The following is a 110856-nucleotide window of genomic DNA, read 5'->3' as shown; positions in this document are numbered from 1 at the left end:
CTACATTTTTGTCTATCATTACTCTACAAGATGATCATTTTAAGTTGCAGTAAAGATTATCACAGGTTAACAACACGATGACTAAAGCCATGACTGAAAAACTGTTAATTAATATTTGATGATAACAAATGAAAAGCGACAGAGAAAATCTGATAAATTGTCTCAAAACTGCTTTTGTACAGCAGATAAATTTGTTTGTTACAATGATCATATTGTTAAATCAGATCCATGACTAAAGGACTAAATTGTTGTAAGCAATCTGGGACTCTACCCTGCGTGAAGGACACAATATAAATTCAAGTATTTGTTATTAACCTAAATCCAAAATAATATTACATCTTTAATAATCTCTCAAACAATGATTTTCACTTATCAACCGTTTATTATGTTTCTCCACATTGACACTTGTTTTGATTCTCTTTATCTTCAGTATTTGATCTAACATTGGCATCTCTGAACTTAGCTTGACTTTTCAAAACCCAAATTCAGTTTTATTGAACATCTGGCAGTATATAGAGTTTGAATGTCTCGTGGTTATTGTTTAGGAATTGTTATATTTCAAGTTTTGGAACACTCTCAGGCTTTCTGTAAACCGATTTATAAATGTAAATGAAAGCTGTAAAATATGACTGAAACAAAACAGCTGAATTGAGTGTGTAGCATAGCTTTAACAAATGGGATTGAATGCATCAGGTATATGATGACCGGTGAATGTTCATAATGTGTGAATGCAATATGAGGACAGAGAAATTCAATGAATAACTAGGTTCTAGTCCTTAATACAATTGACAAGAACAATCATTTCACATGTTAAAGAAATCCCACCGTGATATTGTTGGCATTTACTTTTGCTTGATAAATCATGTTTTCTTTTGTAAATATGCTGCATTAAATGTTGCTATCAAGGAAGGTTTTTTAATAAATCTCTGACAAATGTAAAAGAAGAAATACATAATGTTCAGGAAAATGTATTTGTTTTGAAAAGTTATACAGAAAGGAATTAAAAAGGGCAGAACACAGTTCAGTGCTGATTAGATCTCACCTAAAATAATATATTACCTGCATTTGAAAAAAGCTCCTTCATATTTTTGGTGAGTTGTGATGAGAGACAAATATTATCAAGGAAAAATCTCTAATAGTTGAATTAGAGACCACGGGATCTTTAACCTCCACCTGAATTATAGAGGCAGAGGATCCAATCCAAAGCACCTCTCAATTATTTCTGATTGACGAATCAGTGGAATTACTATAATTGCTTACAAATTATAGTCACTACATTTTACATTATATATGATGAAGCATTTTGAGACATAGTCCCAATGTGAAAGGTGTTATATCAAACATAAAGATTATACTTTGATAGTATTTTATTGACGTGAATACAATAGCAACAAATTTACATTTATGTAGCACCTATAACTCAGCATCCTAAATTGGAAGCCAGTTCTTTGTTAAGAACTGAAGAAAGACTGCTTCCAAATTAAAACTGAATTTAAGAATTTTCTGCATTTCTGGCTATTATTAAATGTCAAAACAAAATGATCTTGCAGGTTAAAGTCTAGGTGGAATTTCGGGCACTAAGTTTTGTACTAAGTGGGTACAACAAGGGCAACCAGCCAAAGATTTAATTGGATTACTGAGCTGAAAATATATTTTGTACCAGTGCGAGAGTTTACCATCCATCTTAATTATCTGTACGTGTCATTGGATTCTAAAACAAATATAATAAATAATAATCCTTGCATTTGGTATTGCGCCTTTCACATCAGGAGGACGTATTAAAGCACCTCACAGTGCTTGTGAGTGATGTGCTTTGTAATGTGAATTGACTGTGTATTTCTAGGAAAATACAGCAGCCCAATTGTGCGCAGCAATGTCCCACAAGTAGCCCTGAAACAAATGACCAATTTTCCCTGGCCAGGACACTGTAAAACCTCCCTTCTTTTTGAATACAGTAATAATAATAATAATAATAATAATCCTTGCATTTGATATAGCGCTTTTCACGTCAGGAGGACGTCCCAAAGCGCTTCACAGAACACACTGTAAAGTGAATTGACTGTATATTTGTGGGCGAACGCGGCAGCCAATTGCGCACAGCAATGTCCCACAAACAGTCATGGGTTGAAAATGACCAATTTATTATTGTTTTGGGTTTTGGAGGGATTATTATTAGGCTCTGTGTGGAGTAAGGAAACTTGCCCAAGGTTTCGCCCTGCCTGGAATTGAACTCAGGTCTCTCGCTTGCAAAGCGAGTGCTCAACCACTGAGCTACAGGTAGTGTCATTGGATCTTTAATGTCCACTTGAAGAGGCAGACAGGATCTCAGCATTACCTCTTGGACCAGGGGTTTCCAACCAGTCGATCATTGCTAGGTGGCGATCTCACGCATGTTCAAAAAGACAAGAGGAGCGACAGAACTGTGTCGTTATCGAGTCAAATTGAAAACACAGCCAGATGCATCTCGAAATAAAAATATAAACTTTGACGTTTAAACTGCTGTAAATATTGCCCCCGCCTCTTGTTTTTATTGAGCATGTGCAAGATGCCACCAAGTGGTGATTGACTGGTTGGAGAACGCTATCTTGAATTATGTGAGTTCAACTCCCGACGTAGGTCCTGAACCCACAACCTTCTGACTCAGAGATGAGGGCGTTGGTAACACAATACAAATTACACTTGTATAGCGCCCTTCATGTCAGAAAGACATCCCAGGGCGCTAGCCACTCAGGGTTTTTTGTGCCCGAGCTGGGAGTTGGGGTCAGAAGGGGTGGAGGGCAGGCGGGTAGGAGGGTGGCTGAAGGCACGGTCGAAGAGGAAAGGCTTTAGACGGTGACTTGAAGGAGGCAAGAGTGGGGTTGAGGCAGATACAGAGGCCATGATTCTGTTACCATTTGTTATTGAACAGACAACAAATTGTATCTATATAGTGGCTTCCCGTTGGAAAGACGGACCTCTCAAGTCTGCTATCCGTGCCATGAGCCGCTCTGCCTTCCCCAAACGCCACATCGCCCAACTCCACCACCGCCTCGCACCTCAGGCCGCCGAAACCCTCATACGCGCACTCGTCATTTCAAGGCTCGACGACCGAAACTCCCTCCTCGTCGGCCTCCCCGACCCTTCCCTCCACAAGCTGCCGATCGTCCAGAACCCGGCAGCTCGTGCCCTCTCCCGCGCCCCAGGCACCGTAACCCCATCACCCCCATCCTCGCCCGACACCACACCACTGGCTCCCCCGCCCCTCAAGCGGACAGAATTCAAAATCCTCGTCCTCACCTTCGCGGCCCTCCACGGCCTGGCCCCCCCCCCTCCCCCCCACCTCCTGCCTCCCGGACCCGCTGAGCCCCTACCAACCCCCTGCCCGCTCCCTCCGTTCAGCGGGCTCCGGCCCTGCTCCACGTCTCCCGCCCGCCCCGCCCCCACCTCCTTCGAGGCGCGCCCCGAGAGACCCCCCCCCTTCCCCCCGCCCCCACCCATTTTGACGGTGGCTTCAACCGCCCTCCTACCCCCCCCCCCACCACTCTCTCCCCGCCCTCCTCATCCCAACCCTGCCACCCCCCCTCACCCCCACCCCACCCCCCGAACACCCCCCACAACCCCCCCGAAACAACCCCCCCCGAACACCCCCACCCCCCCCGAACACCCCACACCCCCCCGAACACCCCCCACACCCCCAACACCCCCCCGAACAACCCCACCCCACCCCCACCCGACCCCCCAACAACCCCACCCCACCCCCGAACACCCCGACCCCCCCGAACAACCCCCACACCCCCCGAACAACCCCCACCCACCACCCCCCGAACACCCACCCCGACACCCCCCGAACACCCCCACCCCCCGAACACCCCCCCCACCCCCCCGAACACCCCCCACACCCCCGAACACCCCCCACACCCCCCCGAAACCCCCCACCCCCGAACACCCCCACACACCCCGAACACCCCCCACACACCCCCGAACACCCCCCCACCCCGAACACCCCCCCCCCGAACAACCCCCACCCACCCCCGAACACCCCCACCCCCCCCCCCCCCCCCCGAACAACCCCCCCCGAACACCCCCCCCCCCCCCCCCCCCCCCCCCCCCCCCCCCCCCCCCCACCCCCCCCCCCCCCCGAACAACCCCCCCCACCCCCGAACACCCCACCCCCCGAACACCCCCCACCCCCCGAACACCCCCCCCCCACCCCCCCACCCCCGAACACCCCCACAACCCCTTCGCTCGGGTCCCGACCCATCCCCGAGCGTTCAGCGCCGTGTTGTTGCTGTTGTTGTTGTTGTTGTCGGCTGGACTTGCCCAGGGTTTGCGCCCCAATAAAATAAGTTATTTCCTCCCCCCCCTCCCTCTCCCCACCACCACCCAAAAAAAAACCCCAACCGCCTGTTGGTGTGAGAAATGGCGTCACTGACACCTTTGCGGTGCACACGAACTTGACGACGTACTTCTTTTGAGAGCTTCATGGGAGGAGGAGGAGGAGGAGAGAGGTGGGGGGGGGGGGGGGAGGGGCGTCCGTTCGCCAACGCGCACGCGTGTGATTTGCCCCGCCCACAACCGCCGCCGTGGGGAGGGAGGGAGGGAGGGAGGGGCGGGAGGAGGCGGGTGACGCGGGTGGACGCATGACGTCTTCACACATTTCGACCAATCGGACGCAGTCGAGGCACGTGACAGGCCGGGCGTTGGCGGCCAATGGAGAGTCGTCCTGTCGATTTCAAAACGTGGCGGCCGTTTTTTTTGGAGCGAGCGAGCGAGAGAGAGTGAGAGAAGAAAAAAGAGAGAAGAAGAAGAGAGAGAGAAAAAGAAGAGAGAGCAGAGAGAGAAAAAGAAAAGAGAGCAGAGCAGAGAGAGAGAAAGGAGAGAGAGAGAGGAGAGAGAGAGAAAAAGCAAAGAGAGCAGAGAAGAGAGAGAAAAAGAAAGAGAGAGAAAAGAAGAGAGAGAGAAAGAAGAGAGAGAGAGAGAGAAAGAAAAGAGAGCAGAGAGAGAGAGAGAGAGAGAAAGAAGAGAGAAAAAGGGAGACTGAGGGAGGGAGGGAGTGAGGAGGGAGGGAGTGAGTGTGGGGAGTGGAGCGAAAGGAACCCGGGGGCAGAGAAAGCGGCCGCCATGGGCGAGCGTAACCATCGGGGCAGTTTTCAGACCAACGTCCAGCGGTTTCTGAGCACCCTGGAGATGATCATTACGAAGGTGGGTGTGGAGGGAGGGAAAGTGAGTGAGAGAGAGAGAGAGAGAGAGATAGAGAGCCCGGCCTCCTCCATCGCCTCCTGCTGCAGGTGTGGCCCGGCCCCTGAGAAGGAGGAAGGAGGAGGAGCAGCAGATCACAATAATAATAATAATAATAATAATAATCCTTGCATTTGATATAGCGCTTTTCACGTCGGGAGGACGTCCCAAAGCGCTTCACAGAACACACTGTAAAGTGAATTGACCGTATGTTTGTGGGCGAACGCGGCGGCCAATGGCGCACAGCGACGTCCCGCAAACAGTCGCGGATTGAAAATGACCGATTTATTATTGTTTGGGGGTTTTGGAGGGATTATTATTAGGCTCTGTGTGGGGTAAGGAAACTTGCCCAAGGTTTCGCCCTGACCTGCCGGGAATTGAACTCAGGTCTCTCGCTCGCAAAGCGAGTGCTCTAACCACTGAGCTACAGGACTCCATTATCATTGTCATGATGATAATGATCTTCGAGACGTCTCAAAAGCGCTTCGCGGAACATACCGTAAAGCAGTGACCTGCGTAAAACGTGTAGCTCTGCCCCCGCGCTCGAGGTGGGGTTGAATCTGGGGACGAGAGTGGGCCTCCCCCTCCCTCACTGTCGGCTTCTGTCCCTGGCCCCAAGGAAGCTGCTCCGATCCATGAGAAGCCAGAGTTTCTCCCAATCATTATACAGTGAGCCCCCTTGGAGAAACCCCCCCCCCCCCCACCACCACACACACACCTTATGAGAGACCTGCACAAACCTCCCAAAGTAGGAGTGGTGGAGGACAGGTTAACTGGATGCCCTTTTGCGCAGCCGACTTTGCCCAATGCAGCTGCACAATATTGTAATAATAATGCTTGCGTTTGATACAGCGCTTTATCGCATTGTCGCTACGTCTCGAAACGCTTCACAGGATATACTGTGATGTGAATTGTGGGCAAAACACAGCAGCTATGGCGCACAGCAATGTCCCACGAACAGCCATGGAATGAGTGACCCAATTTTTATTTGGAGGTTGGATTGTTTGCCAGGACACCGGGAGAAACTCTCTTCTCTTTTTGAATATTGCCATGGGATCTGTAACATGCACTTGAACAGGCAGCTGGGACCTCGGTTTGACGTCTCACCTGAAGAGCGGCACCTCCGATAATGCAACACCCCAGCACTTGCATTGGAGAGTTATGGAGGAGAGCACCTGGGTGTTGATGCGCTTGCTTGCAGACTGTAGGAATGTCTGTGGGCCACAGGGGAATAGGAACGCCTATGCTATTGCTACATCTAAAGTTGATTTAATCTGGGCCCGTCACATAATTGTGTCCGGATCGTTTGTCCCCATGTGACATTTTGATGTATTTTGTGTGTGTGTTGCCTTGTTCCTTTAAATCAGGAAAAGAAGCCTATCTATTAACTATTTATTTAAAATGTAGTGCATTCTTTAGTTCTTCTTTCTCTCTCTACCTTCACCCCCACCCCCAGCAAATGTTTTGTGGAATATTTGTAGAAGGAAGAATCATAAATTTGCACATTCCCCAAGTGGGTTGATAACTGAGCTCACTTTGTGCATGTCAAGACCTCCAAACATAATAATAATTATTGATTTGATATAGCGCCTTATCACATCATGGAGATTCTCAAAGTACTTCAAAGGATATACTCTGAAGTAGATTAACTATTCTGTGGGCAGTCAGTGTAGCGCTTTCTTTGATTTCTCTTCTTTCTTTCTCCCCCCCCCCCCCCCCCCCCCACTCCGCCTCCCGCAAAAGTTTCGTGTAATATTGTCGCATTTCACAAATGTCATATTTTGGTGGGAAAAACTGCAAAACTATTTACGCGTTGAAGATGATGAATTTATTTACACATTGAAGTTGTTAAAAGTTGTTATAAATGTACAGAAATGAAATATTGTTTACCCTAATTGACCTGGATAGTAAAGTTGTTTACTTGTTTTGCTCCCAGTACAGTGAACCAAATGAAGATGACTTGGTTATTAATCTTGAAGATATGACCTTTGATTCCCCGTCAGGTAAGGGAAAAGATAAATATGACAACACTCACAGTCTGACACAGATTTGACTTGTGGATTAGTTTTTTGAAGTTAGATTGTGAAAACGTTTCCAGTGGTAGAGCATTTTGAAATGTTTTGGTATTGTGACAGTAGAGAAACTTGTTTTCCAACGTTTAGTGTGTCTGGTGGCCGAAACCCGTACATTATGTTACATCTTTGTTAAAATATGGATGTATCTACATTTACCAGGTATCTATTACTGCAGTGTCAGCAAAAAACTGTGGGTAGCTATGCTGCTCATTTGTATCACTGGGGTATGAAGCAAAGCTCCTCTGTGTACCAAATTCTGATTTCTGCTCTCAGAATGACGATGAACGTCAGTTTTCTCCTGACCGAGAAGAGTTGTTTTCTTTTCAGTTAGCAGGGAAGAGTGGTGTGTTGTTTTGGCCAAATCACCAAATAATAATCCTCGCATTTGATTTGTATAAGTGAAATCAAGCAACATCATCTTTTGGGGCTGCTTTTGCTTCCAGTGCGAGTGTGCTGTAAAAATTCTGCCTTTGAGATCTAACTTGTCAAGTCCATCAAATATTTTTGTCTCTAGCATATTTCTATTACTGTTCGTGGCATGTCAAGGTGACAAAGTTCACATAGCGTTAAGTGCTGTTCACAAGAACTTTTTTTAATACTTCAAGGTCCTAAACCGTGGTGCCCTACAGAGATCTTTCGTGGGAGAAAAACAACTGAAAACAGCCTTATAGAAAAGGTACACAAACAATATATTTCACAACACTATGTTGTTTAGTGATGGGTATAAAGATAAGTGATTGGCATTAAAGTTGATAATACTTACTATACTATTCAATTTACTGTAATTTTCATTTTGTCCTTATTTTGTCTCTTCTTACAACATTCTTGGATTGAGTGACCAAATTATTATTATTATAATTTTTTTTGATGGGATTATGATCCACCAATCGACTAATAACCGGGTTACTCTTTACTGCTAGGTAAACAGGCGCGTGTGGAGTAAGGAAACTTGCCCAATGTTGCGCCCTTCCCGGGAATCAAACCCAGGTCTTCTCACTTGCAAGGCGAGTGCTCTAGCCACTAAGCTACAGGACTCCCTATAACAGTGCAGAAGTGTACTGTAAATAAGCCAGTCTCATTTTTTTGTTCTATGTTGTCACATACAGTTATTTGTTTGGGCCTTTTGCTGCGGTGGGTATGCTAATTATACCAATAAGGATTTGTGGGCTCTTTATGCTACAGTAATGGATACCTCTTAATGGTAATCCAATATCGGCCAATTTGTGCTGTATTGTAAGCGGAACAATGTGGAAACATCTTTGAGTTTTTGTATATGACTGGATGGTAAATTGAGAAAAGCTTTGAAACAACTGTAGTTTGTTTTTTCCAGTTTGCTGAAGTGTGTGAATCTGAGTCCTCAAGACAGTCAGACCTGACATGCAGTGTGTTATCAGGTAAGATAGAGATTAACTTGAGATGTGACATTTCTCTTATTTTTCTGCTTCATTTTACTGAAAAAAGGGTGCTATATAAATGCATGTAGTTGGGCAGAATAATATTAAAATTGGTTGTTAGTCAATATGATTTTATTTTAATAATGTTACCAATTTTAAAGATGCGACAACTAAACCGAGCTACAACGTGACGTGAAACTCAAATGTAAAAGTAAATTGTAATGTGGCTAATTTAAAAAAATTACAACTAAGCAAATGTATTACCTTTTTAAAGGTGAAGCAGATCAGACGTTGGATGTTGACATCTTAAAGGATGAACAGTGTGGTCGTCAAAGATCCAAGGTGTGTAGTTTTGCTAGATTGTTTCACTGGTTTAAATACTTTGTATATTGAGCACTAAATAGTTGAAGAAATGTATTAGCCACCATATCTTAAGTGTTTCTAAGCAAAGTAATCCATCTTCTGATGCACATAAGATGTATTCAAAATCACAGGAGATTTACCCACTTTTTCTGTTTTGGCATCAAATGTTTTTTTAATGAGCTAACATCCTGGTTTCTCTTACTCTTAATGGTGACTCATTTCAGCTGCTAATTTCATGTTCTCTCGATCAAGTAAAATATCTGAATGGAATCTGTCAATTCTATAGAACGCTAAACTTAATTTACCGTTCTTAACAATTTTTAAAATTTATTAGCAGCAGAATAATATCTCCTTGGAGGAAATTAAATTCCAAGAAAAATGCAAAATAGACAATGATATTCTGCTATATGCTAGTGATCTTGGAGAGAGAGTCTCAGTGAGTACTGTGGTGATCTTTTACGAAAATAATTTGAGGGTGGGAGGATGTGCTTATGTAATTGAGTGTTCATGTAAGTAAATATTGCAATTATAAATGTACAGAATACCAGTAGGAAATCTGACCTGAGTCTTTTTGATAATAATAATCCTTGCAGTTGATAGGGCGACTTATGTCATTGAGACGTCTAAAAACTCTTCACAGGATATCCTGCAAAGTGTAGTGAATGTATTTTGTGGGAGAAATTTTGTTCCCATTGATAGTTTAAAAGACCTCAAGATGCCCATTGTTTTTCAGTGGAATTGAAGAATTAACTACAGTGCAAAATAGTGTTGAATTGAAATCATCTCTCTGTTGAATTATTATTTATTAATCTGTACTGAAACAAAGTATTATACAATTCCAGTGCTCCGTTTTATCTGCTGCAATTTGCCAATTCCTCCACCCTCCCCCACCTACCACCAACATTTTTATTATGGTGACTGCTTGTTTTTCCCATTGAATTCATAAGTAGATTGTATGTTGGACCCTAAGTGATATCTCCCTTCATATCTCTGAGGAATTATTTACAATTAGACAGAATGCATATTGATATGGTACACTAAATCAAGCAACGTGGAGTCCTGTAGCTCAGTGGTTAGAGCACTCGCTTTGCAAGCGAGAGACCTGAGTTCAATTCCAGGCAGAGCGAAACCTTGGGCAAGTTTCCTTACTCCACACACCTAATAATAATCCCTCCAAAACCAAAAACAATAATAAATTGGTCATTTTCAATCTACGACTGTTTGTGGGATATTGCTGTGCGCAATTGGCTGCCGCGTTCGCCCACAAATATACAGTCAATTCACTTTACAGTGTGTTCTGTGAAGCGCTTTGGGACGTCCTCCCGACGTGAAAAGTGCTGTATCAAATGCAAGGATTATTATTATTATAATGTCCCACAAACAGCCAAGTGTAGGAGCATTTTTTTTAACATTAAAAATATATTCCTGTTAATGGTTCTCTGTCTGAAATTTATATTTTATAGGTGGAACACCTAGCAAAGACTGAAAGTCAGAAGCCCTTGCTCATCTTTACTCCCCAGTCTAAGAATATCAACTCGCGACAAATTTCTCTAGGTATGCATAGACGACATCACTTTTTAAAATCCTTTGATAGTACAAAAACAAAATAATTTTCTTTGATAAGAAAGTGTTTGAATGTAGTCTTGAGCCGTTGACACATACACAAAAGAATGCAATTCCAATGCTTTTTGGTAAGTGCATGGGGTGACTGGACAACATGCATTGAATTACAGGCAACGTAGTTTTAAACTGTCACCACATGCGCACCTACTAGATGCAGTGCTGAACAACCATGTGTGCACTTACGCACATTGAATTGCGCATGCGCAGTGCAGATTATTAATTAATTTGTATTTTGTATGACTTGTACAGTTTGTTTGACTGACAAAGGAGTTTGATAAGGGTAAAGCAGTAGATGTTGTATATGTGAATTTCAGTAAGGCCTTTGATACAGTTCCTCATGAAAGGCTGGTACTGAAAATAAAGGAAGTGGGGATCAGGAAGTATCTTAGAATGGATACGTAATTGGCTGACCGATAGAATCCAGATTGTAGTGGTACAGGGAAAGTCATCAGGCTGGGAGAATTTTATTAGTGGAGTTCCACAGCGGTCTGTTTTGGGACCTCTTTTATTTAACAACTTCATAAACAACCTGGAGCTAGGAGTCACAAGCACAGTGGTTAAATTTGCAGATGAAACAAAGCTAATGAAGGTGGTAGACTCAAAGATGAACAGAATAGGTTACATAAGGACTTAAACATTCTTAGGAATTGGGCAGATCGATGGCAGATGAAATTTAACGTAGAGAAATGCAAGGTGCTTCACATGGGGACAAAAATCCAGGAAGGGATGATTAATTAAATGATAATAAAATATGAAAAAGCAAAAGAAAAGGGCCTGGGATCCTGATTGATAATAAATTGAAGCTGTCGCAACTGCGCTCAGTCGATTTGAGTAAGGCAAACCAGATGCTGGGATGTATTAACAGGGCAATGTAAATAGTGGGGTAATCTTGCCACTTTTTAAATCTGGTGCGTTTGGAATGCCACAATATAAAAAGAATATTTCAGTGATTGAGACGATACAGAGGAGGACAACCAAAATGATTGAGAGGATGGAGGGACTGGACTACGAGGCGTGATTAGATAAACTGGATATGTTCGCACAGGAAATGAGAAGGTTGGTGGGGGGGGCGAATATGATTACAATCTTTAAGATTCTGAAGGGAAGAGATAATGTAGACCATGATGAGCTGTTTTATCTTGTACTGAACAGTAGAACCAGAGGACACACATGCAATTGAAGGGGGGTAAATTCAGAACAAATCTACGGAAACACTTCAATGAGCGAATAGTAAACTTACAGAACAGGCTCCCTCAGGAGACAGTGGAAGCAGAAAATGTTGTTTATTTTAAGAACAAATTAGATAGATTTCTGCTAGAAAATAATATCTTGGGATACAGTATATAGTTTGGGACACGACATGTCAAGAGACTGCCAGAATGGTGGAAGGCGAACTAGATGGGCCTTGGTCTTCTTTCACCGAGCAAATTCTTATGTTCTTATGCAAGAGTTGGGGAGAGAGTAGTCAAAATAAATAAATCTACTTGTTTCAATTGAACTTTTAAGACTTTGAAGGAAATCTTTGTTCCTGAATCTAAAGATTAATACACCATTTAAAAACTATATTCTATTCATACACAGAGCACTTCACCTCCTTTTTTCAGTGGAGTTTTATATTTATGTAGCATCTTATTTTTGTTGTAGCCATTTTATATAATAAATGCACTATAGTTTATATTACGTTTTGTTTTGGGATATATTTATATATTTTTTTGTCAGATTGCAGTGATTTTCAAGAAACCTTTTCTGGAGACTTTGGATGCTGCTCACCTAAATTCAAGGATAATAACAAAGAAGATCCAAGTTCAGACCTTTCCATCTCCTCCAGCCAGTTGTTTGAGAATTCAACAACATTTGTATCTGATAGCAAAGAACTTGATTCGCTCAAATTTGCAAAAATCCGAATTGATCTAAACAGATCTGATGCAGGCAAAGGTGTATCTGCATCCATTGATGCCTCCATTGATCATTCTTTCATTGATGTTGATGTTTCATCTAGTTTAAGTGATTCCACACTTGTTGACATCTATCCTGGTATGCTAGTTTCAATGAGTAACTTGCTTGAGAGAAGTTACAAGACGCATGCTGCAACAAGGTTAGTTAAGCACTATCGACGTCTCCAGATGAATGTCAGCAAATCTAGGCGTAATACCACCCAAGACAGAGTTAACCGGAAGACCAAAATAGTTCCTCCACAATTGAAGAAAAGGATGACTCAAGGGACTCTTCTGGAATGGAAGGAAAATACCGATAGCAAACTTGCAGATCGAAAAGTATATTCTCTGACAAAATACAAACCACAAGATAACCTAGAACAACGTTTTTCTGCAGGGGTTACTGGAGATTTCAGGACAAAGTTGCAAGCAAGTAATATTGGATCTTTGTCATTTCGAAATTTGTACAATGAAGCTGGTTGCTCCCCGACAATCCAATTGACTTCTTACCATTCATGTAGTCCATTGTCAATTATAAATGGGTGTTATAGTAGCAAAACTGAAGTTTCTAATGCAGCCTCTCCGAATGGGTCAACTCTGCACAAATTGAATACTCCACCTGAACAAAGATTGCGGAAAAATAAACGGCTTATAAAATTGAGATCATCTCCTAACTTGTACAGATTAAACTCTCGTAAAGCTTTGTCCAATGTGGCTTTGGCAGAGTTCCCATGCTCCATGCCTGTGAACTCGCAGTCCGATGTAGCTGTGGCACAATCTCCATGCTCCACGTTTGAGGTTAACTTGCTTCTAAATGCAGAATCTTCTGCACCAGTGAACAATAGTCCTCTGGCAAAGTTTTCACCTTCGAAAGTAGAAAGTTACAAAAAGAGCGTGACTAATTATTCTACTAGCCAAATAAAGAAACAGAGGCGTTCTGTTTGTTCTTTTTTAAATTGCATTCCAAATGTGTCCTGTTCTTTCCAAAGACCGTTGAAAACTGAGAAGAAAGAAATTGATGTTTTTGAAAGACTGTATCAGCAACTGGTTCATTGTCCATTCTCTCTTTCACCTTCCGTGAAGAGTTTCAAGGTAATGAAGTTGAGGGACTATTCTGTTCCTTGTGGTTCTATATCGATAACCTCTTCTGCAGTTTCACCATCCGTGTTATCAAGAAAAAGTGCTATGATATCAGTGGTTTCTGCAGTCTCTCCTTCCCACCTATCAAGCAAAAGTTCTATAGTATCGGTGACTTCTCCTGCAGTCTCTCCTTCTCACCTATCAAGAAAACATGCCATGGTATCAGTGACGTCTCCTGCAGTCTCTACTTCCCATCTATCAAGAACAAATGCCATGGTATCAGTGACGTCTCCTGCAGTCTCTCCTTCCCACCTATCAAGAAAACATGCCATGGTATCAGTGACGTCTCCTGCAGTCTCTCCTTCCCACTTATCAAGAAAACATGCCATGGTATCAGTGATGTCTCCTGCAGTCTCTACTTCCCATCTATCAAGAACAAATGCCATGGTATCAGTGACGTCTCCTGCAGTCTCTCTTTCCCACCTATCAAGAAAACATGCCATGGTATCAGTGACGTCTCCTGCAGTCTCTCCTTCCCACCTATCAAGAAAACATGCCATGGTATCAGTGACGTCTCCTGCAGTCTCTCCTTCCCACCTATCAAGAAAACATGCCATGGTATCAGTGACGTCTCCTGCAGTCTCTACTTCCCATCTATCAAGAACAAATGCCATGGTATCAGTGACGTCTCCTGCAGTCTCTCTTTCCCACCTATCAAGAAAACATGCCATGGTATCAGTGACGTCTCCTGCAGTCTCTCCTTCCCACCTATCAAGAAAACATGCCATGGTATCAGTGACGTCTCCTGCAGTCTCTCCTTCCCACTTATCAAGAAAACATGCCATGGTATCAGTGACGTCTCCTGCAGTCTCTACTTCCCATCTATCAAGAACAAATGCCATGGTATCAGTGACGTCTCCTGCAGTCTCTCTTTCCCACCTATCAAGAAAACATACCATGGTATCAGTGACGTCTCCTGCAGTCTCTCCTTCCCACTTATCAAGAAAACATGCCATGGTATCAGTGACGTCTCCTGCAGTCTCTCCTTCCCACCTATCAAGAAAAAGAACTGCTTGTTTTGATCCGAAGAGGGAGAGTTCTCATTTACCATTAAAGAAGTTTCGCTCGTTCCCAGAGCCCTCAGTTTCAAAGAAATTAAATCCGGAAATGGTGGAGCTCGATACGAGAGTACAAATGAAGACTTGTCCGTGGATCCCAGTGAATACGATTTATTCTCCAAGCGGGACACAATCAGAGAAGGTACAGTAATTGAATGTTGTACAGGTCCAGGCAAAATTGCTCCTTAAAATGTAATCACTCTTAAAAACTTACAATCATGTGTATGAAAATAGGTTTAATGTAATAAAATATGCTTAATAATTGCCTGTACATTGCATTGAGTATAACTGTACCCAAAGCATTCTGCGGTGTACTCTGTTTAGAATATTTACCTCTGTTTACCCAGCAGTAAGTAGGAACCCGTTTGTTAGTTGATTGGCGGATTGCTTTTCCAGGGGTAATATCTTGAAAAGAAAATAATTTGGGCACTCAATTTACGACTGTTTGTCGGATACTACTGTGCGCCACAATTCGCCCACAAAATATACAGTCACTACACTTTACAGTATATCTTGTGATGCTCTTTGAGACGTTATGAGACGCTATATCAAATGCAAGGTTTATTATTATTGGTCAATTCATGAAAGTGACAAATGTCTTTCCATTGCAATTCTCCAACAGTACAATATGGACTGTTTGTGGTCAACCGTCTTGATTTTGCAAGACACAATTTATATATATGGTAACGATGATAATAATAATCCTTGCAATAGGTACAGTGCCTTTTATCTTGGGCAGACGTCCCAAAGTTCAGGATCCAATATGCCAACATCTCACAAACAATGAGATGGGGTGAAATTAATTAGATTTTTTTTCTGGGTTTGGAGGACTCGAGGAATATTGGTCAATATACATTGTATTTACCATTTGCAAAGAAATTACAAAAAATGAATGTTTTATTTGCCTTTTTTAAATCCCACAGAAAGCTCCAGTTCTGAGCCTTACTAAATGGAGCGAGATGGCGAGATTGTGCTCTGGCTCTTCTCGTATGTATTGAATTGTGTCTCTGGCTTTTGAAATGTTTTAGGATTTTAATTTTTCACTAAATATATGAAATTTGATGAGACGTTGATCCCTTAAGTGAAAGTTGTAATATGATTGTAATTTTTTTTCTGTGTGTAGTCTTATCAGTTATCAGTTATGTCCTTATATTAATGTAAGACTTTTAAAATCTTATGTTACTACCTTATTTACGTTAACTTTCGTAAAATCCAGGTCTTTTGAGGTACGAAATCTGTCGTGAACACTGAAATTCCACCTCGCCTCTTATAAAATGGAGTCTATACTCGAAGATGCAGTGTAGTGGTGGAAAGTGATGGTGGGGGAGTGTAAGAACATTGTGGAACTAACTTACATTAACGTTTTCACAATCTGACCAGCACTAAATCTAGTTGTCAAGGAATGGTTATAATTTCACACAATGGAGAGGTTTTTTCCAAGTTTTACTACAGGGCAGTCCTGGGATAAATGTTCCTGAGTAGACTGCCTATCATCCTCATTGCCCTTCTCTTATTAATGTTGGATTGACTGAAGGATTGACTAAATTTGGCCTGCCTAAATCCTGCCAGTTACATCAATTATAAATGTTAGCTTTTTATTCTTTATTTGCTTTATGATTTCCATACTCTGCTATGTCTTCCAAGTCCTGCTTTTACATCAGTTGTAGTCTTAAAGTCAGGTCATATTATACTTGACTAAGCAGCCAGCATATTTACTAAATCCTGTATTTACTAAACCCATGCATTCAACCAGCGTACATTTCTTTTGAACAATGTTTTGTTCAAATTGTTTTCAAACACAATCTTGTTAGTAAAATTGTTCTTTTGTTTCAGCTCTAGCTCTTCCTGTAATTGACAGTTCAGGAAACACAGTGGGCCTACATTTATCACCCAGGATCATGCATAAATTTCAAAAAAGGTATGTCCTGAATAATAGGATTTTTTACATTTCTATCAATTCCATTGAAGGGATACTTGTGTCCTATTTGTTTTGCTTGAAAATTATTTTGTTGCATTTGGGATTCAATTCAGCTCAACCAAACATTATATAGCTCTGTTTTTGATGATTTTAGACTTGCAATTTACATTATAATGGTAAGCACTGTATACCAATGTATACCAAATCTTAGGCAAATCCAAAGAGAGAAAAGTGTGCATCTTTTGAAACCTACTAAGTCAAATTAATTTTTCTTTACTTAATCGATATCCAAAACAATAGACTTACAAAACAAAAAGCTTTTAGCTTTAGTGTGTGCTTTATCTTTTGGTGTATTTTAGATGTTTAGTTGATGCCTTACCAATTTTGCTATTTTTGAAAATGGTATCCTAAATCCAGTTATAACAGTGGTATAAAATTAGCGCTATGAGAATTTGCACATCAAGATTGGTTAAAAAATAAATAAAACTTCAATGTAACTTGTTCTGCTGTATCAACAGAGTGTCTAGAAAACTGGACTACAACACAGCAAACTCACCAACGTGAAAAGCCCAGACTTCAGTTACTTCATGATGAGAAAACTATACAGTTTCAGGAGAAATGTGTTTCTGTGATTTGCACGAAGTTGAACGTGTTTGTAAGCTAATTTTAAATGAACGCTTACTTTCTCTTTCCCCTTTTCAGTGCCTTGGGATGTCCTCCCGTTGTGCTATCTAAATGCAATTTGTTGTTGTTTTCTCCCTTCAAAAAGCGATGTTGACCAGCAGCAATATAATTCAACTGGTGCAGTAGATTGCTTGAACCCTGGACATAATGTACTAGAAAACACGCGAATCATGGCAGTGGAGAGCTTATATGAATTATATCTTCCAGCTAAGGTTCTTTTTAAAATAAAATTTTTCTTTTTAAATTAATTTAATCCAATCTTAAATGAGTAACAATAATACTTTATAACCATGTTTTTAGAATCCCCCTACAATCCAGGGCTCTTAACATTTGTATCTCATTAACAATCCAATTCCTAAGATGCCTTGGCTTTGTTTTCTTCAGATGTATTTTGTTACAGTACTTTTTTTTAATTTTATGATACACTGTCTAGTATTATTTGTGGCTAGTTATCTACATTAATGTATTCAGCTGGTCATGGGAGATAACATTTCCAAATATTTGCCTGAGAGAAATATTCCATGGTTTTAGTTTGATATTTAAAAAAATGTTTATATAGAACCTTTTCTATCGATTGGTACACATCAATAAAGGGTGCAACAGTAAAGACTGCTGTAGTAATTCAAGTAATTAACTCGATGCAAGATGAGAATTTACAAGCAGGACACATTATTTTGCATTGCATTATGTCTTGCAGTGCATGTGGCTATCTTGTTTGCCCACAAAACACACAGTCACAGCGCTGTATATCTTGTGAAGTGTGTTGGACGTACCCTTAACGTAAGACATTATACCAAATGTGAAGATTATTATTGCGAAGAAATACTGAGTCTCAGTAGCTATGCTTGAATAACTTGAGGCTTTAGTTCATATCCATGGTAAATTATTACTAGGATATGCCTTATTTTTCTAAAGTTCTAATTTTCTGCTCCCTAGAGAAACAAACATAAATATGATGATACTATGAAGTATTAAGTTATTGAAAATAAATACACAACAACATCAACAACAAATTGCATTTAATAATAATAATAATCCTTTCATTTGATATAGCGCTTTTCACGTCAGGAGGACGTCCCAAAGCGCTTCACAGAACACACTGTAAAGTGAATTGACTGTATATTTGTGGGCGAACGTGGCAGCCAATTGCGCACAGCAATGTCCCACAAACAGCCGAAGATTGAAAATTGACCAATTTATTATTGTTTTTGTTTTGGAGGGATTATTATTAGGCTCTGTGTGGAGTAAGGAAACTTGCCCAAGGTTTCGCCCTGACCTGCCTGGAATTGAACTCGGGTCTCTCGCTTGCAAAGCGAGTGCTCTAACCACTGAGCTACAGGACTCCATGCTTTATAAGAAGAACTCTCTGACTGCTATCAGAGACCGAGGACTATAGATGGTGAGGGCAGGCTTGAGCTCAGCTTTAATGCCTGCTCCCTCTTATTCCCTGTCAGCAACTGAGATAGCCGCAATTGGCTTCCATGCCCCTGGATTAGGGAGGGAGAAATTGAGTTAGAGATCTTTATTGCCATCCAGTGACTCCTGCTGGAAAACTATGATAACAACAAAATTACATTTGTATAGCGCCTTTCACGTTGGAAGAATGCCCTAAGGTGCTGGACAATCCGTGTTTCAGACCTGAGCTGGGTTCGGGGAGAGTGGAAGGCAGCGGGGGAGGGTGGAGGGCAGAGGGGGATGGAGGGTGATCAAAGGCATGATCGAGGAAGAAGGTCTTGAGACGTATCTTTTCAAGAGGGCAAGCGAGGGGGCGAAGCAAAGGGACTGCGAGATAGAGTAGCGGGTAGGGGCAGAGTGGCTGAATGTTCACCCGCCAATGGTGGGGTGGGCAAGGTGGGAGCGTGAAGCAGGCCGAAGTCCGCTGAGCAGAGGAAGCGGGTTGGTGGGTAGGGGTTTAGGAGGCCTAGAGGTAGGGAGGAATGAGGCCATGGAGAGCTTTGAAGATGAGGACCAGGATCTTGAACACTATCCTCTGTGTGATGTGGAGTCGGGCGAGGATGGGGGTGATAGGGTCACAGAACCTGGTATGGGATAGAACACGAGCTGCAGAGTTCTGATGATCTGCAGCCTATGGAGGGAGGAATTGGGGAGGCTGACCAGCAGGGAGTTTGAACAGCCAATCCTGAATAATGATAATCCTCGCACTTGATATAGCACTTTTCACGTCTTCGCGACGTCTCAAAGCGCTTCACAGAATATACTGTAAAGTGAATTGATTGTAATATTTTGTGGGCGAAACGCGGCAGTCAATTGCGTACAACAGTGCCCCACAAACAGTCGTGGATTGAGTGACCAAATTAGTATTTTCTTTCTTGAGGGATTATTATCAGGCGTGTAGAGTAAGGAAACTTGCCCAAGGTTTTGTCCTGCCAGGAATCAAACCCAAGTTTCTTGCTTGTGAGGCAAGTGCTCTAACCACTGAGCTACAGGATGTTATGAATGCATACATGAGGGTTTTGGCGGCCTGTGGTGTGAGACAGTGTTGGAGCAGGCCCGGGGAAGGCAGGCACGGATGTGGGATAGAAGGGATAGTTGACGGTCAAACAAGATGCCAAGATTCCGGACTGGCTCAGTGAGGTGGAATGTGCATCCTTGGATAGTGATGCTGTTAGCGCCTGAGGTGTGGAGGCAAGCAGGTGAAAAAAGGATTTCACTTAGCTGTGATACCCATCCACTGTTGCACTGGCTTCCATCGTTCACAATTTGTCTGAGTAATTGGAATGGATATACCAGGATAGGTTGATGCATTTTGGAGAACAGGTAGAAGATTAATGCAGAGGGAAAAACTGATTTGCATTTTAAATTGCAGCAGTTTGATTATTAGCCTAATGTAACTGCTATTCATGGATAAACATGAATAATGTTACAGATATAGTCAGTGTTGTGAATAAAGAATCACTGATTTTTTGTAGTACTGTAGTTCCACTTTACTTTATAATCAACATTAGAATTTTACAGCAAATGTTTCCAGGATTGTAATGGGATAGTGAACCCACAATTTTTTTTATGTACACATAGAACAAAATGCTCAATATAAATAGTAACAGCAGTTCAGAATTAACATAAGAATAAACCTGGTAGAATTATTAGTTATTTCAGTCTTTATTCCGCTGCAGGCACAAATTTCCTGTTTGTAGAAGGACCTTTACATTAACTGAAATAACTTGTTTATATTATACAATATATTATATGTTATAATATATATTATATAATATACATTATATATACACATAATAATCCTTGCATTTGATGTAGCGCTTTTCACGTCTTCTAAATATCTCTTGCGAGGTGAGTGCTCTAACCACTGAGCTACAGGAGTCCTGTTGACTGTATAGACTTATTCTCAACACTAATTTTAAATCTATTCATCACCCACGACATATATAAAATACATTTGGAAACCTTAAGTTACGATCATATAGTATAATTTAATTGTTTTAAAAAAAGTAAACGCAGGAGATAATTTACATTTAACATTTTAAGGCTGAAAATTCACTTGTAACAACTAAAGAGAAGAATAACGATGCTAAATTTTCAAAATATTTTACTTTAAAAAGCATAGAATTATTTCACATTAATGACTACAACTCGCAAAAGGTCTTGAAACAATGATACATTGATTTTAATAAATCAAACATCTCCAGTCTTACTACCTGTTCAGAGATGTAGGGTTATGGCTCTTTTAATGCTTGTTGTCCTTTTCTGAAATGCTTCATTTCGATATGAGGTATGGCACAGCATATGCATATATTGTGTGCTTCAACCAGAGCTCCCTTCACTGAGGGATAAAATGGATTATCAATTGTGAAATTGTCTTCTAGTAGAGATTGCCATCTTCGAAATGTTTTGACCAAAAGCACTAGATTAGAATTTGTTTTCATGTTTTCACACAAAGTAGTGCAAAAATGCAACTACGAGAGCAATCCCTTGCCGCAATGCCCAAATCCTGTCCTTTCTACACATACCCTTCAATGCTGGATTCTTTCATAACCAGCGTTGGTCACACTAGTATTCGCTAACGTCATTGTTTGAATTCTCAAATCCAGTTTCTATATTGTTGTCGGATATCGGCATTCCACTCCGAGTTGCATTTATCATGCTGTACAGTTTAATTGGGTCAGCGTGAATACTTTCTTCTTCCTCTTGCTTTGTAGCTCCATTAAAAACAAGTTGGTCACTGTTCAGATAAATGCTAGTCCTTGATCGCAGCGTGTTAGATTTCAGTGGCAGATTATCATCCTCCAGTAGATCTAGCTCATCGTAATTCACTTGCTTATTTTCCATCTTTCTGTGCCGTTTTTTCTGTTCTGTAGAAAGGTCTAGAGATGCATAGCACATTTGACTGCTTTCCGCCACCTGCGAATGCACGTAACGGCATATTGTAATCAAATATCTGTTTCACATTATAACCACAACAATGAGCTTTCAGATGATATTATTGTCGCCTTCAGTGACGATACAAAATCCCCCATGATGTGCCCTCAAGATACATTTGAGTCTCTTTTTATACTAGAAAACCGATGATTGGTCACATAGTCTATAATGGCTTATCACCAACGACCCTTCAACGAGTGCAAATGAAAGGCCAGATCCACATATAGTTAGTATCAAATACTATTTGCTGTGATGTTACGCCAGTGGAAATATATAACTTTCCATTAGCGTAATATTTCAAGACGGCTTCAAATAATTTCCTGGGGTTGCAGAAGTTACCCAAATCACCCAGTCTCTCACGAAAGCATTGTGATGCTAGAATTAGCATGAATTGAAATCTGGTGAAGAACATCCACAGTTCCAAACTTCTCAGTAACACAGATGAGTTTACTCATCCAGTTACTGTGAAATTACCAGCCCTTCAGGATTTTTCTGTATTTTTTCTGCATCTAGCTGTGGGATTCTATCATTAATACTTCAAGTCTAGAGTTTTCGTGGATGTAAAACTGGACTTGGAAGCAAAATTTCACTCAACAAAAAATTATTTTTGCAAAAACAATTCTACCATCTCCATACTATGTGCTATAAAATAGAACAGAAATTTTTAACGCTGAGTTAGAGCTGATACTAATGAACATTCGACAACTTGCATTTATATACTGTGGGGAAGTGTATCGGAGCACTTAATTTAATACAGTGAAATATGAATTGTCTGGCTAAAAGGAAACAATATAAGGTGCATTGAGCTGTTAATAACCTATCACTTTGGTATAAATACCTTGATGTCAACTGCAGCTTTATTCGCTGGTGTCATGGACTCATAACAGCTTTCATTTTGGTCTTCTTTAAAGATAAAAAAAAATGCATTTTATATTACCATTGGGGATTTGCACAATATTATCCATGAGGTTTATTTTCTGCAGGTTTCATATTACACAAACATTTACAATAGTTAATAAACAGGTTTGCAAATAACTGTCCGATCTCGAAATAAAAATATTTTTAAGGTAACATTTGGGTACTAGGTTTTGCACTCAGTTTGCACACTCCTTTCACCTTTGGGAATGAAAGTCTTATCGGTTCAGGGTCCAAGTGAAGTGCAATTCACCCTTTCCGGTCTGGACACAGGATGAAAACTCAAAACAGTAGAACTGCCCATAATTCAATACTAAGCATTGAGATAGTATAGTGATAAATGGAATAATTCACATTGAACCAGAAAGGTGGTGATTTCTGCACCTAAGTTAAGGCACATTTCAACAAATCCTTAAACCCATTGCAATAATGACTTATGATCATTATGATCCCACATCACTAAAGTCCGAACTTTCAGCCCTATTGCTGGAACAGAGCAGAAGCAGCATAACTCAGTAAGTTAACCACAAAATACTGCAGATGCTGGAAATCTTAAACAAAAACAGATCACTGGGAACACTCAGCAGATCAGGCTGAGTGTTTTCAGCGTTCTCTGTTTTAACTTATAAGTATCCTGCTGGACTGCAGATATCTGGCAAATTGCTATTCTTTAAGTTAGCATGTACTAAACTTTAAATGATACAAAAAATGTAAGGACTATCTAAGGCAAATGTTAAACAAATTTATTTATATTTGTTCTTCGGCATATTCTTTTTCTTTCCTATTTCCTCTCTCCTCTTCCCTTAAAGGCATTTGACTCCTTTTAATAATAATAATTATTGCATTAGATATAGCACCTTATCATATCTTTGAGAAGTATCAAAGCACTTCACAAAATATACTGTAAAGTGAATTGTATATTCAGTATATTTTGTGGGTGAAATGTGGCAGCCAATTGCGCATAGCAATGTCCAACAAACAGTCGTGGATTGAGTGACTGTCGATTTTTTTTGAATGGATTATTACCCCACAGCACTGGTTTGTCCTTTGAGATCTCAATGTTTTTATTCACATGGGAACTTCCATAATGAGTGTCAGCAGGAGATCCGAGCAAACAAAAGAAGAACCAACCCACAGCCAGGCAAAGGCAGTGACTCCCACCCAGGAGGATTATCCATTAATGTGAGCAGGAAGGATCAAAACTAAGGATTGCTTTCCCCAGTTCAGCTAAACCTCAGGGAGCTAAACAAAATGAAATCCTTCCCACAAATGAACCTCGCTGTTGCCAGCAGATGAGCACAGCCACTCCACCAAAGGCACAGAACCAACCCACAGAGAACTGTGCAAGTCGAAATGTGCAATGGAGTAACAAAATAAATTAAAGTAAACTGAAAAATGCATTTCAAAAAGGTAAAGCAGTAGAGCAGAAATTTTATATTTGAAAACATTTTGCCATATTTTTATTTCTAAAAGAGGTTTATTTTTCACATTGGAAGTTTAAAGAACTCAAGACCCTCCTTTTCGACCGTGCCTTCACCCACCCTCCTAGCTCCCTGCCCTCCCTCACCCCAACCCTGCACCCCCCACCCCGCTTGGGTTCTGATCCCCGACTGTTCAGCGCCTTGGGACGGCCTCCTGACTTGAAAGGCGCTTTACAAATATAATTTTGCTGTTGTTGATACACAGGGGATATTACTGCTCGGTGCTCTCCGTGTAGCAATTTTTTGTGGCTGTGGGTAAGTGCTTTCTGGTCTGTTTTATGTATGTTTTGCAAATATGTTCCTATTTGCTTATAAATATAAAATGTGTTCAATATATAATTTACAACACATTCTTTATAAGTTGAAACTGTTTAATTATTTTAGAAGTGTGCAATAATAATAATAATTCTTGCATTTAATATAGCACCTTATCACTTTGAATCATGTGAAAGTGCTTCTCAGAATATTCTGCAAAGTGAGTTGGCTATGTTTTGGGGGCTAAATTCACAAAATGTAGCAATTGGAGCTAAGTGAAGCTCAGTTCACAGCTATTGAATGTTCTGCAAAGGAGTGCACACAGCAGAATACGCCCTATGCTCTTCAGAGGTTTGATCAATCAGACTCAATTTTGTTTAAAGTACTTTGAATTGAACATACCAACGCTATCCTGGACAACATTGCCGTAAATTGGAGCATCATCTATTTCCTCAATCTCCAGACTGACCAAACTGAAGAAACAAAAAACAGAATATTGCAATATTAAAGAAAACACTAAATCATGATTACATAATGTTGTTCTATTGTGGAGAGAGAAAAATGTACACATGTAGGGCTGGATTAGTCAGTCTTGGTTATAATGCCTCTCAAGTCAATGTTGAATTTGCTGATCTCAGCACTATTGGTCCATAGGTTGTCCATAGGTTGTCAACTGGATTACACTCGGCTGGTATTCCTCCTGTTCGAATGGCCTGCCAGGTCTCACTATCTAGCCTCACGCATAAAGAAAGAGCCATTGGGTCAGCAGCCAACACCAGCGGAAACTCACCTTGGGCCAGCACTTTCAGGAGAAGAAGGAAACGATTTTAGGCTGTGTGTGTAAAAAAAAATCAAATGAGGTGTTTCCGAACAAATTTATTAGGAACATGGAAAACAGGAACAGTAGGAGGCCATTCAGCCCACTGAGTCTGATCCAGCAGTGTGTTAGATCTTGTCAGATCTTTTAATCCCAATGTTCTGCCCTCTCTCCATATCCCTTAATATCTCTTAATACCATTACTGCCCAAGAATCTGTCTATCTTTTAAGCATCCATGTGGATTCCACGTGTAACAGCTTTCTGGGGCAGAGGGTTCCACGTCTTCACAACTCTGCGTAAAGAAATGCTTCCTGACCTCAGCTCTTAACTGTCTGGCTATGATTTCAAGGCTACGTCTCCCTTTTGTATTATAGAATAGAATTGAATCGATCAATTACAGATAAGATATATTTTGTTCCTGAGTGGTATCATGATATCCATCTGTCAGGAGAATATTGCCACCCTACTGTGCCAAAACAGTATACTCCAGCTTTCTCTGAAATGTATAGGCACATGCACACTGGGCCAGAGGTCACATAGAAATGTCCATTGTGTGTGGACAGTAAAATTTGCAAAAGCACATACTACACTTAGAGGCAAATCGGCCAATCTTGGGATTCCGCACAGTGTATGTAGCTAGGTATGAACAGTTACATTTACACCTATTTTGATGTTTGTAATCATGAATGGATATGAGATTCTCAGCTCCCCTGATGTTAAACAATATTACTCCACCCCAAGTGGTTAGCTTGGATAGTTCATGCCAGCTATGATTGTATAGGTCGATAATTTATTGTGATAATCAAAGTATAACAACTTAGTTATAGCATTTTACTACCTTTAGCCGGACTGGGTTTACAAATATGTTTTATTAATCATAATTAATACTAATATTAGAAATATTATTATTGATACTAATGATGTTTTTTGAATTTAGTACAGCACCCGATCATGTCAAAACGTCTCATCACACAGCAATGCCTCACAAACAGGCATAAAGTGAATGATCAATTTTATCTGTAGGATTGTCAGTTGGGGCACCGGAAGAAATTTCCTTCTCCTTTTAATATAGTATCATGAAGTCTTTAATGTTCACCTGAACAGGAACCTCGGTTTTAACGTCTCAACCAGGTTTAACATCTCACCCGAAAGGCGGCACTATGACAAAACAGCATTCCCCCAGTATTGCACTGAAGTGTCAGCCTGGACTGTGAGCTCAAAATCCCCCACAGGTTGGGCTTGAACCCACATCCTTCTAACTCAGGTGACAGCACTACCAACTGAGCCAAGTTGACACTGTCATACTGCATTAGAGAAAACACCGACCCTCCCCTACTGCACAGATATTGAGGAATACATTTATTTATTTCTCTCTCTCCATATTTAAAACCATCTGTGACAGGTGCAGTTTGCTTACCTGTGCGTGTGTTTGACCTCCGCTGTGTATTTTGGCCCCGGAACTGAAAAATCAGACGAAACATCTAAATCAAGTAAAGAAAAAAAAACAGACATCCCCACCCCCCCCAAAAAAACAGGCAAACACAGACAGAGAAAGACAGACAGACAGACAGAGAGACAAGTCATCTGGAAAGGACTTGTCATTCTGTGACTGGGGTAACAGGTGTTTTGTTGGAAGGGGAAATCTGGTGATAGTTGCAGTTCCCCAAACTTCTGATCTGCAGGTGTGGGCTGTCTTAAACCGAATGTATCAGCAAAAACAATGTGTTTTTACGGCTGTTTTGGTATTGCTTTCCTCCATTCGTAACCCAAAACGACCCTATTTATTTGGGGGAATGAACGGTCAGGAGGGATGGGCTGGGATGGGATATAGAGTCCTGTAGCTCAGTGGTTAGAGCACTCGCTTTGCAAGTGAGAGACCGGAGTTCAATTCCAGGCAGAGGGCGAAACCTTGGGCAAGTTTCCTTACTCCACACAGAGCCTAATAATAATCCCTCCAAAAAAACAAAAAACAATAATAAATTGGTCATTTTCAATCCACGACTGTCTGTGGGACATTGCTGTGCGCAATTGGCTGCTGCGTTTGCCCACAAATATACAGTCAATTCACTTTACAGTATATTCTGTGAAGCGCTTTGGGACGTCTAGAAGACGTGAAAAGCGCTATATCAAATGCAAGGATTATTATTATTATTAGAGTCCACGGTAACATTATCAGTGATTTCAGCACAGTTAAACATCCACATGTTAACACTGCAGATTTTTTTCTAAGAAGAAATTAAAAGTATGGACTGCTGAGGCAAACACACAGTGAATGCGTGAGTTTTGATCTGATAATATTTCGGAACTACTGAACGTGGCATGTTTTTGGTGGCTGTGGGAAAGTTTAAGTTTTTTTATTTGCACACACAGACACACAGATAGACATGTTGCTATTTCTTTATACCCTACAAAACGTGTTAAACGTACAATTTTACCACCCGGTTGCTCATCAGTTCAAATTGCGCTCCAGTCGTGTATCAGTGAACACATTTACAAAACGATGGAGCAAATGGGAGCTGAAATGAAGCTCAGGTCACACACCGCTGGTGCATGCATTTTGCTGCAAAGGAGATTGCAAAGAGCAGATCGAATCAGCCCAATGTTCTTCAGGAAGTTTGACCATCAACCAGATTTTTTTTGCTTGATTAAAAATACTTTGCAACAAACCTACTTACCCAGCGCTATCCTGTGGTAAAATGTGAGCATCGTCTGTTTCCTTAACCTCCAGATTGACACAAAAAATAATGATCTGCGTCCAGATAGGTATTGTATTTTTTTTTAAAAATCACACAGAGTGGGCTGTGGGCTGGATTTGTGTGCAGCAATTGCAAAGCGATTGCTGCGCTCTCTGTACGTGGAGTGTTATTTGCGCACCCACCAAAAGAGCAGCTGCTGTTACTCTTAACTCTCTCTGATCCAGACTTACAAACAACACATTACCCTTTCGTAGGGTCGCCCTGCACTTGTACTGTTTCCTCCAGGCAAGATGCCAATGAGCTCAACGCGGTGTGTAGCTCAACAAGGCAGTGTTTTTACCCAAAGTCCAGACGCAGCACAAAAAGATTGATTTGTGCACCCAAGAAAGTGAGCCGAAAAGCGAGTGTGTGTGTGTATAGTGTTGTTTGTGCTTTAAAATCAAACTACTCCAATCCCACCGTCTTTAGTGTACACTGATACTGATCTCGGATTCTGGGAGATCAAAAGCAAGCTGGGGAGGGGGGAATGATCCTAGGCCATGTTATATGATCATTATTATATTATGTAACAAAATTCCCTTGGCTTATTGCCTCCAGGAGATCAAAACTTCCACTCATTCCCTCCACAAAATATACAGTCAATTCACTTTACAGTATGTTCTGTGAAGCACTTTGAGACGTCTCGAAGATGTGATAAGGCACCAGAGTCAAATGCAAGGATTTTTACTGTTAGTATTCAGACTCAGCCTCTTAAAACCATTTTCTCTTAAAAGGTAAGATCATTGCATAGAACGCTGGAAAATTCCTAACTCCAGTCTTAACTGGAAACCGTTTTTTTTACATAAACAAACAAAGAAACAAGCAAACTGTCCTTTTTTAAAACCAAATTTCCTCCCATTTCCTTTGTTCTACCAGGGATTTACTGTTAGCTTGGCCCAGCCTCAGGAAAGTACTCATGAATAGACCTTAGGTCATTTCTAACCCAAGGAGAACATTGCAGCAAGGGTTGCTGAGCTGTCTCTCGTGGTTTTAAACTCACGATGGTCATTGGTTCGAAACCGGTATCTGCTTTATTATTTCTTTATTGTGCTGGGAGTTTGAGCAGCCAGCAGTACTCTGTTACACTGCTAGCACTCGGCAAAGAAGAACTCTGGGCATGTGGTTAGGTTTGCATGCACAACATCTCCCCATAACAGCATTTGCATCCCAAGTGAAACACGTACTGTTAGCAAGAGTGGTTCTTCAGCAACCTGAAATACTGTGATCGCAAGATGTTTTGACATGTTTAAAAATCAAGTGCGGAACCACTAACGTTGCACCAATTACACTTAGTATTGCAGGGTCTGTGGAGGTACGAATGCAAAACACCAGCTGTTTTGTTTACTGGCTTTCAGATTTTGCCCTGTTGAGATCCACAATTCCCCAGTAATCCAATATTTGCAAAATGGAGTCCAGAATTAACATAAAGAATGTTGCTCTTCTCCCCATCTCCTCTATAATATGAACAATAATAATCCTTACATTTGAAACAGCACCTTACATATCAGGACAAAAAAATCAGTGTGTGAATGTTGCTTTTAAGATCACCACTTCCTTCCCCCATCTTCCTTACAATAATAATAACAATAATCCTTATATTTGATACAGTGCCTTTTATTTCAGGATGTCTCAAAATATATGCTTAACGGGATATACTGTAAAGTGGAGTGAATGTGTATTTTGTAGGCGCTTTCATAGCGCAAAAAAACAGTATATTAGTGTCTGTGTGTACAACAACAACTTACATTTATATAGTACCTTTCAAGCGGGGTAGTGTCCTGGGATGCTTAACAGTGCCTGAGGTTGACACTGAGCCGGGAAGAAAGGGGAGGTGGCGCAGGCATGGTCAAAAGAGGAAGGTCTTCACATAGTGTTCATATGTGAACAGTGGCAAGGGGAGGGTAAAGTGGAGGGATTGAGCGTGAGAAAGTTTTTTGTTTTTAAATTTGACTTGAAAGTTTGCAAATGCCTCCTAGACCGCAATCTTTAATATTTCGTAAAGTGCTGGATTTAGCCAATTTAGGATTTGCGATTAATACAGTATTGTGCTTATAATATGAAGGCCTACAGGAGCTTTCACTCACGTAAGTTGCCTGTTACCTTAGCATAACGTCTCAGAGTGCTTCACAGGAATGGTGTGGAAACTCTGAGCAATGTGGAAAATGGAAGGAGGAGGTTACCAGCAAGGTGACTAAAGGCACGGTCGAAGAAGTATTTTTTTACAAAGGTTTTGGAGACAAACAGACAAGACAGACAGACAGACAGACGGGGAGCTTTTCAGACAGAGTTACAGAGCAGAGACCAAGTGAATGAAAGCTCCGACAACAATGAGGGGAAGTGGGGTGGGCAGAAGGAGTAAGGCCCATAGAGCAGGCCCTAGTTTGTGGAACAGAGATTGTGGGTGGGAGAGGGGAATTGGAGGAGATTGCAATGGTAAAGGGCACAGAGGGTTTCGGACTCTTACTTCTTCAATTAAAAAATAGATTAAGAATAAGAGAAAGATCAATGTTCAGCTGACGATGAAAGCTTCAAGTGTAACTTTAAAGTCAACGTGTACTCCTGAAACACTATTTAATATTTAGACACATGGTGAAAATACAGGATTTACTTTTACAAAGGTCCTTACCTTTGCGAGGTGCTGCTGTGCAGTAGATGACATTCACTATAAGGGAAATTATCAGAGCTAACAAAGTGATGCCCAGCATTATCCAGAATGGAGTACTGCAATTGGCTAAATCTGGAGAGATAAATTATTAAACTTATTAAAACTTAACAGACAACCACTTGTTCTACTAAAATTCAAGACAAATATTGCGTTCTGTTCTAATAAATTGTCTCCACTGCTTCTGCAATTAGCAACAGTGAGAATTCGCTGTATTTCTATACAGCCTGGTTCACACACCATTCTATGGTGTTTCATTACAGACCTTTAGGGCACTGGCTGCCGAGCCACTTTACAAAACATTAGGGATTGCAGATTTTCTATGAGGCCTTTGCAAACTTTAAAGTCAGATTTAAAACAAAAAAAACATTCTCAAGCTCAATCCCTCCACTTTGCAGTTTTAGTGCCATTGTCTGGTCAGTGATTGCTAGCAATGGTTAGATTCCTTTCAATAATATTTGAGTGTGTGTGTTAGAGAGTTAATCCTTGCATTCTGATATAGTGCCTTTGGAGTCAAGAGGACATCTCAAAACACTTCACAAGATTTATTGTAAATTAAATTCTGTAGGCCAACAAGGTAGCCAATTTGCACACAGCAATGTCCCACAAACAGCTATATTTACTTTACACTGTCACGGTATTGTGACAAGACCTGCAAGGTAATAAAAAATAACATTACAAAAGACCTAGGAGGCTAAAAGGCGCTATCAGATCCATTCTTTGCGCATATGCACCATATACAAGGTCTAACCAAACCCTTTTTTGTTTGTGAGGTTCCTGCCTACAACTTGCCAGGTGAAAATAAGCAAAGGATAACAGTATTCCTCAACAGTAGCCCATCCCATGTCAGCACTGGATGGGAGTGTTGTGATCAACACTGCAATCATTGCTTCTAAATGTATCAACAGCTTGTCGCTATTATAGCTTTAACGTGTCTCTGGGTTTACATGGAGCAGACAGTTAGTTAGTTATAGTTGGTTAGTTAGTTAGTTAGTTCTTGGACCTCATGTCGCTTGTGGTGGCAAGGTTGCAGTTTGATCTTTTGTTACAGCTGTAAAACTGGAAAAGTTTCAAATCGTCTACTGTCCCCCCCAAAAAAAACAAAATACAAGCGATCGGCAGGGATTAGCAATTTCCGTTACAATCTGTAATTTGCTCCCCCGAAAAAAAATTAATTAAAAAAACAAATAGATTTCAACTCTGCAGATCTCATTAATTAATTTGCTGGATCAGATGGAAAGCGACATTTTGAGACGTGAATGCGATTTAAAACCATCTCCAGTCACGGATTTATTCCAGTTACTCCCCCAAAAAATTTTCTCTCTCTCTCTTAAAAAAAATCCTAATCTGATCTAATTATTTCCATTGAGAAAAAAAATTTAACTTCGTGCAATGAAAGAGGCAGCACTGAAGGAAATTCAGACTTAAAACTGGTGCAAAGAGTACTGAATGAATTAACCAGCTTTCGAGAATTTGTGCCTGACGTTGCTGTGAAATGAACAGTGCATTTGGAGAAAGAGGAAGAATATATATGTGTCTGTATATATATATATAGAAAGTATATAAAGTAACCTACTGTCTGCGGATCCCATCCTGTAACACGCCTTGTGAACACCACTGAAATTGTATGGCTCTTTAGTAAGTCATCCACGGTTTCAAAGTAGTTGTGAGATGCTGCTTTCATTCACAGAGCACAGAACTGACTGTCTGATAAGGACAAGGCGACAGGAAATGCATTGACGTCTATATGCTATATTGCACTTTCTTTCCGTCAGGTGAGAACTGGAGAGAAAGTGAGTACTGGATTTATGATAGATTCCCTCAATTGTCTTGCCTGTTATTCTTGCTGGTTTTTGGAAAGTGATGACAACTGCAGATCAGCAAGGAGAAAGGGCTGTACTATACCTGCTGAACAAACCACTTAAACCTTCTACCAGAGATGCTCTTTCTCCTCGTTTTATTAACAACGAAATGCTTCTTAACGTTTGAAAATACTGTGTTGCATCTAATTTGGTTACATAGCAGATGAGAAACAGTTCCTTTGCTAAGATCACTGTGGCACAGTTGTGCAATTCAATAACAGGAATGATTAGACAAGTTCATCAGTCTTAAGAGCAGAGGGCTCCAAAGGGACCTCATAGAGGTGTATAACATTTAAATGAGATTTAAAAAGTAAGATTTTGAAAAGAGAAAGTAAACCCAGACCAATACTTTAGGATGTTTCAAGACAGCAGAACAAGAAAACATAGGTTTAGAGTTGCAATTGGCAATTTCAGGACAGATACCAGTAAGTTTTTCTTTACCTTTTCTCAAACTCCGCCACTGTTACACGTTCCAAGAGGAATTACTCTTCATTCCCTCAGGATTTCAGAACATCCAGAACTAGGCACAGTTCCAATCAACAACTGGAACAAATTGCCAGAAAAGGCCAGGACACTGGACCCATTTAAAAAGTAGCTTGATGCTGGGGAGATGGAAGGGTGAGTGTTTTGGAGTATTGCGCCCAGATGGGTCGAAGGGCTTTCTTTACCAGATCAATCTTGTGAACTTTTTTCACGTGCAATATTGCATTTTTTTAAAAAAACTTGTGAACTGAAGAACATCCTTTCAGCTTCACCCCATTAAAGCTTCTGAATAAGCTAGGCAGTTTTTTTTGCAAGATTGAAATCTGAAATGCACACCTTGTTAGCTTGCACCTTGTTAGGTGTAAAACAAGAGTTAACCACAAATACAAGGAAATGAGGACAAAACTCATAATCGGAAGCGTTACTTTCAACTGGCAAGTTTTATAACATAACATGTAGGAGCAGGAGTAAGCCATTCAGCCCTTCAAGCCTGCCCCGCTATTCAATCATGGCTGATCTTCTAATCTAACTCCAGCTAATAACCTGACCCTGCCTTATCCCCATATCCCTTAATCCCTTTTGTAATAAGAAATCTATCTATCTCAGTTTTGAATATGTTCAAGGACTGAGCGTCAACAGCCCTTTGGGGTAGTGAGTTCCATACATTCACCACCCTTTGAGTGAAGAAGTTCTTCCTCAACTCAGTGCGAAAGTGCTGGCCTCTGATTTTAAGGTTGTGACCTCTGGTTTTAGTTTCTTCAACCAGGGGAAACAATCTCCCACTATCTACTCTATCATGCCCTTTGGTGATCTTATAGGTTTCTATAAGATCCCCTCTAATTCTTCTATATTTTTTGTTGCGCAAGATAATGGCTATTTGATATTACAGATCCAGCCAAAGGAAAACTATTTCAGTGCTTTGTGACGTCCTCCCGACGTGAAAGGCGCTCTATAAATGTAATTTTGTTGTTGTTGTATTCCTTGAATCATGAAAGGCAGAATTGCACGTCAGCTTTGCAGTCATGGAATTGGAAAATAAATTGTATTTTAAGTGTACCTTCACAGCAATAATAATAATCCTTGCAATTGATATGGTCCCTTTCAAGTCAGGTGGATGTCCCAAAGTGCTTTTCAGAATATACTGTAAAGTGTAATGATTGTATAGTTGTAGACGAGCACGGGCAGTTTTGGATTGAATGAAAAAGAAGTGAATAGGAACATAGGAAAGTAGGAACAGGAGGAAGTCATTCAGTCCATCAAGCTTGTCCAGCCAGTTTATTAGATTTTACAGGATCTTTTAATCCCAAACCTCTGACTTCTCTTGGTTAATTGAGGAACCCTGGATTAATATATACAAACACATACATGTCCATCACATATGTTTATACATCCATGTTTACATATGAATATGCAGTATATTTTTATATACCAACACGCCTACATTGTATCACCTACATGTGTTACCTGCATATAGATACACATTTACATTTCTTCCACATAGCCATATTGTCAATTTTTTTATGATTATGTTATACAGTATCTGCAGTCCTTTAATCAAGTGATTCAAGGCTCAGTACTTTATTTCATTAGCATAAAAAAATGAATGTCTCTTTACCTTCTATGTACGGTAAAAAAAATCCTTCTGGATGTTCTGAAATCCTAAGGAAATAAAGTAATAAAGAAGGATTTACTCTTCATTCCCTCAGGGTTTCAGAACATCCAGAACTAGGCAAATTGTTGAATTTAGTCTCGACTTTGAAGCCGTTTTTCAAAGTTGTGACTAATTGAAGAACTTGACAAATTCTGGAAGCTCTGAAATCTTAAGGAAATTGAGTGAAACTAGACCCATAAGGAATTTCTTCCCATTGGAGTCCTGTAGGCGTCCAATGAGGAGAATGTGGAGTCCATTGTGGAGACCTGTAGCTCAGTGGTTAGAGCACTCCCCTCACACGCAAGTATCTGGGTTTGATTCCCGGCAGGGCAGGTTGGGCAAGTTTTCTAACTCCATATGACTCTGAATCTAATTTTAATCGGTAAATTTGTGTTGATGTGAACTTGGAACTCCAACTGAAAAATCCAATCCATTTGTGTCGCTGCACTAAAAGCTGAGCTGCACTTCAGCTTTCCAATCATGGACTATATATATATATTATATATATTATAAATATATATAGGCGCTATACAAATGTAATGTTGTTGGTGTTGGTTACTTAGTAGTAAGTAGGAACCCAGTAATTAGTTGATGGCGGATCACTTTTCCGGAGATAATAATTCCTTCAAAAAAAAATTGGGTCACTCAATCCACGAGTGTTTGTGGGACACTTTTGTGCACAATTGGCTGCTGCTGCATTTTGTCCACAAAATATACAGTCAATTCACTTTACAGTATATTCTGTGAAGGGCTTTGAGACACCTCGAAGACATGATAAGGCGCTACATCAATTGCAAGGATTATTATCATTTTTACACAGGCCTCCCTGGGACACTAAGCATGTAAAATGCTTCACTGCAAATCCTGAGTCTATGATTACAAAGCTGAAGTGCAGCTCAGCTTTTTGTGCATTTTAGGCAGCGACACAAATGGATTCGATTTTTCAGTTGCAGTTTCAAATTCACATCAGCACAAACTTACCGATTAGAATTAGATTCCTGTGGTTTCCTCTAAGGTTATCTATCGTGTTATTTTACTGTAGTACATTAGTTAAAAAAAAACATTGGTGACCACTGACTGTGAAAAGGAGCGTTCAAATGCCAAAACAAAAATATACTACCAGTAAAGGGTTCTTTTTTCTTTTTCTTTGCTCAGCCAGGTGTCTGAGACACATGCAAACCCATCACCGTACTTAAGAATATCCAAACCAAACTGAGAATTCCTTGCATCCCACCAGTGCATGAAATTCTAGCGATAGATTGTTGGGGTACTGCTGGAGTCTAACAATAACAACAAATTACACTTGTATAGCGCCTTTCACGTTGGAAAGACATTCCAGGGCTCTGGACAGTCAGGGGTTTTTGGACCCGAGCTGGGAGTTGGGGGTCAGGAGGGGTGGAGGCCAAGGGATTGGGAAGGGCCATAGGCACAGTCAAAGAGGAAGGTCTTTAGACAGGACTTGAAAGAGGAAGAGAGGGGGTGATGCGGAGGGAGTGAGGCATAGAGTTCCGGAGTGGGGGCAGAGATGCTGAATGCCCAAGAACGACAGGGTGAAATGTTGGGCAAATTTGCTTACTCCACACATCTCTATTTACCTAGTAGTGAATAGGAACCTGGTTATTAGTCGATTGGCCGATCGCTTTTCCTGGGATAATAATCCTTCAAAAAAAATAATGTGGTCACTCAATCCACGACTGTTTGTGGGACACTACTGTGCGCAATTGGCTGCCACGTTTCCCCCACAAATTTACAGTCAATTCACTTAACAGTATATTCTGTGAAGCGCTTTGAGATATCTAGAAATGCATTTATGTGATAAGCAAGGATTATTATTCTTATTATTCTTATAATAAAGGTTTAAATGCTGTAAACATCCAGTCATTGGAGCAATGATTTGTGCTTTACAGTGTGTCACAATCTATTTACTGATAAGGCATATATCAAATGATTCTTATTATTACTGCATAGTGCTATGAGATCTTTTACGTCAATCTGAATAGGCTGAAAGGGCCTCGGGTGAGGTGGATTTTGGTAGAATTACATTAGTAGATTGTTACATTGGACCATTTATTTCACCTCCTCATAGCAGACAATACAGGGATTGAAGAGCATGTCAGCTACACCTGTCTATGTAGTGTGGGAAATGGAGCCTGGCGGATACATATATATAGATCTTATGATTGCTTCCTTCAGCCCTTATATCCTGACACCCAACAATTGACTTAGAAAAAAAAACTAACAGCATCAATAGAAAACTAGGAGGAAAGGAATAAATATGATCGTGTTATCTTTGACGACCACAAGAAACTGTATACACACTACAGGAGTAGTAAATTTACAAGAGTAAATTATTCATAAAGCTTCTTCAAACTGTAGTGATAGTTGTGATTGTGTCCAATTCAGCTTGACTACACTCCCCAAAATAATTCTACATCAAACTGAAATTTACTGTATCTATTCTGATGAGAAATTTAGAATTGAATAATACTGAATGTAGGGTGTGGAAGTGTAACCAGAGAGGTTGAGGTGTGATGTATACTGTAGATTATGTTCTGACAAAGAGTAAGGTGTGCAAATACTGCCAAAAGGTTCCCAACAGAAATGGGCCATTAACCCCTGCATATCACACCATATTGAAGAACCAATGAAACCATATTTCTTTAATTTTTTTTTATATTATATGAGTTTCATTCATGTTTTACCAGATACCCATTCATACAAAGCTATCATTTGACATGAAGGAGAACGTATTTTATTTTTATTAATAAGAAGAATCTTATGTACAACCAATTGCAATCATAACATTTTATTTGATGGTCATGGTGGGATCTGGGAACTATGAACTGAATATCCTGGACCATTTCCTTTTGCCGGGAAGGGTGCTTGAGGCCATACCATTGGACTTAATTAAAAAACAGCTTGATGCTGTGACAGGGGACAGTAGGGTGGATATTCTGGAAGGATGAGATCAAATGGGCCGAAGGGCCTTCTTTATGCAAGCCAATCTTCTCATCTTGAAATATTGTGTGGCCAATAGTATTGTGAATATTATGAACCATTCGTGGGTCTGCAATGAAAGCTCGTCAACATTACCAAAAACTGGCAGAATGAGAGACAAAATGTTAGAAATAAAAAAACAACACAGATCTATTAGTGTGAATGCACCCAAACCTGAAGGTTTGCTTCTGATTACCACTGGTGGAAAAGATGCCAAAATTATTTCTATTGCCCCTTACATTGAGGTCCTTAAATAAAATGACTGGAGATGCTAGAGATTGTTAACGTTGAGTGACCAGCTTCTCAGGGAATAAATATAGCATTTAATCTGTTTCTGAGTCATACGAATCAGGGAAGTCCCAGACCAGAACTGATATGTGTGCTGAGTTAAGACAATAGTGAACCATTTAGCTTCAATCTCCATGGACTAGATAGTGGAGTTAAATAGCCAGAGCTATTGATCGGATCAAAATTCAGTCATCCCCACTGAAGAGTGCATATCTGTGGATATGGTTGAGATCAGTTATGATATCTCCTCCCTCTAGTTTTCACTGTTTATGCTCACCCATGAGATGTTGCACGAGAGTCAGTGCAGTCGGTGTCGTATGAACCATTCCATGCAGGATAGGAGAGGAGAAAAGCAGGAGTGGGTAAAGATCAGCATTATTTAGGTTGTCATTTGACTTCCATTGTTAAGTACTGTGGCCTGTGTGGCTGGTTTAAAACAGCTGGAGCACACATCGTCTTGCTGAACTCAATTTACAAAACCATGAACAGACTGAGATTAGATCTCGTAAACTGAGCACATTACATCTTTAGCATTTGTGGTCTCTTTCGATGTTCTGAGAGCACACAAAAGATGTTTTTTTTCCATTACACTTGAAGGGCAATTTTCTTCAGACCCCCATTTTACTAGATAAAAGGATGCAGCTTCAAACCAATTGCAACTAAACATGATACTTTGGAGAGAAACAAGCACATCCATCTGAATTAATGAATTTACAAACTATTTTAAATGGAGTTTGCACTGGTTGCAGAACATGTACAGCAATAACTGTGGACATAAAGATACTGATAAGGCAGGAAGGAGAGGTTTGCAATTATTCACTCCAAAGATGATGTTGGATTTGGACAATGAGCCTTTCAGGAGAGCTTGAAATCTGAATTGTTTTTCAGTTACAGTTAACATTTTGCAACGGCATTAATGAAAAGCTTTCGACCTTCTGCCTAAACGCTAGAAAATACAACTAAGACTTTACGTTTTATCACACATGATCATTTGATTTCTTTATGAAATATGTAAATACAATTAATTTGACAACAGTGTGCATTGACTGCTGAGTTTCGCCCACAAAATATACAGTCAATTCTGTGAAGCGCTTTGAGACGTCTCGAATACGTGATAAGATGCTATATCAAATGCAAGGATTACTATATATTATATAAATTTGTGGAGTCCTGTAGCTCAGTGGTTAGAGCACTCGCTTTGCAAGTAAGAGACCTGGGTTCGATTCCGGACAGGGTGAAACCTTGGGCAAGTTTCCTTACTCCACACGCCTGATAATAATCCCTCAAACAAAACAATAATAAATTAGTCATTTCAATCCACGACTGTTTGTGGGACACTGCTGTGCACAATTGGCTGCCGCATTTTTTGCCCACAAATATATAGTCAATTCACTTTACAGTCTATTCTGTGAAGTGCTTTGAGACGTTGAGAAGACGTAAAAAGTGCTGTATCAAATGCAAGGATTATTATTATTATTATAAATCGAAAGAAAACACTGTCCAGCTACAAAAATAGTTGCTCTTTCTCTTTATAGATTGATAATCATTCTTATATTTGAATAGTGCCTTTCACATCAATGTGTTTCACTGTACAGTGTACTGATTGTACAATCTTCTTCTCTTAACCGTCTCTGTTGTAGTCAACAATTTTAAAATGGACATTCAATAAATGTTAAGAGCAAATAGCAAGAAGATAATCCGCCTTTGGTCATCTCATCCCCTCCTAATCTCCCACTCTGCTCGGACTTCCACTTTGTTTCTGTGAGGTGCTTTGACTATACTTAACAATATGAATGTTGAGATATACTGATCCCGAGGATCCGAAATAATGACTCAACAATCCTTAATTAAGGTATAATGGTTTATTACTCACAAACAGTTTATGAGTATATAGCAAAAGTGATAAATAGTCATACTACCAGTACTATGCAGTCTGTAGGCTGATTTCAGTCTTTCATGTTGGCTTCTCAGGCTCAAGCTTTTGCAATACTCACATTCTCTCTTTGTCTCTCTCTCCCTGCTTCCGCACCTTTCTTAGTCTCTCTTTCCCTGCTTCCACCCCTTTCTGTTCGGTGGCACCCCAATTATACTAAATTTCCCTCTAACCTTTGCTCCGGCCAGATAAGATTATGGTCTCCAGAATTTTATTCTTCCTTTGTCCTGTCTAACCTGATCAACGAGGTTCTCTTCTTTTTGTCCATCTGGAATTGAGACAGGTTTAACCGTATCTCAGTACTGTCCTTGAGAGTGTAACCAGTCTACAAGAAAAAGCTTTCAGACACATATTCCATTGTCCTGGTGCCAGGCTCAGGATCTACCCCTATCACCAGGTGGCCCTTACCTCATACTCCAGAACTAGAGGTCGTGCCTGCTTCTCCCAGCGCCTGGAACCGACAGGCTCAGCGTTCTTCTAACGTTTTTAAACTAATGTTTTATAATTGCTATAAAGTGTTATAATTTCTACATATTCTAGTCAATCTAACGTGAAGGGTACAATATCAAATGTAAGGATTATTATTTGTTATTATTATAATACCTCTTATATTGTGCCTTCGGTCACCCTCCCACCCCACCCCACCTTCCTATCTCCTTCTCCTCCCCTCTCCCACTCCCACCTTGCTCGGACTCTCATTCCATCTCTGTGTAGTGCGTTGTGATGTGTCCCAACGTGAAAGGCACTACAAGATCAGATGGGCCTAACGGTCTTCTTCATCCAAACTAATCTTGTGATCTAAGTCCACATTGTGCCACGGACATAAAACATCGATGCATAAATTACTCATCATATTTTGATCGTCAATTTAGGTCAGATTCAGCTTTAACTTCAGCAGATGGGGGAGGGAGGAAACAGATAAAGAACGTCGGACAAGGGTGAACTGTTAACTAAGGAAAGCTATTGCCTGGTAATGGAAACATTTCAGATTGACATCAATCTACCGTGTGAGGTTAAAGGTGAGTCTAGTTACATCCCACAAAGGTTAAATACCCAACAAGTGCAAGCAGAGAGAGAAAGCGGCAAAGCCAGGCTCTCATTGGGGTCATGGTTCGTGTGGAAAGTATTTCAGGGCAACCTTTTGTGGTGCTCAATAATGGTGACGTGCAACCTGGAATGCCTGGGGCAACTCTATAGAGGACAGAGCTGGTCCTTATTGCCTGGGGAACAACTCTAATCTGTGATAGAGCCAAGAGGCTCTACTACAGCCAGGCCCCGCTGCCCCGCAGGAAGCCAGCGCAGCCTGAATGTGGGTTCTCAGTCAGGTGCCTAATGCCATGGGGTGGGAGGGAGCTTATGCCCAAAACATTAGGGAACCCCTGGTTTAAGGTATAATCCAGTATTTTGTGTTTTGCTAGTGCCACAGAGTGTGAAGTACAAAATGTTGCATCTAACTAGAAACAGGAGTAGGCTATTCAGCCCTTTGAGCCTGTTCCGCCATTTTATAAGTTATAAGTTTATAAGTTCATGGCTGACCTGTACCTTAAGCTGTTACCAGTCTTGCCCTATATCCATTAATACCTTGACCTAACAAACCTTGACCTTGACCTTCGTCTTGAAAATGTGAATGGATCCAGCATCCACTGCTTTTTGTGGGAGAGCTGTATGCAACAGGAGTGGCTATACTACAGTATTGCTTTCTGCTTGAGCAGCTGATTAGAGACTTAGTGACAATTTTTATATATCGGGTATTTTTGTTGCCTTGGAATCTTAATTAGATGATATATTTGTCATGCAGATTGTATGTCTGCTTGTAAATGGCCTTAAGTGCTTAAGGCCTTAAGACTTTTAAGTGCCTTAAAGTTTAACGGACTAATATATTATTGTGTCATTGGGGATATGTCTCAATCTGCGTGACCCAGAAGAATGTTTCAGTCCAATAATCAAACAATACAACGCCATTTCAAGAAAAAAAAATGGCTTACAGCACATCAATGGGGTAAATTCCACCTGGGTCTAGATTTAGTCTGTCTGTGTAATAATTTGTGTCAGCTTGGTTCAGTTTGTGTGCCACCCTGGCTCAGTTGGTAGCACTCTCAACCACATTGGGACTTTAAGTCAGAGTCTGATTCGATTTGATACTAATAATAATAATAATCTTTGCACTTGATATAGCGCTTTTCACGTCGGGAGGACGTCCCAAAGCGCTTCACAGAACACACTGTAAAGTGAATTGACTGTACATTTGTGGGCGAACGCGGCAGCCAATTGCGCACAGCAATGTCCCACAAACAGTCGTAGATTAAAAATGACCAATTTATCATTGTTTTTGGTTTTGGAGGGATTATTATTAGGCTCTGTGTGGAGTAAGGAAACTTGCCCAAGGTTTCGCCCTCTGCCTGGAATTGAACTCAGGTCTCTCACTTGCAAAGCGAGTGCTCTAACCACTGAGTTACAGGACTCCATGTATACAAACACTTATAAAAATATTTTTGCAATATTAATGCAATGCTAGAGGTGTAATGGTTCAGATGAGACGTTAAGCCAAGATCCTGTCCATTCAAGTGGACGTTAAAGATCCCATGGCGCTACTTGAAAAAAGAAAGGAGTTTCTCCAAATATCCTGGCCAAACATCCCCCAAATAAAATAGGTCATTTGTTTCATGGCTGTTTTGGGGGCATTGCTTTGCGCAATTGGGCTGCTGTGTTTGCTACAAATATAGTCACTCCATTTCACAGTAAACCCTGTGAAGTGCTTTGAGATGTGCAAGGAGCTATATCAAATAGACAGATTAATATTGTATTATTATTATTCTGGAGTGTTCAGAATTTGACAACTTAATGAATTCAGTCTTAACTTTGAACCTGCAGAAAGCCAGTTTCAGAATTAAAGCTGTATTTAGGAACTTGACAAATTGTATACACTCTGAAATGCTACATTGAATAGAGTAACTCTAGCACCAAGTGGAATTTTACCCCTCAAGCTGATAAGCAGTTGTGGAAAGATCTATTGATATCAGCGGTGAGGCAGCAAAACAAGAGTTAGATGAGAAATATCTAAGCTATCATGTGGTCCACACTGCAGCTCAGGAAGAGGTGAGTGCTATCAATAATAATAATAATAATAATAATCCTCGCATTTGATATAGCGCTTTTCACGTCGGGAGGACGTCCCAAAGCGCTTCACAGAACACACTGTAAAGTGAATTGACTGTATATTTGTGGGCGAACGCGGCAGCCAATTGCGCACAGCAATGTCCCACAAGCAGTCGTAGATTGAAAATAACCAATTTATTATTGTTTTTGGTTTTGGAGGGATTATTATCAGGCATGTGGAATAAGGAAACTTCCCCAAGGTTTCACCCTGCCTGGAATTGAACTCAGGTCTCTCGCTTGCAAAGCAAGTGCTCTAACCACTGTGTTACAGGACTCCACTTGATTATTAGTTGACAGAAACACCTCTGCACCACAGAGTCATGTGGTCCAACATTTCATTGATGTGGACATAAAGCAAGCAAGACCTTATGAGTCAGGGTCAGATCTACATCTGTTTTGCCAGTGCATGCATATGCATTGATATACAATATTTCTTCCTGCTGTCAGTTTTGTTGAATGTGTGTGTGTGCGTTCGTTTAAAAAAAAGGAATGAATTCTTTGGAATAAATTGCATCCATTGTCAGGGAAACAATATGATCAAGCAGTAAGATCGAAGCCGAGGTACATGCAGGCTTCATGGGCGCAACGAACATCACTTGCCAGTATTAAAGTGAGCTGCCGTCACACGTGAGTTTTAATGGAGCAAATAGAGGCACAGCTTAGGAAATTGTAATGATAGCAGCAGCACTGAAAGCAAAGGCTTAATGTGTTTGGGATTACGGTAACCATCTGCACCCAGTGACTCCCTGGTTGAATGATTCCAAAATACTGTAGTATTCTTGCATTAACTGCAGAACTGAATAATTTACCTTAGGACAATAAAACTAAGTACTATAGCCAAAGAGCAACTGGCCATTTTTTGTTTTTATCTCCTGGATTAGGAGAAACTCCTTTCTTTTTTCAATGAGCTCAGTCACAGCATTGGACTTGAAACTTCAACCTTCTGACTCAGAGGCAAGAGTACTACCAACATAGTTCAGCCATTCTAACCCCACTCTCTTGAACTCCATCCCACAATCCCTCCGACTCACTCTCTCCCTCACCTTGTTCAGTCCGTGTCAAGAAGTCCGAAACACTGACTATCCAGCACCTTGGGACCTCCTCCCGAAATAAAAGGCACTATACTAATGTAATTTTGTTATTGTTGCTTTTGGTCTTCTTTCCTTGCCTCTTTCAGCTTCCATCTCCAGCTCGGGTGCCCAGCCGGCAGTGTTAGGCCCTTTGAGATATCCTCCTGACATGAAAGCGCTACATAAATGTAAATTGTATTGTACAAAAAGGCATTCTTTAGAGAGTGAGATGTACCCAATATAGTATATTCAGTTTGATCGTGTCCAAACTTACATAAGAATTATATTATATTTAAGGAGTTAAATTTGCATAATTTGCAGTACCATTAAAGAAATCATTGAACCAATTAGACTCTACCTCCTACATTGATGGCTAATTCATGAATTAAATTTAAAATCAAATTTTACACCTGAACAAAAATATACCGGAAATAACGTATTTCCTGTAAGATGTAGATGCGCAGAATCTACCAATGATCTCGGAACTCTGTATGAAAATAGAGATGGATTGTGTGATAAATAACAACTTGACTTTTCTTTCGAAAAGAACTGGCTCTAACACATGTGTATCTATCCTTTACAATATCAGGTCTCCTGTCACACGTGATCTTCAAATGCACAAACAGATAGATCATTCAGGGACTGAACGAGTGAGTGGGTGTTATTCAGTTAAAAGTGTCATGACAACTAAGCTCCTGCTCATTTCACCCAAAGAAACTCTCTTGAAAGCCTTTTTTAGAGTTAACTGCAAAACTCAAAACTGTATGAGGTTTCCTTCTTGCACTTTTTGTTCCAATTGACAGGAGATATTTTACTATAATTTTCATTGCAAATAGCCTTTCTTTTCCTGATTCAGTTCTCCCTGAATAATTTCTTGTATAAATTTCTCATCTTTGAGCGAGGGTAAGGAGCAAAGTTCCTCTGAAGCCTATGCAAATATGACTCTTGAATTGGCCACTAGGATTCTTGAAGCATAATCGGAGTATATTAACCCTATACAATCGGAGATAAGTTTGCAAGAGGATATTGAAGACAGAAGAAGATTGCAGTTGGGCAGGATTAAGAAACGCTTTCAAGATCAGGATGAGGGATCTTTCAGTGGATCCCATGAATGATGTTTGGAAAATCTTCCATGGCGCTGTTCAAATACACTCTTAGAATTTGCAGGATTCTAGAGCTGTGTGATTTTTAAATAGGGTTTTGCAATAATACATTTGTGATAAACTGTTAGGCTACACCACCTGGCATGCTACATATGATAATGTTGTTCTGTTCTACACATGTGGCTTTTGCGGATTTAAGGCAGAGAAAGAGCACTTGTATCTTCCTGTTTGTGATAAAGATAGACCATGCCACTGTTTCCACGTTCTAGCGGTCAAAAAGTGCACGGTGCAGAATTCATCTGTGGGCAAACAATTGCAAATTTAGCTCATAACGCTGAATGTTCTTCGAGCTTTTTCTAGAAATTAGTTTTTGTTTTGCTAATTTTGTTAACTTTACCCTCTGATTGGGTGATCCCTTAGTGAGCGTTCCACGGGAACCTGCTGCTCTTGTACCTTGCATTTTGATACAGCGCCTTATCACATCATCAAGTTGCCTCAAAGTTTTTACTGTAAAGTGTAATGACAATACCTTGGGATGTCTTTCCAACGTGAGACACTATATAAATGCAATTTGTTGTTGATGTTGTTGTGTATTTATTTTCTCACAGTAATTTACTCACAGCAGTGTCCCACAAACTGCCATGAAGCGAATGACCTTTTTTTATATTAGTGAGTCAGTATACGAAGACCTCGGAAATACACTTTACAGAAAACTGTGTGATGCGCTTTGAGATGTTTTGATGCGATGTGATTAGCCCAGACAGGATTTAAAAAAGGATTTTACAGCAATACATCTTATGCTTGCAAATACTGGATTGCTCTGAGCAAACTGGCTCCCATATTCACCCACGATCAATGCACTTTACAATAAAGCACTTTGAGGCCTCCCTCTGAAGTGAAAGGCCCTTTATCAAAGGATTATTGTTTATTACTATCGCAAATAATGAAAATCAAGGTATAAAAATAGAGCTGTGTATCAGGATTGCAACAGTAATTCAGAACTAACTTAAAAATGACTTTGGAAGTTTATCCAAAAATATTATAAGAAATACTCGCGATTTGCTACAGTGCAAAATATTTAATACGCTTGAAATATTTTCCCATAAAAAAGATTGATATATATTTTGGAAATCACACTAAAACCGTCTTTATGGTGAGAATTTTTGTTCTGATGGATATAAAAACCACCATCTAGTGCTGGATGAAATCTGAAGCAATAGAAGGAGGCTATTCAGCCTCTAAAGCTTTTTCAACCAATTTATTAGATCATGGCAGATCTTCTATAATAATAGTCCTTACATTAGATGTAGTGCCTATACCATCTCATGTAAAGTGACTCATGTAACATGTAACGTCTGTCTATTTATGATTATCATTCATTTTCTAGACAAACGCAGTATGCGTACCTGCCTTCCTCTCCTGTTTTGTTGTGTTGTATTTTGTTGTCTTATCTAGCAGTTTACGTTTTACTAATAATAATCCCTCCAAAACCAAAAATAATAATAAATTGGTAATTTTCAATCTACGACTATTTGTGGGACATTGCTGTGCGCAATTGGCTGCCGCGTTCGCCCACAAATATACAGTCAATTCACTTTACAATGTGTTCTATGAAGTGCTTTGGGACGTCCTCCCGACGTGAAAAGCGCTATATCAAATGCAAGGATTATTATTATTATTACTTTCTTCACTAAATATTGACCCCTAGTGGAGTAAATAGTAAAACACACTTGAAAGCTTACAAAAACCTTGTCAATAAACACGGTACATTTCTAGGACAATTCTGTCCCTTTTGTTTTGCAATAACATTGACTCGATTTTCTTGCACACCAAAGCCATCAACACGTGGCCATTTCTAATGAATTGCATTCACGTGTTGAGATACAGCCTTAACGTTCTAACAATGTGTTTGCTCTCAAGTACAAATAACCACAGAACAGCAAAGTAAACCACTTGAAATATTTATTTATAGCTTTGATTTCAGTCTAGGCAATGAGATACACTACAAAATAAATTAGCACCCCTTAACACATGTCCATAACCAATGGTAAAGTATCCCTCTTAAATTCTCGCAACACAAAATGTTTACTTAAGTGCTTTCATTTCTTTCCAGGTATTTTCCCAGGTATAGCAATCCTGTTAAAACGGAGAATAATTCAGAGCTGAGCAACATACACCTACGTCTATAACAGTTTAAAATAGGTCTTTCAATTTTTATAATGATCACAAAACATTTACCTTAATTGCATACTTAAGCAATTAGTTCCTCCTTTGATTACAAAACAAAAAGATGCACAGGATATAAGGGGAGCCATGTGGCTCCATGTTCAGGCAGCAGACATATTCAAAGCAACGTCAGTCACGTTTCCCAAGCTTTGCATTCTTACGGATTTTTTCTTCCTTCGTTTTAAGACTCCCTTCATTGTCGGCTTCTCTGAATTCGCGTGCAGCGCAACCGCTCGCCTTTGTGTTTCTTCCACCTTCAAGCAGCCCAAATATGACGGGCGGAACACGGGTGTATTGCTTTTCATCCCAACCAAACAACAGCTTCTTCAGAAGGGACTCTGGACAGTCACCAGCTTCTCTGATGGTCATGGTCTGACCTGAAGCTAGCATCCCATTCGTCTCTGGTCATTAAAAACAAAAGACTGGTAAATTGAGCTCAGGTGGACATTGCATTTAGATCTGGTCAGTGGCGATAAATACTTGGCTTGCAGGGTATGTTATAATGCACTGTTAACATCATAGCCTTTGGATCAAGAATAGTGACTGCCCTTTGATGGTGTTGGGAGGGCTTCTGTCTCTTCCCTGCAAACTTTCAAGCTGTCGTACCTCGTCATAAGCAAACTTTTTAAGGCAAAAGGATGGGAAAACAATATCTTTCATCTCAATGGATTTTTAATTATTAATAGCTATTAATATTAGCAATATATAATACCATTATTGTAAATTGGAATGTGAAAGACCCTACTGTCCACTCAATCAAATGCACATCTAACCATGGTGGGGGACTATCCAGGATTATAAGGACTTTTTTTCACTTATAGATGGGTTCAATTTTGCGGTATTTCTTATTTAAGAAGTCTGAGTGGGGTGTCGTTCCAGTAACCAGAGGTATGTCTCACACACATCACGCCGACAGGAGGGAACCCCGATCCAAAAATAGATTGAATTGGGATATTACCACAAGTCAGCATCATGGATTTAAATTAAAGAATTCAAGATCCTCATCCTCACCTACAAGGCCATTCACGGCCTTGCTCCCTCCTACCTCTCCGACCTGCTATCCCCCTGCCCGTACCCTCCGTTCCTTTGGCTCCGGTCTGCTCCACATCCCCCGCCCCAACCGCCCTACCATCGGTGGCCGGGCCTTCAGCCTCTCAGCCCCTAGGCTCTGGAACTCCATCCCCCAGTACCTTTGCCTTGCTTCCTCGCTTTCCTCCTTCAAGGCCGGTCTCAAGACCTTTCTCTTTGACCGTGCCTTCAGCTCTCCTCTCGACTCTCTACCCCCTCTTCGCTCCCTCCCTTCCCCCTGACCATTTCCCCCCTGCTCGGGTCCTGACCCAACTGTCCAGTGCCTTGGGACGTCCTCCCGATGTGAAAGGTGCTCTATAAATGGAATCTTGTTGTTGTTGTTGTTAAGAAATTCCACAAAATTGAACCAGTTTTGGGCCAAGGAAATACATGAGTGGCTGAGAGAGTGACGAGCTGTTTTTAAGTTAAACATCTGTCTGTGTGTAAAAGAGGAATAGAAGAGGTATCTCCATTGTTCCTTTGTGACGTACAAGCATATTCACTACCTCTGCTAGTAGTTTATGTCATACTCTAAGGTGAGGCAAGCCACACAGGGATCAGCACCAACTTCTTTAACTCCCAAGATTTGCGGGCAGCAGAGTGGTCTCAGGTTGAAGGACAACAACAACATTAATTCTTACCCTGAGCTATTAGAGGTGTTATCCGCACTGAAAGCTGAAAGGATCTGGCATGAAGCCATCTCCTGGCTTTAGCTGGAAGCTCCACCACCAGATACTTTGAGTCACCAGCAACACAAACGGGCTAAAGTAGAAGAGAATCAGAGCAAAATGTCAAGAAAACAGAAGTGTTCTAGCTATACACAGAGAATCCTTCCTCCAAGGGTAAGTGTGAAGCATATCTGATTTTTCTCACAAACACAGTTTTGTGTTCCAGTTTCCAACTGATTATTCCATTTATAATCTCCAACTTTAGTACTTAAAAGTCACACAAATAAAATGTCTATTTCCACCTCTTTGACCTCCCATATGAAACAAATCTACAAGTCTTGTAAGATTCACAGCTGTAGGAATTTTACAAGACTTGTAGACCTGTTGTTTCATATCTTCCTACAGTGTATCAATGGACACATAAATGAACTGTAGTGGCATTGACCCCTCTCTATCTGAACTACTTGATCTCTTCCAGGACAGTGCTGTGGGGACTGATGACCTCTGCTGGAAAGCACATGTACACAGACATGACGTCAGGACATCATTGGGCTTCCTATGATGGCTGCTAAAGCCTTGTCAACACCTGCTATCTAAATTCATGTGGAGAACAAGCACTAGGACAAGTCATCAAAGCGATACAGAAATTGTATTCCAGGAAGAGTCAGGAGGGACAGAGAAATAAATCATCAACATGAACAGCAATTCTATTAATGGAACTAAAGCAACAAATTGTTTTTCACTTTGGAAGATTCTTGTCTCTGAAGAGTCTGCTTTGTAAAATGTTTGATTCTCTACACCAAATTCAAAATATGTGCTTGTCAGTGGAGGGATTTTTACTGCTGAGAACTTAAAAGACGCGTGACTCAAACTGAACTACTGTGGTCTCCATCTGCCATGAGGAGTTTCATATCACTACTGAGAGGAAGAGTTGCAGTTTGTACAATCATTAGTTAGTGCTGGTCAAGGGCAGGGCAGAGGAATCGAGCCCAGTATTCTGCAAAGCCAAATTTCCAACTAGTCTTAGGCTGTATGATCAATTTGCTTTACAGATTGTATAGAATTGTGGAAAGTTCTTTATTCAGTATTATATCAAATGCGAGGATTATTATTATTTGCTCTTGATGAATTGCGGAAGACCAATTTAATATTGAATTTAAGAATTTTTCACAATTTTGCACAATCTTAAATTTTAGGACTGGCGAAGACTTGGTGGAATTTCAGGCCTGATGTCTTTCAAGTCTTAGATATGCAATAAATGGCTTCAAATTGGGCAGCGAGCTAATCCATTTTACTGCAGGAACAATGTTCAAAGGAATGGCAGGTTGAGAGAGGCTGTGAACAAAATTGGAACAGGTTCCCAGAAAGTGTGGTTGAAGTCAGGATACTGGGCTAATTTGATAAACAGCGTGATGCTGCAATGGGAGGAGAGCAGGGTGGGTATTCTGGAGGGATGAGACCAATTGCACCTAAGGGCTTTCTTCATCAACACATCTCTGGTGATTTTGTGATGCAGGTTTATTTTACAGCCAATGATTTTCTGGTCTCAGGCAGGGGGAAACAATGAGCTCCATCTGGGTACCTTCTGTGGGAGAATAAATAACTCTTCTGTAACACATCTTGCTGACCATTCTTCCACTGGAAAATATATCATGGAAATATTTAGGAAAAACCTACATTGGAAATAGTGGATAGAACTAACAAAATATATAAATTATATAAAACATTTTGACCATTTCAAGGTTTGTTCTGGTTGGGCAAAATCTATTAAGGTGTATGCTTGCAAAAATCATATATTTTCAAAAGTTGAGGGCAATTAAAACCTGCACACATTAAACTGTTGAGACCAGTTTATTCCATCTCTCCTGCTAGCTCAGACACCAATCACATGGATTAATTTTGTCACCCTTTGTAATTAATGCTTTCTACAATTTATGTCACTCTTGCAGTATGAAAACCAGGACTGTACAAAATACTCCGAGTGTGGTTGTATCAATGCTTTGTACAACTCCATTCTTGAGTCCTGTGATGTGAGTCCTCTTGCTGTGCACCCTAGAATCCAGTTTGCCTTCCTTGCAGCTGCTGCACAATGTGCTGAAGGTTTCAAGAACTATCAATATGTACCAAAGATAGCTCTTTGGGATTTTGTTCCACCAGCTTATAACATTCTCAAATAATGACTGTTCCCAACCCAGTTTCATAATAAACGACATATTCCACTAATCAACCGTTTGCAAATCTGTCCAGATCCCTCTGTTTTTCTGTCCCATGTATACCTACCATGTATTTAAACCATCGTCCTTTACTGACAGTAAGCCTAAACTGGCTGCCTTCGGTCCGAAGCCAGTCTTTCTCCTTGTCACCAAGGAAGAACACCAGGAAGATGCCCTGCAGCCTAACCCGCTCCAAAGATTCCTTCTCCACTGAGCCTTCAAACTGCAATCCAACCTTTTCTTCATAGATCACTGTTTGATAACAGAAACACAATGTTAACTGTGATCTCACCTCAAAGCACAAATTGGGAGAACCCTCAGAAGCTATTGTAGTTCCTGATCAGTTTCTGCGTTACCTCTATTTCTGGAATGTCCATGTGTAGGTGGGAAGCATGGAAATCTCAGCTCAGTTTGAGTACTTTTAAGCATGGTGATGGGTTTCTGCACGTGTCAAACACCCAGCTCTACACTCTAAACAACTCATGTTTCTATTCCAATACTGCATGTTCATGTGACTTCAACAACAGCCATCACAACACAACACACTCCCACACGCAAAGATATGAGAAAAACTGTTTAGATATATTGCAAAAAAATGTTTGCGCACAAACGAATAAGGGTTTGACAAACACTTAACGGCATAGAAATGCATCACCGTATTGTTTTTGAGTGTTTTCCCAAACCACAAAGCGGAAATTAACATCCCTTGACCTGTGGGAACTTTGCTGTGACACGATCTACCACAGTACAAATTGTTAGATTAGGTTCTCTAGCTCCATGAAGGGATTTTATCTCGCCTGACACTCCAGTGCAATGCTGGGGAGCGTTACTTTGTTGCAGGTGCCGTCCTTGAGATGAGACGTTAAATTGAGCTCCCGTCTGCCTGTTCTTGGCTTCAACGCACAATCTTCTGACTCAGGGGAAAGAACGGAACCAATCAAGCCAGGCTGACACCAAGGCCTGGCATGAAGCACCCCCTTGTCCTGACATTTGATGTGAATACAGAGACTTACTCTAACAATGTGTTAAACTAAGAAATATCTAAAATCGCTGACGCGTATTTAAAATGGCCATAAACTGAAGTTGGTAATAGTATCTACAAATTATGCCAATGAGCCAGGCTGGCTGGTCTGTCTTCAGCAGTGCCCTGGAGTAATGTGGACAAGCCTTGCTCAGGAACTGGACTGGATCAAATCAATTCTGACATTCAGTTGCCAGGCACGACAACTTGAGGCCAGCTCAGCCCTAAGCAGCCCCTGACTACCCCCCAACCCCATCGTCTATTTTGGACTACAGTACAACTCACATAAGTCTGATCCGTACAAAATGGTATAATCGCCTAAGTCATACATCTGCCATTCCCATTGAATTTCCTATTATTAATAAGTAGCTCCTGCTACTTCTGCCATAACAATGTGTCTTTTACTCTGCACTCCCCATATTGTGCGGCATATGCCTTGCAAGCGAGAGGACCTGGGTTTGATTCCCGGCAGGGCAAAACATTGGGCAAGTTTCCTTACTCCACATGCAGCTGTTTACCTAGCAGTAAGTAGGAACCCGGTTGTTAGTCGATTCACAGATTGTTTTTCCGGGGGTAATGATCCTTTCAAAAAAATAAATTGGTCACTCAATTTACCATTGTTTGTGGGACACTCCTGTGCGCAATTGATTGCCGCCTTTCGCCCACAAAATATACAGTCAATTAACTTTACAGTATATTCTGTGAAGCGCTTTGAGATGTCTCGAAGTGATAAGGCGCTATATTGAATGCAAGAATTATTATTGTTATTATAAGATTCGCATAACCCATACTTTGCATAAGTCATATTAAATGTATACAACTCATGTGACGTTTACTGTTTTGCAGAATTCCTTGTGTCCTTGATTGATTTCGATGGACAGCCAGCCCATAATAATGTTAACAAACAGCAGTGTCCTGATTAAATGTAGCATTGCTGGTGGAGATGATTTGAACTGTTTTTTGACTTACCTTGTGTCAATGGCAGCGTCATTATTCGAAGGGGCAATGTCAGGTTTAAACGATGTTGGAGGCTCCATCCTATCTCAGTGTCACACCATCCAAAGGTGGACTTGGGCGAAGCACTCAGGAGCAGCCCTCGAAGCATCTCCCACACCCTGCCGCTCAGGCAATCCTGAGATTTAACTGGAGGCATCGGACGAGATTCGTCTTTGATCTCTTCTGGAAGAAGCATCCTTCGACCTTTCCTACCTCTCCTCCTGCCGTTTCTCCCAGAAGCCGACACACCTTTGCAAAAGGTGTCAATGGTCACGCTTCCATTGGCGAGCAGTCGGCGGAGAAGTTCTAGGTCTATCCTCCTGTGGCAGAGCACCTCGCTTTTCAGGACAAGAGGATTTCTGCCCCAGCCAGCTGCGGGCAAAGTTGGCATGTCCCTACCCAGATTGGTGCCCTGCACCCGCTTGATGGAGATCCACACAACTAGGACCATCGCGCTCCAAGCCCAGAACTTCCAGCTCCACATTCTTCCCCCCACCACCCTCCCTTTCCTCTCTGATCTTCTCAAGCTTCAGTCTGACTCCCTCTGATCCCCCGCACCTTGTCCTCTGGTCCTTCCACCTTTCTCTTGTCTCTGCCTCTCTCCCTGATCTGTTCAGTCTATGGTCCCTGACTGATCTCCCCCCTCCCCACCCACCCACCCACCCACTCACTCCCTACACTTTGCTTACTCACAGACTAGATCAGATCCACTGAGTCCAACACCACTGGACTCTGCCTCACAACCAGGAGGACGCACTATGCACAGACAACCACCTCTATCGCTGTCCCCACCAACGATGACGCCCAAACACTTCGGTGTTGCAGTAGAGCATTGGATGGACACGTGTGGAGAGGTGCAGAGCCTGGGAGGGGAGGGGAGGGGTGGGGAGGTGGGGAGGGGGCTGAGACTCCGAGGTCGAGGGTTCTTTGTGTCCTTTTGGCTGGTTTGCATGTGTTTTATATATGGGGGGGGTCCCGCAGTCTTGCGGAAAATGTTGCAAAACACCCGCAATTTTGAACTCATATTTATTATGCACTGTTTCTGGCTGCAGGTGAGCTTCTTGTTGGGGTGTATCTTTGCATTTTCTGTGCTAACAAAAAAAAAGCGCCTCCAATTCACTGCACACGTCTGCTTCTAAAATAATTTTTAACCCCAATTATCTGAACTCAGCAGTGAATTGCATAAGGCCACGAGGTGTGAATTTGACTCAACCAAAGATTATTGATTGACACCCAATTGCACCTAAAGTAAAGATCCATTGCATTGGGTTTTTTTTGGGGGGTGGGGGGGGTAATGACTACATGTGGCAGAGACCTGGCTGCCCAAAAGAATAGCACTTCAAGTACCGCATTACTTTAAAAGAGATGTCAAGTTTATTCTGACCAACAGCCCCTCCTTTGGTTCAGTTGGTTGCTCATCACAAGATTGGTCCTGGGACTCTGCTGTGTGCAAAAAGGCAGCTCAGTTTTCCCCACAAAATCAGTGGCTGCACTTGATTGACATTAAGTCATTACTTTAAACAGATGTTGTTTTAAAAAAAAATGCCACCAACTCAGTTTTAAGATCCTGGAGTAGCAATCAGTGTCCTCCATGGCCAAAATAATTAAATGCCTGTTCAGATACTCCAGGCCTCAAGAATTCTACAGCACAATGTTTCAGGAAAACTGCTGCTGCAAAAAAAATGTTTTGCTATGAACCCTGTATTTTTTTTTATTTTTTAAAAAAAGGTCAGACAGGTTGGAACCTACAAACCAGGGCAGAAATGAAAAGACATTGTGTTGCTTTTAATTCAGCCACTACCTGTAAACTAGGACATCATCTACAGGACACTGTTATTTATAACAAAACAGATTTAGCTGCAATAAAACCAGCTTTAGACAGTTACACTGTTTTGCACTGGTGAATGAATGAAAATGAAAACCAGCAGATCAGGCTATCAATATACGAGCGACCCCATTTTACAGAACCAAGACACTCAGTTATTGTACTTGAGCACCTTTGAGCAGCATAACTCAACTCAAGAAATTCAGCAGAGGGTGAGTGCATTGATCAAGCAGTGTATCTCCTACCATCCCATGCTGTATCTTATTTCCAACATGCAGCCGCTCAGAGACAGACAGTCTTTTGGAAAGAACATACTTTTTTTTTTAAAAAAGTGATCTTTTTAGAACAAACTCACAACAGTTCTGTCTGTATTGGTGTCTCATCACCAGTTCTGATACCAATTAACACGCATTAACCGGCTGCCAAGCTCAGAAGTATCGTGGTCAGGAGAACGTTGCACATATATTCTTTGTTATTACTTTTTTAAAAATCTTATTTTAAACAGGGAGGCGTTTGAGTATTTGTTTCAAATAATTATATTGTGAATTTTAACATTTTCCGGCCTCGTTATAGATTTAATAATAATCCTTGCATTTGGTATAGCACCGTATCACTTCATTGAGACGTCTCAAAGCTCTTCACAGAATATATTGTAAAATGAATTGACTGTGTATTTTGTGGGCAAAACGCGGCAGCCAATTGCGCACAACAGCATTCCACAAACAATCATGGATTCAGTGACCAAATTATTATCATTTGCTTACCTATGTCGGGTGACGGGCAGTTGATGAGAGAGAGGAAACTCAGAGGTTTCATGTGGCAGGTGGGCACAGGGCAAAACAATTTACCCTTTGGCCTGACAGCTGAGATACTCAAACTGCCTGTCAACAATATACCCTGATATCTGCTCATGTTGGCTCTGATCAATACCAACACCAGAAACTGGCATTAAAATACACATACACGGTATTAATAATAATAATCCTTGCATTTGATATCGCGCTTTCCACGTCTTCTAGACGTCGCAAAGCTCTTCACAGAACAGACTGTAAAGTGAATTGACTGTATATTTGAGGGCGAAAAACAAGGTAGAAATACAAAAGTGTTAGAAACTAAGCATGTAAAGTGGAACTCCTTGCCGCAAACCCTCCGTCTTGCCCCCTCTCTCCCCATCCTCAAATCACACCTGAAGACTTTCCGCTTCGACCGTGTGTTCGGTCACCTCCCCCCCCACACCCCCCCCGCTCCCACCCCCCTCTTTCTGGTTTGCTGTCAAGCATTCAGAGACACTATCCACATGAAGGGTGCTATATGGATGAAAGTTGTCGTTGTTGATTAAATGTGACCAGCCTCTTTGCAGCCAGCCAGCCAGCACAGGCACAGTGAACCAACTGGCCTCTTGCTGTGGTTTTAAGTAAGCCCAGGATGACGCTAAAATTGGTAATCACATGCAGTTCATTTCTACTTTTTTCCTCCATCGGGTTTTTGATTCTGGAAGCAGAACATTTCCGGGTGTTTATTTGGTTTGCCCCGGAATACAGGCCACAACATTGTTCCGAGGGCTAGTGCAGCTGCTACTTTCACCAACAGGTTTTCCGCATACCATAAATCCATCAGGAAACCTGTGTTCCATACGTTCTTCAATTGGACAGCGAGTAATTTGAGAGGCTATAGGGAAGGTACACGCTGTGTTACGTTTGTTTCAGGTGCTGTTCTTAAGACATTGTAACCTTTATTTTGAAGATAACTAAAAGTATTTTTTTGGGGTGGGGGTTCATCTCTGTACGAGTGCTTTACAATTTCTATCTAAATCAGCTCCCCAACTACTTAGCATGAAGGGCGCTATATAAATGCAAGTTGTTGTCAAGACTTTCAGATTATCTTACGTTAACATCCACACCTATTCTGCAGTACTCTCTCAGTGATGCACATTATTAAGTATACACAATGTTGTGTGTCAGTACATCATACAGAGGGTGCTCCTGTTTTTGTTTCGGTCGTTGCTTGACATATGCCTATAGACACCCACTACCTTTTATCATGTAAAGGTTGAACATATTTTTCTGGAGTCAAATTTAGGATTGAATAACACAAGGTAAAATGGCATTAATGCAACGTCTGCTGTATACTCACTGACATAAAATTGGGGTAAAGTTATTTACAATTAAAACTTATTGACTTAAAAGAATGTGTAACAAAAACAACTTGCATTTATACAGCACCCTTCATGAGGGGTAGCAACTCAGAGTTCTTGTATTTATTTGTTCTGAATAAAGATCAGCAACATATATGTTTATTTTATGTTTATGTTTATTAATGAAAAGCATTACCACAATTGTTTAAATCAGTAGAGATTGTTCCAATAACACAAGAGTAAAAGAGTTGAGCCTTTTCATAACATCGTCATGATACAGTCACATTTTAACACATTTAAACAAATATGTATATGCATACGCATATATATTACATACAGACCCACAATCATGTATATAGGTGATATTACTGCTAATTTGTGATATTTCTTCAACCGTTTCTTAACGAGGATCCTTGCACAGCTCCAGTGTCCAGATGAAGCACAGTATTTCTCATGATCTTAGTCTTAAGACTATTCTCTTAAAATTCAAGATTGGAAAATGGAAAGTGGCCATGAAAAATTCTTAAATTTGTTTTCTAAAGAACAGCTTTCGAAATCAAGGTGGAATTCAAGAACTTTCCAAAATTCTGCATGACTAACATTTAAAGCACAAGTCTTAAAGCTACGACCATTGACAACAACACATTACATTTCACGTCAGGAGGACGTCCCAAGGTGCTCACTGAGCATGAGAAATGTTGGGCTGCTATGAAGCTTGCAATTCCATCAGCCAAGAAAATGAATTTTACAAAATCTTCACAACACAATTTGTTTATTTAAAAAAACGCAACATTTAATTGTGTTACATTTAATGTAATATTTTCAAAGTGGTATTCTATTAACAGTAAAATAGAATTCAGAGTTTACCCCATATTTAAAAAAAATTGAAACATTTACCATTTACATTGATGTTAAGAAAATTTGTAGACCATCCTTTTGAAAGTGGTTAACATTGGCTTTTTTCATTAGATTCCTTATACCATATAGAGAAGCTATGTGAGAGGGACAAATGGCATGGTATGTAATGAGCATCTGTCTCTATTTAAGGTCAAGAATATTCTTTTTTAAAGGTTAGTTCAGGCTTCAAATGTGCAAGTGTTGCAATGTACACCGAAACCTAGAGATGGCTTTGGGCAATTTGGGCTTCCAAATGGAGACAAAATCTAAATTGTTTTTCAAAATTCTGCACAATATTCAATTTTAAGACAAAGGCTAAGAATATGTAGAAGCATTTTAGGCCCCTGGTTTACAGTTTGATATTAAACATTATTATTTTTATCCTTTTTGATTTCATTGAATGGTGAGAAAACTGAGGAGTTAACACATCTTTGTAGGGACTTCTCTTCAGACCACAAACGGAGGGCAGGAAACATGAATGGAAAACCACTATCGAAACACAGTGTTCATTGGTATGTGCAGGGGATGAAATCACCATATCCAAGTTAGACATTCTAATATGTTCTCATTCCCATCATTTCATGCTTTACTCTATTCATGTCTTCATATATCATCGAGTCCCCCTTTACGTCTTTTGATCTCTTTTTGTGAAACTGTTCATCAAGAGAAAAAGAATGCATCACACAAATGTTTCCCGTAACACGTAAATGCAATCAAATATTCAGAAGCTAATCATTTGTCTTCTGAAAAATAATTAACAGAAACGGAAGCTGACGAGAGAAAGAGTGTAACAATCGTTTCTGCCTCATTTGAGTTGAACTTTAGATGGCTATAGTAAATAACTTCAGGCCCCTGTGTCTATTATTACTACAAAAGGGTGGTCCCGCAAAGAATAACCCTTTTAAGGGACTGGAAGGAAGTTAAAAAGGGAAACATGTGTAACAAATAGAAAAGTCTGGCAGGAGAATGAAAGCCATTAAGGACTTTAGTTGGGAGAAAATTGGTGAACAGGAGACAATGGCCAGGTGAGAAGTAAGATGGCTGTTTTGTAGCTGAGAAGACTGACTGTGTTTTGAGATGTGATCTGTTTGTTGATTTTATGCATGGTTGCGGTATAGCTAACCTTTACCTTTGTTAGGTGGTGGCAGTCTAATGCTTCTTTTCTGATTAATTAATTAACTGGTTGTTTTTCATCATTATGGAAGTATTTCTGATGACTCTGTTGAACTTGCCAGACCTGGTGACATTACCAATTGGTAGGCAACAGGGTTGTGGACTGTCTGGCATTTTTAATTTGAATTGAGAGACTGTAGGAGAATGGCTCTTGAGGAATTAACTCTCTGGATATTTATTTTTACAAGAATGACTTTGGTTTGATGTCCGGACTATCAAAACCAAGAAAGGTATTGAATGCCTCCATTCTATAATGATGCAGATTTGGATACGTTTAATGTTTGAGATGATGTAGGCTGGAATGCCGCCTGCATAACTTATGGGTAGTGTTGCTGCTATAAACAGGGCTGCTGTAGTTAAGACTAAGACGGTTGACTCATTTTAGAAGTGGTTTGATTGATGCTGTTACAGTGGAAACATGAGAACAAATGGATCAAAGAGCCTTTGCATTGCCAAAGCTATAGTTTTCTAGTCAAATATTGCTGTTTGAATGAAACTATATTTTAAAAATCCCCAAATGCACTAAATCCTGTTTAAGTAATAATAAGCTCAGAGTTGGGCCTTGCGTTATTAGTCTTTTCTTGCACAGTCTATTTCCAATTTACCTATCCCTAGACTTAGATGAAAATGGGTCAATCACAAGAACTTGCATTTATACAGTGCCCTTGACACAAGATAGCATCTCGGAATGCTGCACAGTGGTAAAAGGATTATGTGTATTTGTTTGCCTACAAATACAGTTACTACACCTTTTACAGAAATTCATGTGAAGTGCTCTGAGATGCTTTAATGTGACGGATGCTGTTTTAAATGAAAATGCAAGGAAGAAAGTTGCCACAACTATCATTACTCATTCCAATGGAGTAACAGTTTATATTTGCAGGCAAACATTTAATGGTCAACGAAGGATCAGCAAGTTATCTTACCTGACAAACTAATGCAATGATTGTGATAATCAAAGCATATGTCGCAAGGAACCCAACAATAGCAATTAATATACTGCCATTGCTACCGTGATTCTGATACAGTGTTGTGTTTCCAGGAACTGAAACTGAAACAGAAACAAGAAAATAAATGAAGTAAACGTTCCTTGTTTTTGATTGATTTGCTGTTCCTTAACACTTATTTTATGTAGATACAACCCATATATTGTAGTTTGTACTACCTTAAACAAGTAAATTAATTGTGTAAATCTCAATGGTATTTGACTATTGTACTTTAATTGAGGAAACGCTTACTTGCTTTATGGGTGTAACGCTGAAATTGTTATTTGTTAGTAAACTGTGTGAATGTGCGTAATTTGAGATGTCTCAACGATGTGATCAGGCCCTATATCAAATGCAAGGATTATTATATTATTATTATATTCAATTTATACTTTATGGACCGACATTATTTCTACAGTCCTCCTTCTGGTGTCCTGGCCAACAATTTCACTCCCCTTCCACACAATAAAGTTAGGCATTCACATCATGGTGGTTTGTGAAAAAATTCCTCTGCGCAAATTGACTACTGTGTTCACCTACAAAATATAAGTGTATATATATAGTATATATAGTACATAGCTATACTCCATTAAATTATGTAAAATGCTTTGAGATGCTTCAACTACATGATACAGTGCTATATCAAATACAAGAATTAACATGGTGTCGAGTCGCAAAGCTACTCTGAAGGGGTACAAGCTCCTACATAGACCTAAAGTTAATAGTGTCTCACTGTTAATGTTTCACATTCATGTCATAATTATTGCACTTAATTGTCTTAAATTATTCTTCAACTCAAATATTCTGTACGTAAATAAAAAATCTATTGTGTCTCTTACTTGTTTGCGGCAGAAGTCTCTTGGTCTCTGAAAGGTAAGATGATTTGTTACAAGTTAATAATAATCAAAATTAATGTAGTTACTGATAGAATCTGTTTTTGAATTTTAAATCTACATACCCCCACTACCCAAAATGTTACAAATATCTGATATTCAATGGTTATCAGTTAAACGTGCTAAGCTTGAAATTGAAATGATTTATAGAATGCCAACACTCTGAGGCATTTCAAAAGGAGATGAATATGAGATTTTTATTAAAAAAGAACCCATCAGATTTACCTGATGTGTGAGTACAACCTCTGTCACAGCTGTGTTCTGAAAAGAAACATGATATCCATTAGTGTGGAGTCCAGACCCTAGCCTCGACCCAGTATCGAGCTGTGATTCCTATCACTTATGAATGAGCTGCTTCAGTTGGTACTCTTGTATTAAGGAATTTAGCAGCACTGTAATGTATTTAATAATGCTTCAGCAATGGTAATATGGTTAATAATGCTTCAGCAAAGGTAATGTGGTTAATAATGCTTCAGCAATGGTAATGTGGTTAATAATGCTTCAGCAATGGTAATGTGGTTAATAATGCTTCAGCAAAGGTAATGTGGTTAATGTGTTTAATACAGCGCCTTAGGACGTCCTCCCGACGTGAAAGGCGCTCTATAAATGGAATCTTGTTGTTGTTGTAATGCTTCTAATAATGATATTTTCAAATTGCAAGATGAAAAGGGCCAGGTTTCATCAACTGGTGAAATTTTATAATTAAAGATTTCAGTGCTTCCATTGTTGTCTGATCACAGATAGCAGAATTTCAGCAACCACAAGGTCGGATTGTTAAGTGGAAATTCAAGGTGGTGGCACAAGTTTTTGACCATAGGCTTCGCATGAAACCATAGTGGCAGTGTAAATTAAGGGTGTTTATAATATGAAATCCTGTGGTGTTCTGTAGCTCATTGGTTAGAGCACTCGTCTCGCAAGCAGGAGCCCTGGGTTCGATTCACGGCAGGGCGAAACCTTGAGCAAGTTTCCTTACTCCACACGCCTGATAATAATCCCTCAAGAAAAAAATAATAATAACTTGGTCACTCAATCCCTGACTGTTTGTGGGACACTGCCGTACGCAATTGGCTGCCGCGTTTTGCCCACAAAATATACGGTCAATTCACTTTACAGTATATTCCATGAAGTGCTTTGAGATGTCTCAAAGATGTGATAAGGTGCTATTTCAAATGCAAGAATTATTATTATATATATACATATAATCAATGAGGATCTCATTAGGCGAGATTCATAGATTAGTGGGTAAGTACTTTGAGTTTTTGTCTCTTTGGGACCTGGAATCAAATCCAGCCCAACTCACCAAGATAAAAGTCCTTTTTTTCTGATTCTTCGATGGTTATAAAATCTTTTATGGTGTGAAACTATTAAATCATGACTTCTGAGCAGCGTGATGGCAGAATACTGTTCGTGTTGCTAAACAAGCACTTAGAAGTGCAATGCTATATGCCATAACGTCTAGAGATAGCTCTTAAATAAGGAAGCTGAATCGGGAACCCCTCTAATAACAAAAATTGTCAGGCACATTGTGACAATTCACTCTGGGCATCCACTCTGAAAGCAGTTCATGTCAGAATAGAGTTTCTTCCATTCAGCAAGACTGCTTTCAGTTTCCTTATTCAATTAGAAATCCATTGCATATAAGACTGCATAGTGCCTGCCTTTCATTGTAAATTCTTGAAGCACTTTACAAAATCCAATTAATTCAGAAATGAAAGTGAATATTATGTGGACAAACGTAGCAGCTAATTTGGGCCAGGAACATTCTACAAACATCAATGAGTGGCTTAGGTGTTTGAATTTGGGTTAAATTTGCTTGGGGAGGGGAATTATAAGAAACAAGAATTATAAGAAACAAGACAAGTTTTGAGTTTTTTGGGTTGTTGTTTCAAGAGCTGTCTAGAGAGAGTTACATTGCATCTATCCTCTTGCTTAGTCTGACATGGGAATTCCGGATCCTGTCACTGGCTTTTAGTAGAAAAATGTGCAGTTTCCTGCAATAGTCATCCTTCACATTTGACTATAAATGTTCAGTCATGACAAAGTAGATAATGAATGGCTGTCTTACTAATGAGGGTGCCGTTGGCTTTTCCTTCTACATGTGGAGGTGGTATGGTTCCAGTTATTTTGCAGATGTACAAACCAAAGTCTGCTTCTTGAATGTTTTTTAATTCCAGAATAAGGAAACCTTGTTTTAAGTTGCCAGAGACTCTGAAGCCAGTTTTAGAATCGTTGTGAATTGCATTTGTATTCAGCGTGGGAAAGTTCTTCAAAGCAGTGTGAACTACAGTCTTAATTTCATTTTGATCTTCACGCTTGAGCCAGTAAACGTCGATCTTGGCTCCATCTTTAATGTCGAATTCAAAAGCGCAAATGATGGCAGCTGAATGTCCAAGTCCGACACATAGATCTGAAGGATACTGCTTCACTAGAATCCCTGTGGACAGAGAAGAGAATGCTTTAACTGCTTTTTAATTCTGTGCTGACCAGGAAACATTAGTAGGTGCTTGAGGTATCCAGATATGAGGTTAGCAGTGCAGCTCTGGGTGTTATTTAATCTTATTGAGATTAAGGCTAGCCTGATGCCTTTTTGGACCTACCTATTCCAACTTCCAAATACCTGTATGTTCTTTAGAATTTGTTCTTTAGAAATTAGCAATTGGTTTACATTGGTAACTTTGGGAAAGTTGCGAGTTGGATTTGGAAATTAACCTGAGGGGTGCTGAACGGAATTAAAAACTGATCAGATAAAATGCATTGGAAGTTTCGGCATCAGCCTTGTTATGCGACTGAAGAAACAACAAGATTGCATTTATAGAGCGCCTTTCACGACGGGAGGACGTCCCAAGGCGCTGGACAGTTGGGTCGGATCCCGAGCCGGGGGGAAATGTTCAGGATGAGGGAAGGGAGGGAGCGAGGAGGGGATAGAGAGTCGAGAGGGGAGCTGAAGGCACGGTTGAAAAGAACTGCTCTGACTTAAGTTTCTGTAACCAATTTCTCTTCAAAAGCTTTACTTATTTCAACAAGCTTTCTTGCTGATTGCTCCGGTTTTAAGAATTGCGCTGCACAAAATCACTGCTTAAACTCTCACTTGACGAGATTGAACTGAAAATATGATGTGTGAAAAAGATTAGTACGATTTGAATAAAAATAACACTTTCTTTAGTTTAAGCGCTAACAATCCCTCAGGAAGATCTTCCACTGGAAGCATTTTTATGATGATAGTCAATAGAATGAAGTTTGGAATTCCATGTGGAGATCTGACCCTAACCTTTAAACCTGATTTTTCTTTTAAATTACAATCGGTGGTACGCACGTAGAATTCAGGTCTGAAATGTCTACTGACAAATAATGTAATCTATTAAATAAGGCTAAATGTTTCCTTACTGTTTTGATTATAATAAGCTTGTCTTATTGGAAATATGGAGTCTTGTAAAATGTTCACTTTGCCAATGTTGAAGCAGTGGCTTTAAGATGAATGAATAGGTTGTGGAGACCCATCGCGTGGAGTTTAGCTTGCTCGCCTCCAAACAAGAGGACCCGGGTTTGTTTCTCAGGTGGGGTGAAACCTTAAGTTTCCTTACACCACGCTCCTCTGTTTACCTAGTAGTAAGTAGGAACCTGTTTAATCGATTGGTAGACCGCTTTCTGGGGTAATGATCACTCAAAAAAAAATGCGGTCAGTCAATCCACGACTATATGTGGGACACTGCTGTGCGCAATTGGCTGCTGTGTTTTGCCCACAAAATATACAGTCTATTCACTTTACAATATATTCTGTGAAGCCCTTTGAGTCATCTCAACAATCTGAGTAAGTGCTATATCAAATGCAACGATTATTGTTGAATATCCGATCTACAATGAGGCTGTTTTGCTTTGCTTATCCTCAACACGTAAAGAAGTCAGATACTCTGCTAACTTTGAAGCATTTAAATTCAAAATGTGCTGCTCTTGACAGTCTGCGTATGTTTTACAGAGACCACATATCTAACCACACCCATTATTACTGCACCACACATCATGCAGAAGGTTCAATTCTTTGCTAAAATGTAATCTTGCACTTGATATAAGCAACTATGATGCCAAACATTTCAAAGTGCTTCTCAATGTTTTTGTAGAGAGTGTAGTGACTGTATTTGTAACTATCGGCTTTACTTGCATATTTCATTGATTCCCATTTTCAGCCTTGAGAGAAGACTCGGAGAGTAGAGACCTTATTGAGGTTTATAAAACTTTAAATGGGAATGGAACAAGGAAACCCCGAACAATACATCTGGATTCACCAAGACAGTAGAATAAGAGGATGTAGGTTTAGAGTTGCAAATGGCAATTTCAGGAAAGATACCAGGAAATTTTTCCTTACTTTCAGGGTAATTAACGACTGGAAAGGTTTGCCAGGAAGGCGGTTGAGGCAAGGACGCTGGAGTCCTTTTATTTAAAAACCCACCAGCTTGATGCTGTAAAAGGACAGTAGGCAGTGTTTTTTCCTGAAAGGCTGAGATTGTATGGGCTGAAGGACTTTCTTCATCCAAATCGATCTTGTGGGGGTGTTTGTAAGGTTTTCTTGTATATTGTCTATACTGTACACATGTTTTACAGATCAATGGTTTGCTATTTCAGAATATAATAATCCTTGCATTTGATATAGCGCCTCATCACGTCTTTGAGATGTCTTAAAGCATTTCACAGCATATACTGTAAAATGAATTGACTGTTTTTGTCGGCAAAACGCAGCAGCCAATTATAATAATCCTTGCATTTGATATAGCGCTTTTCACGTCTTCTCGATGTCTCAAAGAGCTTGACAGAATAGACTGTAAAGTGAATTGACCGTACGTTTGTGGGCGAAACGCAGCAGCCAATTGCGCACAGCAGTGTCCCACAAACAGTCGTGGATTGAAAATGACCAATTTATTATTGCTTTGTTTTGGAGGGATTATTATTAGGCTCTGTGTGGAGTAAGGAAACTTGCCCAAGGTTTCACCCTGCCTGGAATTGAACCCAGGTGTCTCGCTTGCAAGGCGAGTGCTCTCACCACTGAGCTACAGGACTCCACATTGTGGGACAATTGCACGTAGCAGTGTCCCACAAACAGCGGTGGATTGAAGTGACCAATTTTTTTTAAAAAGAAATTATTACCCCCGGAAAAGCAGCATAGTACAACTGTTGAAGTTCAATTTAAAATGAGCACTTGAATCAGCTTTAATTATAGAGAAACTGAGAAATCTTATAGTGTTGAAAGAGACCTTTCAGCCCAAAGAGTCTGCACCAGTTCACAGAGCAAGGCGGTCGCTTAATTCCCATTGCCCATAACCCTTTTAAGGCACTCTCTTTCATATGTCTGTCTATTTCTCTCCTGAAAGCCACAGTGGATCTGTCTCCCCCACTCTACTTGACAGGGAATTCTACATCCCAACTACTCTCTGGGTGAAGAAATTCTTAAGTTCTCCTTACAAGCTTGCAAGATTTGACAGAAAATCATTGGTCTTCTATGAAGCTACAGATGATATAATCTAACCAATTATGATTTGATATGGATCTCACTGCAAAGTCCCCAGCAGCACTCTTTACACTCGTACAATACCAGGAATATTCCAGGCAGGTCAGGGCGAAACCTTGGGCAAGTTTCCTTACTCCACACGCCTAATAATAATCCCTCCAAAACCAAAAAAAAATAATAAATTGGTCATTTTCAATCCACGACTGTTTGTGGGACATTGCTGTGCGCAATTGGCTGCCGCGTTTGCCCACATATATACAGTCAATTCACTTTACAGTGTGTTCTGTGAAGCGCTTTGGGACGTCCTCCCGACGTGAAAAGCGCTATATCAAATTCAAGGATTATTATAATACAGATTTGTTCCAACAATTCAAAATCAAGCATCCAGTGATACAAACTTTTTTTAAAAAACACGCAGGGCTGCAAATACACAGCCTGCTACATTAAAATTAACCAAAGTAAAGCAGCTAAATTATGGTATACAATATAAACACCTTATTATTGTTACAGAATGTAATAGTGCTGTAAGGCGATCACTAAGCATTAAATGTAAGAAAATTCCTGAGCACGGGAAAATTCCAGCAATTCTAGGGTCTGACTAGGAAACTTAATTTTCTATTTAATATTGTTATAATTGAGACTCAATACAATGTTTAAGAGTTTTTTGAATAAGCAACATTAAGTTTAGAGTGCATCCATATAAATAATAAATTGGTCACTTCAATCCACGCTGTTCGTGGGACACTGCCATGCGCAATTGGATGCCACGTTTCGACCATGAATATACAGTCAATTCACTTTACAGTCTATTCTGTGAAGCGCTTTGAGACATCTCGAAGACATGAAAAGCACTATATCAAATGCAAGGATTATTACTATATGTTAAATGAAGAAGAATTGAGAATAGAGCTGACAAACTGGTACCAATCCTACCTTTAGAGCTGACGGGCGCACTCCCCAAAGACATGAAGATCCAAGTCAAACATCCCAGCATTGTCACTGCGCTTGGGTACATTTTCAATTGATTTTTGACGTTGAATTATTTATTTTATTTTATTTATTTTACAATTCTGGCTACAGTGTGCAAAACCACAACCTGCTTCTGGTCTTCTACTTGGTGGCTTCCTGTCCCCAAGTAATACATGTCTTGTGTATGGGACTACTTATTGTTTCAGAACCACCAGCCTCCAGGTGAAGATTAAAATGCCAATTAACAAATCAAGAAATACCCCATTTCGCTATCCTCTTGACAGTCAGATTTAAACCGATGCAAAAGCCACAGGGACAGGAAGTTAATGTTAGTGGGCGTAACGATGGCAGCTTCGCCTGAACCACCGGTGCTGTCAATTGATACCTCCTCTGTTATCTTCACCTAGGCACACTTTCCTGTTTCACAAGTTGTAATACAATTTATGCTTGTATCGCACCTTTCATCTTGGGAGGACTGTTTGAAGCACTTAGAATGTAGAGTAAGAAATGTGCAATTATCGTATTGTTTGCTCCACCACAATTTGCACTTGTATAGCGCCCTGCGCGTGGGGTAGCGTCCCAGAGAGCTTTACAAATGTTGGGATTCCACCTGAGTCTAGATTTACTCTTTATAAAACATTTTAGTGCATCTAGAATACGGCCAATTGTTGAATTCAGTCTCAACTTGAAGTTAAGGTGGAATCCTGTAGCTCACAAGCTAGAGCACTTGCCTCGCAAGCGAGAGACCTGGGTTCGATTCCCCGTCAGGGTAAAATGTTGGGCAAGTTTCCTTACTCCACATGTCTCTGTTTACCTAGCAGTATGTAGGAACCCGGTTGTTATACGATTGGCGGATTGCTTTTCCGTGGCTAATAATTCCTTAAAATGTTTTTTAAAATCGGTCACTCAATCCACGACTGCTTGTGGGACACTGCTGTGTGCAATTGGCTGCCGCATTTTGCCTACAAAAATAATTAACTTTACAGTATTTTTTGTGGAGCGCTTTGAGACGTCTTGAAGACGCTTTATCAAATGCAAGGTTTTTTTTATTATTATTGATTTGATCCCGGTAAAGGGAACTTACAGAAATTTTCTTTGTTAATGTGTTAATCATGATTAACCTTTCCTATGCCTCTGATGCCAAAACGAATTGGTGCAAACCTTTCAGTGTGAGAACTCTGTCATTAGCACAAACAACCACAAATGAATCCTATTTAGCTTCTTTCTGACTACTTTCCTTTCATCATTATGTTTTGTTAAAAGAGTGACTCATAAGTCAAGTGATAAATGACACAAATTTCAGTACTTGATGGTCTTATTTCACTTCGTTTGGGTGTTTTGATTTAAAGTTAAACTTGAAATTCAACTTCTGTAATTAATGGGAATAGCTGATAAAACAGATTCACACTGAGTGAAAGTGACTGCCTTGTGTATTACAGGTATAATTTGGCAGAATGTTGTTGAGAATTAACCTATCACTCGGGTATTGTACTTCTTAGATGCCTGATAATATTTTGTAATCTTAGATAAGATTTTCTTTTTCAGATTATCATTTTGTTGAGCTGTGATTAGAGTACAAGCAGATACTTGGTGAACTTCTACCAGGGATGTTGGAGCGTGGATGATTTGCCAGGTGTTGCTGTTGGAGGTAATTTGGAGCATTCTAAAAAGAATTGGACAAATACATGGAAAGAGGGTGTATCTGAGGATATGAAAAAGAGCTGAGAGGTCAGGCTGGCACTCTCACCTCTGAGTCAGAAGGTTGTTTGTTTAAGCCCCACATTAAGAGTCTAAGCTCAGTCTAGGTTGACATCAGTGCAGCGCTGGGGGAGCTGGCGTTGTGTTGACTGAGGTGCCATCATTCAGATAAGATATTTTGCCAAGTTCCCGATTTGCCTGTTTGAGTGGATGTTAAAGATCCTGGGACATCATTTTAAAGGAGTTTCTCTCATTGTCCTGGTCAACAATCCCTCAGACAAAATTGGTCATTCATTTCATAGCTTTTTCTCAACCACTGAGTTCAAGTTGGCCAGGACATCTAATGCTTTGCTAATATTTGGCTTGATTTCAGAGATTTTTGATTTTCCCAAATCTCCATTTCCCCCATTTTGTATCTAGTTTTTATTTGTATCTAGTTTTCACCTTCCTGATGTATTTGGTTGTGTTTTTTTGACTGAAAAATTAAACCCATAAGAACTGCAAAATATCCAGACTTTTATTTTGTAGATTTAACAACTTTAATGATATTTATGAATAGCATGAACAATGACTTTAATATGTCATAAGTTAGTCAACAATTTTATATATGAAATGATATATTTAGACCTATAAAATCTATACTAGTTGCTTATTGTCCAAGTAAAACTAGTAACATAATATGTTGGTGTCCTTTAGCTGTGAAAGTCTTGTCATTTCAATGATTTATACAGTAAGCCTACTTAGAATAGCTCTCATTCATGTAGTTCCAAAATTATTTCCAGCGAAAGTTAAATGGTGCTTTTCCAGACATGCATGAACAAATATATCGTAATCTAGTGAGGAGCACTTAATCACTTCTCTCTGCGTTCTGTTTCACTTGGTTGCCCCATTTACACAAGCCTTAGACAAATTCTTTCTTCTTTGTTTTATTATTTGTTTTATTTTCTTGAGGGATTATTATCAGTCATGTGGAAATTACCTTACAGAATGTATTGTGCTTAAAAAGTTAAATGAACTTCACTTGATGACAACAGGTAAGGCATGCCATTGGTTTTGTTCAGTTACTAACAATGCAGATTATGTTTTGTGCTATTCAGAATTTTTTGCCCCCAGATACAGGTGATTTTCTTTCTCCAGAGGGTTATTTTTGGTCTAACTCCATATGGGCTTTCTTCTTACTCTAGACTGGACTTGATTAGTTTATACCAAAATGGTATGCAGCTTCACAAATTCTGGGAAATAAATGTACTTGGTGGGGTTATCCCTTCAAAGAAAAAAAAATTAGCGACACAGTCCATGGCTATTTGTGGGACACTGCTGTGCACAATTGGCTGCCGCATTTTGCCCACAAAATAAACAGTCACTTCACTTTACAGTATATCCTGTGAAGCACTTTGAGACGTCTCGAAGATGTGATAAGACACTATATCAAATGTAAGCATTATTATTAAATCTACTAAATCCTTACAACTAATATAGCACTTTATTCTGTGGTTTTGTCATTTCATTGGTAATTGTAATGGTCGTTGGCTTTACTTTGATTTTGGTTTAAAATAAATGGATCAGATGTTAGTCAACTATAATTTAGCTTTAAATTATTTCCCCCTTGGCTTCACATAACCATCCAGATAAGTTTACTTTAGTTTTACTCAAAGATAATAAATTGAAGTTATTTTCTAACAAATAACAACAACAAGATTCCATTTATTGAGCGCCTTTCACGTCGGGAGGACGTCCCAAGGCGCTGGCCTTGGGACGAATAATGATATTGTATTTCAGTTAAAAATGTTCTTAGTTTTACTTTACCTCCAATTCAATCTTAGAAAAATGTGCTCATCGTCTTTTTAAAGAAAAAGCTCAATGGCACAGGATTAGAGCATTATCGTTCCTCATGTAGACCCACGTTCAGATTCAACCCTGACTCTTAAACTAAGAAACTGACAAAATCTTTGCCCCCCCCCGCCAAAAATAAAGTGCTAACCTGAAAATAGCCTGAACATAACTCTTAACACATGCATTTGAATCCACACTAGAATGTTCTGTATTTGCTTAAGAGTTGCCAAAGTTAACCAAATATAAAACTGGACAGGGGTAAGGATCATTTTGTAGTACTTTCTTATTTGCTGATGAGCTTTCATCTCATAACCACTGCTTTTATATTATTATGTTGTTGTTGGTATTATATCAAATGCAAGTATTATTATTACACAGGAGGAGAAAGAAAGTACATGCAATTTAAAACGTACATTTTACAGTTTTCTGAGAAATTCACGCAACAGGTAGAACAATACTTTAGCAATTCATATAATGCCACATCAAACATCATTGGACTTCACAGGATTTACTGTGTAACGACTATGGGTGTAAGATTCAACCCTATTTTTTCTTAGTGTAGCAAAGATTTTGCCCTATCAAATCTCTTGCCTTCGAGTCAGAAAGTTGTGGGTTCAAGTCCCACGATGGTACTTGGAATCACACTGTCTACGATTACACTCCAATGCAGTGCTGGGGCTGTGTTGCATTGTCAGAGGTGCCATCCTTTGGACTAGATGTTAAACCGAGGTCCCAGGTGTTCAGGTGGATGTTAAAGATGCCATGGCACTTTTCGAAAAGAGAAGGGAGTTTCTTCTGCTTTGACATTGCTGTATGCAATTGTGCATTTGTCATTCCATCTCACAGTAATTTCTGTGAAGTACTTTGAGACATTCTTCTGACGTGATAAGGTGCCATACGAAATGCAGGTATTAGTATTATTAATACCATCACTTTACAGGTGAGAACATGGTGCCTCATATATGGATAACGGTATACTGTGTGAGCAAATATTTCCAGGAAAATGTTACTGAGCAGCAGAGGAGGTGAATGGGTGACCTCCTTGGTGCACAGATCTCTAAACTCCTACATGCAGTACTAATGCCCTGTTGGCATGTATCATCAACCAAAAATAACAAAGCCATCTACTATGTACGGTACTGTCTATCCAGCAACACCAGCCTGAGTCAGTAGTCCTGCGCCTGCCATCACAAAGCAATTTGAGAAACAGACTATTGGAAATTTTCTCTGACTGTCCAGTGGATAAAACTACCACCTGGTCTCACAGTTATACATAGACCAGGATGGCACAGATTCAAATTCCAGTGTCACAACAAATTAAGTGTTTTGAGTGTATAGAGTTAATTGTGTCTTCTGTAGTTTTGTACTTTGGGGTTTGATAAGCGATCTCGCTGGTTAACATCTCTGGCCATGAACATAATCCTCAAGTCACGTTTGTAAAATACAAGGCTGAAGTCCCTTTAAGATCCCACATTTTGGGAGCTCAGGACAATCCTGTATGTACTGTTGTTTACTGCACCTCAGCTGATAGGGAGTCGCAATAAAAATGGAAAGAATGCATTTGTGTACTTGAATACAAATCTAGCATTGTGAGCAGTTGTGATTGACTGGCTTCCTGCACCATGCATGCATGCAAATGCAGCCAGCCACACTACCCTGCAAGTGCACTGCATTTCGAGTAAAACTCAACAGGAGACCCACACTATAAGCAAACTTGAGGCTCCACTAGGGCACCTTATAATGGGGTTGACCCTGGAATATGTTTATGACTAAAATGTAACCGACATATGTACTGCTACCTATCTGAGCCTGGCTAACAATGAGGCAATCCAACGGAATCCACTATCCTTGGAGAGGACAACTGGAAGGGATTCCCACTCCTGATTACTATTCAGACTTCTGGAAGATGTGTATGTGTGTGTTTCAGTGTTGGGGGTGAGAGCAAGATTGGGTACAGCTTTGATGTTCTCCAAGGTTCAATGCAAGATTTAGAAATTAATGCCACTTATTTGCAATGCAATGAAACATAAGATTCTTGGTGTCTATGATTGTAGTAATAATTGATATAGCATCATATATATATATATAGCATAATATATATCATGAGGAAGTCTCAAAGCACTTCACAGGATTTATTGTAAAGCGTAGTGACTATTTTAGAGAGAAATGTAATGTTGGAGTCCTGTATCTCAGTGGTTAGAGCACTCGCCTTGCAAGTGAGAGACCTGGGTTCGATTCCCGGCAGGGCGAAACCTTGGGGAAGTTTCATTACTCCACACGCCTGATAATAATCCCTCAAGAAAAAAAAATAATAATTTGGTCACTTCAATCCACGACTGTTTGTGGGACACTGCTGTGCGCAATTGGCTGCCGCGTTTTGCCCACAGGATATACCGTCAATTCACTTTACAGTATATTCTGTGAAGCGCTTTGAGACGTCTAGAAGACGTGAAAAGCGCTATATCAAATGCAAGGATTATTATTATTAAATGTGACTGCTAATTTGTGCTCAGCAATATCCCATAGTCATGAAGTGATTGATCAATTTTATTCAGGAAATTGCTGGCCAGGACAGTGGGAGAAACTCCCTATAGGCCCTTAAAATCACTTCTAAATCTTTGCATGTAATCTCAGTAGTGACTGTATATTTGTACATAAACAATATTTGTACACATATGCAATTTATGCCTGCAAGATCCCACGAACAATGATTAGGTGATTGACCATTTTATCGGATGTGAATCCCAGCTAACTGACTGAACAGGCGGGTGGCACCTCAGTTTGTCTCATCTCGAGAACAACAACTGACAATGTGTCACTCCTCCAGCAATGCGTGGGAGTAACAGCTTAGATTGTGGGACACTGAATGACGTGGGATTTTAACTCGGAAACTTCTAACCCTTCCAGGCTTGTTGAGGACACGTTTTGTGACTCGTGTTTGGTGTGACTCATAAAATTTCTAAAATGGTGAAGCCCCGTGGACCTGGTGAGATCTCTTGGTTTGAATTAGCACAAGTTACCAGCTGCTCAGTTTAGTTCAGCACATGTGCAACAGGCACTGTATTCAAGTAGATTTTGCTTGTATTTCCTGGATCAACCTCCGTGACCTGCCGACCCCTTATCAACCTGTCCGATCCCTCCACTCAGTGGGCTCTGGCCTGTTCCACTTCCTCTGCCCGGCCCACCCCACCATCGGCGGTCAGGTCTTCAGCCTCTTGGCCCCCATCCTTTGGATCTCCATCCCACATTCCCTTTGCTTCGCTCTCCCTTGCTTCCTTCAAGGCACGTCTCAACACCCTCCTCTTCAACCGTGCCTTCAGCCACCCTCTCTAGTTTCTCCCCTCCCTTATCTCCCCCCCCCCCCCCACCCTGCTTGGGTCCAAATCCCTGACTGTCCAGCACTTTGGGAAGTCCTCCTCATGTGAAAGGTGCTATATAAATGTAATTTTGTATTGAAAATGTGCAGTGCAAAATTCAGTCACAGTAAATGTAACAATGGTTTCTGTGAACTGAACTGATTAATCACAGTATGCAAGATTGTTGTTGTTGGAGGGCAGATGATATAGTGTTTGGTGCCTTATCTCATCTAAGTGGCAAGTGCAGCATTTCCTGTTAAGTCAAGACAGTGGTTAGAGATACAAGTTTTGCTGCTTACAAATTAAACCAACTTGTAGCTGAAACTGATGGCAAGTTGTCAACAAGTCTGAGTAATGGAGCAAACAGGATATTATAGAAATGTGAAATGTATCTTTCATTAAGACTCAAATCATGGCATTCGATTGGGAAATGTCGCTATGAGTTTTGTAATTCATCAACCTGAAGTTAAATTGAAATGACAAAACGTATTGGTCTACTTGTGTAGGTTTGAGTATAACTTGGTCAACAGTTTGTAAAGCTTTTCTGCATTCTTGAAGACTGCGTCTGTAATCCACTTAAGCAAATGTCTGTCTTTTGATCCCATTTCAGGAGACACAAAGCGCTCAAAAGCGCTTACAGAGAGCTCAAAATGGGCAGTGGGCCATAAGAACTTAGAGCCCTGAAACCAGAGGAAACTGTGGTGGAAAGGTTTGGGCTGGAGAGTTGGAGGCTGAGAGCAAACTGATGATCCTAGTAAGTGGTCTTTCCTATATTCTGTTGTTTATTGAAACTTAGCTGATGGGGAGTAAAAATGGAAAGCATGCATTGCCCATGTATGGGCTTTCTTGTACTTGGAAATGAGCAACAGCAGCATTATGACATTCTATCAGCAGAATCGCTTCGTCTTGAAACGCAGAACATTATAGCACCATATTTTGTATCATCCACTCAGACACAGGTCTAAATTCAGAGACTGTTACAATCTGAAAATTGTCAGTGTAGGAGTACTGGCTATATTTGTAGGAGTTGAGTGTTGATCTTGCGACTAGACCTAAACTGATAACCTCATTCACATAGCCAGGTGTAGGAAGTAGCGAAATGCTACACTGCATCAATAGGATATGACCTTCTAAGGTTGTGTCTTAACGCATTTGGCTCAAGACATTTGTGGTTAAGCACTGAAATTTGGGTCGCACATCCACAGTTCCTCTCGCCCACAGGAGCTGTACAAGGAGCAAAATGGAAGCAAAAGCATTCTCAAATGCAATACATGTTACGTTTTAAAATGTTCTTAGCAGCAGCAGTGTAAACTTAGTTCGGCTTAGGGGGAAGGTTGACATCATGACTCCATTGTCAACTTTTGCGATCAATGGGTTTATTTAATTTAGTTTTGACCTCAAAGTACCAAAGGGAAAATAACAGATAATCATCAATATTTCTCAACTGTGTCTTGCTCCATTTGTATAATTACTTCTCATGTTTCAGTTAAAATGCATTCTCTTTAGGATCTTTGCACTATTTGCAGTTCTGTGATGGTGTCTGGTTTCACTTTCAATTGTTTTTTGTTATTTGCTTTGGTTAGTTATATAATCTTTGTGCCCTTAGTTAATCTATACTGTCGCTTTTGGGGTCCTACATTAGAATACATACATTAGAATGTACAGAAACAGGCCATTCGGCCCATCTGGTCTATGCTGGTGTTAATGCTCCACATGAGCCTCCTCCTGCCCTTCCTCAACTAAGTCTTCAAGCATAACCTTCTATTCCTTTCTCCCTCATGTTCCTATTTAGTTTTCCCTTAACTACACCTATGCTATTTGCCTCAACAACTCCTTGTGGTAGCATGTTCCACATTCCCACTACTCTCTGTGTAAAGAAATTTCTTCTAACTTCCCTATTTGATCTATTGTGACTATTTTATATTGATGGCCCCTGGTTTTGGTTTCCCCCACAATTGGAAACATCTTCCCTATGTCTACCCTATCAAAACCTTTCATTATTTTAAAGACCTCTATCAGGTCTTTACTCTTTTCAAGAAAAGAGTCCAAGTATGTTCAGCCTTTCCTGATAGGTATAACCTCTCAGTTCTGGGATCATCCTTGTGCATCTCCTTTGCACCCTCTCCAGTGCCTCTGCATCCCTTCTATAATGTGGGAACCAGAACTGCACACAGTATTCTAAGTGTGGTCTAACCAAGGTTCTGTAGAGGTTTACCATAACTTCCCTACTTTTCATCTCTATCCCTCTAGAAATGAGCCCCAATGTCTGGTTTGCTTTTTTTATGGCCTTATTAATCTGCGTTGATATTTTTAGTGAATTGTGCATCTATACCCCAAGGTGCCTTTGCTCTTCTACCCCATTTAGGGTTTTATTTTCCAAGATGTATGTAAGTAACTTCCTTCTTCCTTCTACCAAAATGTACCACCTCACACTTTTCTACATTGAAATGCATTTGCTTTTTAAATGGCAACTCAGTGGTTAAAGTACTCGCTTCACAAGCGAGAGACCTGGATTAGATTCCCAGCAGGACGAAAACTTGGGCAAGTTTCCTTACTCCACACACCTGATTATAATCCTTCAAGAAAAAGAACAATTCTAAATTCGTCACTTCAATTCACGACTGTTTGTGGGACACCTCTGTGCGCAATTGGCTGCCCCGTTTCGCCCACAAGTATAGTCAATTCGCTTTACAGAAATATTCTGTGAAGCGCTTTGAGACATCTAGAAGACGTGAAACATGCTATATCAAATTGCAAGGATTATTATTAGTAATCCCAACCTACAAGCGTAACTTTGCTTGAAATGAAAGCGTGTAGAATTGGAAATATTTTCCATTCATAAAACCAGATGGAAACTTGATACAATCGTGAGTCTAACCACATTACCTTTCTCTTACACAACTGATGAAAGAGCAGTTCATTCGGTGCTATGGCAACTGATAAGATTCCACAGGGTTTATCACCACAAGTCATCCATTATGTAAGAGGCCCAAACACCCCCACAACGTATTTAGAACACATCCTAAAACTGCTCACATATTTCCTTTTTTTTTGATATTTCTAGCTGTAACTGAAATACCTTGACCTGGTTTTATGACGTCTGCCTAAATGTGAGTTTGAATTTAATAATCACGGGCATCATTTTCTATCTCTTTCTTTAGACTCCAGTCGAACTTTGAAAAAGCAGCTATGGAACATTGGTAAGTTTAACAATTTCCAGCGGTAGCCAATCTTTTTGGTTAGCCAACAAAATCGATTTTTTTTCTTGATCATTTCTTGTTTAATGGCACAAATCAAGAAATATTCAACCAAGAAAAAAATGGAAACAGAACATTGATTTGTAACCCTCACCGAGACTTGTGCGAATGTTCGGCCACTTCTAGTCAGCCCCACAGGCACTTTAGAGTATCGCTCAAATCGGCTAGTCAGCCATTTCTCTGTTGGGCCTACTTTTAAGCATTTAAGTCTAACCAAAATAAGATATGGAAACGTGGAACGAAGAAATGCCATCGTAATGTATTTTTTTGAACACCCTATCTCAAAATTTTTGTTCTCAAAAATTAAATAGAAGGATTCATATAAACAACATTTTTTTAGGACTTCTTTTTGGAGCTTAAAGATAATATTCCCTGAATTTGTGCACATTATGTTCATAACCTCTTCCAATTATTTAAATTCATTCCAAACTGTTGCTTTAAAAATGTGTTTGTGGAAACTTATATTTTTAAAAAAAATCTGGTTCCACAGGTTAATCCTTGCATTTAATAAGCACCTTATGTCATGTCCAGTGCTTTATGGTATTTCATGCAAAGTATAGTAACTGCCCAGAGTGCTATCAACCAAGCCAGGCTGACACTATTGTGGATTGTAGTGTGTTGTGGGAGCGGAAACAATCAAATCTATACTTATTACTTTATAGGACTCAATCTTAGTACTGTCCACCTAATACTATTTTCCGCTTGTTTCCACAAGTTTTAATATAAGGTTTTTTTTCCCTAATTATACCAGAGATCTCAATCGATAATTAGGACAGACTCCATCGTGGATATTAAGAGTGTGCAGAACATATGAAATTCAGATATCAAGTCATCACAGGAAAGGTAATGTTTTATACCATAATCATCTTTAATTTCACTAAAATCACTACAATGCATGCAGCGTTCCATACTAAAGTTTCCATATGCACAGACACTAGTATACTATAATCCTTGCACTTGATATAGGACCTTATATTGATGAGTGTATCAGTGCTTCACAGGATATACTGTAACATTGTGTAATTTATATTTTGTTGACAAATGTCACAGCCAGTTTGTGCACATCAATGTCCCACAAACAGCCATGAAGTGAATGAGCAATTTTATTTGGGGGATTGTTGGCCAGGACTGCAAGGAAAACTATTCTCTTTTTGAATAGTGCCAAGGGATTTTTAACATCCACCTGAACAGTCTCAGTTTATCTGAAGGATTCCAATGAATTTACTCATGCCATACAGTACTCTGAACACTCCACACTGGTGCATCGAAAGAATAATACATAGTTGAATCCTGTGAGGCACTTTGAGATGTACTCATGATAATGAAAGATGCTATACCCACAGCAAGGAAATTAGACACCATTACTTTTCTACACTTAGTGTTTAAAAGAGTTAATTTTTAAAACAGAACATTTTCAATAGGATTTCACAAATTACTTATTACATATTCAAGACTGAGGTTGATAGATTTCTAAAGGATTAAGGGATACAGGGATAGGCCAGGTAAATGGAATTGGGTTAGAAGATCAGTTATGATCTTATTAAATGCTGGAGCAGGCTCGGGGGACCGAATGGCTTATTCCTGCTTCTACGTCTTATGGTCTTACTTTATGTGCAGCATGTTCTTCAACCCATAAACACGCATGAAACAAGCAAGTGATCCCACAAAAGGTTGCAGCATTGCCTCAGATTATTTTGTATATTATAATAACACACACGCATACATAGTACATTCACCTACAAAATATACAGCCACCAGTACGTTGAGGTTTCAACAATAAGGCACATTATAAAATGTACTTATGTAATGGAAAAATAGCTTTACATATTAGCTGTAAATAGCATTAACCTGTAACAAATGAGTCACAATGAACATTCTTCAATATGCTTTTCTTACAGAACATTTCATGGCAGAGGAATGTTTCTATGCGGGAGTCCCGGGAATTCTTGTGGCAGCACAACATGAAGTCTGCAAGTTGGGCAAGTCCTCTGCTCTTTCAGCCATGGCCCAATACACTGTTTTTGAAAAAAAAACTTCAACATCATTAAGGCTATACAACATTTACAAGCCAGCAAGCAAAGCAAACTTACAATCTTACTTAAAATCTCAAGCTTCTCAAACACAAGCAAAAGGCAACAGAACCTAGAAACGTCAAAGGTAAAACACGGTAAACTCCTGATATATTGTCACTCCAAGGGAAAAGAGCTCAGTGACTATATCCAGGGTGACTGTAGGTAAGACTCCTCCAAGGCCACTAAAGGATGCTGTGGCTGGAAGGACCTCTATCAACGCACACTATGCCTGTGCAGAGCAAGGCGCTGGCAGTGTGATAGAGCGGCCCTGATTCCCACACCGTCAGGTTATTTGTTAAAACTTGTTTAAGTTAAGTGCAGTATGTTTATGTATAGGCATATGTGTCTATAAAAACTTTGTAGTTTCAGCTCATTTTAATAACCCACATTTCTCATACTTTATCAGGCAGGATCTCACAGAAGACAAGGTCTAAAATTTCTACTCGCAGAGGTCTTGCCACAACACTCAAAACAGCTGCCATGCGGCTCACTGAGCTTCCCTGGCGCACGATGTAGGTAAAGTTCATTCCTGATGATATAATCTGATATTTTACTTACTGTGTTATACAGAATGTGACTTTATACATTGTAAGTGAATGATGAAATAAGGGGGGGGGTCCCTTATTCACATTTTGCATGGGAAGGGGTTAAGATTGACAGCATGATGATAGAAGCCACGTGATATGACAGGGTCTTATTATAACTGTAACGTCCTTTAAGGGATTGTGTAGCCAGCACGGTGACGGGTAAGACATTTTTTCAAGTTCAGGGTCTTATGTATCACAGAGTTGCATCGTAGGCAATTGCCAAAAGCAAGGCAAAGTTTTAGAAAAAAAGTTACCACTGTGAGTTATCATTTTTGAATACCCCCGTGTGACTGTAAAGAATATCACAAACAAAACCCTCACAGAAGGCACATAACATCACTTTCACCTCGAAACAGATTTGGGAGACCTTTGGGGGAAAACCTGTGGTTTAATGATAAAGGTGGTCCCCAACAGTGTTATGGTGAAAAGTTTACTGCAACTAGGTCAGCTGGGAGAACACTTCTTGCACATACCAGGGCAACTTGTTTGGCATTTGTTATGCAGGCAAGGTCCTGTTTATCTATAATCAAAAGGGTTTCCACCTACTCATGACTAAGTGCCTCCCTGAAACCAGTACTTTAATATTAGGAGTTGAGTATATAGCAGTCTGACAGCTTACTCTCCCATCACAACATTGTCCTCACACAATTGTATGTCCAAGATAGATAGCTCATGTGTGAACTCACGCACCAGTACATAATACAGTAGAATCTCCGTTTGTGAGCACTTCATTCAATCAGAGTAACTCACAATTTAGGTCTTTTCAGTTTCCCCCCCCTCTCCCCCCCTACCACTCTATTTGAACCTATAGTATTTGATTGTGGCCAAAATTTGCTCATGAAAGAGCCTCATAACAGCAAAATAATTATCACTTAAGCATTCAAACGCTATTCTACCACACCACCCGTTTCAGAATTTGGCAGAAAGTCTTTTGTTGCAAGATAGCTAAACTATTTAGAATATCCCTATTTTCACTTGTTTTACTTAAAGCAGGTTGATTTTAAATTGTAAGTTTTCACGCTTGAATATTTGTACCAATTGGAAACGGTCCATATTTACCACACAGGACTTACAAATCAAGATAAGAAATAACCATACCTGTGAGTGGAATTTGTGAGCACATGGCAATGCTAGGATCGATTCAGAAGAGAATTCTTCATGACAGATCACACAAGGTTCTTGCTCTTCAGTCTATTAAAAAAACAAGACTCACTTAAAAACAAATCTAGTGCATAATAATGGAGATTGCAATAAATCTGACCAGACCCTAGTACTTTCAACTAATTTAACTTGTTGCAATCTGTTAACATCTAGCCCTTTGACAATTGTAGTATAAATTAAACAAGATTATATTTTTGCTCCGTGCATTTCTGTATTTCTATGTCAACTGTAAAGCTCGTCATTGTTGGAAATGTGACAAATAAATAGGTCATTCATTTTGAAAGTGCATAAGGTACTGAAAGGCTTAAAATAGTTTCAAACCAAACTAAACATGATAGAAGCAGAAGTACAACAGAGCCCTGTTAAAATCTGCTTCCGTTAGATTGTGCCTTTACTTAATGTGGATCTGAAGTCTGCTTCTTGAACACAATGCCAAATAACCATGGACAACACTGTCTGCAGGTGCAGAGACACCAGTCGTGATCAGTGTTACCAAGTTGCAAAAGTGGTTACTGTTGAAGGTGTCCTGCTATAGTGAGATTTTACAGACCAACTACTGTCAACAGGACTCAACTGTAGTCTATCCCTGGTGGATCTTGCTAAGCAGGCTTACCGATTTTTGCATCCCTGAGAAGGCAAAATCTTTTGTGATTATAAACAAATGCAGTACGTTAGTAACTTCACAGCCTGGTGCTCAAGTTAGGAATAAGACCCATTAGGGCTTTGGCAAGAAAACCAGCCAAGCTACTCAGGCTTCCCTGGATTTTTTGTTTGTTTAAACTGACAATAATCTAATGGTCTGAAAGTTGGTTTGTTTCCATTAATAAACCATTCTATTGTTAAATATTTTTCTTAATAGAAAAAAACTCTGCAATATCCTCTGTAAATATTTACATATGCACAGTGGTTTTCCATGACATTAAGTGTATATTACCATTGTCCTTGCTCCCTCCCATGATACAGGTCCCTGCTGCCTGAGTGAACGCCAGACAGACTGTGGAGGATTATTTTGACGATTGTTGCTACTCTGCAGTGGAGAAAGAAATATTGACTGATCCGGTAATCTTGCCCTTAAACTGTACATACCAACCAAATGCTATAAAAAGCAGAATTGTTCAGACATACCTCAGAGAGTTTTGCTTCCACTAATCGTGCTACTTTATTAATCATGTCATCAAAGGACAATCCTGAGAGAGATCCACCATTTGAATGCTTTACTTCTTTCAGAAATTCAGTTAATGAAACCCTAAAATGAAAAAATAAAATGTTTTTCTCCATCCTAAATATTCCTTTAAAACAAAATAGTAATTCCTAGCTGATTATATTCGTAATTCTGTTTGATGGCAAATTGTTTCAAACCATGCAGCCAGCCCAACTATTTGCACCATTGAAAGTTAAATTGGTTGATAAATTGCCTAACTTTGGGGTTTGTGCTTCTAACTGAAGCCCTCACTGACAAAGAACAAAGTTACTGATCAGCAGAGATTAATACATTCACTGCCAAAGGTCATTAAATTTACCACCAGGTGTAGAAGAATAACCTCCCACATGTTTCACTTTTGAGCAACAATGAAACCTGATCTTTCCTTTTTTTTAAAAACTCACCAGAAGCATTTTTGTCAGTCAGTTGCTAATACAGTAACAGTTGCATAAGTCATGTCAATCAGGACCATAACATTTAATGACTTATGCGAATGCTAATTTGCAGGTAAATTATAAAGTCAAATAAAATCCGATTTAATCATTCATTGACATTGCACACTTGTAATTCAACGCAGCCAGTAAGTGCGCATGCGGTGACAGGTCGAACCTACATTTCCGTGATTCAGTGCGTCTTGACCCATCGCCAAATGCCACTTACCAGCAAGCATTGGAATTGGATCGATTGTAGAAAATTAAGTACTTTGATTCTCATTAAGCATACATTGAGGGATCCAGACCGTTTCCCACGATTCAATACAGCTGGTAAGTGCAGGAGTAATGGAGGGTCGGGGAATAGTATTACGAGTTAGGAGGTGATTAATATGAGAAGTGCAAAGAAATCCAAGTGGTTTTGATAAGAAATTGAGTGGGACTCAAGTGAATGTACGACTTAGGCAATTGTAAGATTTATAAAGATAAGACTTATGCAAGTTTTACTGTATTAACCTGGTGAACTGTGGGTAGGATCTCAATAGTTTCTCCATAATTCTTTCTAAGCTGTTCTTTCCACGGGCTCCCATTGTTGCCAATGATGCTCCTCCGCCCGTCTGCACGAGTTGTTGGGATGGTGCCTGTTCAGATACTGGTGCTATTGCTTGGCTCTGTGGATTGAGGTACGAGTAAAATATAAGGGCTAAAGCAAATGAACATACATCCAGCACAGACATCCTTTTTATACCAAGGAGATTTGCTTAGGTTGATACAGTTAGTTGCTTAATAGACATTAGGTGCACTGTAGAACTGGTGGACCAGCTCATAATGAGGTGGAGTGGTAGCATGTGGTTTTGTCCTCCATGAATTCCTTAGCCAACCATCCACTGTTGAATTTTAAACCTATCACTTCACTGTGGGGAGAAACAACCACATATTTGCAACTAACTGATTCAGAGTAAGAATGGTAGAGCAGATTTGTTCCAACCTCTCAACCACAGATAGTAACATGGGGCAACGGAAGGGATAAAAACATATTTACCCTCAATATTTACAACAACACACAGACTTAGTTAAGAATCGGACACTTTTAACTGCTGGTGAATCTGAAATCACACCTGGTTATATGGCCCAATTTAGGCTAGTCTTCCCTGTTTAAAGTAAATTATTTATTCCCACCTGTTCTTGTATAGCAGCAGAAACCTCTGGTGTTCTTGCAGCAACAGAAAAGGGTGTGTTGACAGGCTTGGCCTGCCTGACCCCATGGTTCTGCACATTACTAGTCTTTGCTTGTAAATGCTGTTCAAGAAAATGCTTCATCTGCAAAGAAGAAAGTCAAATCTGTGCTTTTACTGTTCAAGCTTTTCAAACGTTTAATGAACACTATCTTAAAAATGCATCATTAAACCACATTACACTGGGTACCAACATTCATTCGGAGATTCATTTCCATGCTTCTTCACAGGATGAAGATCTGTACAGTGTAAAGTATTTTGTGAGACCACAGCAGCCAAGTTAGGCACAGTAATGTCCCACAAAAGGCCATGAAGTGAATGACCAAATTAACTGGGGAGTTGTTGGCTATAGCACCAGAAGCTCCCCTCTCTTTTTTGAGTAGTGCCATAGAATCTTTGACCATCCAACTGAACAGTCAGACTGGTTTCTGGTTTAACATTTCATCCAAATTACAATTCCATGTGCATAAGTACAGACCAATTGCTCAAAAAGGAAAATCACACCCAATTCCTAGTACTACATGTTTGATGGGATATGGGAAAGAAACTTACCACTACGTCAGGAGGTGGGGGAGGTGGAGGGATCTTTATTTGCGGTAGATTCTTCAGTTTGGCTCCGTTCTTCACTAGATTTATCTGATCATCAAACTGGTTCTAAAAATAAGCAAAGATGGTATAGAAATAAATATCAAATTTGAAATATATAAGGAATAATGATTAAAACACTGGACGCAACACATCTTAGCAATCAATGGTGGATTGTATGGAGAATCAATGATACAGAATCCAATGAAATCCATGTAAAGTACCTATAACCTGGAAGTAATTTCAAAACAGTGATATGTTCAATTTTAGTTGAACTAAATACAACTTCAGTTTCACTCATTCAGTTTATGCGGTCTTGTAGTACCACAATCACACCACTATCTTAGATCACTTCTAGAGAGGGGTTTTTCATGCTTACACGTGAACATTTCAGTTTGATGCTGGAACAATAAGCCCCAGAAAGTAAAATTGATTAATGAGTTCTCAATGGCAGCATTCTATTTAATTCTGGTCATTAAAGCTCCAAAATCTTGAAAATAGTAAAACAAAAGCAACAAGGAGAATACTAAGGCTTCGTCCAAATGCAAGGAGAGTTGATTATTTTGTTCAACGGGATGCCGATATTATTTCATGTTTAAGCCATAAATTCTTAAGCATTTGAAGATTATAGCAATGCACCATTTCACCTTTTAAAAACACATTTCTTCCAGGTTTTTTTTGCAAAACATAAAATCCCTTAAAAAGAAAACATCCAAAGATAACTGAGGTTTCTTATACCAGGTTGTGACCACAAATGAGCTGGAATTCACAGGTTTGAATTTACGACGAAGAATAGCTTTCGAAGACATTTACAAGAAACAAACTCACCTTTGTGAAATCGATCTTATTTCTTATATCAGCTAAAATTGCCTGCCAAGCATCAACCTTTGCACAAATTTGAGCAGACTCGGGATTCCTATTGAGCCATAGAACAAAGTTTCATTAGATTTCAACAACAACTGCATTTATATAGCACCTTTCACATGGGGCAGCACTTGCATATCTTGTTTCATTGGCATAAATCTGCACAAAATACTATTGGGTCATTATGTTGCCATTGATGTCCCGTACGGCTAGCTTCCTGCCAGCAAGCTGGCCAATCAGCAGGACTGGTGGCAGGTGGGGGTCTTATTTTATGGTCTTGAAACACCACATTATAAACGGGGGACTGACTGAATGCAATTAAGAATTCCATCTTTTACACAAATGTTTGCATTGGCACATATTAATATTACAGCTGGGTTTATTCACAGGCATAATGAGCCCCAAGACTGACTGTTGATTAGTTATTAGATCCTGTCAGGCAGCACATTTTTAGTATCCCAAAGTGACATGTTACACTCAGACTGAAATATTACTGTTTGGTTCATTTTCTTGCATTCTTCTCGGATTTTACATTTACACACCTTGCCACATTCTCTTCTGCTGTTCTGTGCTGGACTGAACAGTCTTGCTCGGTTTGTTGCAACTGAAAAAGGCCATAATCTCTGTGACATTCTAAAATCAAAACCTGGGAGGATATGCAAAATATAAAAGTGCATGTTATACAGTGAAATATTGGTGAAACATAGAAATGAACGTTCACTTCAGAACAAAGGTCTCAATATTCCACAGACCAAATTTGAATGAACCTCAAGTTAAAATCTGGTGTACGAAGCAACAAAATTAGATGCTCAAATGATGCCGTACTTATTTAAATCTTTAGCACTGATTTCCAATGAAAACTGACAAGCTGGTTTGCATCTGAGAAACACATTTGTGCCCGTGATAAAACAGTTGTGTAGATAACTTACCTCAGCAGTTATTGCTCGTTTTGTAGTTTCCACTAATTTTGCAATATTTTTGGCAGTCACGTCTTCCATTTTAGCTTTATCTTTCATCCACAGAACCCTGATGTTGGGATAGCAAGAAAAATGTGAGCACTTTATCTAGCTTTATTTGAATTATTCAATAAAAGGAATGCACTGTGGTTCTTTTAGCATTCATTACTATTCAACAAATATCAGTTTAGCAATGTGACACCCATTAAAGAAGTATAAAAATCCTACAAAATACACTCTACAGTAAAATCATGTCAAGGTGCTTTGAGAATTTTCATAGTAGTGATAAGATGTTATTTCAGGTACAAAGATTATATTATAATACTTAGAAATTGACAAAGTAGCTTGGATAATCAAAGGGTTGGAAGTTTAGACACAGATTCTGATATACCTTATGGGTATAGGCATTGCCACACAGTTCTGGAAGGTCAGTTTTGAATTCAAGACAAGGCAGCAAATGGGATGCTATAATTGGTCTCAGCATTCATGGATTATGAAGGTTAATAATATTAATGGTAATATTCATTGCATTTGATAAGAGTGCCTTATCACGCTGGGAGGAACTTGTCCTTTTCTTTACTGTTCTCTCTTGTCTTTATGTTTTCTTTTCTTTGACCAATTAACATAATTAGTGTTCCTGAACCCAAGTGTGAAGGAACTAAATTACCAGGAATAATTAAATCTTAAGCACTTAAAATATTTTGATGACAATTCTAATTGCTTTCATTTCTAATTACAAAATATTTCCTCTCAAATCTCAGGGTGGGGCAGTAGGTTACTATGCCATTGCTTGCGAAAATCCCCCTCACCGACGCAATAAGGCGCTATAGCAAATGCAAGGATTATTATTATTATTTACCTTTCATTAGTAAATTGTGCTTTAATCATCTTTATTTCTTCTTCTTTACTCTGAAGTTGCTGCTTAATTCTAAAAGGTACAAACAGAAAATATTAGTAATTTCAAGTAACCAAAATCCCACATATTTATTTATTTATGTATTAATTAATTGCATTCAAGTTAAAAACAGGGTTCAGAAGAATGCCCAATAACCCAATCCAACAATCTTTTGAAAAATTTGAACTGTAGTAAACATCAATTGGTAGTGACAGAATTATGCCACTAAGTGGCACTGTGGTTAAAAAAGTGACCTTTTAGTAGTTTACAGTAGTCTTTATTGTAACTTGCAATTATATAGTGCCCTTCACTGAGGATAATGTCTCTGAGGGCCTCACCGTGGTGGTGTTGGACGCTCAGCAAGGAAGATGGAGAGCTGATCACAGATGTAATCGGGAGCGAGTGGGGGAAAACCAAAGGGATAGAGGGATGGTGATCCAGAGGTTAGGGGTGTTTGTAATCACTGAAGGTGAAGGCTCGGTAACTGATGCTGGCCGGGGAGGAGACGAGGGACACGAAGGAGGCCCAGGTTATCCAAGTGGAAGGGGTGAGCAGAAGAGTGTCGTAGGAGAAGATCAGAGGGAAAGGGAAGATCTAGGGTAGGGAGTGAACGGATTTTTAGGTGAAGTAATATAAACCACAATGTTTACAATCCCAGCTAAGTTAACGACTTTGTTGCAGGTTAGCCCATGCCCATGCTGTTGATCTGCTCAACCAAGTCAGACAGATTTGAAAAGTTCTCTTTGGTGACCAAAAAATTGTACGACATCGCAAGAGAAATTCTCCCAGTCCTAATGGAGCCGTGTGAAGCAGCTTTTAAAAGTGCACATATTCTACCCTCAAACATACTTCATAGTTTCCAGCTGATATTGTTCTTTCAGTTGCCTGTACTGCTTTTCGGTAGCATCCCCTTTTTGTTGCTCTTTCTGTGGATTATACACTACCTCTTCACACTTCTGAAGAACCTAAAAAATAGAGGATTCAAAATATAAATCTGTGTGGTAAAACTAGAAAGTCCCCTTTCCCAAATATTGGCCAATTTGATATTAAAAACCACTATATTCTCAATTTATTTATAGAACTGTTTGCAACTTTCATTCATTTTCACAGCCGATTTGAATTGAATCTAAAATGCAATACCTCATATTCATTTTTCAGAGAAATTAATGTTGGCTTCATTTCAGATTCTTCTTTAACGTTTTGCCCAATAAGCTCTTGTATTTTAATAGCCCCACTTTCAACTTCTGAAGAGGAATAGAGTCGCTGTAAAAATAAAAATAGCTTTTAAGTACATCTTTCAAGATCATATAACAAATTAATTCCCCAGGTTGCTGATTTTGACAGTGTTCGTTGTCTAGAGATTTTTTTCCCCACCCATTGCTAAACCCTGTTCTGAGTTCATCAGTGCCTCCAGTGATTTGTAACTCAGGATCCATTGAGAATAAATTCACCTGATTTGGTGAGACTAATGAGAGCTTTCAGCCAAGTTATTCAACAGAGTGGCATGTGACCAGCTTCCTTGAGAGAGCAAGGTGCACCAATGTAGTTCTCCACTAGAGAGAGCGAGAGAAAGCGGAACCGTTGAATACAATGGCACTATTGGCTGATCATGAAATGCTCTTGGGAAGCCCCAGCTCCCTGCCTCGGAATATAAAATGAATTCAATAACCTGCCACACTTTCAATAAGAGGACACAGGTTTAGGGTTGCAATGGTCAGACACCAGGAAATATATCTTTATCTGAAGGTAACTTACAACTGAAACAGGTTGCCAGGCAGGGTGGTTGAGAGCAAGATGCTGAACTCATTTAAGGAACAGCTTGATGCTGTGAGGGGAAAATGGAAGAGTGGACGTTCTGGAAGGATGAGTTCAAATGGACCAAAGGGCCTTCTTCATCCAAACTGATCTTGTGATCTTTATTGTAATTTGAAGGACAGGCAAATCACGATTAATCCACAGAGAAACATCTTTGCATTTCTTCCTGAATAAACCAGATTACACTTTGGAAATGTTCTGTGGTTTTGTACTTTCTCCAGTTCTGTTTTTCCATAGTATTCATCATGAAAAAAATTCTACAAATTTTATATACTCTTGCCAAATTCTGGTAATTCTGGTGACTCAATCTCATAAAGTTGTGTTCTGCTATGCCTTCTCACCCTCTTGAAGAGGAAAAAATATATAAAGGTCAAGATCTTTATTTTTTTTATGCAAACAAGAAGTTTTAAATAAATAAATCACCATCTCAAACTTACTGAATGGGCATATGCGCTAGAATCAGATGGCTCATTGACAGTGAGAGTAGTATCAATATCATCCAGCTCTCCATCACTTTGGTAAGTATGGTCTGAGCAGCTGTCAAGTTTGCTGACTTCAAGGTGTCTTAAAGAGGAACCAGCATTACTATTGCGAATCACAGTAGCCAGTGGCAGAGATGAAGATTCTGGTGCAGTGACACTGGATACCAAAGCATCCACAGTGGAGCTTTCTTCTTGCTGGTTGTCTTTGTTCTTGTTCAATTGGTTTTCTTGCACAGGAATTGATAAGGCCTCACTGTCACAAATAAAACTTGATGAGTCTGCAGCAAATCTTACTGTTTAAAACCAAAACTGCAATTCTGATGATGGCTCAAACCTGAAAAGCGGACCCTTTTCTTACAACTATCCATTGATGTGCGCTGTGCATTCCCAAAACACTAGCTTTTTATTTCTAGGAGCACTTTATCCTGTTGCTTTCCAGGACAGTTTTACAGCCCAAATAATTACTTTAGATCAGGGCAATCAATGACACAGAAACCAAGACGAGTTAGACACAAAGGAGTAAATTCTTTGGCAAGTCTCACAGAGCGATCTGACCCGTAGTTAATAAATGAAATGTAAATTTATGGTTAGCAAAGGGAGCAATGGAAATGTTTAGCACCAAATGTCCAACAATTTAAAATACAGTACATATGTATAAGCTTCAACATATAACATGGCTGAAAATTGAAAAAGGTAACTCAGTTGCACATTTATAAATACAATAAAGAGCTAGATATCCTCACTAGCTGCTGCCACAGTGCCCCATTTTAGATATGGAACCAGTACAGATAGTTATCCCACAAAATAAAAAGTGGCATCAGGGCTAAACCAAGACTTCTTCCATCATAGTTACATGGTCACTATAATTCCTCACTCTGCCAATCCCATTCTCTCTCTCAACACTTTGCTAATTTTTCGGAGATTTTTTTCCCCACTACATCGAATCTAGCAATTTCTCCTCTCGTTCCCGCAGTCACTCAGGGTTCTATTTTTGGTCATCTTGCTTTGCCTCATCTAGATGCTCCCCCTTTGGTGATATCATCCATAGGCTCCTATTTCTTTTCTCCTTCCCCACCTTCAACCCTATGCGGCATGTGCAACAAACTGTGCAATGAATACTTACCTTGTGTTAATAGTCACAGGCCTGCTTCTGTTAAATCTTTAACCTAGTTAAAATTTTGCTTGCATAGTTTTGCTTAATAATAATAATCCTTGCATTTGATATATATCATTGGTATACATATATTGGTGGGAGAGCCTTCAGCCACTCTGCCCCCAACATCTGGAATTCCATCCCCCAGTCACTCCGCCTCACCCCTTCCTTAGCCTCCTTCAAGTCCCGCTTCAAGACCTCCTCTTCGACCATGCCATCGGCCAATCCCCTTCCCCTCCCTTCTCCCCCCTGACCCCAGCTCGGGTCTAAAATGCTGTACACTGTTCAGGACCTTGGGACGTCCTCCCAACGTGAAAGGCGCGATACAAATGTAATCTTGTTGATACAGCGCCTTATCACGTCTTCGAGACGTCTCAAAGCGCTTCACAGAATATACTGTAAAGGGAATTGTAAAGGGAATTGACTGTATATGTGGGCGAAACACCAATTGTGCACAGCAGTGTCCCATAAACAGTCACGGACTGAGTGACCAATTTATTATTTTTTTTTGAAGGAATTATTACTCCCGGAGAAGCGATCTGCAAATCGACTAACAACTGGGTTCCTACTTACTGCTTCATAAAAAGAGGTGTGTGGAGTATGGAAATGTGCCAAATGTTTCACCCTGCCAGGAATCGAACCCTGATCTTTCGCTTGCAAAACAAGTGCTCTAACCACTGAGCTACAGGACTGCACATTCTTTTTGCACTTCAACACAGTTTGAAATAAGATAAGGAAACATCTGGATAGTTAGGGTGTGGATATGTGTAACTGTATTCAAATGATCTTACTGTTTCTCGGTGATGTGTTCTTCAGCTGTATTTTCACTGTCTTTATTCGCTTGGGCCTGTAGAGAAAATAACTTTACAGGAATTTCTGCTTCAAGGGTCATAACAATAAAGACACGTCTCTGAATTTTATTTTTTTCTTTTGAGCCTCATCAAAGCCCTTAAGTAAAAAGGAAATTTACTGCAGAATGTCTGGGTCAGTTCAAGATTACTTTCCAAAAAAGCTTGGTCCTTCTCAATCTCAATTGGTTTGCTAACTTCTTTTGTAGATGTTTTGAACACTTGTGCCACTTTATACCTGGAATGTGATTGAACCGGAACGATCCAATACTAGAAATCAGTGATGGGAGTTTCCATTACTGTCTTTATTAGAATCCATTCCCTTGTCTGCAATATCTCAGAATTGCTTTGTATGGTACACATATTGCACTTCAACTGTTTTCCTCCCACTTCTCATCATCTTTGACAGTAAAATGACTTAAATGAGCGACTAACAGCTTAAGATTTACTACAAACAGTAATAACAGAACCAGTAAAATACAGCAAACAGGGATACAATTATCGATTGATAAACCCAGGCATAAAGGTAAAAGTTGTATGTACCAAGCCACCGTGCAGACAAGCAAGTACGTTGCACCGCACACTTTGGGATGTTAAGGTGGATCCTTGCCTTGCACCACATATACCCAAACTGCTATGCATAATAATCCTTACATTTGGTATAGCACCTTTCATGTCAGGAGGATGTCCTGACGTGCTTCACAGAATATACTGTATTGTGCAGTGATTAATTTTTTGTGGGTGAACACAGCAGCCAATGTGCGCACAGCAATGTCCCACAGACAGCCATGAAATGAATGACCAATTTTATTTGGGGGGGGGGGGAGGAGGCGGTGGTCTTGTGGCCAGGACACTGGGAGAAACTCCTCTTTTTCAAACCATGCCATGAGATATCTTTAATGTGCACTGCAGATGGGGCCTTCATTTAACATCCCACAACACCCCCACGCTCCATGAGAATCTTTATAGATCTTTGTCATAATCATTATAAAATAAACGTAGCGGCTTTCTTAGCTTGCCTTTCAAATGCACCTTACTGAATGCGGTTCTAGATAAAATTCATGATGATCCCTAAGATGTAAGACACATACAAATCAAAATGCCAGTTTCCCACACTCACTCACACCAACTTATATAGTGAGTGTATCGGTTAGCAAACCCACACATGATAGACGGAACAGCCTTCAGTTTTGCTTTGCTTTAAAATCAATTAATTGTCAGTAAGCTTACCTTTTTGCTTTTAGACTTTTTCCTCTTCTTCTTAGATTTTGTTTTTGTTTTAGCCACCTACAGTAAACACAATATTAAACCATTTAACAACAACTTGCATTTATATAGCACCTCACAGTGCTTGACACACATTTAACATATAACTCATCTAAATTCTGAAATTTACAGCATTCAGTTCTTTTTAAAGAAAGGCCAGCATCAAAGTCAAATGTTTGGTGAGCTGGGAGTTATTTCAAGATTAATGGGAGATTCTTCCATTTCCTTGATGACATTTACACACAAAAGCAGTTTGTCTTCACATTCTGTAAACTATTCTAAGGACCACACATTCTCCGATAGATCTTCCAGAGCTATTAAACAACCGTGCACATGGACAGAAAGGAACACAGATTACAGATTTATTGTATATTTTGTGCTGCCCAAGGCAGAGGTGAAAAATGTTAGTTAAAGGACTGAGTGAGCTACTTGTGTGATATATTTCAAGTGGAACTGCAATATCTTGTCGAATAAAAATACTTCAGCACAACTACAGAAATGATCACAGGAACAGGAGTAGGTCACTCAGTTCCTCAAGCGTGTTAGAATTGAGGAACATTCCTCAACTCCATTTAAGATGCTATTGCTACATATCTCGATACCCTTACGTATCAAAAATCTATCAACCTCAGTCTCAAAAATTTCAATTGATCCAGCATCCGCAGCTTTTTGGGCGAAGGGAGTTCCAGATTTCCACTACCGCTTGTGTGAAAAAGTGCTTCCTGATTTTCCTCCAAAATGGTCCAGCTCTAATTTTAGGATTATGCCCCCTTGTTCTGGATTCCCTCACCAGAGTAGATAGTTTCTCTATCTACCTTATCCAATTCATTTATCACTTTAAACACCTCAATTAGATCACTCCTCAACCTTCTAAACTCAAGGGAATACAGCCAACTTTATGCAATCTGTCCTGATAACTTAACCCTTTAAGCCATGGTATCATTCTGATGTATCTGCGGTGTTTAAAAATAATAATCCTTGCATTTGATATAGCACCTGATCGGGTCTTCGAGACATCTCAAAGCACTTCACAGAATATACTGTAAAGTGACTGTATTTTGTAAAATGGAAAAACAAACATTTCATTACTGGTACAGGAGCTGAAAGATATATTGGCCAATATATCTTCTTCCAGGGCCAATATATCTTTCAGCTCCAGTAATGAAATGTTTGTTTTTTCATTTTATCCTTGCAGTAACAGCACAAATTAATTAATTATCAAAATCAGCAGTGAAGATTTGAGTTATGGATTCAAAGACTGAGATTTCCTAGGTAAAATGACTTTGTGAAAGGGGTTTGGCAACTGTCAGAGACAAGTAATCTTTTTTTTCTTCTACATGGGTTATAGAGATTAAAGAGCAAAGTGTGTTTGTTAGTCATACCTAGGTTATAAACCTATAGAAATACTATTCAAGGTCGACTTACAGAAATACCATGCGGATCTTCAACTACAGATTCCACCAAATCTATTGGTTTGTTTTTCAAATTCTGTGCAGCAAATAGAAGAATATCCGGTGCTAAAAGAGAAAAAAATAATGGGAGATTCTTATGTTCACTTACAAATGGTTCTGTGGTTTATTTTCTTCATTCAAAATATTTTCGCAATATTTATCAAACCAAATATTTAATTTCAATCATTTATAGTAAGAGCACAACTGTGAACAGTCATATGCAGCTATTCCCTTAGGTTTCTCTCTTCATTTAGTATTTAGTTCTACAATGCAGTTAGTTTTGCTTTGTGAAAGAATTGTGAAATCAATCATGGTTTTGACAAAGGGTAGAAAAATCAGGAAATACTACATCTGTCAAGACAGATTCTAGATATATCTATTGCAAAGAAGCTCATTGAATGTAACACAGACACCACGTGGTGCAGTACACATGATCCAGAATTTTGGAAGTTCAAATCTCAATCTCTGCTGATCTCAACTAGCACCCTGGAAAGGTGGTGGTGGGGGGGGGGGGGGGGGGGAGGACTGTCAATTGTGTGAGATAACCAATGCTTAATGAATAGTATACCACGGAGAAGGAAAAAGCTGAAGAAAAATCTTTAGGAGCCCAAAGTAAGGAGAATTTTGGACGATAATCTAGAGTAACATTAGAATTAATCGCAGTTCTGCAGCTGCTGTAAAAAAAGATAGCACTGCAATGATACTATACGATCTGTCTAATTCCACCAATGATTAATAGAAGTACTGAACAATGTAGTACTTAGTATTCTAGTTGTGAGATTTGCCAAGATCTGTCACACAAAACAAACACACACAAAAACATTATTGTCAAGACTATATACAACATTACATTTATGAAACGCCTTTCACGTCGGGGGACTTCCCAAGGCGCTGAACAGTCAGGCCCATTAGGAGCAGGTACCGGTTGAAGAGTCTTGGGAAGACTCTGGATTTTAATCTTCTGATACTAAAATTTCCCAAATTGACTGTAAATCAGTACACTACAGAATATCCCAGATAGATTCCAGGATCTTTTTAAAAACAAAACATGGCTATTGTTCCTTTACTCCTGAATCTATCCTGGGTTATGCGCATGATGTTTGAGGCAATTAAACACACTATCTGGACAGCATAATCTGCATTGTTTTGAAATTAAGAAATAGTTTATTACTCAAAATATTGCTTGTTACTACTTTTCTAACATTCTTCCAATTGAAATAGGGACTGGTGCCTTGTTGGATAATGGCAAGTACAGAAATCGAGTATTTCAGGAACCTGGTTTTGTTACTGAAAGTTTAGGGCCTTCAAATGAATTTGGGCACTCTCAATCAGTGTCTGGTCAATACAAGTCCATACTGGCCATTCATTCACACCATCTGGCACCAATCAGAGTCTGGACATGTCCGCCCAGTTGGGAAAGAAATTTATCTTCTTTGCTTTATTGTGCTTTTCATAGTTGTAAACGAAAAATTAACTGCATCAGTTCTAAAAAAAACATGGTGGATATTATGAAGATGCACCCAAACTTACAGAATATATCAAACCCGGTGTTAAACATTTGAAATACGTGCTTATATGCAGGAATTTTATCTTGTTCTTCACCCATGACAAATAGTAGATCGCCTAAATGTGAATGCTCCGTTTGGTCGTCCATTAGTCCCATCAAGACTCCAGGTCTCCGTTTTAATGGGGTTGCAATTAGTATTTTCATGTCTTCTGTACTTATGAGTCGTTGTGAGAGTAGTTTTTTAGCAATGATCATTAGGTAGGTTTCCATTTTCTGAAGAATTTCAATGATAATTGTCTTAAAGTTGTTTACAAAGCTTAAACTGCATTCGTTACCTAAAACAAGGGAAGAAGCACTTTTATTTTGGTGGGACATAAATTATGACTTTAAAAAAAAATCAGAGTAGAGTTTTTCTGACAGTTGCATTTATAAAGCAACTCCACAATCAAACCCAGCAAATGACTCAGAAAACAAAACAAGCGAGAATAGTTTGTGCTCAACACTATAGGGAAAGCACAAGGGAAGCATAAACAAGATTTAACAGGGATTCCAATTAAGCATAACAACATAGTCAAGCTGAATGCATGCTTTATAAAAATAAAATAAATTTTAAATAAACTAAAACTGTGGCTACCTCGGCCAATTGGGGGGGGGGGGGGGAGGGGAGGAGGGGGAAATCCCGGTCTGGCGAGCCAGAATTCCCAGTTAAGTGTAATTACAATACTGGATGTTTTTGACACCGGCTTTTTTCAGTACCAAACAACGTTGGTAAAGGCATTGTAATTTTTTGAATCTCGAGAGCAGAAGAGAGTGAATGTTCTACATTCTGCTCATGGGATGCAAATTCGTGGGTACGAATTACAGATACCCAGAGTGCAGTAAACTGTGAAAAAAAACATACAATAATAATACTTGCATTTGATATAGTGCCTTATCACGTCTTCAAGATGTCTCAAAGCGCTTTACAGAATATACTGTAAAGTGAATTGACTGTATATTTTGTGGGCTGGGCAGTCAATTGCATACAGCAGTGTCCCACAAACAGTCATGGATTGAGTGGCTAAATTATTATTATTTTATTTATTTTTTAAGAGATTATTAACCCCGGTAAATCGACCCGCCAATCAACTAAATCGACCCGCCCATCAACTAAAACTTACCTAATGTTTTGTCCTGCCCAGGAATCGAACCCAGGACTCTCGCTTGTGAGACGAGTGCTCTACCCACTAAAATACAGGACTCCTCGCACAACCTTTATACACACGCACAACCTTGATAAGTGTGAAAGCAAATCATTTTTATGTTGTCAGACAATGCAACTGAAGCGCTTTGGGTCGCTAACCTGGGTGCAGGGAGCTATATAAATGCAAGTTGTTGTTGCTGTTATTTGTGAAGGTCTTATTAGCCCGATCAGCTCAGAGTAATGGAAAATAAAACTGAAACTTTACCTAGCTGTAAAATGAAATTGATCCACTGGGTTAATTCTGGGCGATAACCAAGATCCTCATTTTTAAGGAGGACTATGAATCGACGTATCTTAAAATTGCAGTTCAATGACAATACATAATCCAGAATTATTTCTGCAGTACATTCACTGCCTTTCTCCATTCCTCCTTCCGTTATTATATAGTGCACCAGTTGTTCAGACGTTTTTTGGATTTCAGCGATTCCGTTTTCAATTAGCTTTCGTTTCACAGCTACCTCACGGAATAGGCGACATTTATCTGATAAGATACAACACTTGAAGGTAAATAAATGAATGTGTGCACAAACATACCAAGTAAATGCAGAAACAGACGTAAACATAGGAAAAAGGAGCAGAAAAAACACAAGTAATCAATTTTAGATTTTCAAACAAACTAACATGTCAGTGAAGATGAAGGTACAGCTTTCTCTTCCATTCCTTTATCAATGTTTTCCTTACTGGATTCCTCTGCGACATGCATTACCTTTACTTCATTTTCTCTGTAACTGGAAAGTTAAAACATTATCTTGAAATTAGACTTTCAGAATCAGTGTGAATTTTACAGTATTTAGAGTCTTCATCGCAGGTGTCATAACTGTTCAGGTTTTTACATTCCCTTCCGCACATTTAGCACAAACGCATGACAGTATTAATATTTTCTGCTTTTCTTCAAATGAAAAGGATTGATTTTTGATTTATGGATATGATTGTGTAGGCTGAGTTAAACAAAGATAATATTTCTTTGTTAGATTCAAGTTAACACTGAGATTATGAAGTATCAATTATAAATTATTCTTCAAATACTGAGAAATGTAACTTAATGAACTTGAGTCTGAGCAGCATTCGTTGAGGCCTGCAAGCTCTTTAGTTTCAGACAGTGTATGCTTTGGGAAAGGAAGAATATATAGAGGGTATTGCTTACTCTAAATTTAAATAAGAGGAGGGGTCATTTGAGAAGTCTACTTTCTAATATTCAATGCATAAAGTGTACAAGAAAACCTTGTTTTAGACAATAGGGTTAATTAATTACTGTGGGAAAAACAATATTTGGTTTTACTTGTTGAATAGATAATGTGAAATGCAGGAGAATCTCAGGTCAAACCAAAATAGAAATGGGTTCTGTATCTCGGAAACACAGAATCTGTACTTACACAAGTGGAGACTGAGCTAGAAGATCTCCCAATTTCACTTCAAACTGGGAGGGGAGGGGGGAAAGAAAGAAAAATGTTTAGTAAGTGAAAATTTACTAGGTTTTTTAAAAAGATACAAATTTAAAAAGGAAGTTGATGGGATTCCTATGAATTACTTCATCTGAATTATTTTGCAGCCAACTATTTTGCTGTACACTGCTCCTAAAACTGAAAGCAGTGCCAGAAAGTTAAACATGTATCTATATTTCATCCAGTGTCAAAGAGTCCTATAGAATTTAGCAATTTGGATATTGACGTTTTGAGAGATTATCTGCCCAATTCTGCCTTACCCGTTAACAGATTGTTGTTATTGGGTAAGGCAGAAGCCCGGATAGAGTTATGTGATCCCAACTCTTCATTTTACCTAGAGGTAATTAAACTATTTAACAACTAGAGAGCGGAATATTGGTATTTTTTTCCCATTGGTTCTTACCTCAGTCTGTGTGTTTCCTGCAGCATCGTGTATCACAAGTTTTATGATAAAACCTTTACAGTGAATTTTCAAACATTTCATTACACAGAATATCTGGAGAAATAAAAAAAAGTATGTATTTCTAAAAAATAGTCAAAAGAAAATACAAGATCAATGGCACAAGGCAAAGCACTGACACCATGAAAAGGAAAACCATTTCAAATATGTGGTTTGCCTTGCCACAAGTAACAATTGGGTCTTATTTGCTATTCTTCACAAACCAAATAGGAAGTCTTAATCATGACCCGTGTTTATGTTTTGCTCTCTACTCTCTCCCTTTTCCCCCATCCCCATTTTTTCCAAAAATTCTCAATAGGCTACTTTGTAATTAGCTCAAATTAGGCAACTTAGACAACAAATTGCCCACTTGTTGGTTGCAAATGAACGTTAAAACTATTGCTTGCGAATATCACAAATTAGATCCTTGGGTATTCAGCATCTCTGCCACTACACTCTGGAACTCTATCCTGCAATCTCTCTACCTCACCCCCTCTCTTGCCTTCTTCAAGTGCCATCTAAAGACCTTCTTCTTCGACTGTGCCTTCAGCCACCCTCCCCCACCCTGAACCCAACTCCGAGCTCATGTCCAAAAACCCGACTGCCCAGCGCCATGAGAGGTCTTTTCAACATGAAGGGCGCTATGCAAGTATAATTTGTTGTTGTTCTAGCAACACAGTTAGCTGCACTCGTGTGGAATGTCAGATCAGGCTCTTGCTTTCACCTTCCAAGGAAAGATAAGGAGAAGCCTTAATAGGAGGAGACATGAACAAGACAGAACAGATGTGACTATAAATTAGTTTAACAACACTGCTTACCCGGTTGGTTTGCCCTGGATATTGAGAATCCTTCATTTTTTTCCAGCAGCTTGTATGATATTTTACCACACACCCTCTATCACACAAAAGCTCAACATATCCCTAAAAGAGCAACAAAATTAAGTTCAACAGATCAAGATTAGCATCTGGAGGGTTTTCAAATGACCCATATTATAAAATCTTGTTTGGTACTGTTAGGATGGGGAACGCAGAACATTTAAGGAGGATACTGCCATGATTCTTTGTCCACTTGCATTTGGAGTCTGGCTCACAAATCAATGAGACTTGAGGTAGTCCAACCCAGTTCACGTGGCTGATAGGAATGGGATTGCTTTCTGAAACCTCTGCAGCTTTGTCAAAGCACCACTGAAAAGGCTCCCTACATAATACTATGCACTCATTTCCAGAGTTTTACAGCATTTAATCCAACAGCACAGATCCGATTTCAGCAATTCTGATCCGGGGTGAATGGCGGGATACTTCCCTCGCACAAAGCATAGCATCTCTACTGAGCTGCAAGATTTGGAGAGTGCTAACATGCCCGAATGTAGTAGTTGTGAGTCCCAAGCGTGGAACAGCAATGGAGAAGTACTCAAGTTGATGAGTTCATTACAGTGGGAAAATGTTTAAGTAAAATAAAAAATATAAATCAATTTCCCAGCCTCCAATACATTTCTGCGCAAAAAAAGGTACAATGTGCAAAACTACAGGTTTACCATAATAAAAGTTGCTTTCACTCCAGTTTGCCTTGAACAGTAAAGACATTCGGAGGATGATCCCATTATAATATATCTACACCAGCTGTTTGTGAATAATCTTTCCTTGTAGCAAATTAGTGTACAAATGGCATTAAGAAATAACAGGCACTAGAGAACCATATCTAATTGAATGCAAATTGTCTATTTTGAAGAAGATAATGTACCTTGTAATCAGGGTCAGAAGTATATATTTCTTTCTTGCAGTTAGAATATTGGCAGATTCCTATAGGATCTGGAAGATTCTTACACTTTTCAACATATTCATTCATTGCGATCTGCAAGGCGAAAAAAAATCTTGTGGCTCATTTAAAGTACATCTTAGTTGACTATTTTTATAAATGGTTTATGTCTTAGCTGGAAATTTGGCTGATAAACATCATGTTGTTCAATTTTCACCTGATCACTCCCGCACAAAAGCTTAAAAAAACCTCCAGTGCTAATGAAGATCTTCTGAAATGACCACTAATTTAACCTCTTTGAGGTCTACAAGACCCATCTTAAGATTTTCCTTTTTGACCCTGTCTTAATATTTATACACATGAACAAATAAAAGCTTTTACAACCTTTCCTTCAACTCTAACTACAAGACCATCTGGTTTACCCCATAGATACTGTTTTCTTGCTTTAACTCCTAGAATCATAGAATATTACAGCACAGAAGGAGGCCATTTGGCCCATCGTGCCTGTGCCGACTCTTTGGAAGAATAACCCAATTAGTTCCACCCCCCGTTCTTTCCCCATATCCTTGCAAATTTTTCCATCATGTACCTATCTAATTCCCTTTTAAAAGTTGTTGTTAAATCTGTTTCCACCATCCTTTCAGACAGTGCATTCCAGACTGTAACAACTGTCTGTGTAAAAAAACATTCTCCTTATCGCCTCTCTGGTTCTTTTGCCAATTACCTTAAATCTATGTGCCCTGGTTACCGAACCACCTACCAGTAGAAACAGTTTTTCCCTTTCTACTCTACCAAAACCTCTCATAATTTTGAACACCTCTATTAATTCTCCCCTTAACCCTCTCTGCTCTAAGGAGAACAATCCCAGCTTCTCTAGTCTCTCCACACAACTAAAGTCCCTCATCCCTGGTACCATTCTGGTAAATCCTCGATATCCTCACCTAACAAAGACCAACTGGTTATACATCCATTTTTCCCAGACAAAACAAGGACATTAGATAAGAAAAAGACAGACATTACTTATTTCTAGCAAGGTTACAAAAGGTACATGAGTACAATCTTCAGCAAAATTTGACTTAGAAATTAAGCAGGACAAATATTCAGTAATTTTCCATTATAGGCAAAATGCATAGCAGTACAACAGAACACCAATAATGCATCATAAATAATTTATGTCAAGCACCAATTTATGCTAAGATAACTCACCAATAATACTTCACATATTACTGTAATATCTGAACTTTCATCAATAGTTATACTGTCACAATAGCGCAATGTGGATCTAAGCATTATAGTACATTATGTCAAAAGCTATGAAGATTCTGACTTACCGCCAACCAATCTGGCTTTCCATTATCCTCATAGTCCATATTTGTGCAGTATGTTTCTTTGATTTTTGCCACAATAATATCAACTTTTACAAGTGTTTTACAATCTGTAGGATAGAAATACTTCAGATCAGATGCTCACTTCCACGAACACTCTATTTCTACCCAGCAGAAGCGGTTGTGGAAGCGTGGAAGGGAGGAGTTGGGGAGGCCCACAAGCAGTGAGAAGCGATTGTGTGCAGAGAGCACACGTGGAAGCGATTGTGTGCGGAGATCTTATTTTTCTAACCATCTATAAATCACATTTGCATACATGTCAGCAGTGTTCTCACCACAAAAGTGCAGTATTACAGTTCTTGTTTCTTGTACAATAATCTGTGGGGGTGAGAAGTAAAATCAAGGAATCGGTATCTGTGAGATAAACCAAACGGCCTTGAAGTTCGGTTATCCTACAGTGACAAGCATCAATGTCTTTAGTACTTTTCCAGAATCAGCACCTTAACTCTTTCCTTACAACTACAATTAATAGAAATTAGAACAACATTCCTATGTTAATGGAATTTTGTAGCCACCTTTATATTCCAAAATAACTTTCCACCAATATTTTGGAAAATAATAAGTTGTTGGAGGCAAGAGGCCACAGTTCCTACCAAACGACACAGACCGATTTTTCTACTTTCCGACAATCACCTTATTTCTGCACATTTGCTTTTATGCAAGAAAAGGCAAAACTAGTTTAGGAGTCCTGCAGCTCAGTGGTTAGAGCACTCACCTCCAAGCGAGATACCTGGGTTCGATTCCCAACAGGGCGAAACCTTGGGCAAGTTCCCTTACTCCACACGCCTTATAACCCTCATACACATATATACAGGCCGCCAAAACCCTCAAACATGCCTTCATTACATCGAGGCTCGACTATGCAAACTCCCTGCTTGTCGGCCTCCCCAACTCCTCCCTCCACAGGCTGCAGATCATCCAGAACTCTGCAGCCCGTGTCCTCTCCCGCACCAGGCTCCGCGACCCTATCACCCCCATCCTTGCCCAACTCCACTGGCTTCCCATCACCAAAAGATACAGTTCAAGATCCTGGTCCTCACCCTCAAACCCCTCCATGGTCTTGCTCCCCCCTACCTCTCTGACCTCCTAACCCCCTACCACCCTGTTTGCTCCCTCCGTTCAGCGGGCTCCGGCCTGTTTCACATCCCCCGCCTTGCTCGCCCCACTATCGGCAGGTGGGCCTTCCGCCACTCTGCCCCCACCCTCTGGAACTCCATCCCGCAGTCTCTCCGTCTCTCCCCCTCCCTCGCCACATTCAAGACCCACCTCAAGACCCTCCTTTTTGACCGTGCTTTCGATCTGCCTGCTTTCCTACATTTATATCTGACTTGTTTACTTCGGCTTTTTCTTCAATTCTAACCACAAGGCCTCCTGGCTTGTCTCACATATATCATTTCCTTGTTTTACTTCTCACATAACAAAGACCGTCTATTATTTGAAAATTCATTTTCTACCTGATTGCACCAGCAAAAGCAAGGACATTAGATAAGGAAAAGACTGCAGCATGAATCAGGTCTAACTGTAAGATGTCCAAATTCATAGGTAACCCTGCAGTGAAGCAAAACTGGACACAAATCTTGTTCACAATTTATCAATGTTTATTAATTCACATTAACATGTTTATTTATATAAGTGGTAGTTAAAGAATACAACTGAATAATGCTTACGCATCCACATCCAGTTCACAACAATTAAGGTTGGCCGAACCAAATGTTGCGGAAGGGATAGAGGAGTAGTTGTCTGTTCCTTTTAACTCTGCAAGCCAAAACCTTAATGGGTAGGTTGGTTCTCGTTGGACAAGCAGCGGAAAAATTTGCTGGACAGCAATATCAATGGTAAGCTATGCGTTTTTTGTTGATTAAAACTCCAGCAGTACCCCAACACACACCCTGGGGTCCCCAAGCCTTGGCTCTTGCCAACCTATAATAGGTTGGCCTATAATAACCTGTAATACAGGAGCCCTGTAGCTCAGTTGGGTTCAATTCCCAGCAGGGCAAAACTTTGGGCAAGTTTCCTTACTTCACACCCCTGATAATAATCCCTCAAGAAAAAAAAACAATAATTGGTCACTTCAATCCACGACTGTTTGTGGGACACTGCTGTGTGCAATTGGCTGCCTTGTTTCGCCCACAAATATACAGACAATTCACTTTACAGTATATTCTGTGAAGCGCTTTGGGACGTCCAGAAGACATGAAAAGCGCTATATCAAATGGAAGGATTATAATATTATAATAATAAAAATAAAAATGTGAAAAGCGCTTACCAAATGGAAGGATTATAATAATATAATAACATAATAAAATGGAAGGATTATTATTATAATTATTATTACAATAACACAACAACAAATGACACTTGTATAGCGCCCTTCACGTCGGAAAGACGTCCCTGGGGCTGGACAATTAGGGGTTTGGACCCAAGCTGGGAGTTGGGGTCAGCTGGGGATGAAGGCAGGGGGTGGGAAGGGGGGAACCAAAGGCATGGTCGAACAGGAAGGTCTTCAGACGGGTCTCGAAGGAGGCAAGAGAGGGGGTGAGGCGGACGGATTGCGGGACAGAGTTCCAGAGCTTTCAAAAAACAGGAAAAAAAATTGCCTGTTCGGTCACAAAAAGGTGTTAAGGTACCAGTGGCTGAAACGTACATGACAATTTTGGGGGACCCACCCCAAAGTATGGAATGACAGCAACAAGCAAACTCACAGGCGTACAATCATCAACAAAATTACAGTTGATGGTACAGCGGTACCTTTGTTCGGGAATTTTCCACTTGCAGACGAACAGCGTGACGGGTCAATTTAAGAGCGCCATCAGTCTACGGTACAATATAATAGTCCTCGCGTTTGTTACAGAGCCTTATCACGTGATCGAGACAACAACAACAACAACAAGATTCCATTTATAAAGCGCCTTTCACGTCAGGAGGACGTCCCAAGGCGCTGCACAGTTGGGTCATGACCCGAGCAGGGGGAAATGGTCAGGGTGAGGGGAGGGAAGGGAGGGAGCGAGGAGGGGGGAAATGGTCAGGGTGAGGGGAGGGGGCGAGGAATAGGGGGGAAATGGTCAGGGTGAGGGGAGGGAAGGGAGGGAGCGAGGAGGGGGGAAATGGTCAGGGTGAGGGGAGGGAAGGGAGGGAGTGAGGAGGGGGAAATGGTCAGGGTGAGGGGAGGGGAGGGAGCGAGGAGGGAAATGGTCAGGGTGAGGGGAGGGGAGGGAGGGAGCGAGGAGGGGGAAGAGAGTCGAGAGGGGAGCTGAAGGCTCGGTCAAAGAGAAAGGTCTTGAGACCGGCCTTGAAGGAGGAAAGGGAGGAAGCGGCGAAGACGCCGTCTCAGTGCCCTTTCACAGAACGTACCGCGAACTGCGGCGACCGGGTGTTTCGTGGGCGAAACGTGGCGGCCTCGGCGTCGTGCCCCCCCGCACCACCACCACCACCACCCCGCCCACCACCCACGCAGTCAGTCGCGCAGGTCACCCCCCCCCCCCCTCCACCGCGACTCACGCGAGCCCCGGCCTGCGACTCGCCCTCAGCTCGCGGGGCCGTCTCGAAACCACCGTGGGCGAGGGAGGGGGCCCCCGGGGTCAAAGGGCGAGAGCATCGCCATCGCCGCCGTCGCCGTGACGACGCTTTACGCTCAACAGTACGCGCGACGAGGTCCTGCGGTCGGATGACCAGAGGGGAAAAAAAAAGCTTCTTTTTATTTTTTATTTTTAATTTTATTTTTATTTTACGACGCAGAGAGATTAAACCCCTCCTCCTCCCCTCCAAAAAAAAACACACACACACACACACACAACGAAAACAAAAATAACCCAAACCCGCTTTACCTCTTCTCCCCAATTCGAGGTGTTGGGGCTGTGGCTGTGGCTGTAACGAGGGCTGAGGGCTGAGGGCCTACGGTCGGTCACCCGCACCGCACACGGTTACGTGGCCCACAGTTCAGTTTCGTTTCCCGGGATCACTTGACTCGGGTAAAAGATTCCCCCAATCAGTCACAGAGGCTAAGTCGGGGCCCAGGACCAGTCACACACGGGGAGGCCGCCCCCCACTCCCCCCCCACCCGCGGGAGCCTCCAAACCGCCGACCAGCCGCAGACGAGCCGCTCGCCCGAGGTCCGTTCGTTCGTCCGTCCGTCCCCTCCCCGCAGCGCAGGGAGACGAGGCGGCCAATCACAGCACACACACACGCACAGAGAGAGCCAATCACAGCACACACACAGACAGAGCCAATCACAGCACACACACACGCACAGAGAGAGCCAATCACAGCACACACACAGACAGAGCCAATCACAGCACACACACAGACAGAGCCAATCACAGCACACACAGAGAGAGCCAATCACAGCACACACACAAGCACACACAGAGCCAATCACAGCACACACAGAGAGATCAATCACAGCACAAACACACACAGAGCCAATCACAGCACACACAGAGCCAATCACAGCACACACAGAGAGAGCCAATCACAGCACACAGAGCGAGAAGGAGCCAATCGCAGCCCAGAGAGACGGATTGACCCATGTATGTGGAATTAAAGTAGATTTTTCTGCGAATCACTGTTCGCACACATTTACGCTGAACGGCACTGAGTGCGACAGTTGGTAAATTTCTGGTCTTCTCCCAGCCTGGCTCAGCCGGTATCACCCTCACCTCCGAGTCACAAGGCTGTGCGTTCCAACCCCACGTCAATAATAATAATAATAATAATAATCCTTACATTTGATATAATAATAATAATAATCCTTGCATTTGTATAGCGCTTTTCACGTCGGGAGGACGTCCCAAAGCGCTTCACAGAACACACTGTAAAGTGAATTGACTGTATATTTGTGGGCGAACGCGGCAGCCAATTGCGCACAGCAATGTCCCACAAACAGACGTAGATTGAAAATGACCAATTTATTATTGTTTTTGGTTTTGGAGGGATTATTATTAGGTGTGTGGAGTAAGGAAACTTGCCCAAGGTTTCCCCCTGACCTGCCTGGAATTGAACTCAGGTCTCTCACTTGCAAAGCGAGTGCTCTAACCACTGAGCTACAGGACTCCATTCAAAGATACGTGGGGGGCGGAGGGTCATTGCGTAGATATGTTTCCTTCTAATGTTAGTATTCAAGACTTTGAACTCGCATAGTCCAGGTTGACATTCCAGTCTCGGCTGATATCCATTTGGATGAGCTGTTACACCGAGCTCTGCCTGTTCCGATGGACATTAAAGATCCCAAAGCACGATCTGAAAAGAAAAGGAAACTTCGCCCAGCGTCCTGGAAAATAATCCCTCAAATAAAGTTTGTCAGTCACTTCATGGCTATTTGTGGGACATGACTGGGCTGCCCGCATTCGCCTCCAAATACACAGTGGCTACACTTCACAATATACTTTGTGAAGCACTTTGAGACAACCTCCCGGCGCTACACCAAATGGTTAGAGTTATTCATTCAGGTCTTGGTATTTCCCATTTATATTTCCCAGGAAGGTGTTATGCATAAAATCCCATATAACATTTTCATCTGCATTCCGCTCTGCGTCAATTAATCTGAAGACTGTGCTTAATTAACGTATGAGGAAGGGGACAACATTGTCTTCTGTATAAGCAGCATTTATGAGTTGTATCTTTGTGGTGGGATTTAAATGGCAGACAACCAGAGAGGTCAATTTGATAATTCTGTAAAATGTATACAATTCAAACTCAAAATAACTTTAATTTAAATGTACTATCACGCAACAGGAGAGAGTGTGCATTCCATTCCAAACATATCGTTTCACATCCACAGGGTTCACCATAATTGGATAATATCCACAATGAATAATAACTTTCTTGAGTTCACAGAATGTGATTGCCCCCATGTGGACATTTCTTCAAAGTTAGTGCTTTAAACTGCTGATTTATTTGAAAAGGTATTTTGGGGGATTCTTTAAATGGTGTGGATACACCACATGGCGTAAACGAGATGTCCTGAGCTGTAACTTCCAAATACGGGATAATAACGTTATAAGATGTTTTGCTCTTAGTCGAGTTTGTTTCCAATGCAGGTGTTTCATAGACTCACAAGACCAGTCACTGACCTTCTCATGTGCAGTGTACATGAAGTAACAAAGACGTGACGTGTCGACTTTTACAGGAAACTAGCCTGTCTAGCTTTGTGGGTCATGATTATCTCTCCATCATTCCCCAAAGTTGAATGAATTTGACCTCTCTCTTTTAGCTATTACTTGACTTCCTGTTTAACTCAATACCGAGAGGCACAAAAGGAGATTAATACTGACAACTGAACACAGGCTCTTAAGCTTTCTATTGATTGTATTACTACTTTTATAAAGAGCGAGTTGGAAACAGGATCACTGCTAATATCATACAAGGTAAGGACTCCTCTTCAACAGATAAATACCTGTATTGACTGAAGTTTGGTAAAGTTAGGATAGGAAACATAAACTTCAAATACAAGCTAAATGTTATTGGGACAATGCACAATAAATATGTGTGTAGTATAATGTGTCCATCAGAAGAAGTGGACAAGGAAAGAGATCTGCGTGTCATTATTGATCATTTACCGAATGTTCCTGGCATGTGGATCTGTTATCAACAGATAACAACAGTTTATGGTGTGTCGCTTAATACCTTCATAAAAAAAGGATAAATATCTGCTTGTGTGCATTATTGGATGATTTAGACTTAGATGCCAAGGACACATTCCTAGTAATATTAGTAATATTCCTAGCACCTGTCATTTTAAAATGACTCAAAGGCTTTTACAAGTAATTGCTGTCACCTTACGGTTGTAGCCAAGTGCAGAGTCCATTTGCACACTATAAGTCTATGTCCATGACATAGGTAGGGACAAATCCCACCTGTTCCAGATTTACCCGACATATGCAGCAATGCAGCGCATCCAGAATCTGGCAATTTTTTTTAAAAAGGAAGCTTTCATTTTGAAGTTTTTTTTGTTAGTTCTTTTTAAGAACTAGAGAAAACTGACTCTAACTTTAAAGTTAACGCTGAATTCAACAATTTGTTAAATTCCGGACTCTCTTAAATACTTCAGAAATAAAGTAAGTCTGGACACAGGTGAAATTTCTAACCGAGAGCTAGTTTAAATATAAAAAAAATCTAATTACAAGTAAAGGCAGTGGCCTCAAACTACAAGACTCTGTTGAATTATTGCACTTTTTGTTGTAAGTTGTTCTGTTGTGCTTTATTTAACAACTGTTGTAGAAACAGCAGGGTTTCACTTATTGTGAATTTAATGTAAAATAATATGTATCTGGGGATGATGCAAAACATCAAGGACACTATAAAAATTAAAACATTTTGGGTTCCTGGATACTGAATTATATCGGAATTTTAGTTACTCTGAACTTGTGCAATCAAGGTTAATATTGGTAAAGTATTAAAAGGAGTGGAAGAGTAAAGGGATTTCAGGGTTAATGTACATAATTACTTAAACGGAAGGCAGGTGGACAAAGCTATATAAAAAAAACCGAATCTCAGGTTTTATAAGTAGGCATATAAAATATAAAAGCAAAGAGGTCACGCTGACTGAGAGACGAGAATGCCACGAACTGAGCCAGGCTATAGAAACCAGTAAGATCCCAAGTTGAATGCCCAGCCATGTGGATCTCAGCTCGGCCAGAGGTTGCTGTGCCAGTTACCCTATGAAGGCAAAACCCTAGAGGGAACTAGACAGAAAGTTGCCCATGAAGGTTGCTGTACCTGTTTAAAATCCGCCTCGACTATGATGCCCTAACGATTGAATAGTTTACCAGCGCTCACTCACACATTGAGATCTTGGTCAAGATATATAAATGCAAGTTGTTCGTGTGATCTCAAGAAGTACCAAACCATCATGGAACCTCACAATCAATGCATGTGACTCTTGAGAGAGGTCGTTTTGTCAAGATCTGTGGAAGGTAATGATTCACTAACTTTTCTCGATGACACTGCAAAACAAACAGAAAAGTACAAGATTCAAACCACCGTTCGAATTAAACCAGAATACTTCCAAAAAAAAATTTTCTTGATTGAATATTTTTGGATTTATGCCAAAAAAAACACTACCAATTGAATACAGACTTACTTAGACTAGTGCAAATGTTCGGATGGCGTGATTTCCATGGGCCGTAGTTTGGCCCGAGCTGCTCCAGAGGATACTCTAAAGAAAACTAG

The 110856-nt window shown here is 40.0% G+C and overlaps 6 protein-coding genes and 1 long non-coding RNA gene across 13 annotated transcripts; 3 read left to right on the top strand and 4 right to left on the bottom strand.

The window, feature by feature from the left end:
• Positions 1–5024: 5024 nt before the first annotated feature.
• On the top strand, positions 5025–13610 carry LOC103180198. Its single transcript, XM_042334039.1, has 8 exons — positions 5025–5181; positions 7154–7220; positions 7898–7968; positions 8623–8686; positions 8961–9028; positions 10513–10603; positions 12392–13479; positions 13596–13610. The coding sequence occupies exons 1-8, from the start codon at positions 5101–5103 to the stop codon at positions 13608–13610; spliced, it is 1545 nt and encodes a 514-aa protein (XP_042189973.1). The 5' UTR covers positions 5025–5100.
• A 111-nt stretch (positions 13611–13721) lies between these two features.
• Positions 13722–17737, top strand: LOC103180143 (mucin-20-like). Its single transcript, XM_007895811.2, has 4 exons — positions 13722–14946; positions 15728–15791; positions 16638–16722; positions 17241–17737. The coding sequence occupies exons 1-4, from the start codon at positions 13792–13794 to the stop codon at positions 17284–17286; spliced, it is 1350 nt and encodes a 449-aa protein (XP_007894002.2). The 5' UTR covers positions 13722–13791; the 3' UTR covers positions 17287–17737.
• A 2960-nt stretch (positions 17738–20697) lies between these two features.
• Positions 20698–33009, bottom strand: LOC103180141 (T-cell receptor-associated transmembrane adapter 1). Of its 6 annotated transcripts, none has more exons than XM_007895806.2 (7): positions 32968–33009; positions 30629–30739; positions 26685–26727; positions 25240–25281; positions 24852–24922; positions 22637–22701; positions 20698–21780 (listed from the first exon to the last, which is right to left on the bottom strand). In XM_007895806.2, exons 2-7 carry the CDS (start codon positions 30705–30707, stop codon positions 21430–21432), a joined length of 651 nt encoding a protein of 216 aa, XP_007893997.1. In that variant the 5' UTR covers positions 30708–30739; positions 32968–33009; the 3' UTR covers positions 20698–21429. The 6 variants fall into 6 exon arrangements, with proteins under 6 accessions (XP_007893997.1, XP_007893995.1, XP_042190595.1 ...); XM_007895804.2 differs by lacking the exon at positions 32968–33009 and adding an exon at positions 32241–32354; XM_042334661.1 differs by lacking the exon at positions 32968–33009 and adding an exon at positions 32241–32354 and having other exon boundaries at positions 22637–22698.
• A 14278-nt stretch (positions 33010–47287) lies between these two features.
• LOC103180142 lies at positions 47288–53518 on the bottom strand. Its single transcript, XM_007895810.2, has 4 exons — positions 53373–53518; positions 51450–51634; positions 49143–49263; positions 47288–47834 (listed from the first exon to the last, which is right to left on the bottom strand). Exons 1-4 carry the CDS (start codon positions 53506–53508, stop codon positions 47563–47565), a joined length of 714 nt encoding a protein of 237 aa, XP_007894001.1. The 5' UTR covers positions 53509–53518; the 3' UTR covers positions 47288–47562.
• A 4068-nt stretch (positions 53519–57586) lies between these two features.
• Positions 57587–68053, bottom strand: LOC103180140 (T-cell-specific surface glycoprotein CD28 homolog). Its single transcript, XM_007895803.2, has 6 exons — positions 67738–68053; positions 63373–63741; positions 61533–61568; positions 61254–61280; positions 60355–60479; positions 57587–58908 (listed from the first exon to the last, which is right to left on the bottom strand). Exons 1-6 carry the CDS (start codon positions 67817–67819, stop codon positions 58810–58812), a joined length of 738 nt encoding a protein of 245 aa, XP_007893994.1. The 5' UTR covers positions 67820–68053; the 3' UTR covers positions 57587–58809.
• A 1284-nt stretch (positions 68054–69337) lies between these two features.
• LOC103180138 lies at positions 69338–79873 on the top strand. The gene is made up of 5 exons (XR_488066.2): positions 69338–69421; positions 75271–75414; positions 77822–77860; positions 78669–78760; positions 79816–79873. It is a non-coding gene; the product is annotated as an uncharacterized LOC103180138 (long non-coding RNA).
• LOC103180139 (E3 ubiquitin-protein ligase DZIP3) lies at positions 78765–106771 on the bottom strand. 2 transcript variants are annotated; one of them, XM_007895801.2, is made up of 26 exons: positions 106515–106771; positions 102637–102740; positions 101291–101401; positions 100369–100470; positions 99515–99607; positions 99043–99086; positions 98291–98397; positions 97875–98150; positions 96450–96761; positions 94894–94985; positions 93433–93489; positions 92146–92201; positions 90157–90454; positions 89045–89167; positions 88754–88869; positions 87869–87937; positions 86983–87079; positions 86596–86699; positions 86018–86105; positions 85157–85258; positions 84549–84689; positions 83886–84040; positions 82863–82983; positions 82672–82764; positions 81675–81767; positions 78765–79932 (listed from the first exon to the last, which is right to left on the bottom strand). In XM_007895801.2, exons 2-26 carry the CDS (start codon positions 102673–102675, stop codon positions 79822–79824), a joined length of 3000 nt encoding a protein of 999 aa, XP_007893992.2. In that variant the 5' UTR covers positions 102676–102740; positions 106515–106771; the 3' UTR covers positions 78765–79821. The 2 variants fall into 2 exon arrangements, with proteins under 2 accessions (XP_007893992.2, XP_007893993.2); XM_007895802.2 differs by lacking the exon at positions 106515–106771 and adding an exon at positions 105439–105542.
• Between the last annotated feature and the right edge of the window lie 4085 nt (positions 106772–110856).

This window comes from Callorhinchus milii, unplaced genomic scaffold, assembly GCF_018977255.1.
Source record: "Callorhinchus milii isolate IMCB2004 unplaced genomic scaffold, IMCB_Cmil_1.0 Scaffold4, whole genome shotgun sequence".
Lineage (NCBI taxonomy): Eukaryota > Metazoa > Chordata > Chondrichthyes > Chimaeriformes > Callorhinchidae > Callorhinchus > Callorhinchus milii.
This window is presented reverse-complemented; position numbering and strand designations above follow the sequence as displayed.

Bases quoted from the DNA above. Each gene is read 5' to 3' on its own strand.
- LOC103180198 (XM_042334039.1), top strand. From the start codon at position 5,101: ATGGGCGAGCGTAACCATCGGGGCAGTTTTCAGACCAACGTCCAGCGG. The intron at 5,182-7,153 runs GTGGGTGTGGAG...TTTTGCTCCCAG, and splicing joins TGGAGATGATCATTACGAAG to TACAGTGAACCAAATGAAGA. The intron at 7,969-8,622 runs GTACACAAACAA...TGTTTTTTCCAG, and splicing joins AAAACAGCCTTATAGAAAAG to TTTGCTGAAGTGTGTGAATC.
- LOC103180143 (XM_007895811.2), top strand. From the start codon at position 13,792: ATGATATCAGTGGTTTCTGCAGTCTCTCCTTCCCACCTATCAAGCAAA. The intron at 14,947-15,727 runs GTACAGTAATTG...TAAATCCCACAG, and splicing joins GCGGGACACAATCAGAGAAG to AAAGCTCCAGTTCTGAGCCT. The intron at 16,723-17,240 runs GTATGTCCTGAA...CTGTATCAACAG, and splicing joins ATGCATAAATTTCAAAAAAG to AGTGTCTAGAAAACTGGACT.
- LOC103180141 (XM_007895804.2), bottom strand. The intron at 22,702-24,851 runs GTATGTTCAATT...TTATCTTTAAAG, and splicing joins TGTTGTCCAGGATAGCGTTG to AAGACCAAAATGAAAGCTGT. The intron at 21,781-22,636 runs GTATTTATACCA...GTGCATTCGCAG, and splicing joins AAGCTGCAGTTGACATCAAG to GTGGCGGAAAGCAGTCAAAT.
- LOC103180142 (XM_007895810.2), bottom strand. From the start codon at position 53,508: ATGCTTCGAGGGCTGCTCCTGAGTGCTTCGCCCAAGTCCACCTTTGGA. The intron at 51,635-53,372 runs GTAAGTCAAAAA...GTTATCAAACAG, and splicing joins GACGCTGCCATTGACACAAG to TGATCTATGAAGAAAAGGTT. The intron at 47,835-49,142 runs GTAAGAATTAAT...TTTAATGACCAG, and splicing joins AACACCTCTAATAGCTCAGG to AGACGAATGGGATGCTAGCT.
- LOC103180140 (XM_007895803.2), bottom strand. From the start codon at position 67,819: ATGTACCCAAGCGCAGTGACAATGCTGGGATGTTTGACTTGGATCTTC. The intron at 61,569-63,372 runs GTAAGACAGCCA...GTTTCTTTTCAG, and splicing joins AGCCAACGGCACCCTCATTA to AACACAGCTGTGACAGAGGT. The intron at 58,909-60,354 runs GTAAGATAACTT...CTTGATGAACAG, and splicing joins TCATTGCATTAGTTTGTCAG to TTTCACAAAAAGAGATCAAA.
- LOC103180139 (XM_007895801.2), bottom strand. From the start codon at position 102,675: ATGGACTATGAGGATAATGGAAAGCCAGATTGGTTGGCG. The intron at 99,608-100,368 runs GTAAGCAGTGTT...TTATTTCTCCAG, and splicing joins ATCCAGGGCAAACCAACCGG to ATATTCTGTGTAATGAAATG. The intron at 86,106-86,595 runs GTGTGTAAATGT...ATGGCTCAATAG, and splicing joins GCAGAAGAGAATGTGGCAAG to GAATCCCGAGTCTGCTCAAA.